Genomic DNA, 138276 nt, shown 5'->3' on the forward strand with positions numbered 1-138276 from the left:
CGCTCTTTGAGCGTGCTCCGGCCTACAGGCCAGTTGCTACTTAACACCACGATGAGAAGAAAAACCACCTAGTCTCGTTACTCATTTTATTCTTTTACTTTAGTTCTTTTCTTTCCGTTGAGTCTCGTGTTCAAAAGTTAAGTTTGCCGCTAAGTCCAGCTCCGACTGCACCCGCTTCAAACTTCAACCAGCAACGGACTCCAAGACCATCCTCAGCCAACGCCAAACCATTGGCTTCCCAAGACATCACTTCAAAGACTACTGAACTTCCAGCCAATCACCAACTCGGGAAAACCCCTTTCCTGCAGCGACGAGGACAGAAGGGAATCCCTGTAACACAAGGCAACGCAAGTAAAACAACTCCAGATTCTGGCTGAACTGGTGCATTTAATATAAATTTTAGCCTCATTGAGAAACTCAATGCGAGGGTTAATTACGTGATTGATGGTTTGTTCAGGTCTATGCAATAGCACATATTGCTATAAACTTGGGATTTCACATTCTCATTCTCTAAACTCATCCTTTCTCTCTTTCTGCAACGTGTGAACGTGTGAATGCGTGTGTTCATGTTAGATTAGTTTGTCTTAGGTTTATATAAATAAAGTCTTATTTATATTCAAAAGAGAAGTATCTTGTGTTTTGTGCTTACAAGTTAATGTCTTAATCTGCCGATCTTGTTACTGTGCTTATTAATAGTGTTTTCACTATATTTTGGATTTTAATATCCAGTGCAGAGTTGATGTTATACGGTTCAGTCAAATCTGCCGACTCAGTGATCAGCCGCAAAACAGTGATTCTGTTCAAATTACCTATAAAATCATAAATGATTCCCTTTGAGCTAAATTAAAATTATATTTATGTATCAAACCCTACAACACAGCCAAAAGTTCAATGTCAGAGGTGCATAACTTGTCCCTTATGACAATCGTTGAGCACCAACATGTGTTTACATAAAATCAAACACCACCGCCACATTTGTCACAGTCTTCAGCTGTGGAACACAGATGCATAAGGCCACATACGACACATGTATGCACAAACAACAAACCAGCAAAACAGATTTTTGCTGAGAGTCTGAACAAGGCCAAAGAGCTAAATGTATCTTTTTTGATTCATCCTCTTTTCTACACCTTGCTTCAGTTCTGTTTCAGTTTTTATGACTAACTCTCACTGTGTTTTCATATCCCTACTATTACTACCACTCGTAAACCACACATCACACACTATAGGCAGCGCAATCCTAACAACCTGCACACTTTGCCTATGTCTGCTAATACACTACTTTCTTTTTCTATTGGTCTCTGGAATTGTCAGTCTGCTGTAAACAAAGCAGATTTCATTACATCTGTTTCTAGTCATTCAAGACTAAACCTCATGGCCCCGACAGAGACCTGGATCAAACCAGAGGACACTGCTACTCCTGCAGCACTCTCCAATAATTTATCTTTTTCCCACACCCCCCGTTTGACTGGAAGAGGTGGAGGTACTGGTCTGTTTATCTCTAATGATTGGAAATTTAATCCTTTACAATCTCTTATAACAGCTCCTTTGAATCACATTCGGTTATTATTACCCAACCTTTTAAAATCCATTTTGTAGTTGTTTATTGACCCCCAGGACCACAAGGTAACTTCTTGGATGAATTAGATGTGCTGCTCTCAACCTTTCCTGAGGATGGTACTCCCCTAGTTATACTTGGAGACTTCAATATCCACAAAGATAAACCTCAGGCTGCAGACTTCCACACTCTGCTTGCCTCTTTTGATCTCAAGAGAGTGTTAACTAAGGCTGCTCACAAATCAGGCAACCAACTGGACCTTATTTACACATGACACTGCTCCACTGATCATGTGCTGGTTACTCCACTGTACACCTCGGATCACTTCCTCCTCACTCTTAACCTCAACATGGTTCCTGGCACAACACACACCCTCCACATGTCACCTTTTATCTTTGCTTACTTCCCATAAACAGTTAGCATCTCTTGATGATAACAATGTTACTGATTCTTTCTGCTCCACTCTTACATCTTGTTTAGACACTGTGTGCCCCTTGTCTTCCTGGCCAGCCCGTACCACCCCTTCTGCCCCTTGGCTGTCTGATGTTCTCCACGAACATCGTTCTAAGCTCAGGGCTGCAGAAAGGGTCCGGCGCAAATCAAAAAACCCTACTGACCTTATTGTGTATCAGTCACTTCTCTCTTCCTTCTCTGCTAATGTCTCCACTGCATGCTCTTTAAAATATTTTCCTCCCTCCTTTGTCCTCCTCCTTCATCAACTCTAACAGCTGACGACTTTGCCACGTTCTTCATTAATAAAATTAAAACCATTAGTGCACAATTTTCCACACCACAATCTGTCAAGCACATCTTACCAACAAATATACACTCGTTCACATCCTTCTCTTCACTCTCTGAGGCAGAAGTCTCCAAACTCATCCTTTCTAATCATCCTATTACTTGTCCGCTTGATCCTATTCCATCTCATCTCCTTCAAGCCATTTCTCCCGCAGTTGTACATGTACTCACTCACATCATTAACACATTTACATTTACATTTAGTCATTTTGCAGACGCTTTTATCCAAAGCGACTTACAATTTGGGGAACACATGAAGCGATTCATCTTGAAGAGGCAATTCGACAAAGGAAGTGCTTGTAACACCAAGTCTCAGGCATTGTTTAAATAAGTACAAGCTAGCAAGGGAAGGAATAAGTAAGGAGAAAGATTTTTATTTTTTTTTTTTTTTTTATGTGTAGGTTGAAGTCAAGTAGTGTCGAAGAGATGAGTTTTCAGCTGTTGCTTGAAGATTGACAGGGATCCAGTACTCCGAATATGGGTGGGAAGATCATTCCACCAGCCAGGAATGGTGAACGAGAATGTTCTGAGAGTGATTTTGAGCCTCTTTGTGATGGTACCACGAGGCGCCGCTCACTAGCAGATCTCAGACTTCTGGAGGGATGTAGATTCTTAATAGTGAGTGCATGTAGGCGGGTGCTGAGCCTGTGGTTGTTCTATGAGCAAGCATCAGTGTCTTGAACTGGATGCGAGCTGCGATTGGTAGCCAATGCAATGAGATAAAGAGAGGTGTAACATGGGCTCTAACACATCCCTTCACACTGGTGTTTGTCCCTCAGCATTTAGACAAGATCATATAACCCCACTACTTAAGAAACCCAACCGTAACCCATCTCTTTCAGAGAACTACAGACCGGTTTCCCTTCTTACTTTCATTGGTAAAACACTTGAATGAGTTGAGTTCAACCAAGTCTCTGCCTTTCTCACACAGAACAACCTCCTCGACAGCCACCAGTCTGGTTTCAGAAGTGGACATTCAACCGAGACTGCTTTGCTCTCAGTTGTTGAAGCCCTAAGACTGGCAAGAGCGGATTCCAAATCTTCAATACACATCTTGCTGGATCTGTCCGCTGCTTTTGACACGGTTAACCACCAGATCCTCCTGTAAATCCTATTGGCAAAGAGCATCTCAGGAACCGCACTCCAGGTCCTTCAAGGTATCTTGGAGAGGTGAGGTGTCCAAGTCGCAGCATCTACCTACTGGGGTGCCTCTGGGCTCAGTTCTTGGACAACTTCTCTTCCCTGTCTACATGGCATCACTAGGTTCTGTCATTCAGAAACATGGCTTTTCATATCACTGCTCTGCTGATGACACTCAACCCTGCCTCTCATTCCATCCTGATGATCCGACAATAGCTCCTCGCATCTCAGCTTGTCTAACAGACATTTCTTGCTTGATGAAGGACCATTATGGCGTCAAATCTATGCCATTAATAACCGAGCACACCACTTATGTTGGCGTGCGCGGTAAATCACTTCCGCGAGAGGAAAACAGATCTACACGCGAGGAAACGGCAGCACGCGAGCTAATTTCAAACACTCGCGCGCGCGTCACTTGTCCTCTGCGCGCAATACAAGCCCTCCCGCGCGCGTGATCATCCCCCACATCCTCGCCGATCTTCTCTCACCCGCTCCGAACACTTCTATTTTTGTCAGTCGTGGGCGGGCTTGCTGTTTTAATTGTTATCTCTAAAGCCATTGGTTACTTCCCCTTTTCCGGAAGTCAGCTGTGATTGGACGCCTGTGAAAAGGTCTATCTGTCTATCAACAGACCAGATGCAAGTTGTCATTTATTTTTTTATTTTATTTTTATAAATATAAGTAGGGTAAAGTGCAGAACCCTCTTACAATGAAAGAATATATTACCATCAACCCTAAAATTTGACATAGTAATACAAAATATATTAAAAGTTTATACAGCAACTCTTGCTTATTTATATGAACAAATAATTTGTTCATCCAAAGGTCCTTTGAACCAATTTGGGATTTACAGTCATGTACATTTACAATTTACATTTATGCATTTAGCAGACGCTTTAAAAGCAACTTACAGTGCATTCAGGTTATACATCACTGTTATTTTTTTATCAGTATGTGTGTTCCCTGGGAATTGAACCCATGGCCTTTTGCGCTACTAACACAATGCTCTACCACTGAGCCACAGGAACACTTATTATTTTTTACAATTATTTAATGGACACTTCTCACATTTTTGAGGTTGTATATAAATATGGTTGGGTAAGCGTATAGTGGTGAACTACAACTAATTCAGCATATAGCAACAAGTTGACTATTAGCTTTATATTATTTTATTTTCATTTTGCAAAGTTAATATAGCCCAAGCTTTATGTTGTATGAAAATTTCAAATATAACCTTTTTGGTAGATTTACCATGCTAAAAACCGTGGAAACGTGTCATTAAAATCTATAAAAAAGGGTTTATGCGGATTGAGGCTGATGTATGGGAGGAGAGCCTCAGCAGGATTCGATCTTGCTCTATTAGTTCTAGGCGTCAGTTAATTCAATGTAAGGTGATGCATAGACTGCACTATTCAAAATCTAAATTGCACAGAATTTTTCCTACTATCTCTCCTATTTGTGACAGGTGTAAATCTGCAGAAGGCTCTCTGACCCATCTCTTTTGGACATGTCCAAAACTATACGATTTCTGGTGTGACATATTTAAATGGTTCTCGGATATGTATGGTTGTGTTTTTACACCTGATCCAGAAATTGCATTATTTGGTTATTCTATTTCTCTGTTAGATCTTAATGTGTCTGTACAAAGTACAATCATTTACGGAATCATATCCTCCCATACATCAGCCTCAATCTGCATAAACCCTTTTTTATAGATTTTAATGACACGTTTCCACGGTTATTACATTTACATTTACATTTAGTCATTTAGCAGACGCTTTTATCCAAAGCGACTTACAATTGGGGAATACATAGAGCGATTAATCTTGAAGAGGCAATCAGACATACGAAGTGCTTGCAACACCAAGTCTCAGGCATTGTTCAAATAAATACAAACTACCAAAGGAAGGAATAAGTAAAGAGAATTTTTTTTTTTTTTTTTAAGTTTTTTTTTTTTTTTTTTTAAGTTTAGGATGAAGTCAAGTGCTGTCGAAAGAGATGAGTTTTCAGTTGTTGCTTGAAGATTGACAGGGATCCAGCATTCCGGATAGAGGTGGGAAGATCGTTCCACCAGCCAGGAATGGTGAATGAGAATGATCTAGAGAGTGATTTTGCGCCTCTCTGTGATGGTATCACGAGGCGCCGCTCACTAGCAGATCTCAGATTTCTGGAGGGATGTAGTTTGTTAACAGAGAGTGCAAGTAAACGGGTGCTGAGCCAGTGGTTGTTCTATATGCAAGCATCAGTGTCTTGAACTTGATGCGAGCCGTGATTGGTAGCCAGTGCAGGGAGATAAAGAGAGGTGTAACATGGGCTCTTTTGGGCTCGTTGAAGACCAGTCGTGCCGCTGCATTCTGAATCATTTGTAGAGGTTTGACTGTGTTAGACGGAAGTCCAGCCAGAAGAGCATTGCAATAGTCCAGCCTAGAAATGACAAGGGCCTGGACAAGAAGTTGTGCAGCATGCTCTGTCAGAAAGTGCCTGATCTTTCTGATGTTATATAGTGCAAACCTGCAAGATCGAGCAGTTTTTGTAATGTGGTCTTTGAAGGTCAGCTGATCATCAAAGATTACACCAAGATTTCTGACCGAAGTTGATGGGGTTATTGTTGATGAACCTAACTGGATCGTGAAGTCATGCTGTAGAGTCGGAGTGGCAGGGAGGACAAGAAGCTCAGTCTTTGCCAGGTTGAGCTGCAGGTGATGTTCTTTCATCCATGCCGAGATGTCCGCCAGGCAACCTGAGATCCTTGCAGCTACCGTTGGATCATCTGGTTGAAAAGAGAGGTAGAGCTGTGTGTCATCAGCGTAGCAATGGTATGAGAATCCATGTGCCTGTATGATGGGACCCAGTGATGTAGTGTATGTGGAGAAGAGGAGGGTTCAAGAACTGATCCCTGAGGAACCCCAGTGACCAGTTGATGTGCTTTGGATACCTCACCTCCCAGGCCACCCTGAAAGACCTACCAGTGAGATAGGATTCAAACCAGCGAAGTGGAATGCCAGAGATGCCCAGTGATGAGAGGGTGGACAGGAGTATCTGATGATTGACAGTGTCAAAAGCGGCAGATAGGTCCAGCAGAATGAGGACTGATGATTTGGAATGGGCTTTTGCAATTCGCAGGGCTTCAGTGACCGAGAGAAGCGCAGTCTCAGTTGAATGGCCCTCCTGAAACCTGACTGTTTAGCATCCAGTTTGTCGTTCTGTGAAAGAAACAGTGAGACTTGGTTGAAGACAACTCGTTCAAGTGTTTTCGCTATGAACGGAAGGAGAGAGACAGGTCTGTAGTTTTCTATAAGAGAAGTGTTTAATGTAGGTTTTTTGAGCAGTGGGGTTACCCGAGCCTGCTTGAACGCAATGGGGAAGTTACCTGTGAGTAGGGATGTGTTGATGATGTGTGTGAGTGCAGGTAAGAGTGTGGGTGAGATTGCTTGGAGAAGGTGTGAGGGGATTGGGTCAAGAGGACATGTTGTAGGATGGTTGGAGAGGAGAAGCTTGGATACTTCAGCTTCAGTGAGTGGACAGAAAGAAAAGATGGGAGTTTTAGCAGTGGATGTGGTAGGGTGAGGGTCCTGTGTGCGTGGAGGTGAAAACTGACCACTGATTGATCTAGTTTTGTCTGTAAAGAAAGTGGCAAAGTCATCAGCTGTAATAGAGGTGGTGGGAGGAGGTGGAGGGGACAGAGGAGGAATTAAATGTTCTGAAGAGATTACGCATGTCTGGAGCGCTGTCGATCTTGTTGCGGAAATGTGAGGATTTGGCAGTGTGGACTTTAGCAGAGAAGGATGTGAGCATAGACTGGTACCTACTGAGGTCCGACAGATCGTTTGATTTGCGCCATTTTCTCTGCCGCTCTGAGTGTAGTCCGATGTTCACAAAGAACCTCGGATAACCAGGGGTTGGAAGGAGCAGCCCGTGCTGGCCTAGAGGAGAGAGGACAAATGTCGTCTAGACAAGAGGTTAAGGTAGAGCATAAAGTCTCAGTAGCTGCGTTTACATCCAGAGATGAGAAATGGGTGGGTGATGGAAGAGAGGAGGATACTACAGAGGAGAGATGGGAAGGAGAAAGGGAGCGCAGGTTTCGTCTAAAAGTAACTGGTAGGGGTTGGTGGCACAGGAGAAGCAAAGTGTAATGTAAATGTAATGAAGAAATGGTCCAAGTATGTAGCGGTTGTACCAGAATGTTATCTGCAGTACAATTGCGTGTAAATTAAGTCAAGTTGGTTGCCTGATTTGTGCGTGCTAGTAGTGGTAAGGCGTTTGAGATCAAACGAAGCTAGGAGTGAATGGAAGTCTGTAGCATAAGGCTTGTCTAGGTGAATGTTGAAATCACCAAAGACTAGGAGTGGAGTGCCATCCTCCACGAAGAGGACAGCAGCCCGTCCAGCTCCTCTAGGAAGGTGGCTAGAATTTGGCTAGGGGACGGTAAATGACCACAATCTGGAGTTTTATCGGAGCTGATACAGTAATGGCATGAGATTCAAATGAGTTGTAATTGCATAGGGAAGAGCGGGTTGAGTATTTCCAATTGTTAGAAATGAGCAGACCAGTGCCTCCACCCCGCCAACTTGCCGGGGTGTGAGAGAAAGAGAGATTAGTAGAGAGAGCAGCTGGGGTTGCTGAGTCTTCTGGACGAATCCAGGTCTCAGTCAAGCCCAAGATGCTGAGCGTGGATTTTAAAGAAAAGCAGAAATGAAGTCAGCTTTGTTGACAGCTGACTGACAATTCCAGAGACCCACAGAGAAGGAAAGAGGTGTAGTGAAGGAGGTAGAGATAAGGCGCAGGTTAGCAGGATTACGTTGCCGTCTGCGTGGGACGTTAGAGCGTGGTTGAGAGAGAACCGAATAGTTTGGAAACACATGATAGAGGTGGCAGGAAAGAGGATAGAAACGGAGAGTGTGTAAGGGAAGGGGAAAAAGAAAAGATACTTAAGTGTGTCGCCGGTGTCGTTGCTCGGTTAAAGTCGCGCAGGAAAAGTCGATGGTCTTTACCCTCGTCGGTCTTCACACGAGGAGGCTGAACGCTTCCGCTTCAGCGCTCGGACCTCTGATAAATACAGCCTAACACACTACCGTGAAAACAGCTGTGGCCGGCTTCTGATTGGCCCAGCCAATAGCCTTGTGCAAATAACTCAAGACGAAACTAACACTTCGCTTGCAAGGAGCAATGAAAATGATCCAGGTTCGAGCTGCTGTCCGTCTCTTCTGGTGAATATTCGGCTTCTCCCGACTTGTAATAGCGAACAGGCAGTTTAAATACTTTTACAGTCGCTGTGGCCGGCTTCTGATTGGCCCAGCCAATAGCCTTGTGCAAATAACTCAAGACGAAACTAACACTTCGCTTGCAAGGAGCGATGAAAATGATCCAGGTTCCTTCTTAGCCGAGGTGCAAATTATTATAATTAACAGAAAGTGCAATCAAACAACGAAACCTCAACGAAAATGCAGAATAGAAATAGAAGGGAAACGAAAGTATTCCTTCCCAACAGCAAGTAAATAATTTAAACAACAGATCTATGACTAAGTATCGCAACACTTACGAGCTGCTGTCCGTCTCTTCTGGTGAATATTCGGCTTCTCCCCGAATATGGGGAAGATATCCCCATCTTATTAGCATGGTAAATCTACCAAAAAGGTTATATTTGAAATTTTCATACAACATAAAGCTTGGGCTATATTAACTTTGCAAAATGAAAATAAAATAATATAAAGCTAATAGTCAACTTGTTGCTATATGCTGAATTAGTTGTAGTTCACCACTATACGCTTACCCAACCATATTTATATACAACCTCAAAAATGTGAGAAGTGTCCATTAAATAATTGTAAAAAATAATAAGTGTTCCTGTGGCTCAGTGGTAGAGCATTGTGTTAGTAGCGCAAAAGGCCATGGGTTCAATTCCCAGGGAACACACATACTGATAAAAAAATAACAGTAATGTATAACCTGAATGCACTGTAAGTTGCTTTTAAAGCGTCTGCTAAATGCATAAATGTAAATTGTAAATGTACATGACTGTAAATCCCAAATTGGTTCAAAGGACCTTTGGATGAACAAATTATTTGTTCATATAAATAAGCAAGAGTTGCTGTATAAACCTTTTAATATATTTTGTATTACTATGTCAAATTTTAGGGGTTGATGGTAATATATTCTTTCATTGTAAGAGGGTTCTGCACTTTACCCTACTTATATTTATAAAAACAAAAAAAAAAAAATAAATGACAACTTGCATCTGGTCTGTTGATAGACAGATAGACCTTTTCACAGGCGTCCAATCACAGCTGACTTCCGGAAAAGGGGAAGTAACCAATGGCTTTAGAGATAACAATTAAAACAGCAAGCCCCGCCCCACGACTGACAAAAATAGAAGTGTTGGCGTGAGCGGGTGAGAGAAGATCGAGCGCGAGGATGTGGGGGATGATCACGCGGGCTTGTATTGCGCGCAGAGGACAAGTGACGCGCGCGCGAGTGTTTGAAATTAGCTCGCGTGCTGCCGTTTCCTCGCGTGTAGATCTGTTTTCCTCTCGCGGAAGTGATTTACCGCGCGCGCCAGCATAAGTGGTGCGCTCGGTTATTAATGGCATAGATTTGACGCCATAGACCATCACCTTTAACTCAACCTTGCCAAGACAGAACTGCTTGTGGTTCCATCAAACCCATCGTTTCATCACAATTTCACCATCCTGTTAGGCACATCAACCATAACTCCTTCAAAAACAGCCAGAAACCTTGGAGTTATGATTGATGATCAGCTGACTTTCTCAGACCACAACTGCCCGGTCCTGCAGATTTGCTTTATTCAACATCAAGAAGATCAGGCCCTTTCTTTTCGGAACATGCTTCACAACTCCTTGTTCAAGCTCTTGTTCTGTCCAGGCTGGACTATTGCAATGCTCTCTTGGCAGGTTTTCCAGCCGGTTCCATCAAACCTCTACAATTAATCCAGAACGTGGCAGCAAGATTAATTTTTAATGAGCCAAAAAGACCACATGGCATAAAATTCAAGGCATTGATGTTTGCCTGCAAAACCAGCACTGGCTCTGCACCCCTTCACCTTAATTCATTACTTCAGAGTTATGTGCCTCTAGAAGCTTGCTTTCTGCAAGTGAATGACGCTTTATTGTTCACCCCAAAGGCACAAAATCACTTTCACAGATTTTTTATAAATGTTTATTTCCTCCTGGTGGAATAACCTGCCCAACTTAATCCCAGCAGCTGAATCCTTAGCCATCTTCAAGAATTGCCTAAAACACATCTCTTCCATCTTTATTTGACCCTTTAACTGTAGCAATCTCTATTCTAATTATATTCTTTAAAACAAATGTAAAAAACTTGCCCCTTTTAGACTTGCACTCTATTCATTTACTAACTGCTTGTTTTCTTGGGGGACAAAAAACAAAAAACTAACACTAGCTTCTCTATCCTTTTTCTATTCAATCTATTCCTAACCCTAACCCTATACTCCCAAAACCAAAATATGAACCTTTCATTACCCATAATTGGGGCCCATTAACGGGACTTGCGATCTTACCAAATCTCAATAAGTCTTTCACGATAGCTTCATCAGATATGAAAGGGGGAACATTGGAAACGGTAACTTTAGTTGCTGGAGCCGATAGAGGGGTTACCGGAACAAAAATTTCCTTCACCCATGTTCCGCTCACAGTCAACTCATTGACAAGTAACTCAGATTTTAAAAACATGACTACCGCTTTGTTCATCCGTGAGGCCGAGATGATGTTTTCAAAACCAAGTTTTTACTGATCATCAGGAGCAATGCAGTTGGTGTCCTTGTGTTTTTTTAAACATTATTTTCATTATTTATTGGGTTAAATTCTGTATTTGCTGGCCTTTTTTAACATTAATTTTTATTGTCTTCTTACATAAACATATAATAAAATAATACTGGGATGTGAGTAATTAATGTTTTTTAAATTCAACATTTAAAAAAAAAAAAAAAAGCAAAACTTGTAAACATTGAGTGTTTTATAATGTCTAAATATACAATTCAAAACATTAAATAAATAAATAAATAATCAAGCTAATATGACCGGTGAAACTCTTTAGCGCAACTAGAGTAGAGCTAAATATATGTAGGCTATATTTATTACACAGCCATACGGGCATCTAGTGGTTAAACCATGGCATTACATAGGAATTATTTTTCTGGCCACCAAACGCCTCTAATTTGCCTCTTTGCACTGGAATTTAAAAACATTTTCTCTATTTTAACCCCAAATATTCCGTTAATTGTAATGTAAATAATAAGCATATTAGAAAAAAAATATTACTGCTGTCTCTTCATCACTCCCCAGAATAAAATGCTATTGTAAAGCGTAGTCAGCTTAGTTATCAATGCACAATCAATGCATATGATGTGTTAATAATCGCTAGAAATTGCTGAAAATATAGTGAAACTGCTGTCTATCCTACTTAGACCCATTCAAACATATTGAGAGCTTCATGAACCACGTGACTGCGCGGCAGCGAGATCAAAGCGTGACCCAACTCTGATTCCCAATGGCTCTAGTGTGTTCTTGATGGGTGCTAGAGTGTTTAGGGTGATTGCTAGGTGGTTGCTAAGGTGTTGCTAGGGTGTTCTTGGTAGTTGCTAGCCAGTTGCTGCGTGGTTGCTAAGACATTTAGCATTATGCAAGCATGATTAACATGTTAGCATCACATTAACACGATTAGTATGTTGTTAGCATGTTGCTAACATGATTAGCATGTCTTTAGCCATTTCTTAACATGATGCTTGCATTTTTTAGAATATTGCCAGTCTGCTTTCTCAGGCATTGTTCAAATAAGTACAAGCTAGCAAGGAAGAAAGACATTAAAAAAAATTTAAATTTAGGATGAAGTCAAGTGCTGTCGAAAGAGATGAGTTTTCAGCTGTTGCTTGAAGATTGACAGGGATCCAGCGCTCCGGATATGGGTGGGAAGATCATTCCACCAGCCAGGAATGGTGAACGAGAATGTTCTGGAGAGTGATTTTGACCGTCTCTGTGATGGTACCACGAGGCGTCGCTCACTAGCAGATCTCAGACTTCTGGAGGGGATGTAGATTCTTAATAGTGAGTGGAAGTAGGCGATGATTTCACTGCTCTGAGAGTCACTTCATGAGCATTTTACCATTTGATTTGAGTAAAACTAGCGTCATATGATCATATACACACAGAACTGTAAGGTATTCACGGCAAGCCGTCAAAATAAATGTTCGGTTTTACTTGGAAGACACTGCGGCAGAAATACATTACTATTGTTCAGCAGAATGTACATACTGCTACTACTAGGCTACTATTAAAATTAAAACTTTATTTTTTTAAGTAATGATCACACAACATTTCTTTCATGTTTTAATTTTAATATTAAACCCCCTTTGTTTGCCAAAATAAATAAACTTTGATTTTCAATAATTTAAAGATCAATGAAATTAATGTTTTATGCCTTCATTTGAAAACCAGAACACAGAATTTCTGAGGAAAAATAAAACATTTCATGAGGCTATTTTAAGAATACATTTGAATAAACTTAAGTTTTTATGCATTCAAATAATTAGACATACTACACCAGAATTTAATAACAATAAAACATATGGTGAAAGAAAATAAAACACCCACTTATGAAAGTGGATAAAGATGATCGATTTCTTGAAGTCTTTAACAACCTAGAATAAATGAATAGAAATGATGATTCTGTCTGAGCTGTGTTTTAAAATGAACACACACTAGTGTAAATGTAGCCTAACAGATGTGTAAACTGAAAACTATTTGAACTTTATTCAAATTATTTGCACTGATTTATTGTGTTGGATATATTTTGTTCCTTTGTGCAGTGGCTCAGGAGACGAGGCTATGAGTCTGTATAAATGTCAACAAGCTGAAAAAATAAAACCAAAGTTTTTCTGAGATAATGTAATCCTGTTAAAACTGTTTTCATAAAATTGGTATCGAAAAAAGTATCGTTCAGGAACCGGTATCAAACTCGAGGTATCGGTATCGGTTACATTTTTAAACAATACCCAGCCCTAGTAATGGCATGAGATTCAAATGAGTTGTAATTGCATAGAAGGGAGTGGGTTGAGTATTTCCAGTTGTTTGAAACGAGCAGACCAGTGCCCCCACCCCGGCCAACTTGACGTGGGGTGTGAGAGAAAGAGAAATTAGTAGAGAGTGCAGCTGGGGTTGCTGAGTCTTCTGGACGAATCCAGGTCAAGAGGATAGGAAAAGAGAGTGTGTGAGGGAAGATAGAAATGATACTGAAGTAAGTCGTGACGTATTGTCAAGTATGGTGACCCATACTCGAAATGGTGCTCTGCATTTAACCCATCCAAGTGCACACACACAGCAGTGAGTAGTGAACAAGTGCACACACACACACAGTGAACACACACCTGGAGCAGTGGGCAGCCTTGCTCCAGCGCCCGGGGAGCAATTAGGGGTTCGGTGCCTTGCTCAAGGGCGCCTTAGTCATGGTATCGAAGGTGCTGTTCATTCACAATCCCCACCTTCAATTCCTGCCGGCGCGAGAATCGAACCAGCAACCTTCAGGTTACAAGCCCGACTCCCTAACCATTAGGCCACATTCGGACTTTACATTAGTCCGTCTTCACATGTGGAGGCTATGTTCTATTGTGAATAAAATATTGGCTCGTGTGATTTGAAAGTCTTTTAGTTTTCATTTTGTTCAAATTTAAAAATCATCCCAACATTTCCAGAATTCGGGTTGTAAATACCTTTTTTAGCGTTGTTTTTAAACGGATAGTCGATGCCAGTTGGATTGTATTTATACTTCCAAATGTTTTAAATGCAATTATTTTAGAAATTCTCAACATTTAGAAATTTAATTACATCACTCTATACACCGATGCAACTTATGTGTTTTTTCCTGAAGAATTATTGTAATACTTCAGGAAAAAACACATAAGTTGCATCGGTGTATAAGTCGCATTTTAATATCACTTACAGAATTATTAAGAAACTTAAACATTAGGCTATACTATAAATATGTACTTTACTTTCCCTCAATACAAATTGTTTATATATATATATATATTTAGTATATATAATTAAATTTAAATTAATTTAGTTATTTAACAGACACTTTTATCCAAAGCTACTTACAAATGAAGACAATGGAAGCAATCAAAACTAACAAAAGAGCAATAATATGCAAGTGCTATAACAATCTCAGTCAGCTTAACGTAGTACAAACAAGAAGGTTTTTTATATAATTAATAAAAATAAAACATATCGAATAGAAAAAGAATAGAACAAGGTAGTGTTAGAGGCCTTTTTTGTTTTTGTTAATTGTATAATAAATAAAAAGGAAAGAAATAGATAGAATACAAAAATAACAGAGAAGCTAGTGTTAGTTTTTTTTTTCTTTTTTTTTTAAAGAAAATAAGCAGATGGTAAATGAATAGAGTGCAAGTCTAAAAGGGGCAAGTTTTTTTTAAAGAATAGCATTAGAATAGAATATGTATCTGTATTGCTATGTGCATGCAGATTATACGTGTGTAAATCATCATAATTACACACACACACACACACACACCGGTTTTCACTCTCTCTAAAGTTGTCAATGACCTCCTCATGGCCACTGACTCATATCATTCTTTTAAGCCTTTCCTCTGCTTTTGACACAATCTCTCACAGTATTCTCATCTCACGTCTCTCTGCTCTTGGTATTTCTGGAACTGCCCTATCTTGGTTCACTTCTTACCTGTTTGACCGTCAGCACTACATCGCTGTCCACCAGGCTAAGTCCTCTACTGTCCCTGTCTCTCACGGTGTTCCTCAGGGTTCTGTTCTCGGGCCTTTACTCTTCATCCTCTACATGCTTCCTTTAGGTAACATTATCCGTCATCAACTTCCATTGCTATGCAGACGACACTCAGGTCTATATCCATTCTCAGCACAGCTCTCCTTTTCCCAACAACTCCATATCGGCTTTTATTAATGATATAAATGCTTGGATGACCAGTAACTTTCTCAAACTCAACACTGATGAAATAGATCTACTTGTTGGTTCACCAAAAAATGTAGCTCATTTCTGTAGCAACAATGTCAGCATTGCTGGAGTCTTGACCTTCCACCACCATTAAAAACCTGGGTATGATCTTTGACTCCTCACATGTCTTCACTCAGTGAACCCGATCTCATTCATTCACTCCCCAGTTATGATCTTCTGATACTGCGTCACCTTGGAATTATAGAGTTCTGTCTGACATTTTTGTCAAAATGGAGTTATTCTCACATTCTTATTCTGTGACAACTTATTTACATTATGTGATGTTTCTTTTGTAAGCTGTGTACATTTTGGGCCGTTTTTAGAAAACAAAAAGGGTTCTATCTACAGAAGTCTATGGAATGCAGGAACTTTGAAGCTGAAAATCTCAAAACTGTTCAGAATGCAGATATAACTTTATAATTCCAAGACAGCGACTGGTCAGCTGGTAAATCCACGGCACAATTTAGCATCATCTGGTGGATGGGCGTTTTGTTCCTCTGCCCCCTCACTCTGGAATTATATTCTCAAACACATTTGTGATCTCATCATTACATGATTTCAAAACCCACCTTAAAACATGTCTTTTCCTTTTCCTTGTTTGTCTGATCTCTGACTTATGATCTGATTCACATCATGTATTTTATGTTTATCTGTATTGTTTTTCTGTCCACTGTCATTTTTTATTTTTTTGTTATGATATTGTAAAGCGACCTTGAGTTTGCAGAAAGGCACTATATAGAATAAACTAAGCTATAAAATATCCAAAGAGCAGCGGTGATCACGTGAAGAGACCCGTGCCCGCTGTTGTTTTGCATTACTTTTGCTGTGTGTTGATGTCTTTTGCTGTCATTGATCTTTTGTGTTTTATCCAAGGTTTTATAAGTTTATTTTAATGTTTCAGTGCAAGTTCAGTTTGAATAGAATTTGTTAAGATGTCACCTGCAGAAATCCTGATGTCTCTGTCTGACTTGTTTAAACACAGTCACCTGATCATAAACTCCTCCCTCTTACAGCTCTTACCAGGAAGAGACTGACGTGTTATTTCTGCTTTCTGTCACATTTACTCTCTTCTCTACTGACAAAACCGATAAAGAATCAGCCGTCAGTGAAGAACCAAGAGAAACACTTTACAGAAGGATCTTTGTGAAGTTTGTTTCTGAATAGACAGCAGATCTTTGTGATTCTCGTGGTGATTCATCTTTCAAACTGTTGTTCAGAAAGTGAAAGTAAAGTTTAGATTGCTGGAGCTCAAAGAGTGGAAATGACTTCTCTATCTGAATATGATTTTTCTTGTCCTGTATGTCATGAAATCTTCAAGAATCCTGTTGTTTTATCATGTAGTCACAGTTTCTGTAAAGAGTGTCTTCAACAGTTCTGGAGAACCAAGAAAACCCAGGAGTGTCCCGTCTGCAGAAGATCCTCAAGAGAACAGGCTCCGTGTAATCTAGTGTTAAAAAACTTGTGTGAGTCGTTCCTGAAGGAGAGAAATGAGAGGCGTTCATCAGGATCTGAGGAGATCTGCAGTTTACACAGTGAGAAACTCAAACTCTTCTGTCTGGAGGACAAACAGCTGGTGTGTGTAGTGTGTGTTAATTCACAGAAACACGTCAATCACACATTCAGACCCACTGATGAAGTTATTCCTTCATATAAGGTGAGAGAAACAGCTTTTAGCCAACTTCATGATGTTTTAAAGTCCTGTTTAACCCTACATCGCCCCTCGAGTAGGGTTTACGTTTAAGGTCCTTGGGGTCAGATAGACCCCAAATTTTTACAGAGCGATTGCATAAGGAAATATAAATTTTTTATATGACAAACTATATATCATTTTTTTATTTACTTCTCAACTATACATTTATGCTGCGTTTTTGTGGATATTTGATAGTTTTTTACCTATTTACTGCACAATTATTCAACTACGCCATAAATTGGCTTATGAAAAATTATTTTTTTATTAAAAAATCACTTAAATTATGACCTAAATTAAAAATAAATGGTTTCTAGATATTGGCCCATGTGTTAGGGATAGAATACTGCCATCTGCAGGTTAGAATAAAAACTTTAGGAATTACAGTTAAAGAAAGAAAGTGCAATGACCACATATATCCAGCAGAGGTCCATAGGGACTTATTCATTTTCAGTTCGGTGTCAAGTCAATTTTTCTTCATGTTTCAGCTTCTCCTTGCAACTTTATGATATATATTTTGTGAAAATATATTTAAAAATTCTAAAATATATAAAAAAAAATCCATATTTTTGTCAAAGGTTAGAATTTGTTGTTATTGTCTGGTGTCTTTTGAATGGTCTGCTTTTGCAAATTATGTTACATAAATTTGCAGAAATGTCTCTCTCTCTCTCTGTGTGTGTGTGTGTGTGTGTGTGTCACATTGTTATGCATTTATGTTCTGTGCATTTTATTTGCCAAAATCTAAAAAATGCACTGGACACCTATGTCACACCTGTGTGTGTGTGTGTGTGTGTGTGAGAGAGTGAGTGAACATGCTTGTTCCATGTTGCATTTGTGCTCTAGTACCAGTCCTTCATTTATGAGTGGAAATTTTCAGATTTATGCCAAATTTGTTGATTTTATATGCCAATTTCTGTAAAAATGCACTCTATTGCAGTCACACACACGTGTGTGTTTGTGTGTGTGTGTGTGTGTGTGTGTGCGTATGAGATAGAATGTTCGTTCCAATTTGCATTTGTGCTCTAGATCCAGGCCTTTATAAAAATGTAAAACTTTTCAGATTTATACTGGGTTTACTACTTTTTTTGACCAATGAAAACAAATGAAACAAAAAAAATAATTTTTTTCACTTTTCCTATTCATTTTCAATGTGGGGTCAATCTGACCCCAAGGACCTTAAACGGTAATTCTTTTTTTACACACCTTTAGAACAACCAAATCAAGTCCAGTTTTTTTGTGTGTGTTTAGATAGATTATTTAGGAAAAGTCACAGAGTCTCATGCCCCTGAGATGAAGGGAACATTTTTTAAAAATAAAGGAAAATTCCATTGGGGTCAGATAGACCCCAAGGACCGATTAAGGGTTAAGTGTTGATTTGATTGATCAGAGCTGGTTGTGTTTAGTTCAGCTGAACTCCATTATCAATAAAGTTACATAGATTTGGGGAATTAATCACTACGGGGGCAAATATTTTCACACAGGCCCAGCTGGTATTGGATAACTATTTTGCTTTAATAAATAGCATTGTCATTCACAAACTGCTTTGTGTTCACTCAGGTTGTGTTTGTTTTATGGCAGGTTTTAATTTCTGAATGAATTTAGTATGAGATGTAAAAGAGGAAATCAGGATGGGTGCAAATACTTTTGCACAGCATTATATGATCATATCACTGTATCGTCTTCTCTTCTTTTTCACTGTAATCTGGTGTTTTATGTATTTTATTTAATTCTAGGAGGAGCTCAATACAGCACTGAAATCATTACAAGAGAAACTTCAACACAATGAAAAAATGAAAGGAGAGTTTGAGAAAACATTTGAACACATCAAGGTGAGGAAACAGAATCCAGAGTCATTTCATTACAGCTGTAGATCACTATATACAGTTATGATCTGATATATTTAATATAATGGACTGCAGCTGATTATTTGTGTAAATGACGATCATCAATCTGCTTCTGGATGCGTTATATGTCGGTCTCTGAGTTTCTCTCAGATCTGAATGATGTGATTGTGTTGATGTGTGTTGATGGAGACGATTGAAGTGAATGTGGTTTGATTTCAGTCTCAAGCTGAGCACACAGAGCGTCAGATTAAACAGCAGTTTGAGAAGCTTCATCAGTTTCTCAGAGATGAAGAAGAAGCTACAATCACTGCACTGAGGGAGGAAGAGGAGCAGAAGAAGCAGATGATGAAGGAGAAGCTGGAGGAGATGAACAGACACATCTCAGCTCTTTCACACACAATCAAAGACATGGAGGAGATGATGAAAGCCAGTGACGTCTGCTTTCTGAAGGTCTGATTTCAGATGATTGATTGATTGATTGATTGATTGATTGAGTTGTTGATGATCAATGGTGTGTTTGTTCTGCAGGAGTTTCCAGTCTCAATGGAAAGGTGAGTGATCTGCTGGTGTCTCTGGTCTCTCTGCTTCTGATCCAAAGCCACTGCGGTTCTGATCCTGAATGTTCTTCCAGAGTCCAGATCTCATCACAGCCGGATCCACAGACGCCTTCTGGAGCTTTGATTCATGTGCCACGTTACTTGGGCAACCTGCCCTTCAGAGTCTGGAAGAAGATGCAGGACATCGTCCAGAACAGTGAGTCTGACTGCAGAAGATACACACACACTGGAAATGATGCAATATTGACAGATTTCAGCATTATGTGTGAAGAACCAGATCATCTACTGCACCAAAATCAGCAGCTCACTTTAGAAAGGGGTGTAAAAAGTACTCAAAAATTAAACTCAAGTTAAAGTAGAGATACTAAAAAGTACAAGTAAATGGCCAAAAACATACTTGAATAAAAGTAAAAATAAAAAAGTTTTAAATTGAAGTCAAGTATTTTAGTTATTGAAGTATTTTTAGTTTGTTTATAAATGATTTTCCATCTAGTTGTTCAGACGCTGAGTGTCAGCTCTATGCTGATGATACAGTAATATATACATCTGCTAAGTCATCATTAAGGTAAAAAGATCCGATGAAACAGGCCGGAGCAGGAGCACAGAGCTTGTAAACTGTAGGATTGGGTTTGTAGAACATCACGAGGGCAGAGCTTTCTCTGTAAAGGATCTCAACTCTGGAATATGTTGCCGAATGAGTTTAAAGTGATTCATGATATAAAGTTTTTTACATTGATGGTTAAGCGCTGGCTTAAAATAAACCAGACTTGTACACATATTTAAATTTTCATATGGTCATCTGATGTTTGGAAACACTGGTCCGAAGCGTGATTCGAAACACTTATGTCACGTGACTAAAGCGATTCGAAGCATCGGGGCGTGTCACAAGTGTTTCGAGACGTGGGCGTGGCATACCTGCCGAATCTGCGTTTGATTGACAGGGTCGGGAACAAATCACACATCTGTCTCAACCGAACCGAATGCATCTTCACTTTGTGGGTTTTTGTGAGAGCAGAAAGATTTTGCGATATAGTGATATTTATAGTGCAATTTGGTTAATTATATTTAGGCTAGATTAAAAGTTATTATTAAGATATTGATAGATAGGCTATAGACATTGACAGATAATTAGGATAAATATACTAATACATTCATATAGGCATACATATACATTAATATAAGTTAGATAGTGACAAGCACAGCAAGTTAGAGATAGACAGGATATCATAGGCTAATTGATACATAGATTATTACATATTGATAGATTACATAATAATGGAAGCTCCACGCAAGAGATGCTGTGCATCTGTGGTGTGGGAACATTTCCATTTGGAAACACAAAATAAAGTGAGATTGATGTTAATTGTTCATGACCAAAATAACATTTATTCACAAAGAGTTCATTCAGATGTCAGACCGATGTTTCAACACATTGCAATAACAGAACAATAAAAACATAAATTTTAAATGCTTATTATAATTATATATTCGGAACCAAGGTGACAGCATCCCAGTCGAGAACACTAACCACGCCCCCAAACCACTCGGTGAATCGACCAACACAACATACGCTATAATTCGTCAATACGTCTAACTGCTTCTCTGTCGAAGCTGTTTCAGAGCAATACTTGAAGATGAGCACTAGCTGTCACCGTAGAGACAGGTGTCGAATTGTTTCGAAGCCTCGACACATTTGCTTCGACTGTTTCAGTGTTTCACGAAGCCTCGCTCTGCCCAACACTAGTATGGAGAGAGGCCGTGTGTGTGTGTGTAACACACTCCACTCTCTCTCTCCTTATGTGTATGTACACACACCCTCGTACCTCACCGCTCCAAACTTAATCCGGGAAAGGTGAACATTCCTGCTTCATACCTTGGACTGAAAGATGAATGTGTAGAAAGTGAGCATGTCTCCAAAAACCTTGTTGAGCTGCAGGTTTAATGGCTGCTTTTTAAATTATTTTATAAATATATATATTTTATTTTTATTTTTTATTTATTTTTATTTATTTTTACAGAAATTGTTTTAATTATGTTTTTGATTATTGAGCTGCAGGTTTAGGCTCACTTTAAGTGACTGCATTTTTTTTATTTATTTATTTTTTCACACAAATCTCTAACAGATTCGTACAGTAGTTTCTGTCGATCAGTGATACTGTAACTTGGTTGATCTGTATCTGGCAGATCCTGAAGGGCTCTTTGTAGTGGGGACACTTAATTTCTAGCGATTATCACCGATTTGATTGCACAGATACTATTTAAACTAAACTGAGCTAGACAATGACATCTCTGAGTTCAATAATGAAATGCCTTTAACTGAAAATTGAGTGTTTAATCTTATCATTATACATTACTGACACTCTATCCTCCAATTTGATACTGTTAAGTGCTTTGACACAATCTGTATTGTAAAAGCGCTATATAAATAAAGGTGACTTGTAGTGGTCCTTTCAATTGACGTCCAAGGGCCACTTCAACGGGTGAAAATCTTGTGCTTTCATGCCATGCTGTATTCAAAGCAAATCTAAATTCGCAGATCCATTGATCCCAATTACGATGATTATTGTCAACATATGACACAATCATGGTTTTTAGATTTCGATTGATGCGTTCAGTCATGTTTGATTGTGGATGATAAGCAGTGCATAACTGATCCAAGAGATTTGAGGTGAATTGAGTGCCTCTATCGGAAACAATGAAAGCTGGTGTTCCCACCTGGTAAATATCTCTTCGATGAGAATACGAACGATGGAGGTAGATTTGGCAGATCTCATGGGGAAAACCTCTACCCACTTGGAGAAATAGTCTACTACAACTAGAAGATATTCATTCTGGCGGGTACTCAGTGGGAACGGTTCCCATAATGTCCATGCCGAGCATGTATCCAGGCTCAACGATGGACACGCTTTGAAGACCTCCTGCTGGCTTCAGGTTTGTGGGCTTATGCTGCTGACACTTTTCACACTGTTTGCAGTGTTGCCATATGTCAGAACGCATGGATGGCCAATAAGCAAATTCTAGAAGTCTCATTAGAGTTTTGAATTTGCCTAAATGTCCACTGAGGGGATTGTCATGGGCATGAGCTAAAAATGCATCCTTCAAGCTAGCAGGTATCACAATTTTTGACCTCCTTTAGAGTCTGGGACACTCCTGAATAAAACATCATTTTTAAAAACATAGTGAGTTCTCATAAGATCAGTGGTATTTAGATTTTTGGCTTTTACCATGATCTCTTGGCACTCTGTGTCTTTATTCTGCTCAGCAGCAATCTCAGACAAGTCCGTTGGTAGGTCACAAGTGATGGGATGTTTTGCTGGTGTGTGCATCAGGAGAGCCGTTGGTTCAGCTGCATGTGTCCGTGACAAGACATCAGGTACCACATTACATTGTCCCTTTCTGTAACGAACCGTGAAGTGATAGCCTTGAAGTCTGATAGTCCATCTTTCCAACCTAGATGAAGGTTTTGGATGCTGGAAAAGCCAAACCAAGGAAGCATGGTCAGTGATTACCTCAGATGCTCTGCCTTCAAGATAGTGATGCCACTTTTCCACCGCCCAGACGACCGCTAAACATTCCTTCTCAGATGCAGAATATGATCTCTCAGCACTTCTCAGCAATCTGGATGCATAAGCGATCACTTTCTCTTGTCCATCCACCTGCTGTGTCAACACTGCTCCTAAACCAACGTCGCTGGCGTCTGTTTGTACTTTAAAAGAAGCATCAAAATTGGGAGTATTTAACACCGGGGCTTTGGTCAGATCATCTAAGCTCCACTTAGCTCCTTTTTTCTTTAGTGCATGTAAGGGTGCTACTTTAGTGGAGAAATCTGAGATGAAACGGTGATACCAAGCCGCAAGACCTAGGAACCGCTGTAATTCTTTTATGGTCGTTGGTGTTGGGAATGATTTGACCGCATCAACCTTGTCAGAATTCACCTTGACTCCGTCAGCAGTGATTGTGTGACCTAAATAGTCCAGTGAGGAGCAGATGAATTTGCATTTCTTGAGATTGAGTGTGAGACCGGCAGTGTGCAGACTGTTGAATACTTGTTTGAGATGTTGCAGGTGGGTTTGGATGTCCGGCGAGTACACAATGATGTCGTCTATGTATACCATACAACACTTGTTTCTGTGCGCTCTACGAACTTCTTCCATCAAACGCTGGAGAGAGGCAGCTGCATTTCTAAGGCCAAAGGGCAGACACAAAAATTCATATAACCCTGAAGCAGTTATGAATGCAGTCTTCTCCACGCTCGCAGGATCCATCTCCACTCGCCAATAGCCACTCTTCAAATCTAAAGTGCTAAACACCTTGGCTCCTTGCACAGAATCCAGTATATCTGTAATCTGGGCCATCGGATATGCATCTAGTTGAGTTTTAGAATTCAGACCACGATAATCAATGCACAACCGAGATCCACTATCCTTCTTATCCACTGCCACAACAGGGGAGGCCCATGGAGACGTGGAAGCTCTGATGAATAGGGTGACTGGTGTTGGAATCAGGCAGGTAAACACGTGAAGAATTAAAATCAATGGTTACTTTGGCTTCCTTTAGAAAATCCAGTCCTAGGATAACAGGAACAGCCAAGTCTTCATCATTCATCACGTAGAAAGTGACTGCAAGTTTCACTCCAAATATTTCACCTTCCCAGAGAACACTTCCCTGAGATCTCTGACCATTAGCAAGCATAAATGTTTGGGAACTTTTGGTCAGCTGCTCATCATTTCTTCTCAACGTCTGCCACACTTTCTGTTGCAGCAAAGAGAAGGTACTTCCTGTGAATTACAGCATCAAAGAAAGAGTGATTTAAAATTATTGGGGTTTGCAGCACATTATTATATTGACCGTTAGTAGTTGGATCAATGAGCATGAGGTGGTTTTGCTGCCCTCTTCCACCGGAAGATTTCTTCCTCTGTTCCTCCTCTTTTCCTTGATTCCATCTCTTCTTATTTTCCAATCCTTTTCTATTTGAGTACCGAGCCGGACAAGATCATCAACCGTCTTCACAGTTCCCCTTAACAGCGAAGCCAATCGAGGGTTGCAGCTTCTCAAGGTCGCTTGAACAATCTCGGCCTCAGCCATTCTAGGATGATTCTTCAGGCACAGCGCTCTGTAATTAAAAGCAAAGTCTCTATAATGTTCTCATTAACCCCTTGACGATAATTTGCTAATTTTTGGGCAGCAACTTCTTTATGATCTTCATTTAAAAACGAAAAGAGAAACTTTTCTTTGAAAGAAGACCAGTCACTAATACTTTGTTTCTCCGCTCTCCACCAGCTCTTAGCAGTACCTCTCAGACTCACAGATAATGATGCTAACAGCTCTTCAGGATACAGAGGTATTCTTCAAATCGATCAATAAAATCAATCGGGTCTTCAGAATCAATATTACTGAAAGTAGGCAATTCAAGTTTAACTGAGGATTAGGAGATGATGAAGAAAGATAAGTTAGTTGCTTTGTGCTGTTCTGTGTAGCTGGGTCAATCTTGGATGGAGTTTGAGACATCTTATGAACGGAGGTACTGGCGTGCACAGGAGTAGACATGAGGGGTTTGAAGGCTTTGAATTGTTGGTCTAGTTGTCGGTCTCGACGCTTTAAGCAATCCACAATACTTTGGCTCATATCGTCAACTCTGGAATGGAACAGCTGCTTAACGCGATCCAACTCTCTTTGCAAACAATAGTTAATTCTGTCTTCACATGCTTTCAACTTTGCACTCATTGTTTCTGTGGTAACCAGTTCATCATATTTTTAAGAAAAGGGACTCCGTAAATTCAATGAAGTAGTCCCTGCTCGGGCGCCAATCTGTAACACCTCGTTTCTTTAGAGCTGTTACTCTGAGGGGTTCAACAGGTTTTTGACATGCACTGATTTGAAATACTCTTCACAACACGTATAATCCTAATTTATTCTTCCCACTCCAAGAGTTCTCAACTAAGGACTTTACAAGAGCAAGCAGGTAGCGTGAGCTCAACCAGATGGTTTCCCTCTACCAAACGAACTGACTTGCTCTGCTGCGTCCGAGCTTATATGCCCGGTTACCTCCAGGCAATAGCGCCCTCAAGCTGCTCCTAGCGGTACTACATGTGTATTAAATACAAACCCTATGGAATCAACCAGAATAAAGAAACTAAAGTAAAAGCAAGTAACATTTTGTTCGTTACAACTTAAAGTGTACATATTAGAACCTAATAGGTACAAAAGTGTCCCTTTTGAAAAGGTACCGCCCCAGTGACAGCTTTTGTACCTTTATTTCTGAGAGTGTACCCAGACATTTAAAAATAACATATTTTAGAGCTGTAATACCGTGATACCGAGATATTTTTATCTAAGGTTATCTTACCGTGAGAATCTCATACCGGCCCATGCCTGACTGGAAGAGTCTGTAAAACTGGGTCAAAAATGTAAGTAAAAAAGTAAGATTTTAAATTGTACTCAAGTATTTATAAAGTAGATGTAACCTAACAAAAGAAAACAAAGGAGAGGAGATTCTTGTTTCATCATATTGAACCATCTTCTCAATGCAAAGTGAAACTGCTTCAAAATGAACTGCATGAAATGTTTTTCAGACAGATATACACAAGTTTAATTTAAAGGAGAAAACTAAATGCAGTGGCACAGATCAAACACATCTATCAGTGCAACAACAACCATTAAATACAGCACAGAGGAGCACAAAACATCCGTCCTTTACACCTTAATGCCGTCCCATACTGTGTGTGTACGACTTCTTTCTTCAGAAGAACACAAACTAACAAATAATCAGTCTTTCTGCACATAATGCAAGTGTACAGCATCTCTCTGATGAGCCAGATGCGATGCAGAGGATAGAAATATATTCCAGACAGAACAGAACAACTTTTAATTCTGTTAAATTAAGCAGCAGACCCTCCCAATTCTTCTTTTGAAAACTGTCATTCCCCAAAAAACAGCTAATGCTTTCAACCCATGCTGTCTCCAGTGTAACGCACCCGGAGGTTTAGGAAACCCGGTTTCTTCCCACCTACCCATAATCAATCCTTCACTTTTAGCCCAGTTAACTCTTGAACAGGAGGCTTTTCATACATTTCAATAGTTTGAGTTAAAACTCTAATGTCATCCTGACTTGTAATGAAAACAGTAATATCATCAGAAATAATTCAAAATGATCGTTTATACTAGGAATATATTAAGAACCTCCCTCAATCTACACAACAATGGCTCGATCATCAAACTATATAACTGTCCAGAAAGCGGCGACCTTGCCTTATTCCTCTCGTGACGGGTATCGTGCACTTAACCCACCACCTGCTTTGACCATAACAGAAACATTACTATACAATAACACAATATAAGATATAAAATCATCACCAAACCCAAAATGTAACACTTGATTGGCTATAAGACTCCTCCTCGTTCCTGTCAACTCTAAAATCTGTCTGCAGTTCCAGTCTCCCCCAATTACAAGACACACACCATCATCATACTTCTTAATGGCATTTCTGAAAATCATAAAACAATTCTGCCTCGCTGGGCCACTATTGGGGGCATAGACATGAAACACAAACATAATTCCCTCATATTCAACTTGTGTTGACAATAATCTTCCTTCAGCATTTCAAATATCAACATTCGTGTTTGCAGTAACTAGTAGCTAGACACAGGGGCACATTAGATGTAGTTACCTCACTTGAGCCTCCTTCATTCAGCCTTGTTCATACGTGAAGCTCCTCTCCGTCAGCCATCAGCACATCTTCCACCGTCGCACCGTTCAGAGGAACACACCTGACGCCATGACGAGGGGGAACAGCTGGCGTACGTCACCCCCTCCGAGGAGAACGCATCCTAATCCCACACAAACTCCACCAGTTCACACACTACAACACTTCAATAAAACACTTGCATTCAGAAGATTTATATCATTACTAAAATAAAGTATAGTATGAAGCAGAAAAACCCAAACGGACTGGTGCTGAGAGCATTTGGGAACACAACATTCGTCATTAGAAACGTTTATAAATCTGCTGTTGTTTACAACGAGAAGTTTCAGAGTCACATGATCTTCAGAAATCATTCTAATCTGCTGATTTGCTGCTCAACAAACATTTCTCATTATTATCAATGTTGAAAACAGGTTTGCTGTTTCATATTTTTGTGGAAACAATGCTATCACTCAAACATTGGTATAAGATTTAAAAAAGAGAGAGAGATTAATAATTGTATTCATCATGCATGAAAGTGATAAAAGTGAGTGAAGACATTTAAAATGATTTATATTTAATAAATGCATTAACAAATTTAATTACTATATCTGATAAATGCAAATAAATGCTGTTCATTAAACTTTATATTTATCAAAAAATCCTGAAAAATAAAGTGCATCACCATTTTCACTCAAAATATGAAGCAGCAGAATAGTTTTCAACATTGATAATAATAATCAGAAATGTTTCTTGAGTCAAATAAATTGTAATGATTTCTAAAAGTAAGTAAGTAAACTGGAGTAAACATGAAGAAAATTATATTTGTATCACAGGAATAACATTATATTTTATAATATGTTAAAATTTAAAACTTTTTTTTTTACATTTGTAATATTTCACAATATTGCTGGGTTTTTTTGTTTGTTTTTACATTATTTTGATCAAATAAATTCAGCCTTGATGAGCAGAAGATATTTATTTCAAAACCATTAATAATTGTAATGCTTCCAAACTTTTGGCAGATACTTTAATAATAATAATAATTCTATATACTGTAATATAACGTGGCTCAGTGCTAGAGCGTTGTGTTAGCAGCGCTAAAGGTCGTGGGTTCAATTCGGCCAGACACGGATAGATGGAACTCAGTGAAATTGAAGCATTTCAACAGCTGGCCAAAGAGCGGAAATGATGTCACAGCCAATCAGATTATTTTCATGCATTTATTTGAATCATCTTTGGCTGTCCACAAGCAAGACAAGTCTTCTCCTGCCGCTCCATGAGTTAGGAGTGTGGTCAGGTGCTGGTGCTGGCGCTGGTGCTGGTGCTGGTGCTGGTGGGTTCACATCCGCAGGCTTCATCTGGTGTTCAGCAGTTTGGCCAGGTGCTTGAGATACAGTGAAACGTGCAGTTTTGTGGCTGAATGGAGCATGCTGTCTGGATCAGTAGAGGAACTGTGGAGCATTGCTGCATGCTCCGGAGGATGTGCTTCTTCTCACGGTGTTTATTAAGCAAGGTGTCAATGGGCTGTGTTTGTGGTCCAGTACATACACCCTGCCATCAGTCTTCACAGGTCCAGGGGGTCGCAGGCGAGGCCGGCAGAGGCAGAGGTGGCGTATATGTACTTCCTACACAGAGGGGAATAATGAATTAATTTCTGCATTCTGATAATTCTGATAGAGGCTCCACATGAGAAACATGATATGAAAACAGCACAGGCAGTGTACCAGTGCTGTCTGCAACAAGCTGAATATTTAGATTAATGTGCAAGAAAACAGAGTTTCTGCAGGTTTTATGAAGGTTAAGACATTTTTAAGACCAAGTAAAGTAAATTTGAGGAACAAATGAGAAAAATGTCTGGAGAGAAACGTGAGTTGTATTAACTTCAGAGTTTGAAAATACAATTTCCAGCAGATATTCATAATTGTTTTAATTCATTTTTACAAAAACGCAGTGAAACACTCTGCTCCAGACGCTAGAATGATTCTTAAATAAAATACATTTACTGGAGATACAAAATAACATAAAATACAAAGTGTTGTCTGAAGTGATTTTGTGATTAAAACAAGAACTAATATCTGCCGTTTGGCAGAAAAGTGACCTTAATTTAAAGAGAGGTTTTGATAGCTCATAGACTGATATTTGTTATTGTTTTAAGAATAAACTCATTTAATTTCATTAAATTTTTCAAGACTTCATTAATATTTGCATCTGAAATAAACATATCTTGATTGAAAAAACAAGACAAAATACAGAGGAAGAGATTCATTCACTTTCTGCTTTGCATCCAACATTTTCTGAGTTTAAGGCTTTCTGCTCTGATTTAAAACTTTCTAAAGGCATTAATTTGTGTAAGAGTAAATTAAGACATTTTAAGACTTAAAAACCTGCAGAAACCCTGTGTGCATGATGTAGCTGATGTGTCCGATATTTACCTGCATCTGACTGAGGATCTGCATGGAACCAGGAGAAGATGACAGCAGTGTAGAAACAGTGATCTCTACAAGAACATCACAATAGAAATATTACAAAGAGCAATAATTATATTTCACACACACACACACACACACACACACACACACACAAACAAACAAACAAACAAACAAACACACACACTATAATATTGTAGTACTCCTGCTGTTCTTGGCAGACTGATATTCATTTATAATTTGATGGCTGTACTGTAAATATAATGGCCAATACAGTAACAACAGTGGTATATTTATTGTTGTGACTCTCTGCTAAAATACCATGGCTAAATTATGGTTACTAGTAAAACCATGGTCAGAAAACATTTCTGAACTGTGGAATACATGTAATATCATTACAAATATGAGAATAACGGTTACGCACATTCATAATTCAGCTTGTAATCAACAGATGACGTGTTAATGATGACAAACAATTACAGCCATGTTCATTCATAATTTGGCGTGCAAACAATCAACCTACGATAAACTATAGTAAACACAACCCGACAGGGTAAAGTTTGGAAACGAACACAGTTTACTAACGTGATTTCAGCATTAACGGTAACAAAACGTAACCCGATGTCACGTGAAGTATATGGAGTCAATTTAATGCCGCATATATATGCAAAAGAAAAAAAAGTTTTGCAAAAGAAAATAAGTTTTGCAAAGAAAAATAAAGAATTGCAAAAGAAAATGAAGTATTGCAAAAAGAAAATAAGTTTTGCAAATAAAAATAAAGAATTGCAAAATAGATAAATAAAACAGAGCAAAAGCAATGATTTTGCAATACATATTTTCCATGGCCATATCTACTAATTTATTTGCAATGCAGCTTTTATTTTGCGTTTCAGTCAAGTTGGAGCTTGCGATACCGTTTTCCTTTAGCTTCACGTTTCTGCGCGTCTCACTTTGTGGCGCTGTTTTGACATGGGGGTGGAGTCAGGGGGTGGGGGCGTGTCCAACAGGCCTGGGCATGCCTCCCTGGAAGTGACGTCATCGGCCCGAGACGCAGATCACAGCTGATCCAGGCTCCGTCACTGAGCAGAGGCATGCGGGCGGATCGTTTCCTTTATTCACTAGCTTTAAAACATGCATGCTTTCGTTTTATTAACAAATGTATATGTGTATTAGCAGCGTTTGCTCAAGTTAAAGAGAGGTTTTGATAGCTCATAGACTGATATTTGTTATTGTTTTAAGAATAAACTCATTTAATTTCATTAAATTTTTCAAGACTTCATTAATATTTGCATCTGAAATAAACATATCTTGATTGAAAAAACAAGACAAAATACAGAGGAAGAGATTCATTCACTTTCTGCTTTGCATCCAACATTTTCTGAGTTTAAGGCTTTCTGCTCTGATTTAAAACTTTCTAAAGGCATTAATTTGTGTAAGAGTAAATTAAGACATTTTAAGACTTAAAAACCTGCAGAAACCCTGTGTGCATGATGTAGCTGATGTGTTATTATATAACTAAACAAATTAATTAATTAGGTGAAACTGTGACTTGAAACTGTGACTGTGACTGTGACTTTGTCTAGAGTCATAAAATTATTATTTTTAGTCATCAGCTATGTTTTTGTCCTGTTGTTTTAAGTTCACAGCTATTTTTAAGCAGGTTACACTAATCACTTTTCTTAATGATGAATATAAACCAGTCTGCAATGACAACGAGAATTACGAGGAAATAAATACATATTTGGGTGTTGTAATATTATAGCTAATAAAATGTTTCAAGATAACCCATGTTATTTAAATGACTAAAACACCCTAAATAGACTATTATAAGCAATACTAATTCACCACATTGCAAAGGATGTACAATGACAAATTCAAGTGCACAGTTTCACCTAATTAATGAATTTGTTTAGTTATATAATTTATCATTTGAATAAGAGAACAACACCAATAAACTTGGGGTAATCATAAAAATAGTTTTATTCATTACATCATAATTCAGATTTTTTTCAGGAATAAATAAGCAACACAGTAGCGAACCATAAACGATAAAAAATTGCAAACACAAATTAATATTTAATCCAAAGTTTGAACATTTATGAGTAGAGGAATAAACATCTAAAACATCTTCATTTGAACGTGATGACAGGAATTATGCGTAAATTTGTCCTGATGGCGCTTATAGGTATAAATGCCACATTTTTGTTCTGGTTTTATCTAAACAATTTTTTTAACAATAAACAGGGGATTGTAAATAACACAATTTTAGTAAAAGTCAATGACTGTAAGACTTGGATATTTTTAATTGAAAATATATTATGTAGCCTATTTGAAAAACAGCCATGGGTAAAATTACCCCGTGGTGGTGTTAATATAATAATTTAATAATGTATTTTTTGTTTGTATAATTTCTTAATTAAAAATAAAATATTAATAAATACATCTCTGATAATCCCAGGTTGCTATGGTCACGCTGGTTTGTTTACCCATTAATATCTCTTGGCCACGAGAAATTTAAACCAAAAGACTCAAGCTTCATTTTTGTTTTAAACTTCCAGTGCCAGTCATTTCTTAATTTATGCCAGGAGTTATGTAAATGAAAACGAAGTCGAGATGGATATGAAGCTTGAGTCTTAGACCTTTTAATGATGTATAGTTTGTGAAGTTAATTGCATTCTTTTACATTAAAACTAGCAGTAACTCTGAACTAATGTAAACAAAGAGCGCTGTGCACAGGTTAAGAGATTTTAAACAAGCACTATTAATGCACATTTAGTTAACCAGATGAAACAATACACATTTTAATGCTATAAAAGTGTGCACACATTGAGAGAAATAAACAGCAGATGTTCATATTAACAACTTCTTTAACTTGAGCAAACGCTGCTAATACACATATACATTTGTTAATAAAACGAAAGCATGCATGTTTTAAAGCTAGTGAATAAAAGAAAACGATCCGCCCGCATGCCTCTGCTCAGTGACGGTGCCTGGATCAGCTGTGATCTGCGTCTCGGGCCGATGACGTCACTTCCAGGGAGGCATGTCCAGGCCTGTTGGACACGCCCCCACCCCCTGACTCCACCCCCATCTCAAAACAGCGCCACAAAGTGAGACGCGCAGAAACGTGAAGCGCAAAGGGAAAACGGTATCGCAAGCTCAAACTTGACTGAAACGCAAAATAAAAGCTGCATTGCAAATAAATTAGTAGATATGGCCATGGAAAATATGTATTGCAAAATCATTGCTTTTGCTCTGTTTTATTTATCTATTTTGCAATTCCTTATTTTTATTTGCAAAACTTTTTTTTTTTTTGCAATACTTCATTTTCTTTTGCAATTCTTTATTTTTTTCTTTGCAAAACTTATTTTCTTTTGCAAAACTTTTTTTTCTTTTGCATATATATGCGGCATTAAATTGACTCCATAGAAGTATCTGACCTTTGACAGATGCGCGAGAATGCGTTGAGATAAACAACCGCCGCTGTCTTCTTCTTCTGCGAATTCAAACTTCCCGCGGTGCCGGAACACGGAAGAGCGCCATGAGAGCGCTAGCGGCCGAAAGTATATTGCATCCGTAGTGGTTTAGCGCTACCATTGAGAATGAATGGGACACGGTTTAGGGCCGTTTCCCTCCCAGATAGCACACGTACATCAAGGAGACGTCTATTTGACGTCTGCATTTACATCTGCAAGACGTATTTTTTAGGGTGTTTGCTCATCTGCAATACGTCTATAGGACGTCTCCTTTTAGATGTCAAAAAGACGTCTATTAGATGTCTTTAAGATGTTTATGATTTAGAATGTATGTAAAACTGACATCTTATAGATGTCTGTCAGACGTTTGTAGACAGCAGATGCTTTCCAGATCAACAGATCTTTAACAGACATCTTGCAGACGTACGTGTGCTATCTGGGTTAGCTAAAGAATCCATCAAACCTGAGGAAGGGACGTGATTTCTTCAACACTGGTATCTGGTTTGTGACGTACGGATGGTCTTCAGGTCCTGGTTTTGGTGTTAATCAGCAGCTTGATCGTGTGAGAGTGAATCTGGACTATGACGGAGGAACGGTGTCATTCTCTGATCCTGTAACTAACACACATCTACACACATTCACAACCTCCTTCACTCACACACTCTTCCCTTTCTTCTGGTGTTATTCCTCTCTGAGGATCTTATCGATCAATAGTCAGTAATCTGTAGATCTTCCTGCTTTCAACTTTCATCATGTTTCAATATTTAATCCAGATCAGTATTTTGTGTAAATTCAAAGATGAATATGAAAACAATGTTCTATATTAACAGAAATAAAAGCAATGTTCTTAATGAGTTCTTCCCTCAGTGTTAGAAGCTCTTCTCGTTCTGCGTCTCTGAGCTGATCTCTCCGTGTCCTTCTCTCTGAACAGATGCTCAGCGGCTCTGAAACATGTGACTGAGAACTGAATGATGGACTATAACATCTAGATTCATCATCTGAGGGTATTTTGGTATTTTACTCAACAGGAGTTTTTAGGAAACAGTCTCTGTGTGCAGCACGTGCAGAATATATGCTTCTTTCAGTGAATACATCGACGGAAGGAATACAAATAAAACAAACCATTTTAAACTTTTTTTTAATCAATAATCAATGTTAGTTTGTCGATTTAATAAAAAATCCATACAGGCTTATATATTTGAGAATATTACATAATTCACGAATGGCCGTTTGTCATGTATAATACAGCAGCCAATCATGATCTGGCACATTTCATTGCACAATAATGTGAAGTGCAGCAGTTATTTTCAGTTCATATTCATAAATCGGTTGAAGATGACACGGACAGACGAGTTCATTTGTGGAGCGATCTGGATCTGCCGTTTGTCTCATTTTATAAATTAAATTACATAAACTGCTGAGAAAATAGATGCTAAATGACTACAAAAGCACGGCACAAAACCGTGCAGCTCCAGAAGTCACAATAATGGTAATCAGTGTCCAGTTCACTTACATTATATATGATGCACCGTTTACTATTATCATGAAACTATCATAGTTATGAAGCCCAAGTGCCACCTACAGGCCTGTTCTGTGAAGTGCAGGCTGGAGAAATGGTGACATGAAAGGACTTTATTATATTACCATTTTTGATAATTATGCAGCATTATGAAAGTGTCTTATGCTCATCAAACCTGCATTTATTTGATCAAAAATACAGAATCTGTAATATTGTGAAATATTAATACAATTTAAAAGAATGTTTATCTATTTTAATATACTTTATCATTTATTTCTGTATTTCAGCATCATTACTCCAGTCTTCAGTGCTTGTCCTTCAGAAATCATTCTAATATGCTGATTTATTATCAATATTGGAAACAGTTGTGCTGCTTATTTATTTTTATTTATTTGTTTTTTGGAACCCGTGCTACTTTTTTGGGGTTCATTGATAAATAAAAGAAATGAAAAGAACAGCATTTATTCAAAACAGATGTTTTCTAACAATATCAATCTTTACGATCACTGTTTCTATCCATTTAGCAAATCTTTGCCGAATGAAATCTTAATTTCTTTAAAAAAAATAAAAATAAATACTGACATCAAGCCTTTCAACGTATATTGTTACAAACGTTATATTTTAAATAAATGCTGTGCTTTTTAACTTTTTATTAATCAAAAAAGCCTGAAAACACATCACAGGTTTCCAATATTGATAATAAATCAGAATTGCATAAAATGTATTTTAAAGTATATTAAACATTTGATCAAATAAATGCAGGCTTGATGACCATAAATGACTTCTTGCAAAAATATAAAATAGTAGTGTATCCAAACTTTTGACCTATATATATATATTAGTGCTGGGCAACGATTCAATATTTTAATCGCGATTAATCGCATGATTTTCTGCGATTAATCGCAATTAATCGCAGCATGCGCAAAATTCAATAATGAAATCAAAAGTAGTGTATTGCATAATTTTATTCTTTCAAAGTACTGCTGTATGAACAAAAGTTCGTACTGGCATTTGTTAGCTTGTCTTTCTTTTGTTTATCTATAGTTCTCCCACATACTGCATCCAATGTAGTCTGCCGAAGCCTTCCTCCACTGTTTGTTTGGGTGGGTGATTTGCTGGCATCAACGGTGTGCATTGCATTTAAGTTATACTTCAGACTCAAGTACTCGATGATAAGACAATTCAGCTTTGCAGTGGTTACAAATAGCTTTAGTTCTATCAACTCCACCATGTGGAAGAGGTTTAAAATAAAAATGTCCATTTAAGATTTCGGTACCTTTTTCCATTTTTCTGTCCGCACCAGATATTTTCTGTTTCGCGCTGTAGCTCTCTTAGGCACACAACAAATGCTTTCATTGGTTGAGACGCGTGATGACGCTCATCCCAAGCAGCCAGTAGCCTACTGATAAACATCCCACCCTCCTGTGACCCATGGTTTGTGTTGTATTCGGTTGTATTATTACAGTCTATCTATGTGTATTCAAACGCAGTGAGCAACGGACTTTCAAAATAAAAAGTACGTTAACGCGCGATAAACTAATTGTCGGCGTTAATTAATTAATGCGTTAACGCGATAAAAACGCGTTAACTTGCCCAGCCTTAATATATATATATATATATATATATATATATATATATATATATATATATATATTATTGTTTTATTATTGCCTCTATTTTCCATTTGAGCCCGTGAGGAACTCTCTGCACGTCGCTGTCTGTGTGAAAGAAGCAGATTAAATGCAAGAAGTGCCACTGATTTTGTGTGCTTCAACAGAGCAATGCATAAACATAAATAAATAAAAAAACAGATCTTACTTGTTAAAAAGCTGACTGATGTCTATCTCAACTTCTGCAGCAGCTTCTAGGATCTCAGGCAGCTGTTATATATCACAACAAATACAGCTATTCACACTCAACATGAAAACTAATGTGCTTTATATTAACATATAAACACCTTCATCTTGACTCTGATTGAGACAAAAAGCTACAGATGAATAAAATATGTTTGCAGTACCTTACTATACATTAGCAGCTATACTGTGAGATATGTTTTATCAAATATATAATGTCATTATTTCAGAGAGTTAGTAAACGATGTGTTAAACACGAGCTCCTGAAGGCAGCATGACTCCACAGATCTGCATTAAACTAAACTGATGAACTATGGTTTAGTTATCTATGATTTCAAACAGATCCTGAGAAGATTATCTGATGATCTGATATGATTATTTAAATGTTTGTTTTAAGTTCAGTATATGATTATAAAGTGGTGTTGTGTATCGGATGCATGAAGAACCGATCGTGTGCTTCAGCTCTTTACTCAGCACTGATCGTCTCCATCATCTCCTTCACAGAAATACACCACAGCAGGACTATATTGATATGAACTTTCATCTGTGCACACGTCTGCTGAGTTTACCTGCAGTCTGTCTGGGACACGGGAAGTGTTTCAATCTAAACTCTTTATATTTCACTGCTTCTGAGTTTATCAGCATCAGCTTTGGGTTAGCTTAAAGGTCAGTATGTTAATATGTTCAAATAAGACTATTTTACTCAAAAGCAGAAGAAAGGTTACCACATAGGTTAGTAAAACTAAGGTAAGAGCAGTTTAGATCAGTGCATGCATGTACATGCCAAACTGGAGAAGAAGACAGTAAATATGATTCTGATGATGCCAGATTACAGGGACTGATGAATGTTTTGTGCAAGAATGTAATCTGTCAATATTAAACTGAATGTAGGCCATGAGTTTAATGCACTTCACCAATAAAGCTCATGCTGTGTGTGTTTTTGTTCAGAATATGTTTGATCATAAAGCGGTTCCACATCAAATCAGTTATTGTGAAACGACCAGCGGAGAAGAAATAGATATATGCCAGAATAAAATCTGTTTTGTAGTTGTTTTGATCGATCATTTCATTATTTCATACTCGCACGCATCGCACAGACACATTTTCATTTAATTTGCACTTAAGTGTCAACACATGAAAATAGATCTAGATGTTATCGATATTAAGCTTTTTAATTAATGTGTCAAGATGCTGGAGGATAAAAATGTGTAAAACAAATAAAAACTGCAGCAAATCATGTTTTGGTGAAAACAAAGCATTACAGTGGACCGAATACCGTGTGATTTGTTTAACTCAGTGTTTACTAATGAAATGATCCTAGTATTCTTTCAGAGACAGGAACTCAATAACAGCGTGTAAAGTGCTGTTAATACACAATCCTGCTTATTGCCAGCCGCTGCGATCTTGACATTGCCTTTAAATATAGAGAGTTTACTCCAACAGTACGTCCCAGACATCATTAAACATGACGTGTGTGCGATCCATCGACCTCTCCAAGACTCGGAGGAGAATACAACAAATGCAGGTTCAAATGCAGATATGGTAAGAAAATGATAATCTTACAAACAAGTTGTATGGATCACTTGATGAAAGCCATCAGCGAGATGCGTGTACTGCTCCAGTTTGTCCAGGATCCGGTGAATGTCTTCAACAAAGCTCCTTTATGACTGAAAAACACAAGAGAGAGACCAAACATGAATTAACTTCAAAAAGATGAAACAAAGCTACATTCATTAAACCAAAGACGGTAAGAACATGCATGTCTTTACATATTTATATATTTATATATTTCTTACCTCTGTGATTGCTGGCCTTACCAAAGAAGTAAGTTAATTCTTCAATCATGAGAAAAGTGCTCCACATATTTAGGAACGATGTCCTAATTACTGTACGGCAATCAAACACTGATTATGAAGAGGAATAGATTATATATCCATTATACAAAGCACTAGTGTTCTAGACAAATATATCAAGAACTTCACTCTTAGAAGAAAAGGTTCTATCAGGCGCTACGTATTTGGAACCCCTAAAAGGTTCTATATAGACCCCTTTAGTTCCCATCATGGGATACTTTTTGGGTTTAAATTTGTTTTATTTTAATTACATTTTCAGACTTAAACAGCTCATATAGCTACTTTATCACTAGAACAACTGAAATAACTATAAGCATAAGACATCAAGGAGTTGTGTGATCATTTAAGACACTTTTATTAGCATTTACAATGACAAGCAATATATAACACAGCAATTCATAGTGCAGCAGTTACAGGGATTAACATAAATCCATGTTTCTTTACTTATTTATACTTTTTAAATATATATATATTTTTACCTGTCAACCTAAAGTAGCACTCTCCATTTTTTAAATATTGTTTTCTCAACCCCCTCCGCCTTACTCACCCATCCAACATGTCAGTCACAAATATAAGTTGATTGCTAGAAACCACCACCAAAAAAAAAAAAAAAAAAAATTGAATGTTAACTTGCACAAATAAATAAAGTTAATTTGCAAAGATAATTAAAAAAAAATTAAATACATAAGTAAAATTAGAGTGTGAAAATTTTGTCATCAAATAGTATATTAACGACACTCTTATTTAGCATCTCACCACCAGGTCATTACCCTTTACCTTAAATAAACGTCAAGTATTTACTCCACATTCTCCTGTAAACCAAGTAGTCTGGCTTTTTGTGGTATGCTGCAACTTCCGCCAGTTCTGTAACCATGAAAAATGGTGAGCCACGTGTTTCTGAAAAGGGAGCTAAAAGACTAACCATAGTATTGTTTTTTATTTCTTTATAAGTGTAACCCTTTTCTTAACCCTAGGGGTTCATTTAATTATTTCTCTAACACAAGTCCTGGATCCCCGGCAGTTAGATGGTGAATTAGGCCGGTATTTTTCTTTTAGCGTTTACAAAAAAGTTAAATATCTTCTCCTGTACCAATTTTACCCCAATCCTTTACTAAAGATCAATTAAACAAGTCTTATTTACAATTCACAGGAATTCAGTAACTTTGTAAATGAATTAACTTGCCAGACTCAAGGAAATACCAAAATACAAATGTTAAAGAGAAAAAGAATAACAAAGATTTATTTGTTTTACATTAATGTAATAACTCCCTTTTTTCTTAAAGACAGTAAATGAAGAAATCAACCTTTTTTTCCCCTCAGAACGGTTCTTGTTCTTTCACACTTATTACACTCTTTCTTGACCTTAGCTTTGTTCCTATTTTAGAATACGATAACTCAACTGAGCTCTATAATGTCACTTCAGAACCCTATTCTGGCAAAACACTCAGCTGCCTCCAGAACCACGTAATACAATAATGAAAAACTCTCTCTTTCAAGATCAGTTATACACTGTCTTTCAGTACTATACACATTAATTACATCTCTTACGATCAGTTCAAATATAGGACTCTTCACTCTTCATCTGTGGAGAAGACTCTTTCAGACAGTGCTGAGGAGGCAGGGTTAGGTGCTGGACGGCTGAGAGAGACGAGGAAGAGGAAGAGTGTGGTTCTTACCCCAGCAGCAGAAGACAGGCTCTTCTGAGGGAAGGACAGGAGGACTCTTCACTCTTCATCTTGTCATGGAGGGTTGATGCAGTGTTTTGCTGTAGAAGAAGGCTCCTCCTCAGCACTTGGTCTTCTTCAGGAAAGAGTTCCTCTAGAGCAGAGTCAGAGATTGCTTGCAAACTGGAATCTTTTAATAAAATGTACCATATTATTGTAGTCAGGTTTATTGTTTTTATTATAACACATGGCAAAGGTATGAGAAAATGATGTTAAAGGTGTTCTTCCTCCTCTTCGCCGTCCTGAGCCTCTACTGTCAATATCCTTCTCTGGAGCTGAAAGGAGGATATCGTCGTGTTAATGTTGCTAATGTATGAACACAACCAGTCAAAAACCTGGAATCTTTATGTTTTGGTTTTTTTTTTCAATGTTTTTCGAAAGAAATCTCTTCTGCTCACCAAGGCTATATTAATTTGATCAAATTTACAGTACAAAACAGTAATATTGTAAAATATATATATATTTTTTAATTTAAAATAACAGTTTTCATTCTCTTTTTCTAATACACTTCAAAATGTATTTCGTTCCTGTGAGGCAAAGCTGAATTTACTCCAGTCTTCAGTGTCACATGATCACTCTCATATATTGATTTGCTGCTTAAGAAACATTTCTGATTATTATCATTTCCATGCACCTAATCACATTATTGCCTCTCTGAATAAAATAACCACAACTCAAATAATACGAATAATGGAAATTGCATATAAACGGGAGTGAAGAGCTTTGCTCTTGACATGTAAACATCATAATGTGATTAAGTCCTTACTCTGATTATTGGAAATAATCACATTATTTGTGCACATGTAAACGTAGTCTGTGTTGGAAACAGTTGTGCTACTTAATATTTGTGTAAATCATGATATTTTTCTTCATGATTATTTTATGAATACAAGTTCAAAATATAAAAACAAAAAAAAAGTTAAAAAAAATCAAATCTTTTGTAATATAATAAAAGTATGTTCTATCACTTTAATTCAATTTTATGCATCCTTGCTATTAATGTCTTCCCAAAGAAAAAAAATAAAATCTTAGTCACTCCAACCTTTTGAACCGTCGTGTAGACCAGTGTTTCCCAACCAGTGTGCCGTGACAGGTCAGGCGGTCAAAAACTTCCTTCTCTATTATATTTCGTTAATATTATTTTAAATCGGTGCAATTTGTCATGTTTATCATTAACAACAAGAGAAACTGAGTGCCCATATAGCTACAATAAACTTTATAACCTGCAAACTGATGAAAACGCGAAGCTATTAATTTACTGCCTCAGATGCGGTCGTTCTAATGATGGACAAAACACAGATCTCTGTCAATCGCTCGTCAAAAACCTTGTTAACTCCATTTGAGTATGATTTTCAGAAATTAAGTGCAAGTGTCTGATTATATATATATATAAAGCCAAAATACCAACTCCAATGACACAATGTTTAATTATTGAGAAAAAAAAAAACTTTTCCCCTTTCTGTTTTTTTATTTTTATTTTTATAATACTCAGTGGTGTGCCGTGGGATTGTTTTACAGGTCAAAACTGTGCAGCGGCAGAAATAAGGTTGGGAAGCACGGGTGTAGACAAAAATATTGGGCAGCACAACTGTTTTCTACATTGAAAATAATCATAAATGTTTCTTGATTTCTGAAGGATCATGTGACGCTGAAGACTGGAGTAATGATGCTGGAAATCCAGCTTTGATCACAGAAATAAATTATATTTTACAATATATTTCAATCTTTTGACCAGCTGTGTACATTGCTACATTTCAATGAAAACACAACTTGTAATAAACAACGCACACATTCTCAAAGAACTTACATTGTGATGATGACTTCCTTCCCTCGCTGCGGTCTTCTTCAGTCGTTCCCAGACTTCCTTATTTTTCATCTTTCCCTTGAATCTACACAAAAATAAACACATCAAAATAATTAAACAAATAATTTTATAGACAATTTGGATAAGTCAGCCGAGACTTTTTTGATGGTGGCCACAAACTGTGAATCTTCTTTTTGAAATCTTAAGTGTTTCTCCAGCTTCTGAAGGAAAGGCAGATTCTGGGGCCGTTTTCACAGAGAATTTGATCTTACTACTAGTGTCCTAGCTAGAGGAGATTTAGCTTAAAACCTATTAACAAAACTCTTAAGGGTGTAGAACCAAACTTTATTTATCACAATTTAATGCTGTATATTGAGCAGCGGACGATGTTAAATCCATATACGAGATACCAGGGCTCGAAATTAACTTTTTTACCAGTGCTACCAACTTTAAAACGTTAGGAGCACCAGCAAAAATTTAGGAGCACCATAACTTCAAATGATATATTAACAGATTTCATCTTTACATTCTTAACTTTAATGCAGATTGGTTAATATACTAGCTGTCAATCACCCAGTCACTGCTTTCCGCTGTCAGGTGACGGGGAGCTATAACTACTGCGGGCTGAAGAAGAGAGAAAATGAAAAGAAACACTGACAGATTTCTTTCGTAAACCACCGAAGTTAACGTGAGTTTGGTTGAACACAGAGAGCGCTCCTCTTTGGCGAGGGTTAGGATGGTGTATGCCTGTTAAATTTCACATTCGGGTCAGCACCACTAGCCTTGTGGGCAGCGCGCTGACATACAGCGTCATTGCTCTTCGGGTGTCCCGTGTTCGAATCCCGACTCGAGGACCTTTCCCGATCCCGCACCCTTCTCTCTGTCCCACTTCGCGTCATGTCTGATCTGGCCTGTCACAATAAAGGCAAAAATGCCAAAATAAATCTTAAAAAAAAGATTATATCACAAAAAATTATATCTCGATATTTTCTAGGATTTTATCGATAACGAGAATTAGACGATATTTTGCTTGTTATTGTGCTGATCTTGTGTTATTGTGATGGTAGTCTTAAGGACTACCGTGGACAGCTGATTTTGATATTCTTCATATTATGTGTGGTGGTCAGTTCACAGCAGTGACAGAAATTAATCTTTTCCAATAAGTTTAAATAGATTTTTACCTTTTATGGTCATTTTCACAATTAAGCCATTTTTTCAAAAAGTGTGCATCATCATTTGAGTCAAATTCTTACATTTAATCGGTCAATTAGAATAAGAGGACATTTGGGCTGTTATCAAGCAAATGAAATCAGTATCAACAAAATTCATCTTCAAAAGAAATCAGTCCGTGTTTCCTTTCATTTTCTCTCTTCTTCAGCCCTTTGCATTTCCCGCGGTAGTTAGCTCCCGGTCACCTGAGTCCTGACAGCGGAAAGCAGTGACTGAGTGATTGACAGCTAATATTATCCAATCTAAAATCTGCATTAAATTTAAGAACGTAAAGATGAAGTTATGTAATGTTTGATAGAACAGCAGACCGATCACCGCATCAGGGCACAGAAGGCACATAACTGTGAACGTTTTTAGAGAAATGAAAACAGGTCACACTACAACAATTATATGCACTCGCACAAATGCTCCCAAATATATTTTGAGGTCGCACAGATTAAATTATGGGAGCATATGCGACCAAAATGGTCGCAATTTCGAGCCTTGGATACACATCACATCTGAGGAAAAATACATCAGGCCTCGCAAAATTTCAAAATCCCTGGAAGCCCTTCGGGCAGGTACTCTTCAGATTTTGGTAGCCCGAAAATTAACTGCAGTCACGCCATCTGCGCTTCTGAGAAGCGCGGTCACGCCATCTACTCCGAAAGTTGTGTTGCGCGTCTACGTGGCGTTGTGTGGTAGTGATAGCCGTGAAGCTTCCAAACCTTTGCAAATCATTATTTTTATTTATTTATTTATTTTTCTAAAGAGTATCAAAATAATAAGCTGATTAAAAACACGTTATACAGGTACTTCTTATATAATGGTATTTTATTTTTTATTGTTTAATTGTATTCATAATGTATTAAATGTTCAATAAAACATTTCAAATGGGTTTGTAAAATGTTTTTGTTTTGAGTAAATTCATAAAGAAAAAATAAAATAAAATAGTTTTCTGCAAATTCTTGTTCTGCATCTCCTCAAGTACCACTGTGATGATTTCCATGTTGTTTTACTGTATCATTTTTAAATTATTGCATACCAAAATCATGACAAATGCTATTTATTACCTCACTATATGACGTATTTTAAAAATTAATTAAAAATAATCAAACAGATTTTTGATTATCTGTCTCCCTTTGTCCCCATTCCATCCATTTTGTTTTCAATCACTAGTTGTCTTTATTGTAGACTTTTTAGATTTACACTTATCCTCAAGGAATGGGTATGATGAATAAAGTCCAGGAGTCATAGATAAAAATTAATTGAAGAAAAATTCACTGAAGAAAATAGTTTTTCACATGCAACATGTCTCTCCCAAGACTTATATCTGCCACCCAGACACCAGGGTGATGGAAAAACCTCCATACGCCATTTTCTTCTGTGTGCCATTTGCAAACCTGCTGGTAGAGACTGGTCCTGCACAGACAGATAGTAAAACACATACATACAGAAACACTTATTTCCCTAAAGGTCAGATAGCTATGCTATTACTGTTATCAGGTACTCTTCCCAAAACACACAGACAATGAGTGCCATTTCTCAGAAAGAGAGAACAGGAGAGAATTAAGACCATATTCAGCTATTTTCTTTTTTATGTACAGACCTAGAAAACCACCTAAATGTTCTGAGTAAAAGTAGGTCACATAGTCAAAAGGCCCCAATAACCTCTGTGACCTAGACAGTCACATTGAGCCAGAGAGGAGAAAACAGAAGTTCAACATCTGGAGAGGCCTGCTTCTCGAGGAAAAAGGCACATTTCATTCTTCAGCTTTCTCTGTTTCCAGCTACCCACAATGTATGTTATGAAACAGTGTTTGCCAGTTTGTTGATTATGTGTTATTATTATCTGTGCATCTGTACCTGTCTCTCGCAGAAAATTATATGTTTTGTTGTTGTTCATTTTTACTGATCTCAGATTTTATATGTTTGGCTGGCTTTGAGAGGACAAATAAGTTTAGATCTTGACTGTTTTTATGTTTTATGTTTGGCTTAACACTTTGGTATTTCTTCGTTACTCTTATCTTATGTATTGCCTCTGCCTTGTGTGTGACATTCTTACTGTTTGTATTGTAACAATGTAGATATAGAGCAAAAAAACACTCGATTGGCTCTATCTCTCTCTCCTCTCCACCTGTAGCTGGTGTGTGGTGAGCGTTGTCCTGTGGCTGCCGTCGCATCATTCAGGTGGATGCTGCACACTGGTGCTGGTTGAGGAGAGACCCCCACATGATTGTAAGGCACTTTGGGTGTACGGCAATACACAATAAAGCGCTATATAAATGCATCATTCATTCATTCATTCATTCATTCAAAAAATATAAATAATAGAAGATTGGATTTTTAGTCCCTGTTAAGAGTGTATTATTGTCTTTAGTCTTGACTTGTGACTTTGCTGCACAAAAACCCAGAGATAACAGTGCATATTTATGCAAAACAGGATCTCAACTACATTGAAAATCAGCAGAAAGTGATCAGGCTAAGGAATCTAACTTGCTATCCCTTCAAGCAGGCAGCAGGTCTGATGTCATTCTTTGAGTTGGAATGATGATGTGAAGCTGTGGAGCTTCAGAACCATGGACAGCAGCTGACCCAGAGCTCAGAGTATCAGTGGATGTGACAACTACCAAAGCAACAACAAGCATCCTTACACTCTTGTCATGACTTTATTGTTGGTTAACTGCTGCATTTTCTGAAATCTTGATATGGGTAATAAAAACAATTGCAACAATTAGTCATTAATCAATGTATGAAATTATCTAAAACTTAGCAGCAATATCTATATCTATATCTCTATGTGTGTATATATATATATATATATATATATATATATATATATATATATCTTTGTTTTATGTTGGAATAAAGCCTATCCATAAACTTTAAAGCATTTATTAGACTATTTTACTAATTAATAAATAAATGTGGAATTAAACTAGGCAAACATAATTATCACCCATCCAATAGCATGTACAAAACATTCACTTATTAAGGTGTTTTTGACAAACACACAGTGATCATTCATGCCATCATGTGCAATACATGACTTGATCACGTGGATTTGCGCTTGCACAGAGCAATTAGCCTATCTTACTGTAGCTTTGCTTAATTGACAAACGGTGTTATTTACACGACAACTCCGCCTAATTTTTCACTTTGTGTTTGGAGATACGAATACCATTCGTTTTGAAATTTGTATTTTCACATTTAAATTTGATAAAAAAAATATAAGTGTTATAACATAAGGCCAGTTTGGCCTAATTGTTATTGAACGAAACTGGCTTGAGCATACACTAAAATGTCTAATGGACGACAAAAAGGGTGAGTTCGTTTTTGCTTTTTCAAATATATGTGACTGTGTTGTGCTTGCTTTTGAGTAACATTTAATGCTTCTTTAATAATTATTATGATTACTATTATTTGTTTCATGAGAATATGATGACTACAGATTATAGACTATTAGATTACATTAAAGTGTATTGTCATTATGCAAAGTATGCTACATGTAGTTTGCAGAGTATAGCAACATATGTACAGTTGGTTATGTATACAGTATGTACAGAGCAATATTAAACAGGTGTTCACTCAGTAAAAGAGAAGTACTCAAGTGAAGAAAAACATTAATTGTATGTTTTATTTCAATTTCATATACAGAATTGCCTTCAAAACATTTGGAAAGGTAAGGACTGTAGTATAAAGTTTTTATTTTAATGACACTAATTTAGCAGTTTTTACATTACATTAAATCGAAAGCTTGAAATTCCATTACTCTCGTGTAGCAGAACATATGTATGTAAAACACACTTCTCAAGCAAAAACAAAACAAAATAAACAAACAAACAAAAAATGAATAAAAATATATTTTTGCTTTTACAGTCCAGAAAAACATATATATCCTTTGATGACATTTTCAAACACATCCAAGAGCTTCAGAAGCTAAACTTCTACACATTTAGTACTATCTATACCACCAGAATGCTGTTTTAAAAAACTAGCACAGGTGTCGAAACACAAATTGAATTATTTAAAATGAGAAGTTATTTGGCTTTCTATTATTAATATCTATTCTCTTGTAGGTCCAGAAGAAAAATCTCAAGGTGGAAGACATGGACAGTTGGAGTGATACTGACGATGATGTCAGTCTTGACAAAGAAGATCAATTCTTCGCAGAAAAGGTTCCTGCACCACCTTCCTTTTTTTTTATTCCTCGTGATGCCTGGAAAAAACTAAGGAAAAAACAAAAACATGTTCACTTCAAGGGATTGCAGTGGACTAACATTATCTCTTCAGGCATCCGCACAATCCATCCACGTTTTGCTTTTACAGGCCACAGGGTTAAAAAACAAGGATCAACCAGAAACTCACCTGTTTTTAAATGCTCTGGCTATTGCTTGTTCACTGACTGCCCAGTAGAAGTTGAAGTTGTTGTTCACAGTGAGAACTCGCTTAAAGCACAGGTGTCCTTCAGAGGTGACATGGTAGTGCACAGTAAAACGGAGCTGCAAAGGCGACCTGTGAGAGCTGATGGCCAAACGGAAATAAGTCAGCAATTGCAAACAACACTACCAAGGGCACTCTATCTTACGAAAATGGAAAACCTGAAGGAATCTGTGTTTGAGTCTGGCTGTCGAGATGAGGCACCATCACCAGGTGTTCTGAAATCCATCTCCTGGAGACAAAGAATGAAACTCTCAGTCTCCAGATGATGGTAGAAGAAAAAAAAGATGAACCGAATGATGTTATCCAGAAAGTGATTCTTCATCCAAAGGGTGTGATGCTTTGGTCAAAGAAAAGCATTGACATATTCCACCAAAGATGTAAAGACGACATAGTATATCTCGATGCAACAGGAAGCATTGAGAAGAAAAGTAAACACAGCACAGGTCCATTTTACACATATACGAACTGGTGGTCAGAAATCCAAATAAGGGTTCTTCCCCTTTTCCAGCAGCTACGTATGTGACCTGTGACCACACTACCTCATCTATTCTGTATTTTCTCAGTGCTTTCCAGACAGATCATGCCAAGCAATATGGACACAACAACATCACCCCACTCATGATTATATGTGATGGATCAATGGTCCTCATGAATGCCATCTCACTCGTCTTCTGCCAAACCAACCTCAATGCCTTGCTCCAAAGTTATTATCGAATACTGACAGGGACCCAGATAGCACACGTACGTCTGCAAGATGTCTGTTAAAGATCTGTTGATCTGGAAAGCATCTGCTGTCTATAAACGTCTGACAGACGTCTGTAAGATGTCAGTTTTACATACACTCTAAATCATAAACATCTTAAAGACATCTAATAGACGTCTATTTGACATCTAAAAGGAGACGTCCTATAGACGTATTGCAGATGAGCAAACAGCCTAAAAAATACGTCTTGCAGATGTAAATGCAGACGTCAAATAGACGTCTCAGAGATGTACGTGTGCTATCAGGGGAAAGGCACTGATGAAGACTTCAGTCGACCTATTCTCCACCGTTGTCTAAGCCACATAATGAAAAATGCTAAATCCCTGTGCAAAAAGCAGTAAGTCATTTTTATTTAATTTTTTTCCATAACTGTATTAATGACAACAACGTATTCATAAGGATTTATGACAATGTTCTTATTGTTATTTCTGTCTCAGTGCACCCAACAACTACAAGCTGGCCATGCATGTTTTGGGACTTTTGACCACAGCGAGTTCCCTTGTTGAGTTTGATGAAATGCTCACCAGCTGCACTGTCGTCTTCTCAAGCCCATGCAGCTCTGAAAACGTTGAGAAGCACTTCAACAACATCCAGACTTTATTAACCACCATTGGGGAATCAGCTGTTGATGACAGGACCTTGAGGTACACAGTAAAAACTTTACATAGGTCTTGAAGTAATGTCTTTTGCTAACTTGGTTTGAATCACTCATGCAAACATCATGTAAAATTTCATATTTTAGGACACCTTCAGTCAAACGCCTTTTCACACACATCTCATGGAGGTCATATGCTCTGCACCCCTCGACCAAAAAGGGGATCCTAATGTGTACTACAGCGAGACATTCATCTCCTCTCTGGCCGCCTACTTCTTGCCTCATGCAGCTCTTTGGACAAGCACGATGCTGGGTCAGTTACACTTTTTGTGATTGAAAGAGTCACTTAGATAAAAACTTACACATATCTTTGGTTATTCACAATAATTTAGGTGTACAGTTGTAATTGACCGAATAGTATGTTTGTCAGATGTCTTTAGTACTTTTGGACCATTGCTAGGCACGGACAAATAATGTCCATGTGGGTCAGTCAGCTCATCAGATGCTTGCTCAATAGCAAATATCTATTAATCAGATACAAATGAAATTTGTTATGCAAATTAAATATTTAAGGGCCGTTGATTTGGTCAGTTTTGGTCTTATAACCTTTCCTTTGCTTTCAGCACAAGGGCAAATTTACAGCTTTGTACAGAGCTTACTTCTTCTAAGTTCTGTACAGATATGATGTATGATGGATGCAGAAATGTGTCCTTAAACCATGACCAAACAAGATACAACTAATGTGTTATACTGTATCTACAGGAGACCTGGGCAGGCATGGTGAAGGACCCCCATACCAGCTATTCTCAAAGAAATGTTCAAAGATTTCGAAGAAAAAAACCCAGGTGTTGAATAATTTGAATGAATATATGCAATCTAATGGTTAAATGTTTGAACCTATTATTTAATTCTGTACTATGTCCTTAGATAAGATACTATAGTCCTTTTTATTTTCTTATCAGAATTTCACGAAGGACAACAAGACACAAGCAATTATGGAAAAGAGTCAGTGGGACTTTCGTTTTAAAGGAAGAAGACTGACCAGACTTGATGACTTCATAAGGACCTACAGAGACACGCACACTGCACTTCTAAGGGAATTTAATGATGAAACACAGATTTATCCAAAGATAACTGAACTGATATCATCCACAGCCCTAAATCTAATAACAAAAGAGTGTTGTGCCAGAGGACTGAATATTCAAAGGGGAGGGGGAGCTGGAGATGCCTATTCAGGTCAAGTAATTCACATTAAAATAAATGTTTTTTTTTGTTTTGTTTTGTTTTCATGGTGTTTATCTCATAGAAAGGGAGTAAAACCCAAAGAGGCCAAAGGCAAAAGTCTCATGGACCTCTTTGGAGACAACACTCCCAACTCGTCACATATCGACTCTTGGTCAGGACCCTTTAGACGTGCAGGGTCCTCCATTGTTTTCAGTTGTTTTCTTAATTTAATGGTTTGCATGCATTTGTAAAAAATATAAATAATTTTATATACATTTTTACTTTCATTGGAGCACCTAACCCCACCCCTACCCTAAACCTACCCACCTCTGAACAACATAAAACACACACAGGCAAATATAAGTGCAGCCACAGGTATTTATTGCAAAAAACAACCATAAATAAGCATTATAAATGCATTACAAACATGTCGTGTTGCATTCCAAGTCTTCTGAAGCCATACGATATCTTTATGGAAGAAGAGAGTAAAACATAAGGTTTTAATCGCTGAAAATGATCCCGCTCCATTAACACGCTCACATCTCATTCAAAAAGATACTCCCGTAGCATGACGCAATCGGTCACGAGACACTCAAGAGCCAATTGCTAATGTAAGGCTTCTTCTGGCGGCATTTTTTGAATTCGCACACAGAGACAGCACACATTAAGAGCTTTACGGCGGACGGAGACGGCAATCTCGTCTATTCCTTTCACAAATAAATCGTTTTGCCTCGAAAGACTTGGAATATTATTTAAAAAAAAAAAAAAAAAAAATTATGACGGTAGTTGCATCTGCCTGTTGTATCTTGTGCTTTATTGACAAATGGTACCACCCCAATTGTGTGTCTGTCCCACATAAAGTGCTGGACACCACCGCAGAAGAGTGGAACTGTAAAAACTGCCCAAAAATATAATTTTTTTTTTGTAGTGGTTGTGTGCAGTTTAACCTATTCAAGTCATCAAAGTACCTTAGATTCTTGTCATCTTTACACACACACACACACACACACATATAGTGGTTGGCAAAATTACTAGAATCAGTTTACATTTCCAAACATTCATTTTGCCATTAATTGTAATAATCCAGCTATGTGAACTGTAGCAACATCTCCAAGATGCTTCAAGAAACCTACCTGCAAAATTACCTATATATATATATATATATATATATGTAAAGTTTATTTTCAGAAACAGATATGTCCATTTTTTTAATTTTCAAAAATTATATATTTGTTTTTATGTTATCATGTTTTTATCGTGTTTCATTGTGCTAGTTTGCTGTTTTTTTAATCATTTTTTAAACTAGTCAAAATAACCAAACTGCAGTTTGATTGAGATTAATTGCAATGCACAATGAAAAAACATGATTTTTGAGAATTGTTAAAAATGGTGTTATCTGTTTTTGCAAAATAATTCTTCACATATGTATTATGATTTTTGACAGCATTTTCCAGCATTTTTACACAAGTGCCTAAAACTTTTAACAGTACTGTAGCTTTGCAGTTTCTTGAAGCAACTTGGAGACATTGCCACAGTTCTTCTGTATTCAGTCTGTCTCAGTTTGTTCTGTTTCTACATGCCATTCCGTGTGCAAACAAAAATCTCACTGGATTATTGCAATTAATGAAAAAATTCATGTTTGCAAATGTAAACTGTTATTTCCTACTGACACACTGCAAAAGATAGTAATTTTTGCTGGTGAAAATTGTAGTGTTCTAATAATTTTGGCAACCACTGTATACACACACACACACACACACACATATGAATAGGTTGAATAGGTTGAACAATATATATATATATATATATATATATATATATTAGTGCTGGGCAACGATTAATCTAGATTAATCGCATCCAAAATAAAAGTCTTTGTGTACATAATATATGTGTGTGTATTGTGTATATTTATTATGTATATACAAATACACACCCATGTATGTATATATTTAAGAAAAATGTGTTATGTTTATATATTAAATATATTTATATATCATATAAATTATATTAATATAAATATATACATGTATATATGGTAAATAGTATTAGTAATGATTTTGGCATGTGGTTATTTAAGAATGAAATAGTAAAACAACATGAAAATCATCACAGTGGTACTTGAGGAGATGCAGAACAAGAATCTGGTGGAGTTTGCAGAAAACAATTTGATTTTATACTTTTATAAATTTTGAAAATATGTCCATAAAGCAATGTAAATAGCATTTGTCATGACTTTGCTATGCAATTATTAAAAAATTATACAGTAAAACAACATGAAAATCATCACAGTGGTACTTGAGGAGATGCAGAACAAGAATCTGGTGGAGTTTGCAGAAAACAATTTGATTTTATATTTTTATTAAACCCATTTGAAATGTTTTATTGAACATTTAATACATTATGAATACAATTAAACATTAAAAAATAAAATACCATTATATAAGAAGTACCTGTATAACCTGTTTTTAATCAGCTTATTATTTTGATACTCTTTAGAAAAAATAAATAAATAAATAAAAATAATGATTTGCAAAGGTTTGGAAGCTTCACGGCTATCACTACCACGCAACGCCACGTAGACGCGCAACACAACTTTCGGAGTAGATGGCGTGACCGCGCTTCTCAGAAGCGCAGATGGCGTGACTGCAGTGAAAAACAATTTAACTAGCCCAAATTAAAAAAAGATTTATTTATTTTTTTAAATATAGAAAATCAGATAGGAGTTTAAATGCCTGTTCGCTATTACAAGTCGGGAGAAGCCGAATATTCACCAGAAGAGACGGACAGCAGCTCGTAAGTGTTGCGATACTTAGTCATAGATCTGTTGTTTAAATTATTTACTTGCTGTTGGGAAGGAATACTTTCGTTTCCCTTCTATTTCTATTCTGCATTTTCGTTGAGGTTTCGTTGTTTGATTGCACTTTCTGTTAATTATAATAATTTGCACCTCGGCTAAGAAGGAACCTGGATCATTTTCAGTGCTCCTTGCAAGCGAAGTGTTAGTTTCGTCTTGAGTTATTTGCACAAGGCTATTGGCTGGGCCAATCAGAAGCCGGCCACAGCTGTTTTCACGGTAGTGTGTTAGCTGTATTTATCAGAGGTCCGAGCGCTGAAGCGGAAGCGTTCAGCCTCCTCGTGTGAAGACCGACGAGGGTAAAGACCATCGACTTTTCCTGCGCGACTTTAACCGAGCAACGACACCGAGCGACACACTTAAGTATCTTTTCTTTTTTTCCCCCTTCCCTTACACACTTTCCGTTTCCATCCTCTTTCCTGCCACCTCTATCATGTGTTTCCAAACTATTCCGGTTCTCTCTCAACCACGCTCTAACGTCCCACGCAGACGGCAACGTAACCCTGCTAACCTGCGCCTTATCTCTACCTCCTTCACTACACCTCTTTCCTACTCTGTGGGTCTCTGGAATTGTCAGTCAGCTGTCAACAAAGCTGACTTCATTTCTGCTTTTTCTTTAAAATCCACGCTCAGCATCTTGGGCTTGACTGAGACCTGGATTCGTCCAGAAGACTCAGCAACCCCAGCTGCTCTCTCTACTAATCTCTCTTTCTCTCACACCCCACGGCAAGTTGGCCGGGGTGGAGGCACTGGTCTGCTCATTTCTAACAATTGGAAATACTCAACCCGCTCTTCCCTATGCAATTACAACTCATTTGAATCTCATGCCATTACTGTATCAGCTCCGATAAAACTCCAGATTGTGGTCATTTACCGTCCCCCTAGCCAAATTCTAGCCACCTTCCTAGAGGAGCTGGACGGGCTGCTGTCCTCTTTTGTGGAGGATGGCACTCCACTCCTAGTCTTTGGTGATTTCAACATTCACCTAGACAAGCCTTATGCTACAGACTTCCATGCACTACTAGCTTCATTTGATCTCAATCGCCTTACCACTACTAGCACGCACAAATCAGGCAACCAACTTGACTTAATTTACACACGCAATTGTACTGCAGATAACATTCTGGTACAACCGCTACATACTTCGGACCATTTCTTCATTACATTTACATTACACTTTGCTTCTCCTGTGCCACCAACCCCCCTACCAGTTACTTTTAGACGAAACCTGCGCTCCCTTTCTCCTTCCCATCTCTCCTCTGTAGTATCCTCCTCTCTTCCTTCACCCACCCATTTCTCATCTCTGGATGTAAACGCAGCTACTGAGACTTTATGCTCTACCTTAACCTCTTGTCTAGACGACATTTGTCCTCTCTCCTCTAGGCCAGCACGGGCTGCTCCTTCCAACCCCTGGTTATCCGAGGTTCTTCGTGAACATCGGACTACACTCAGAGCGGCAGAGAGAAAATGGCGCAAATCAAACGATCTGTCGGACCTCAGTAGGTACCAGTCTATGCTCACATCCTTCTCTGCTAAAGTCCACACTGCCAAATCCTCACATTTCCGCAACAAGATCGACAGCGCTCCAGACATGCGTAATCTCTTCAGAACATTTAATTCTCTCCTCTGTCCCCCTCCACCACCTCCCACCACTTCTATTACAGCTGATGACTTTGCCACTTTCTTTACAGACAAAACTAGATCAATCAGTGGTCAGTTTTCACCTCCACGCACACAGGACCCTCACCCTACCACATCCACTGCTAAAACTCCCATCTTTTCTTTCTGTCCACTCACTGAAGCTGAAGTATCCAAGCTTCTCCTCTCCAACCATCCTACAACATGTCCTCTTGACCCAATCCCCTCACACCTTCTGCAAGCAATCTCACCCACACTCTTACCTGCACTCACACACATCATCAACACATCCCTACTCACAGGTAACTTCCCCATTGCGTTCAAGCAGGCTCGGTAACCCCACTGCTCAAAAACCTACATTAAACACTTCTCTTATAGAAAACTACAGACCTGTCTCTCTCCTTCCGTTCATAGCGAAAACACTTGAACGAGTTGTCTTCAACCAAGTCTCACTGTTTCTTTCACAGAACGACAAACTGGATGCTAAACAGTCAGGTTTCAGGAGGGGCCATTCAACTGAGACTGCGCTTCTCTCGGTCACTGAAGCCCTGCGAATTGCAAAAGCCCATTCCAAATCATCAGTCCTCATTCTGCTGGACCTATCTGCCGCTTTTGACACTGTCAATCATCAGATACTCCTGTCCACCCTCTCATCACTGGGCATCGCTGGAATTCCACTTCGCTGGTTTGAATCCTATCTCACTGGTAGGTCTTTCAGGGTGGCCTGGGGAGGGGAGGTATCCAAAGCACATACACTGGTCACTGGGGTTCCTCAGGGATCAGTTCTTGGACCCTCCTCTTCTCCACATACACTACATCACTGGGTCCCATCATACAGGCACATGGATTCTCATACCATTGCTACGCTGATGACACACAGCTCTACCTCTCTTTTCAACCAGATGATCCAACGGTAGCTGCAAGGATCTCAGGTTGCCTGGCGGACATCTCGGCATGGATGAAAGAACATCACCTGCAGCTCAACCTGGCAAAGACTGAGCTTCTTGTCCTCCCTGCCACTCCGACTCTACAGCATGACTTCACGATCCAGTTAGGTTCATCAACAATAACCCCATCAACTTCGGTCAGAAATCTTGGTGTAATCTTTGATGATCAGCTGACCTTCAAAGACCACATTACAAAACTGCTCGATCTTGCAGGTTTGCACTATATAACATCAGAAAGATCAGGCCCTTTCTGACAGAGCATGCTGCACAACTTCTTGTCCAGGCCCTTGTCATTTCTAGGCTGGACTATTGCAATGCTCTTCTGGCTGGACTTCCGTCTAATACAGTCAAACCTCTACAAATGATTCAGAATGCAGCGGCACGACTGGTCTTCAACGAGCCCAAAAGAGCCCATGTTACACCTCTCTTTATCTCCCTGCACTGGCTACCAATCACGGCTCGCATCAAGTTCAAGACACTGATGCTTGCATATAGAACAACCACTGGCTCAGCACCCGTTTACTTGCACTCTCTATTAACAAACTACATCCCCTCCAGAAATCTGAGATCTGCTAGTGAGCGACGCCTCGTGATACCATCACAGAGAGGCGCAAAATCACTCTCTAGATCATTCTCATTCACCATTCCTGGCTGGTGGAACGATCTTCCCACCTCTATCCGGAATGCTGGATCCCTGTCAATCTTCAAGCAACAACTGAAAACTCATCTCTTTCATCACTTGACTTCATCCTAAACTTAAAAAAAAAAAAAAAAAAAAATTATCTTTACTTATTCCTTCCTTTGGTAGTTTGTATTTATTTGAACAATGCCTGAGACTTGGTGTTGCAAGCACTTCGTATGTCTGATTGCCTCTTCAAGATTAATCGCTCTATGTATTCCCCAACTGTAAGTCGCTTTGGATAAAAGCGTCTGCTAAATGACTAAATGTAAATGTAAATGTAAATGTAAATGTCAATCAAAAATATTTTCATTACACAAATATAAACAAATATGAAGGAAGGAAGGAATCTTATTTCACTATTTACAGGGTATCTGCAGAGTTTTTAAAAGTAAATTTAAGGCAATTTATGACGCATTTTAAGAGCTGCACAAGTAAAATGAACAATGTCTATGGTAACACACAGTATTATTTTCAATAAATCTCATTCTCAGTCATTCACAAACATGTAATTAGCAATGATCATAATTTGCTAAGCAAGCTATTTGGTTTTTGTTTTGTCCTTAATTTGATGACACACACACACACACACACACACACACACACACACACATACACACACACACACACACACACACATATATATATATATATATATATCTACAAATATAATAATTCGTGCAATCTTTTAAATTGCTTGATGAATTCAGTATATTTCCCAAAATATAGGCTATCCAAAAGGTATCTTAACATGATAATGTAGTGCAATAATATGAAAAGTTACCATGAGACCAGCTGACCACGTCACTACAACGTTCTTCACGGCACTATCTAGCGCCATCTTTTGAGGACGTGCCCACGACGTTTCTGGAACGTCAGCCAAGATTCTAAAAAATGGAACTTTACCACGACGTCCTCACAACGTCGCCATAAAGTAATGCGCTGACCAAAGGACGACGAACTGGCGACGTCGTCACAACGTTCGGTGTTTGCTGGGATGAAGCGGTTAGAAAACATAGATTGAGGATTTCCTTGAAGCACGGATAAAATAACATTTTGTGTACCAATCCTAACAAAATGAGAGCTGAAATGTGGTACTAAATACTTACTAAATAAGTTTAATCTTACCATATCCAAAAACTGGCTCACTCTGCTGTTATTTAAATACGCGGGGATACGTTTTTAATTAAAATATTCATATTAATCAAGGATTTATTGACTTTTAATGCACCTTATTTCGAAATGTACAGAAATACGTGCTTTAAATGTCCTTTAGTTATGATTATTTCATTTATTCACTATACTATTTATTACTAATGTCTCATTTCAGTTTTAGTTTGTCTCTAGTTTTGTATTTATTCATGAAACGGTTCCTGTAGCGTGGATTCAAATTCATAAACAGAGTAAATCCTTCACTGAACGTGTTATAAATAAGTTTGAAGCAGTTGTCGGTATCGCGGTGGTGATGACGCTGAAGGCGCGCGACCGTGGTGCTGTAGTTCGTTTATAGCCTAAATTTAGCTTTTCAGTTCTGGCGCTTTTATTTCGGCTTCAAAATTCGTCAAAGTTATATTATCTTGATGGACAAAACGTGTAAGTTTCATGAACTATGGTTGAACACAGAGCTTATTTTTTGCGATAATCCAAAAGCCTACGGAAAAATCCTATTGGCTTTTTGTCGAAGGAACCAGTTTCATGCTAACCGCCGAACTATGACGTCACTCTGTAGGTGGCTACAGAGTGATGTCATAGTTCCCGGCTCTATACACATGCAGCCTAGGCTCGCCACGTGCGAAGCTCCTCCTCCCTTTTTCCTCATTACGTGACTCACGTTATGATGCAACCTCAAGCTCAACAGTCATTGGCTTGCAATAGTACACCTGTATTGAACACTCTTTCTCATTGGATATAAGCAAGCATATAGTTGTTGCATCATATTTCAAAATAAAATAAAAATAAAATACATTTTGATACTTTGTATTATTTCTGACACAAAGCATATTAAACAAGGTATATTTTTAGGAGTCCCTACACAAGCATTAAATATTAATTTTACATTCAGATAAAACTGTAAAAACAAAGGACCCAGGACAATGTCAGCACTGGGAAGGGCTAAATAGTAATGACTGAAATGAACTGAGTGATGGATGCTCCATACTGAACAAAAAGTAGACTGCAAACCGATACTTCTGGCATCTGTGTTATTGGTCAGTGACACGTCCATTCTGATGCTAACTCTCTTTGCGTTGAGTAGCCTTGACATCCTAAAATGGGGATACAATCAGATAAACATTTATTAGACCTATGGAGAGTACAGTGCAAGAGGAAAAGAAAAGAATCTCTCACAATTACATTAAAACTAACTTGAACTAGAGAGAAGTGTGGTGTTTTCATCTGAATGTAGATGACCAAACAAGTAATGCTGCACGCCAGAGTCCAGACCTGCAGTGACAGTGCTCTCTGGGATAGATGAACACCTACAACAACCAAATACAGCGTGTTCTGAATAATATACAATTACTTCAGCAAAACACATATTTATATTTCACTATACTATAACTGCAAACACCAAATACTCACAGTTATCCTCAGAAAAACTGGAAACTTCTCCATCAGCTGCTTCTCTCTTTGCTCTTCTTGGTTTGAATTCATGTTTATGTTATGATCATTTTATGCATCTGTTTGGATGCATGAGTTACAAGAATAGCCTTTTTATATGAAACACTGAAACTCCATATGAGTATGTTGCTCGTCAATAAAAGAGCTGCAGGGCATCTTTACATGACATAACTAAAGAACTTGCAACCATTAGTGTGCTGATTAAATAGAAGACTAGCGTGTACCTTTTAATGAATAGATACAACTGTCCAGATTGCTATACACTGCTAGTACACATGTATTTATACCTGGTCAGTTTGTTGGTATAAATTAATAGGTTGATTCAGTGCAGATGTAAATTTTAAGTTTATTTTCTTCAGAATAAAGGTGTCAAAGTAAAATGGAAATAAAAACACAACTATTATGTAGTATAATCATTTTAAATAGCCTAATGTGTAAACATACATAAAGCATGGTTCAGCCCAAAGAAAGCTTTTGTGCCGAAAAGGGTTCTTTCTCCTTATATAGAACCTTTTTGGCATAAAGGGTTCTTTGGAGTTGAGTAAAGAACCCTAGGGTTCTATATAGAACCCCAAAGAACCTTTTCTTCTAAGAGTGTACAACTGATCCTTACTGAAAGATAATCGAAAGATCATTTATTCACTGATTTACTGGTTCAACATGATTTTCATGAAGGTTTTTATTACATTGTCTTACTGCAAAGGCAGTAATAGATGTTATCTTTGCTGTTGGTTTAGCTTGATCAAGTATATCCAACATGTCAGTCATTAATATCGCTTTAGGTATTACATTCTGCCAGATTTGACTGTAACACAACAATCTCTTAAATAAAACATTTGACTTCATATTCTCATATTTTTGTGCAGAATTGGACTGTTGTCTTGATAGAATCCATGTGTTCTGCACAGAACGATGGGCTTTCAGTGGCCGTTATATTCAACACACAAACACATCTTTGACCAGCAACACTAGAGCTGTCTTCTCTCAGTGAACACATGCTTGCTTCCAGACGTCCGCCACGCTCTCGTGGTTTAAGGTCTCACGGTAAATCCTCATATACCTGTGGAGGAAAAGCACATTCCTGGATAATATACTAGTCATGGGTTTCAGAGAATAAACGAGATCCTTTACTGTCTTGAGAATGTGTGAAGATAGTAAAGCTCTTACGGAGAGAACAACCTGTCAAAGACCCCCGGATCATTGCCTGTTTATTAAAATGAGAAGTTGCATTGACACAATCTGTATCACACAAAGTGCTATATGTAAGTAAACGTGACAGAATAAATAAATGTGAAATAAGTAAATAACTTCTTAAGGGAAATACTAAAAATAAGATCTTGAAGCAAAACAAGAACAATTCACACCAATCGTTCTGTTCAAAGTTTGTGGAGCACTTCTTGAACAAAAATGTTTGAATGTTTTCTGAAACTTGATCTAAACTGATCTGGACGACTGCCTTCATAACTAATGAATGTTTTTGAACTAAATTGAATCAACGTTGAATTAAATTAAGTTCAATAATGACACTGTTGTCTTTTTAGAGCTGATTTAGAGCTGAAACTACTTGATTCAAGCCGCTTCGAAACAATCTGCTATATAAATAAATATAAACTTCATAACTGTAAAAAAAATCTTCTTTAGCTTCTTAAAAGCAAAAAAAAAAGAATAGATTTTTACACAAAATAAGAATAATTCACACTGATCATACTGTTAATAGGTTTACAGCCCCATGTTGAGTTCCTGAACACTAATGAATGTTTGAATATTCATTGATATTCATATAAACTTGTTCACATAACTAATGAACTTTGCAGCATTCACATTGTTATCGAACTGAACTGAATCAACACTGAACTCAATTAATCTGAATAATGACACTGTTGTCTGTTTAGAGCTGCTTTACAGCTAAATTTGATTCATAAATGAAGAACACTGCAGCTTTACTGGTATTTTCTTGTTTATTACTGTCAATACTGCTATAGAAATAAATCTGACTTGACTTGAATGTCTGAATCTTATAGTATGAGTCCTCAGTGAAAGAAGATGGATCTCAGAATCATACAGTCACTGTTGGAAGGGGTTCAAATATGCAGAAGATGCTGAAAAACCACAGAACGAGCAGAACCCAGAAGACCTTTCTGAAGAACTGGAGGCAGTTTAAATGCTCAGGACTCATTAACAACTATCACAAAACATCCAGATTACTACACAACGCATTAAGAAGCGAGTAATAGCTAACATACAAAGATATTTGTAGTAAAATGTAGTTTCTGATTAAATATTGGACCACAAAGACAGGATGTTTTTTATTGTACCACAGCTGCAGAGAAATACAGTTAAACTTAAGGAGGCCAACATCTTATTCATGTCTCTGTTTGATGCTGAAAGAGAGGAAAAAAGAGAAGACTAAACATTACACGTGCCAGTAAGGATTCAGAAAACCAACATAAACAGATGTCTACTTAGTGCTGAATATTACTGACCACAGAAGCGATATCTAATGGGTGGTAAATAGATGTTGCAGAGTATTACAACCCATTCTCACTCCCAACTCGTCACATATTGAAGCTTGGTCAGGGCCACTTGGCGTCGCTTTTTGACGCTCAAGGTACCCCTTAGCGTCATTTTTCGACTTGCAGGGTCCTCCATTGCTTTAAATAGGAAACCCTTAGCGTCAATATGCCGACGCCATACTGGGAATTTTATCGTCGTTATTAAATTATATATTGGGTAATAACAGTGCCATTATTGCATATATGTTGGGGTGTGATTTTTCAATGTAAACAGCCACAACAGTTTTATTTATATTACATTATTTACACATTTATGAGCACATAACCCAACCCCTGCCCCTAAACCTACCACTTGTCAATAAAACACAAGATTTATTCAAAAAATATTAATATTCCAAGTCTTCCGAGGCAAAACATTTGATTTGTGAGAGGAATAGACGCGATCGCCGTCTCCGTCCGCTGTGCTGCAGTCTGACTCTGTGCGCGAATTCAAAAAATGCCGCCAGAAGAAGCCTTACGTCAGCCTTGGTTGTGAAATGCTATTGGCTCTTGTGTGTCTCGTGACCAATTGCGTCACGCTACGGGACGGTACACGGTAGTATCTTTTTGAATGAGATGTGAGCACGTTAACAGAGCGGGGTCATTTTCAGCGATTAAAACCTTATGTTTTGCTCTCTTCTTCTCATAAAGACTTTGTATGGCTTCAGAAGACTTGGAATGCAACACGACTTGTTTGTAATGCTTTTATACTGCTTGTTTATGGTCAGTTTTTGCAGTAAATACCTGTGACTGCACTTATATTTGCCTGTTACGTGTTTTATATTGTTCAGAAGTGGGTAGGTTTAGGGTAGGGGTGGGTTAGGTGCTCCAATAAAAGTATAAATGTATATAAAATTATTTATATTTTTACAAATGCATGCAAACCATTAAACTAAGACAAACAACTGAAAACAACGGAGGATAACGTTGTCATTTTCCATAAGCGTCTTGACCTGACGCATAAAGCAAGCAATTGAAAGCAATGGAGATCCTATTTTGTCATATACTGACGCCTAGGGGCACTTTTGGCGTCTTCATGGTGACGCGAAAGGCGTTTGACCATGCTTCAGTTTTTGACGCCTCGGGAGTGAGAATGGGTTGAGTATTATTGTGGTAAAGTGCAAAGGGCTCTGCTGCTGTGTTTGTAAACAAAGCGCCGGCATTAAGGAACTCAAAGTCTGGTTTACGATGTGTGACGGAGGAGATGATTTCTGAAAGTGTGTGTCTGTCGTAGGCAATGAGAGTGTAGACATCCAGTACGAAAAACAGCAAAATAATCAGTAAAACACACGAAAAACTGCAACGTTTGGTAGGAGCTCGCAACATGGCCGCCATCTTTTCTCATTTATCTCTTAATATTTCAGTGTTTTGTCCATTTTGTCCATTACTGATGGGGTCATTTCAACTTTCAACTTTCCAGAGAGAGGAGCCTCTGCTTATTATTAATAATGTGCATGTAATTAAAATTATAACATGTTTAGATGAGATTAGCATGAACAAGATGATGTTGCATGATCTGCAGAATCTTATAGAACTAATAAAAATGGAAATATAAAAGCAAATTGACTGATTCTAGGCAATTAGCATATCGGCTGATGATGAGTAAATACATATAAATGAAATGTAAATCTAATTCATTAAATAACTTCACGAATTAAAACAATTATTAAACAATAATAAACATTCATAATAAAATACCTTTCAGCTCACCCACAAATACACCGTTACTGAAGTCATTAAAAAAAGGTCCAACATAATAACTTTGATCGACAGACATCGTGTTTGAAGAAATAAATCTTACAAACGCTCAGATAAAAGCCAAACACTACATTTCTAAAAACATGCTTAAAAGGTCGAATCAAAGGCCACGTTTTTTCTTTGGAATGCTGTAATAAAATATACAGGGATCCATTTAGATTTTATATTCACTTAAATTTAGAACAATTTTCAAGATTGCACTTTTATTGTTTCTTTATTACATACAGAACATCATAAATTAAAAATAAATAAAAATTGAACAGATTTAGAAATGCATGGATCATGTAGAATGGTTTTGAATATTACTGTAAATACTTGTGCGCTGATGATCAGAATGGGATTTTTCACACATGTGTCCCTGCAGCACAGAAGCAGTCATAAGCAGCACAGCTATATCTGGATCGTCACAATTATACATTTCTCTTTTATGCCAAAAATCATTAGGATATTAAGATCATGTTCCATGAAGATATTTAGTAAGTTTCCTACCGTAAATATATATAAACTTCATTTTTGATTAGTAATATGCATTGCTAAGGACTTCATTTGAACAACTTTAAAGGGGATTTTCTCAATATTTAGATTTTTTTGCACCCTCAGATTCCAGATTTACAAATATTGTCCGATCCTAACAAACCATACATCAATGGAAAGCTGATTTATTAATCTCAGTGTCACAAGATTGAGCCGTGTGACTGGTTTTGTGGTGCAGGGTGATATATGTTACACGTGTGGAGGGGGGGGGCTAGCACTGACGCAGAGAAAGCAGACATGTTAGCTGAAGCATTGCTTGAGGTTCACGGTTCTGGAGATATATTAGACAAACACAAGTGATGCAAATAAATAAGCAGTGGTCTGCGTCCCAGTGTGCTCACTATCCACCCTATCTGCCCTAAACAGTGTTGAAGATTACTGACATCACTGAATGTAGATGATAGTGTGCACATCGGGACGCAGACCACTGCTTTAGTCTTGAATCAATCAGCCGTCTGAACGAATCGTTTGCCTCAATGACTCACTCATTAAGAACTTGCTCGTTTACATTTATATTTAAAAGTACCTTTACTTTGCACTTTTCCCCAACATTTCATATTTGGATATTTCACAAAAAAAAAAAAAAAAAAAATATATATATATATATATATATATATATATAATTATATATATAAATATATATAATTTTCATAATTGTATAGGCAAACAAATTCCATCATATTTCTATCATGGCGCCGAAAAAGCGTGGAATACAGTGATACAAAATCATTATGCATTAGACGCAAATAGATTAAAACAGCGACCAGTAACACTGCTCTTTCTGAGTCCAGCATTTGTGCTGTCCAGAGGGGTATGTGAATAATGGCAGTGAAAAAAATTAACCACAATTCTTAGCGAATAATAAGAATAATGGAAATTGCATGTAAACGGGAGTAAGAGCTTTGCTCTTGACATGTAAACATCAAAATGCGATTAAGTCCTTACTCTGATTATTGGAAATAATCGCAATATTCGTGCGCATGTAAACGCAGTCAGTGATTGAATGAGTCTATAGACTAACTGTACTATAAATCATATCAATCAGGTCCTGCAGCTGAGATCATCGTCATCACTGGCGTAAGCTGTTTGATCTTCATCATCTTCATCATCGTTATAGTAACTTGTGTGAAGAGGCTGAAAAACACTAACGCTTCTGGATCACAGACGAGACGTGAAAGAGCTGAATAAAGTGTCACGATACTCTACAGATTACCTGAAATGTCTTTTGATCTTCAACAATCTTCATCATCAGGGAAGAGTGAGTTATAGTGGAAACGCTGCAAAGTGAAGATTTTGAGGCCAGTGGAGGTCAACACATGGAAGAAGTTGAGCGGGACGCAGATTAATAAACAATTCTACTATATGACACAATACTGATTTCAAGAAATGCATGTAGAGAGTGAAATTCCTCTTAAAGCAACACGGAAACACCTCGCTGGAGGCTCAACACCGGAGGCTTGTATTGTTTGAGATGATGGACAACTTTCAACAAGCTGCGTTCATATTTTGACACGTGTGATTTAACAACTTCATGTGCATTTAGAGCTGATTCAATGCGTTAAAAACCTGTGAGGGACAGATTTTGCAATGACAGATTCTCTCAAGTGTTTATTAATGGATTCAGTTTCATTTATATATCACTCCCCACAATGCTAGTAGTTCTAAAGCAGCTTTATTAAAAAACAATGTGCCACACACAGAGGAAATCTCTCTATTGTGTTGCATTAGTACACCGCCTGCACTCTTTGATGGAGGTCATGTGTGTAACTATAACACGGAGGAGCAGTGCCATTAAAGCTCTTGCCATATTAAACTGATTAATAATCAGATTCTGATCACCAAACCAGAAATGAGCCAATATCGTCACTTTTGTTTTAATGTATTGGAATGGCGTTTGGTCTGTCGTCATCATTATGGCATGAAGGGGAATCATCAGTACTGCTGGTCAACAGTGTTATAGATTATACACCTGTGTGTCACGTTCTGTCGTGAAAGAGAAAGTTTAGTATTTATAGCTGGAGAGAGTCAGAGCTGAATGAACTCACGCAGAGCACAGGTGAGCAATAACTCTCTCTATATTCACTAATTCATAACCCGCTGCTGGAAAACCATCAATACATGCACGGTGCTTTCCTAATATGTGATTCACGCAGACATTTCAAAACGCCTATGAATATAGACAACTTACTCTGTGAGTACTGTGTAATTATCCTATCCTGCATTACTTGAAATATAAGTCATCTAAAGCTGCATTAGATGTTGGTGTTTCCTGAAGCATAAAGGAAGAGTTCACGAATAGAAAACCAAAATATATATTAAATTCTGTCATCATTTAATCATGCTTGGGTCATTTTAAACTCATTACAAACCATGAACGTTGTCCTGAGTCTCCCCTAAAATATTCTTAATTGAACTGATTTAATCCAATCAAACTTTTGCTGATAAATGTTGACGTTTCTTCTGAGCTTTCTCTCTTTTTATGTTTGCTATGGCAGATCCCAGCCGTGAATGCTGTAAACGCTGTGCTGCTGGTCATTCTGGTTTGCTTTACTGCGGTCTGTCAAGCTGATGATGAAGCTCAGAGAATAAACTTCACCTAGAAAGTGTGCGACAACTTTGAAGAGGAACTAAAGCTGAAATAATGAAATGTGAATAATGAAAAATACTCATATCTGATTCATAGATGTGCAAAATGTGGCTCTTCGTCTGATTCAAAATACACTTTTACTGCATTATAAGAAGAGAAATGCATTAAGGTCAGGAGCAGTACAAGTTTAAGCTCTTTTTACATAAAACAGCGTGTTTAAACAGACAGTGTGTGTATATTTACTTAAGTTACAATTCATAATAAATAGTCAAATAAAAAAAAGCAGGCATCAAATTTGAAATGAGCTCATTTTGTGCATAAAATTGCAAAAATTCTCAGTTTAAAGATTTGTTGTGTTAGACACGAGCAGCGACGGCTGGTCCTTCAGTAAATTTGGTCCAGAGATACTGTACTGATTGAGATACTGTACTGATTGAGATACTGTACTGATTGAGATACTGTACTGATTGAGTTGTTCAGCTGCTCGAGCCCGCAGAGTTGAAATGATTATTTTAATCATTATTATTTTTCTCTGTTTCTTGTGCAGCGGCGAGCTGCCCGCTGCGTGGTTCTCCTGTGGAATCAGATGATGGGTCATGATCGTTGTGTATCTTGTTTGGGACCTGAGCAGCTTAAACAGGCTCTTTCAGATCCGTGTCCCAGCTGTAGTTTTGTGCCATTAGCAATTCTTGAAAGCCACCCCTCGTGAAAAAGAAGTGTGCTTAATTGCAGTAAAAGTGTACTTTTTGTCTACTTCAATAATTAAAAGTATACTTTTTAAAAAGTATCAGTATACAAAAGCACATGTAAAATAACTGATTTTAATGTGTTCTCCAAAATTACATTTGTTAATGTATTTTAAATGTATTTAGTCTATAATGTATACTATGCACTTGAAATGTACCGATCTTCTTGCATCTGAACGCGGTGTCAAACACGGACAAAAACCACGACAGTAACCAGCCATACCCAAGAAACCACGGGGCCCACGTCTTGTTTTAGGGACTGGAACATTGTTGTGTGATCGTACCGTGGGGGAATAAAGCTTTCCGCGCGAGCAGCTGTTTGGTGCAGTACCGCGTTTAACCGCAAGGCGGAGTCAAGGACTGTGTTTCACCGCTGACATGCAGGAGCTAAGTTCTGGTTCCGCGACATTGACAACAATAGCAGCTGAACATTTAACTTTGAAGCACAATTAAAAAAAAAAAAAAGGATATATTTGTGATGACTGAGGTTTATTGAAGAGTTTTATGAAAAAGACTGAAATTTTGCACAAATACATTCTGATTGAACTTTGAGCTCTAGGATATATTTGCATTTTTTTTTTCTTGTGCCTTCTGAAAGTGTTATTCTAAATTTTTCAGACAGCACATTTAAATAATTTTTTTTTAAAAGAATAAAAAAAAGGGGGGGGGGGGGGGATTGAGTAATCTTCTTTTTGTTGTTTTGTTCACCTTTGCTATTGTCAGTGTTGGGAATGGAGTCAGAGAACAGTTTAGGAGGAGGTAGAGGGCTTGTTATGTTTTCACCTGTGCCATCAGCGGAGAGAGGTAATTATATACTCCTGTCACATCTACTCGCATGTTTGATTTAGAGACTGTACAGCATGTGAACGATCATTTAAGTGCTCCGCCTCTTCAGTTGAGTGAAGGTGAACTGAAACAAGCACGTCTGAAGGAAGGCAGTGAGTCAATGGAGTCACTAGTGAGGATGGTAGAACGTATGGGACGCTCTGTTGGGGAGAGCATTGCTTGCTGTTTAGAGTCTAAAGTGTGCGGGTCTAGTAGTGTGGACTCTTCTGACTTAAATAGAGTTATAAAATCTGAAATCAAAGAACCTGTTTGTTTTAGGGGTGAACCATACACAATTCATGAGTCGGAAGCCATAGTGCTGTCATATTTGCCCACAATCGGGACGCCAATTGAAGAATTAAAGATGTTGATGTTTGGGAGGGTCCCGCGGCTGCCTGTGGACCTGGTGCTCGAAACTGTTCTGGACAGTCCCGATGTTGTGATCTATGACAGCTATGTCCGAGCTCTTCGGGGAGATATGAAGGAGGCAATGCGTGTAGCACAGGCATCTGCCATGAAACAGCTGAAGAGACATGCTGACTTGTACAATAGGAGGGTCAGAGGTGGACCAATTGATGTTGGTGATGGAGTTTTGCTTGCCAACAAGGGAGCACGTGGGAAACGGAAGCTTGCTGACCTTTGGGAGGATTCGACGTACACTGCTGTTGGACTTAACAAAGACAGTCAGGATTCAGCACAGTAGTACTGGTGTTGTGAAAACTGTACATCGTAACCTTATAATGCCAGTCAACTTTCTTCCACTTCCTGATGATGACTTGGACGGTGATACAAACGAAAATCAGCGAGTGACTCAGAGAGCGTTGATTCTGTGTCTGAGGATGCTTCTAATTACAGGACACGAGAGTGTCTGTCTCAGCTACCTTCTAATGGCACGAATGACGCAGACACGGATGATGTTCTTGAGATTGAACTATCTGCACCTGTTCTCGTGAGTGCTGCAATGCCTAATGGTGGTCACTTTTTTGAAGCCAATTCAGTGTCTAATATTAGTGTTCGCAACGTTCCAGCTGAACGTCGTGTAAGATCCAGAGCTGGTAGACTGTTTAAACCAGTTACGAGATTTATTGAAATAATGAACCAGCAAAAATGTATGGGGTAAACATGAATATGCTGCTTGAGTTTTCCATGGTAACTCATTTTTTTTATTTTTCTGTATTCTTTCTATGATATACTTTGCTGTATTAGTTAATGAACGTTACTGCAATGTTACTGTTGTTGTGTTTTCAATGTTTCAAGTATGCGTAATGTGATTGTATTAACTTGAGACAGGAATTAAGTCTCTTTTCTGGAGAACTTGTGTGTCCAAATGTATGAATTGTCATTGTTTAGCTAACATGTAATGGGCATGTTTGTCTATGAGTGTCCACTTTAATTCCTGAGGGAATAGTGTCTACACTGAATTCAACTGACAATTTCATGAAGTTTTGAACACCTAACACATTTATTTGTTTTCTTTCTTCTAATTTCTTATTACTGTATATGGTTGAGTTTATGTACCTGATGTTGTGTTGTGGTCAGTGATAGTTTTGGCACTCGGGGGGAGTGTAACAGGTTAAAAAAGGTGCTTCCACTTGCTTTAGTTTTTACACGTGTATGGCCCTTTAATTATAATCGACCGCACTCTCTGTTCATTGGCTGGCGCCGTGTTGGAAACTGGTTCCGGTTAAGTCATTAATATTCGCGCCAGTCAGGAGCGTGGTTGTGGTGGGTGAGTGCTCTTGAAAAATGCATTTCTTTTGTTGCTCTTTTTATATTTTTCTACTTTCTTATTGCCAAATGATATCTTAATGGTTAATGTGCACCCGTCATTGCAGGACGTCGTGTAAGAACGCTGTGAAACTGATCACTTCATTTGAATGCGTTTCAACAGAATTAAATGATCCATCGGAGGCGTGAGATGGTGCCGGTTGTCACAATTATTTCACACAACGCAGATAGGAGCAGTTACATTGGCAATATAGTATCATTTACAGTCATGCCAATAAACCAATTCTGAATTGAATTGAGAGACACAGAGAAAGAGGTTTATTTATTTATTGCTTTGGCAATACAACTGCATAGTTTTTGTCATGCCAATAAAGCACACCTGAATTCAATTGAATTGAGAGGGTTATATCATCTTGACGGATGACAGCGTGGAGCCGAGGAGTATGTATGGAGGAGGAGACTTGTGAGACACTGAGACATGTCTTCGGAGGACACAGCTGCACACCAGCACCAGCATCTGAGGACGAACACACGCAGACGGTCAGAACACACGCAGACGGTCAGAACACACGCGTGTTTGAGAGTGAACCACACAGAGCTCCAGACGCACTCACCGTGACTCCTGCTATCCCCAGAAACCCTCCCAGCACCAGCGGAGCGTGAGCCTCGAAGACGTCGCTGATCACGCCGGGACAGCTCTACACACACACACACACACACACGGATGAGCGCCTGCACTCCTCACACAACACACAGTCAGAAATCAGAGCAAGACAAACAGGAAGTGACTCACGGAATACGAGATCTGCTTCAGGAAGCTGCCGCCTGGACAGGTGTGACGCACAAACACCTCAATCGTTTCATTGAAGCCACAGCAGTGGAACTGAAACACAAACATACACACCTGTCAGACCACGTGTGTGTGTGTGTGTGTGTGTGCGCGCGTGCGTGTGTTTGTGTGTGTCTTACAGCATTGTTGAATAATTTGAGGGTGACGGCTTGAGCGGGGCTCCTGGTGTTGAGATACTGTAAGTAGATGCTGATATAGAAGCCCACCAACTCGATTGACACCTACAACACAACACACACACACACATTAAAACCAGCACTATAACACAGACACCTGTGAGTGAGTGTGTGTGTGTGTGTGTGTGTGTGTGTGTGTGTGTGTGTGGGTGTGTGGGTGGGTTTTACCTGGGCGCTCCGCACAAAAGCCATCACACCAGCTGCGATTTGCATGATGATCAGAATGGACAGCAGGCCTGAAGACTGAAAATCAGAAAAACCAAAATGTTTATTTAGTACATAAACTTAATAACTCTCAATTCTAATTCTCAGATGTGCATGAGAGAACGAAGAGAAGAGCCATGTCTTCTCCAGACAGGTGTGTGTGGATTTGATGTTTTACTGCTTTGGGAACAAATGTGTCTAGGAATGAGAGTTTTGTCCTCCGGTTTCAGTGTGCTTCTCTACACATGATGTTGCTCTGTGAGTGAGTGTGAGGTGTTTGCAGCGATGCTCACCACACCGAGAGCTGATCTGCTGTTATTACAGGCGCCGCAGTGACCGATCACGGCCATCACCAGCATCAGGACCCCGGTGACCACCAGCACGATCACTCCTGCGGACATTTACATTTATGCATTTAGCAGACTTACAGTGCATTCAGGCTATACATTTTATTTGATTTTTTTCAGTATGTGTGTTCCCTGGGAATTGAACCCACGACCTTTTGCACTGTTAACGCAATGCTCTACCACCCACACAGGACACACACACACACACACACACACAGACAGAGAGTCACGGCTAGATATCACGCATTTCAACATGAAGCGATGGCTTGAGTGTGGCGTCAGTCCTCTACGGAGCTCCTGACCGCTGAAACAGATCTTGTGATCGTGCGATTGCATCACTGATCACTCTTGAGGAACTTACGGATGAAGTGCGGAAGGACAAATATACAAACTTTTTCAGACTCGCGCTGCCTGCAGGTTCAGCTCCATCAGAAATAAGTTCCTCAGTTATGAGGACAATAAGACACTGGCGATCTTCAGTGCTGTTTGCTCATCTGCAATATGTCTATAGGACGTCTCCTATCAGCAGATTTGTCAAATAGACGTCTATTAGATGTCTTTAAGATGTTTATGGTTTCCCAGATAGCACACGTACATCTGCAAGACGTCTGTTAAAGATCTCTTGATCTGGAGAGCATCTCTTGTGTATAAACATCTGTAAGATGTCAGTTTTACATACATTCTAAATCATAAACATCTTAGAGACATCTAATAGACGTCTATTTGACATCTTGTAGGAAACGTCCTATAGATGCATTGCAGATGAGCAAACACGTCTTGCAGATGTAAATGCAGACATCAAATAGACGTCTCCGTGATGTATGTGTGCTATCAGGGTTATAATGTATGTAAAACTGACATCTTACAGATGTTTGCACACAGCAGATGCTCTCCAGATCAAGAGATCTTTAACAGACGTCTTGCAGATGTACGTGTGCTATCTGGGTCGGTGTTTTTGATTTTTTTTTTACTCTTTGTACAGCAGTCATTGTTAATTCTAAATGTATGTTACATAAATACAAGAAATGTAGAACATATAAAAAAGTGCTCGTGCCCAATGTTCCCTTTAATGTTTTTTCTTGCCGAGCAAAACTTCTCTCTATTGGGCGGACATTTCAGCCACCTGAGCAAAAACATTCTTTATACCAGACCTGTACAGCGCGCGCACGCAAAAAAGTGTGTAACTTTTAACTTTAATGTGCTATTTCTATTGGATTTGACCCTTGATGTAACTAAATGATGCACATTTTAGGTTATCTGAGGAAACATTTTTACAGTACAATACACTGCCGTTCCAAAGTTTGGGATCAGTACATTTTTTTTAAAGAAGTTTCTTAGGCTCATCAAGGCTGTATCTATTTGATAAAAAAAAATATTGAATATTATTTCACAAAAAATATTGTGAAATATTATTGCAACTTAAAATAAAAGTTTTGTATTTTAATATACTTTGAAAATTCAGCTTTGCTTCACAGGAATAAATTATATTTTAGTGTCACATGATCCTTCAGAAATCATTCTAATATGCTAATTTATAATCAATGTTGGAAAAAGTTGTGCTGCTCAATATTTTTTGGGACCTGTGATATTATTCAGGATTCTTTGAGAAATAAAAAAGTTAAAAAGAACAGCGTTTACTCAAAATAGAAATTTTGTGTTACAATATACACTACTATTCAAGAGTGTGGGGTCAGTACATTTTTTCTTTCTTATTTATTTTTTGTATTAATACTTTTATTCAGCAAGGATGTGTTAAATGGATAAAAAGTGATAGTAAAGACTTATATTGTTAGAAAATATTTATATTTTTAATTAATGCTTTTCTTTTTAACTTTTTATTAGCCTAATCAAAGAATCATAGAAAAAAGGTTCCAAAAAATATTAAGCAGCAAACCATTTCAACACTGATAATAAATCAGCATATTAGAATGATTTCTGAAGATCATGTGACACTGAAGACTGGAGTAATGATGCTGACAATTCAGCTTTACTTTACAGGAATACACTATATTTTAAAATATATTAAAATAGAAAACCAATTTTAGAAATTGCAATAGCCTAAGAGTTCACAATATTACTGTTTTTTTCTGTATTTTGACTTGATGAGCATAAGTGACTCAAAAAACAAGGTCAATTTTTTATTAGGTTTGTAATATAGGCCTAACATAACGTAATATAATATACGAACATGTGACTTCTTCTATAGCCATCTAAACATCCCTAAAGTACAGTTTGAACACCTGTGTATGACTGTAAATGTCTGAGTTTTGTTAGCGTTCTGTGCCCATCCTCGCTGTTTCCAGCACTTAATCAAGCCACTCTTCTTTAATACATGAGCACGTTTTATTTCACATGTCATTGCGTTTGCGTTGGCTCTCGATTGGAGTTATTTCGTCCGCAATCTTTAAAGTATTCGGTCTCTACAGCGACTCATTGGCGCACATCGTTCTGTTTCTATGAAACATTCACCGGCTCTAACTCTATAGCGGTTTACCCGAGCATTGCAATTCTTCCGTTTTTACTAGAATACAATCAAATGGCTTTCTCAACTCATTTTTGCGTGTGTGGGACACATTATTTCTGTGCGCGGCCACGGTGGAAGAAGTGCGCGGTCGCGCGCGCGCGCAGCTGAGAGGGAACAGTGCTCGTGGCTCGTCTGCCAGTGAGTGTGTCATAAAACTGAAACTCCTCCGGTGTGCGTGAGAGACACAGCAGCAGAACACACCGATGTTGAACTGAGCCGTGTTCAGATCGATGTCGAAGAAGCCTCGGGTCTCTGCGCCGAACCGGAGCCACATTCCCAGAGCCACCAGACCGAAGCCCACCAGCTGAAACACATTCAGCACAGCCTTCATCAGGAACACTGAACACTGGAATAACTGCTGTGCCTTTACTTCACATTCAGCCCTCCTTCATCATCATCATCATCATCAGCACCAGCAGCCATGCTCTCACACTGAACACACAGCGCTGCTTTACTTCGGCGAAGCTGCCAAGATATTTTTATTCCGGGTCAATAACGTAAATAAGCATTTCTACTACACAATTGACGTCCTCTTTCGTAGTGATGTAGTAAACAACTACAAGCGAGTTTTTTCAGAGTTTGTCTCTGAGACGCAAGTCTGGAGGGACCGTCTACAAAGTGCGAAAACACCAGAAATGTTACTAATAAAATACTCAGCTTCACTGTAACACACTGTAATGTCACCAAATTCAGTTCACACATCACTGCTGTCCTGCTGATTATACTACAACACTTATTTTGAAAATAATTGCTTTTGCATATTTTTGTGATTTCTTATGACAAATTTTTAATAACTTCACTCTAACACTGTACTTTCTCCAAATTAAATTCACACATCACTGCTTGGTGAAAGTGCAGTGTGTTACAGTGAAGTTATTAATTGATTTGTCCAATAACAGTGAAGTTATTGAAAAAAAAAAAAATTCATCCAAAAGCAATTCTTTTCAAAAAGGTGTAGTAGTAAAACCAGCAGGAGAGCAGTGATGTGAACTGAATTTGGTGACACTACAGACACTTTGCAGACGGTCCCTCCGGACTTGCGGCTCGGGTTCCAGCGCAGTGAGAACAGTGTGGTCTGTACAGAGAGGAGGAAACATTGTTTTGAGGAAAACTCGCTTGTAGCTCGTTTACCACATCACTACGGAAGAAAAGAGGCGTCAGTTGTGTAGTAAAAACATTTTGCCGATTTATTGATCCGGAAAAGTCGAGTCTGTGAATATCTTGCCAACTTTTCTGCACCTCGTGCAAATGCGAGGAAACTGAATCTAGCGCTTTATTTACATATGCAAATGCGTTCATGATATTTATGGCACGCTTTCATCGAAGCAGAAGAGCGAATATCATACTCACAGCGAACAGAGTGTTGAAGAGGATCAGGAAACATCTGCAGATCTGCGCGCAGCCGTCCATCTTAAAGAGTGATTTCACTGCAACAAAGCACCAGTCAATAATAATACAAACAATAGAAGCTCTAGTAAAATACCGACGATTAAATCACTTCTAACGGACTTACCTGAATTACCGTTGTCTGCGGAATCAAGGAGCTGGCCTCGAGCAGTGCTGAAGAGATCAGATGCTGCTGCTCCGGTGTTGCCAGATATTCCAGCACACAACCTCACCAAAACTTTAACTGTCAAAATAACGTGATAGAACGTAAGTCAAGGTTGATAAGAGCCATTTTTGACTCCTTATAAGGAAATAATGACGACAAAGTAATATAAATATAATGCTAGATAAACCATGGATCAAATCGGGGAAAATGCATTAAAGAGAAGAACTACCAAATATGATTAAAATATGCAAGCAGACACTGACAAAACGGCAATCAAGAAATGAACCGATGCCCTCGAAAAACACACCAGTCAACAGCCAGAATTTAAATGCAAATAAGTAATCAGAATAAGCACCGTAATTATAGGTATTTCACACTCGTTCATGGCTTCATGCACACAGACCATCACAGTCAAAACGGTGTCATTCTGTATAATCCGACAATAAATTAAAAACAACAATAATGATCTTACCTTCGTGTCGCGCTATAATTCCACACAGAACTAATCTTTCGTGAAGTTCATATTGAACATTATACAGAACTTTGCACGGTCAAATCTAACAGGTCCAGCAGCTTTAAAGAATATACCAATCTGGACCGTTTAAAAGATAAAAGACAGGATCGTATAGAATAGATTTCGATTAAATAATTGACCCGTGCTCTGATTTCAGAGTTGCAGTGATAGCCTTCGTGTCATCTCCCTCCACAGGTGCAATTCAGGTTTGAGAGTTAAAACACTCTCCACTCTTTACCATCGAACTTACAGGCGTTATGATCACTTACAGTTATACAGATCCGTCTCATGAATCATCGCCTGTCTGCTGATCCCTAGACCAGGGCTCCTCAAATCTGGACCTCGAGATCCACTTTCCTGCAGAGTTTAGCTGTAGCCCTAATCAAACACACCTGAGCGTGCTAATCAATGTCTTCAGGATCAGTAGAACATCACAGACAGGCGAGTTCGATCAGGGTTGGAGCTAAACTCTGCAGTGGACTGGACCTCCAGGGTAAGATCTGAGGAACCCTGGCCTAGACTAACCAGCCCAAATGTTGTCCACCCGCCCAAACCAATATTTACCCGCACAATCTGGCAACACTGGATGCCCCTCTCGCGCGGCCCCCGAGTGACGTCATCGGAGGGGCGAAAAGTTACAAAAACATTTCCTTCTGGTTTTCCTGGATGTGCCACAGCCTGCATGTGAATGTGTGTGTGTGTGTGTGTGTGTGTGTGTACCTGTAAGATGCGTTTTCCCGGAGAGGTGCGAGGAATCCAAGTGTGTCATATATAGAGCTAACCACGGACAGCATCCCACGTCTACTGCACGGACGTTCCTCTGTAGTCACCTGGAACATGAGAGCATCTTCCTCAGCACTCCACTGCACACCTAGTGCTCGTTCAAGTGGCAAATGTCCTTGGCCCTTTCAGACTCTGGAATAGAGGTCTGAACCCTGTTATTACTCATCCATTTGCTCAGCTTAAAGCCTCCAGATGCACAGAGTGACTTCAGTTCCTCGCAGAGTCTAATGGCATGGTTTTCTGTGTCTACAGCTTTCAACAGGTCATCCACATAGAAACTGTTCTTAACTGTGTTAGCTGCCTCCGCTGAGAAGCTCCTGTGTTATCCTCAGCTGTCCTCTTTAAAGCACAGCTAGATGATGACGTTGCACCAAAAAGATGTACGACCATCCTATATTCGTTCAGCGGCTGATTGATGTTGCCAGCTGGCCACCAAAGAAAGCGCAGGAAATTCACATGATGAGGTGGGACCTTAACTTGATGGAACATCTTTTCCACATCAGCCATGATGGCAGTTTTACCTGGACGAAGCGGACTCCAAGTGTTCGTAAGGTTTGGACCTGGAATGAGCTCAGTGTTCAGTGACACCCCCTGATAATACTACACGCAAGCTTTCCTTCTTTGGGTGAAACACGCCGTGATGTGGAACGTACCATACCTTTCCATTCTCTTGTTTCAGCTGATCTCGTGGTACAAGTTCAGCATGTCCACGTGATACGACTGTTTCCATGAACGCACTGTACTCTTTGTGAAAATCACTGTTGCTTTGAAACTTCCTTTTTAAAGACAGTATTCGTTGCTCTGCCAGGTGGCGATTGTTTGGCATCATAGGATGATCCCTTTTGAATGGCAACCGATAACGTCCATCCACCATCTCAGCAGAGCTGTCCATTACCTGCATGAATCTACGGTCTTCCAATGACATCTCCTTTTCTTCAGCATGCTTTTCTGGAAAATCATAATTATATTGTTGAATCAAAAGATCATTTAAATTTTCAACAGAAATCCGATGCGCATGAACATATCTCTGACCTCTTTTATTAATCCATGTATCCTCACCATGGAAAGGTCCATTCACTACCCAACCTAACAGTGTCTTTATAGCAAAGGAGCCATTACCCTGGCTATTAATAATTCTTCAAGGTTCCATTAATTTGGACACATTTATCCCAATGAGAAGGCCACGCTCCGTGTTAATGGTGGGTATATCAATATCTTGAAGATAGGGCCATTTTCAGATGTCCTTCTGCTTGGGGATATGTTCTTTATCAACAGGTGTAATTGCAAGAGTGCACTGTTTATCACTACAATCAGTTGCTTCAGTCTTCAGTGAAACCAGCCCAGTGCTCATTGCCTTTCCAAGACTACAGCTTGAACTGTCTGAATCCTTCCGGTCTTTACCTTCATTTAGGGGCATTTTGCAAGTTCGACTTTGACCAGACAACCAAAGCAGACACCCTTTGTTTTCAGCAGTTCAACTCTAGCATTGTGAGGCTTTGTCAACCGTTCTTGACAAGACACAATCCCACGCTTGCCACTGCAGATAGGACAGAGTTTTGACAAGATGGAAGAACATCGCGTTCTCTGCAGTAGAACATTCTGCATTGTCCTCTGAACACTAAACACGCCCCCGAATCACTCGGTGAATCGGCTAACACAACATATGTTATAATCTGTCCACCACTGGGGCAAGATGGATGGATCAAACAAATAGTATTCCAAAATGGATTCCAGTAATCCATACAAAGGTTAAAGCAGGGTTGAAAGGATACAAACTCAAGATCAAATTAATCAAAAAGAAAATAGCAAAGCAAATAGCCTTAATGAACTTATATGCCTAGTAGGTTGGTAAGGTGCTTCTTTGTTCTCTGGCTAAAAGGGTGAGAGGCGGCCATCTTTAACTTCACTCCCTTCTCACTGTCTATCAAAATAAAAGTATCTACAAAAAAAAAACCTTATATACCAAAACATATTTTAGCACTCCTATAACCTAAATAACAAAATAAATCATGGCTCTAACATTGTTATTAGATTATAATTTTTTTTTTAATATTTTTGTACATGTATACTAAGCTTTGGCAATGTCGTATCATTTACAGTCATGCCAATAAAGCAATCTTGAATTGAACTGAGAGACACAGACAGAGAGGTTTATTTATTTATTGCTTTGGCAATACAACTGCATAGTTTTTGTCATGCTAATGAAGCACACTTGAGTTATATCATCTTGACGGATGACAGCGTGGAGCCGAGGAGTATGTATGGAGGAGGAGACTTGTGAGACACTGAGACATATCTTTGGAGGACACAGCTGCACACCAGCACCAGCATCTGAGGACGAACACACGCAGACGGTCAGAACACACGCAGACGGTCAGAACACACGCAGACGGTCAGAACACACGCGTGTTTGAGAGTGAACCACACAGAGCTCCAGACGCACTCACCATGACTCCTGCTATCCCCAGAAACCCTCCCAGCACCAGCGGAGCTTTCGTGTTGAAGACTTCCCTGATCACACCGGGACAGCTCTACACACACACACACACACACGGATGAGCGCCTGCACTCCTCACACAACACACAGTCAGAAATCAGAGCAAGACAAACAGGAAGTGACTCACGGAATACGAGATCTGCTTCAGGAAGCTGCCGCCTGGACAGGTGTGACGCACAAACACCTCAATCGTTTCACTGACGCCACAGCAGTGGAACTACACACAAACACACGACTGTCAGACCACGTGTGCATGTGTGTGTGTGTGTGTGTGTGTGTGTGTGTGTGTGTGTCTGTGTGTCTCTTACAGTGTTGTGGAATAATTCAAGGATGATGGCTTGAGCGGGGCTCCTGGTGTTGAGATACTGAGCGTAGATGGTATCATAGAAGTACACCAACTCATCTGACACCTACAACACAACACACACACATTAAAACCAGCACTATAACACAGACACCTGTGAGTGAGAGTGTGTGTGTGTGTGTGTGAACCTGTTTTTCTATTCAGGTGGGGACTTAAACCTGAATACACACAGACTCATGGGGACTCGTGTCACGGGTAAACAAGCTAATAAATCACACAGAGTGAAGTTTTTTGAAAATCTAAAAATGCCTGTAGTCTCCTGTAAGGGGTAGGTTTAGGTGTAGGGTTGTGTGTGTGTGTGTGTGTGTGTGTGTGTGTGTGTGTGTGTGTGTGTGTAAGGGGTAGGTTTAGGTGTATGGTTGTGTGTGTGTGTGTGTGTGTGTGTAAGGGGTAGGTTAAGGTGTAGGGTGTGTGTGTGTGTGTGTGTGTGTGTGTAAGGGGTAGGTTTAGGTGTAGGGTTGTGTGTGTGTGTGTGTGTGTGTGTGTGTGTGTGTTGTGTGTGTGTGTAAGGGGTAGGTTTAGGTGTGTGTGTGTGTAAGGGGTAGGTTAAGGTGTAGGGTTGTGTGTGTGTGTGTGTGTGTGTGTGTGTGTGTGTGTGTAAGGGGTAGGTTAAGGTGTAGGGTTGTGTGTGTGTGTGTGGGTGTGTGTGTGTGTGTAAGGGGTAGGTTTAGGTGTAGGGTTGGTGTAGAACAATAGAATATACGGTCTGTACATTAAAGAAACCATTACGCCTATGGAGAGTCCCCACAAGGATAGCAAACCAGACGTGTGAGTGAGTGTGTGTGTGTGTGTGTGTGTGAGTTTTACCTGGGCGCTCCGCACAAAAGCCATCACACCAGCTGCGATTTGCATGATGATCAGAATGGACAGCAGGCCTGAAGACTGAAAATCAGAAAAACCAAAATGTTTATTTAGTACATAAACTTAATAACTCTCAATTCTAATTCTCAGATGTGCATGAGAGAACGAAGAGAAGAGCCATGTCTTCTCCAGACAGGTGTGTGTGGATTTGATGTTTTACTGCTTTGGGAACAAATGTGTCTAGGAATGAGAGTTTTGTCCTCCGGTTTCAGTGTGCTTCTCTACACATGATGTTGCTCTGTGAGTGAGTGTGAGGTGTTTGCAGCGATGCTCACCACACCGAGAGCTGATCTGCTGTTATTACAGGCGCCGCAGTGACCGATCACGGCCATCACCAGCATCAGGACCCCGGTGACCACCAGCACGATCACTCCTGCGGACATTTACATTTATGCATTTAGCAGACTTACAGTGCATTCAGGCTATACATTTTATTTGATTTTTTTCAGTATGTGTGTTCCCTGGGAATTGAACCCACGACCTTTTGCACTGTTAACGCAATGCTCTACCACCCACACAGGACACACACACACACACACACAGACAGAGAGTCACGGCTAGATATCACGCATTTCAACATGAAGCGAAGGCTTGAGTGTGGCGTCAGTCCTCTACGGAGCTCCTGACCGCTGAAACAGATCTTGTGATCGTGCGATTGCATCACTGATCACTCTTGAGGAACTTACGGATGAAGTGCGGAAGGACAAATATACAAACTTTTTCAGACTCGCTGCCTGCAGGTTCAGCTCCATCAGAAATAAGTTCCTCAGTTATGAGGACAATAAGACACTGGCGATCTTCAGTGCTGTTTGCTCATCTGCAATATGTCTATAGGACGTCTCCTATCAGCAGATTTGTCAAATAGACGTCTATTAGATGTCTTTAAGATGTTTATGGTTTCCCAGATAGCACACGTACATCTGCAAGGCGTCTGTTAAAGATCTCTTGATCTGGAGAGCATCTCTTGTGTATAAACATCTGTAAGATGTCAGTTTTACATACATTCTAAATCATAAACATCTTAGAGACATCTAATAGACGTCTATTTGACATCTTGTAGGAAACGTCCTATAGATGCATTGCAGATGAGCAAACACGTCTTGCAGATGTAAATGCAGACATCAAATAGACGTCTCCGTGATGTATGTGTGCTATCAGGGTTATAATGTATGTAAAACTGACATCTTACAGATGTTTGCACACAGCAGATGCTCTCCAGATCAAGAGATCTTTAACAGACGTCTTGCAGATGTACGTGTGCTATCTGGGTCGGTGTTTTTGATTTTTTTTTTACTCTTTGTACAGCAGTCATTGTTAATTCTAAATGTATTTTTAATGTATGTTACATAAATACAAGAAATGTAGAACATATAAAAAAGTGCTCATGGCTCGTCTGCCAGTGGGAGTGTAATAAAAGTGAAACTCCTCCGGTGTGCGTGAGAGACACAGCAGCAGAACACACCGATGTTAAACTCAGGGGTGTTCAGATCGATGTCGAAGAAGCCTCGGGTCTCTGCGCCGAACCGGAGCCACATTCCCAGAGCCACCAGACCGAAGCCCACCAGCTGAAACACATCCAGCACAGCCTTCATCATCATCATCAGCACCAGCAGCCATGCTCTCACACTGAACACACAGCGCTGCTTTAGTTCAGTTGCCAAGATATTCACAGATTCGATTAACTCACAGCAAAATGTTTTTACTACACAACTGACGCCTCTTTTCTTTCGTAGTGATGTGGTAAACGAGCTACAAGCGAGTTTTCCTCAAAACAATGTTTCCTCCTCTCTGTACAGACCACACTGTTCTCACTGCGCTGGAACCCGAGCCGCAAGTCCGGAGGGACCGTCTGCAAAGTGCGAAACGCGAAACACGTTACTAATAAAATACTCCATAACTTCACTGTAACACACTGTACTTTCTCCAAATTCAGTTCACACATCACTGCTTGGTGAAAGTACAGCGTGTTACAGTGAAGTTATGGAGTATTTTATTAGTAACGTGTTTCGCGTTTCGCACTTTGCAGACGGTCCCTCCGGACTTGCGGCTCAGGTTCCAGCGCAGTGAGAACAGTGTGTTTTGTCTCTTTTGTTCATGTTCGGAGCCCGGGAAGTCACCTGTAGGGAAAAAAAAAAACAATCCGTGCCTACGGTTTTGCAATCCGTTCCCTCAGTTTATAAACCGTACTCGCGAATTCTTAAACTGTTCCCTCGGTTTAACAAATCGTGCCCAGATTTTGTAAACCGTACCCTTGGCTTTTGAATCCGTGCGCACGCTTTCGCAATCCGTTCCCGCGGGTTTGTAAACTCGCGGATTTGTGGCTCCGCCCCCACGGCGTTTAGCGTTTATTTTACATTAATCACCAATAGGATAAAACACCGCCGCCTGTGTTTTATAGCTTAAAATGAACGCTAAAAATAGGAATACAATAGAGTTTTGAGAGAAGAAGGTAAAAGGCAATACAAAACAAATAATGCACCGCGGTTATGTTGTCATTCCTTTTCTCTCTGAATGTAATGTTATAATAGGCAACATTAACAGTGAAGCATGTCTAACTCTGAGGGAAAAATCTCAGTATAATAATATCACCAAAATAAGTCTTCATGTTAAGAACGAATAGTACACAAACACATTTCCAAAACTGTAAAATGTTATTAAAAATAAAGCATTCATGAATTATTTTATGACAAACATTTTACTGTCTTAAGTGCACTATAAATTAAAATAGTAATAATAATACTACTAACTATTTTATTATTGTTGTTATATATTTAGGTTACATATGCATTTAGAAGAAGCTTTGATCCAAAACGTTTAAGAATTCGTGAGCAGGTTTATAACCGAGGGCACGGGTTGTGTTTGTTTCTCTCCTGCCGGTGACGTGCCGGGCTCCGTATACTGTACAGAGAGGAGGGAAGACTGTTTCGAGGAAAACTCGCGTGTAGCTTCTTCGCCACATCATTAATAAAGAAAAGAGGCGTTGATTGTGTAGTAAAAACGTTTTGCCCGCGGGTTATTGATCCGGAAAAGTCGAGTCTGTGAATATCTTGCCAACTTTTCTGCACCTCGTGCAAATGCGAGGAAACTGAATCTAGCGCTTTATTTACATATGCAAATGTGTTCATGATATTTATGGCACGCTTTCATCGAAGCAGAAGAGCGAATATCATACTCACAGCGAACAGAGTGTTGAAGAGGATCAGGAAACATTTGCAGATCTGCGCGCAGCCGTCCATCTTAAAGAGTGATTTCACTGCAACAAAGCACCAGTCAATAATAATACAAACAAACAATACGATGCTTTTATGATGTTTAAATCACTTCTAACTGACTTACCGTTGTCTACGGAATAAACGAGCTTGCCTCGAGCAGTACTGTAGAGATCAGATGAGTGCTGCTCTAATACGCTGCTCCTCTCGCGCACTCATTGGTGCGCGGCCCGAGTGACGTCATCGGAGGGGCGAAAGCGTTTCGAAATCGTTTCCTTCTGGTTTTCCTGGAAAACACGCAGATCCTCAGCTATGCTGCAGCCAGGAAACGAGTCAGAGAAGAGGTGCAGCAGATTACCTCGAAAACAAGTCAGTGCAGGAATCACTGCCCATGCATGTTCATCCATGCAGACTAAACTGTGGTACATGGGCTTTAATCAGATCAGACACAATCACTGACATGTCATGTGGTCATATTACCACGGGATTTATTATAAAGGAAAAGCATTCGAAGCGGAGGGAAAATAAACTCTGCGATGATCGGGATTTATGCTGCTCGTGCAAAAAACAGCAACAAAAAAGCGGAGAAAGGCATTGCACGCATGCGCGTTAAAACGGAAGTTCAAATGCTAATTAAAAACAGACTCAGGTTATGTTTGTGTAAACATCTGTTTGTTTTTGTGGGTAAATTAGAATAAAGCAGGGGTGTATTCGACAAAGCAACCTGTTCAATCCAGACACGAAAATATCCAAATGATGTGTCAGTAACCCTTTGAAATAATCAATAATTATTATTATTATTATTATTATTTGTTTTGAAAAAGTGTGTGAAAAATTGTGTTTTATGGTCGGACCGGTGGGATAATGTGTGCACTGATTTAACATATTTCTGCAGCCATTAAAATGGTTATATATCTCAGCCCAGCTATTTTAAACTGTTTGATCACATTCTAGGGTTATTATGCATAAAAATCCATTATATAACACTGATAGGAACACTGAGATAAAAGACAAAAAATACAACCATCAGCGTTTATCCAAATTGTTACTTTTTCTGTAAAATATATCATCAATTTTTTTTATTAGTGCTACCAGTATTACAACATCAATATTGGTTTGATGGTTTGATGCTTATTATATAACAAGTCAGATATGTATTTTTTCGTATACACTGGAAAAAACGATTCGTTGTCTGAACAATCATTACTTATAAAAGTAAATATATTAAACACAAAAAACGTAGTATTCATAACTTTTCAATCTCTACTTAACATATATAGTGCGTGTAACGCAAAAATATAAGTTCCAAGGTGAACTTAAGTGTATGCATAAATAAAATGAAAAAAACATAAATCACGTCAACTAATATTATAATTACGTTCAAATTAAGTAAATCTAGCATAAAACTTTAAGTATTTGACTGTGAGCCCCATGACATGCAAATGCTGTTTCCAGCCAATGAGCCTTTTTGTGAAGCACGTGATGGTGAGAAGCTTAACTTTTTGTATGCTTTAGTGTCACAAGCTTCCAGTTCACAGAGACAACAGCACACACAGACAATAAAAAATAAGATCAGAATAAAAAATACACACGTGTAAATATAAATAGACAAAACAGAAAAAATAAACCGAAAAATAAACTAAATTGTATGTACACTTGTGCTATAGATAATAGAATAGGAATAGAATAGAATGAGATGTAGGTGGAAACAAATAAATATAGGGTTATTGCACAATGGCGGAGCATTTAACTGTTCATGAGGTATAGATCGCCTGGGGGAAGAAACTGTTCTTGTGCCTGACATATATAAATAAATATATAATATAATAAATTAAAAATTACCTTGCTATTACAATGTTTTATCATTTATACAGAAAACTATATTAGAATAATATATTCACTTATATATTATTATTACTTTATAATTAACACATCATACGACTATATATATATATATACATACATACATACAATATTATGTATTATTACGATATAGTTAGTATAATATAGTATATTACATAACTATAGACGTGGTCGGTGACGCGTCATAGCTGTGTGGGCGGAGTCAGCGAGGGGGAACACAATCCTTTCTTTGGAAAAGCATGGTGTTGACCCAGAATGATGTACATAAAATCATTTCTGCTGCTCGACAGAGCAAGACGTCAAAATACTGAGCCGTATTGTGTCGGACTGTCCGTACGGTATCTGTGACTGGACAAACGACCCAGCGGAATGGCCAGAGGTGTCGTTTCCCGCCTGTTGCCTGATTGAGTCTCCAGCAAGAGACAGCTACTACAAGCCTATACGTGACGGCTTGTGAAAGTGAACATTTGTTGTTTTGTTTCTAGCATATGAGCAGAATGACTGTAAACTGTACATCTAGGTGTCAACTATAATGCACACCTTTTACATTTACGATATTTATTCAAATGAACTGTAAATCATATGTAAAAAAAACAATATATATATATATATATATATATATATATATTCAGTACCGAATGGCCTCAAATGCAAATTTAAAGCTCAATAGCATTTGAGGAGAATCGCTTACTGTCAAAAAAACAACAACTGTAAAGTGTCAATCTGGGTCTCAGGTCTGATGCTGTCACATGTGTCCAGTCACTGTGCCTTCACCTCAAGACAAAGATACACTCAGCTGAGCGATTCCAGTCTTTCACTGGTCTGTTTCACTCACCTGCTTGCTACATTTATACTAAGAAAAACCTGATTACACACATTGCCTCAGAGTCGTCTTCTTCTGTAATTGTGACAGATGCACACCGTTAAAATTTTTGATATTAAAATAAACTGTCAAATTAAAATAACTTGTGTATTTCATTACCTAATGGGCTAAAACACAAAATATGCACACCTTTTACATTTTTAATATTTACTATAAAACTGTCAAAATGATATGGAAGTTTTGTTTATTATAAAAGTTTGGCCAAGTTCTGCAAAAACACTTTTCTGATGAATACAAATACAGTAATAAATCTGCAAACATTTTATATTAATTTACTGTAAGTCATTCTCCTCAAATGCTATTGAGCTTTAAATTTGCGTTTGAGCCCATTCGGTACTGAAAAAATAGATTTTTTTTACATATAATTTAGTGTTTATTTTAATAAATATTAAAAATGTAAAAGGTGTGCATTATAGTTGACACCTAGATGTACAGTTTACAGTTGTTTTCATGACTGTAAGTCATTCTGCTCATATGTATACCAATATCACAAGTAACTTTAGAGAACGCACATATTACTGTGAAACGAAATATTATATCAAACAGCGTTGCCTCTTTTCTGTTTCATTTAAAATATTAATAGCCACAAAAATGTGGTTCATGCAACACGTACACGCATTACAATAAAACGAAATGGTATCAAACACCACTGCCTTTTCGTTTTCATCTTTAAAATATAAAACATTAATATGTGGTTTAGGTAATATGTGCACATATACTCTGATTCACTATCCCAGCTAACAATTTTACATTATAAAAACGTTCCCGTAACGTTCCCATTAAGTTATAAAAACGTTATATTTGAATGTTCTTAGAACGTTCACAACGTCGTTTTTAGACGTTGTATTAACGTTCTTGTTTGGTTATAAGAACGTTATTCAAAACGTCTTTAGAACGTTTCAGTCTCTCTTTATATTGATGTTCTAAGAACGTTATGCAAAACGTTATAAGAACGTTCCACTCCCATTATACTAATATTCTAAGAACGTTCCCGTAACATTCTCATCAAGTTATAAAAACATTATATTTAAATGTTCTTAGAATGTTCAAAACGTCCAGTTTTTTAGACGTTGTATTAACGTTCTTGTTTGGTTATAAGAACGTTATTCAAAACATTATTAGAACGTTCTATTTTCATTATATTAATGTTCTAAGAACGTTATGCAAAACATTAGAATATTCCATTCTTTCATTACTTTAAGGTTCTCTTAATGTTTAAGATCATGTAACATTTATTTACTGTTACAGATGTTTGCCAAGTGTTCACTAACAGTGTTATCAAACTTTAAAGACTTAAAAAATACAATCTGGAAATAGTACAATGAAATATGTGGTGAAGTACATGAAAGTAAGGGAACAATACATTGTTAATAAAGTTAAGTCTTATTATAAAGGTATTACGGGTCCAGTTCTTATAAAATAGACATTTCTTTAATTGAGTCCATAGACAGGAACAAAGAAATTAACAATAAAAGCAATTGAAAATGTAGTCACAAGCATGGATTTAAGAACAATGTTTATGTAATCAATGACATATGTACCGATGTCAGGATTGTGGACTGTCTTGTGTGTGTTTTGCTCCCCATGTGTTGCCTGTGACCCAGTTTCTGTCTCCCAGCTCCAGGTGTGTCTTGTTTTCCCCTGATTTCCCTGCCTTTATAAGCCCAGTCCGTTCAGTTAGTGTCTGTCAGGTCTACCGGTTATGTTCGTGTGTTTCCTGCCATTTCCTTGCGGATGTACCCTGTGTTCTTTGGATTAAAGACGATTGATTCTACTCCACGTGTCCCTCGTGTTCCTCCCAGCACAGTCCGTGACAACCAAGAATCAGTTCAATACATATGAAGTGCAAAGTTCCTCCTATAAGCAGCTATTTGTTTGTGTTTCAGCCCGAGCGGAGTATTTTCAGAGAACCTCTCAAAATTAGACTTAGCTGCCTTATTCAGTTGTCTGCTCGTTAAGGAGAAGCTGGACACTAGTGGTACTATTGTATTTCCCTCGCCCTGTGTAGGGTCACTTGGGGTCTCGGGGGGAAGAAAGGTCTTCTAAAGAAGGACCTCGAGTATCCTCTGTTCCTAAGAGCCCTGAATAAACTCCTGTTGCTTCCGTGAAGCAGGAATGCTCTGTGCATATTCTGTGGAATCTGAGTAATTGTGACTTTACTATTCCTTTAAACGTGTGTTTGGGATGGAAGCTGTGTTTGTGGAGTAATGAATGTGTGTCCGTTTCTTTGAAGTACACTTTAAAATCTAACTGTCCTGTATTACTGAATTTCTGTCCCTTGTAAGACACCACATCTAAAAAATTGACCTCTATGGGGTTAATCGTATATTTGATTTTTATGGATCTCTGATGGGCATTCAAGTGTTCTGCAAAGTCCTTGAAATCATCCATGGAGTACGTCCACACGCTCCATATCACCCAGAAATCTGTAGTAATGTAGGGGCTTTACTGAGCATGAAGCCAGAGCTGATTGTTCCCACTTAGCCATGAAAATGTTTGTGTAGGACGGGGTAAACTTCTTGCCCATGGCTGTGCCTTTAACATGCAAACAGTATTTAGAATTAAATTTGAAATCATTTTTAGTTAGATTTATATTTAATAATTTTAAAATATAATTATCAGGTGTTTTTGGGTCTGGATACCGCGGCATGCACTCCTGAACTGCCTGGAGACCTGCTTCAGTCTCCATGTGTGTGTAGACTGTCGATATCTGTAGTAAATAAGAAGACTCCTCTGGGAATACTGATGTCCTTAACTTTCTGAATGAATCATGAGTATGATAGTATGAGTTCAGATAGCTGGGGTGTTTTTCTAACCTGTTTCATGGTTTCAGGATGAACTGGTTTTTCTCAGGGTTTATAGTGGTCACTAATGTTTAATTCTCTCTCTCCCAGACATACTGCTCTCTGTCCATGATGATGATGGCATTTCCTTTGTCCGCAGGTTTAGTCACAATTTCCATTTCAGTGTACTTAAGGCCTTCACTTGCTCTCTCTGTAGGCTGCGTCTCCAGTTCGAGTTCTTAAATGCGTCCTCATCAGCTTTGATCAGCTGACCTGCTCAGGAAGACCGCTCAGAGCTGGAGTCTGAAATAGATGCCGCTCGTGTTAGCGTGTGTTTAGCAATTTTGAAGTTAATGTGCAATCAGAGCCTAAATAACGAAGTGATAAGAAGAAGAATATTAAGAAGAAGGAGAGCACGATTTCCTCCAGCGCAGGATTGTGACGTCTGACGCATTGCAATGACGTAAACATCTCATGAAATGCGACATGGCCGTTCAGACTGAAGTCACATTGCAAAACATCGGATACGTATCTGATTTAGGACCACATATGAAAGTGGCCTGGGCTGTGTTGTGCTGTTCAGACTGTCGTAAGAAAATCAGATATGGGTCACATTTGGGCCACTTTAGCCTGCAGTGTGAACCTAGTCAAGGTTGATGTTCAGAATCCTTCATTTTTCGGACCGATGGAATAAATGTCAGGTCTTTCGTGAGCAGGGACGACTCTGAGGGAGAGACACTAAAGTGTTTAGATTCACAACGAGTCTGTGTTCACCCTTTCTTGGGTGTTCACTCACTGTAAGTTTAAATACCGTGTCCAGTGCTTCAGTATATTACTGGCTGTTTCTGCCGTCCAGTGCAGACCATCACGTTCTGTCTGAAACTGGTAAGGAATAATTTTCCTCAATATAAGAGTGTTCTGCCTCTGGGAGAGATGATCACATGTTTTTCTTTGAGTGTTCATTTCCTAACTTTTTGTCAGTTCTTACGTGCATGTATGGCCTATGTGGTGACCTTTGACCCTGACCATCAGCTACCGTGGATTCACCTGTTAATGCCTCCTGAGGAGACCCCGGTTCAAGCGTCGTCACTGAATATACTGAGAAGCCAAGATCAGAAAGATTCAGAGACACTGAGGGATTTTGGAGGTGGCCTTAAGTGAATGTATGATGTGTACCGCACTGGGTATAATAGGAGACAGCGAGGGCAGGTCAGTGGTTTTCAGGGCTCCAGCTTCCAAGGAGGCGAAAGGAGAGAAAAGGTCCCGTGTCCGACAACACAAACTCATCTAGATCTTCCAATCTGCCTCCCTGTGCCGGAGCTAACTGATCATCCTCATCATCCTCATCATCGTCCTGCTCCAGATGCACTAAGGTATGCTCCGTGAGGTGTGGTTTTTGATTTTTGTTCTGCTTAATATTTTTTCTTTTCCTTTCTCGTGTCCGTAGGAGACTGTATAAGAGACTGTACCGGAGGCGGAAAGTCAGTCCCCAGGAGCCAGTCGTTCCTCACAGGAGACCAGCCTGACATGAAAGTGGGAGATGTTTGTATCTGGATGTGTGTGACCCCTGTCTTGGGTCTGACAGCGCTTGTGTGGATCTCTTCCGCTCCCTGCTGGACCGAGGCTGGAGCTACACCACCGAGCTGTGCACATGTTCTGTTATTATTTGTGCTGGAGTTCAGTCGTCTCTCTGAGCCAGACGGAGTCCCAGAACGCAATTCAGTCAGCACTAAAGTTTCGGCCTGCTGAATTATCCTCTGGGAGATCCTTTTACCAAAATACCACATCGCCCATTTGACAGCAATCTCAAAAGCGTGTAGCCAGTCCGTTCTCTGTGCATCTCCTCGTAAGGTCCCTAATGTGTGCGGTATGATCTCCTCGCAGTGTTGCTGTAACAGTTATGTGTCGTGTAAGTTGCCCTCCAACATCTCTTTTGTGGACATTGTGGGGGCGAAGACATTAGAATTACTAAATCACATTTTCCTGATTCTCTCCTGCCATGCATTGATTCTGACTCAAATATTCCTGCTTGCAGCCACATTTATTAATACTTTCTGTTCGCAAACATAAATGGCATTATCAGGATGAGTATTTGGGGTGGAGTGATCTCTTTTATATTGTTGGATGATGATCCAGCTGATGAACGATTAAAGCATTGACAGCCAATTAGAATTCATTCAACTTTAAACAGCTCGAGCATCAAACCTGCAGCACATGCTCAGAATGAACAGTGCTATCGTTCAGCGGTGTGGAGGCTAACATACTGTTATAGTTACTGTTCTTGGTGTGAACGGCTTGAAGAGTGCCACCCAAGCTACTGGGTCCACACTCAGTTTATTAGCTTTTTACAGTGCCAAAGTTCATGGGTGTCTATAATTAATCCATAATCAAATTAAACAATACCAAAATGCATTCAAATATTAATATTTATTAAGTTTAACACATATTTGTCAATGCTAAACATTCCTCATTTCTCTGTCAAGTCACCTTTATTTATACAGCGCTTTAACAATACAGATTGTGTCAAAGCACTTAACAGCATCAAATTGGAGGATAGAGTGTCAGTAATATAATAAGATGCTAAGCTTGTTATTTATACAGTGATACTGTTATTCAGTGTAATGGATGGCACTGCGGTGTAACAGATAGTCTGCATTACACTGAATGACGAAACTTCGACATCAGCTGATATTTCAGGCAATCAAATGGCCACCTATTTCAAACAGTGAACTTGACCAGTGAAGTCAATCACAATTATTCACAACATCTACTTGTTTTTCAAAAAATCTAACATTTAAAAGCGTTTTTTAGCATTTCACTGAATGACGTGTGTTTTGTCACCTGTTACCACGCCATGAAGTTTAAAGTTAAAATTACAGTTTATTATCCATTTGTTTTGTCATACGATTAACAATATTATTGAACACAAAGCATGATTGCTCCATGTTTCCTGATGGATTGTATAATTACGCTCCTTTGCACCAGCGAAAACGTGCCAAGCTGTACCTGCTTCAGTTAAATAAGTGAATAAATAAACACACAAACCAAAGAAAATAAAAAAAATGGCACAGCAGGCATACATTTAACTAATTCCTGACAAATTAATACTAAAATAAATCAAAACTCCATAAACATGGAGTTAATCCTGATGTTGTCCAGACACTCGTAAAGAAAAACGTCCATATCTTCCTTGAACTGGAAACGAAACATGAAAGGCTCTTTGACCAGGTGTCCGTCATCATGTATTTCCACCTTCTCCTGGTCATAAATAAATATATAACGGCTCATATTTTTGTTATAAACTGAATGTTTGATGTAATATAAACACTGAGGAGCATCATACATCAGAAACGGCAAACTTCTGCAAACAGAGACTTTAAATCCCTTCAAGCAAACCTCGAAATCCATTATTTGGGTAACACTTTAATACATCAACTAGCATTAACTAATGGAACCTTATTGTAAAATATTACAATTATTTATTATTAAAGCATGCGTTCACAAAAACACTTGAATTAAACAGAAAAGCAAGCAGGTGCATGGTTTGGCGTTGCAGTCAATACAAATAATTAATAAGCGTTTCCTTCCCTAACCCTGGTTTGGAGCAGGATCATCTCTCCGTGCTGCTGAGATGATTATCTACTGTATATAGTGTAGTTATAGCTTTAACTTTATTAAAAACTGTCACTCATTCATCACGATTTGTGATGTGTTTGTAAAAGCTGTATTTGACCAGCAGGCATCAGAAACACTGAATCAGTTTGAGAAGCATCGGTTCAGTTGAGTCAAAGCTTCGAGAAGATTCGTTTCTGCCACATTAAACACATATCTATCAATCATGACATGCTCTTCTTTATATCTCGCATTTGAAGGTTCTGCAGCGTCATGTGTTGTAATGATTAGCAGTGCTGGTTTGATCACTCCTGACCTTTGACCTCTGATGAAACACACCGGACCCTGACAGGTTTATGGAAGTTTCTTTAATGTGTCTCAGTAAAAAACAAACATGAAACATGCAGATTTTTCTGGTCCAGTAAGACAATGAAATATTGAGGACGAGACTGTAACAGTCAGTGAGTTTAATTATGTTTATGAGTGGTTCGTGCGGATTAATGAAATGAAGCATTGCAAACTACAGCAGATCAGTTTCTGTGAAACTCAGTCGACTTTAATTCGCCTCAGTTTAGACTGAAGAATTGAGCAGGAATTGCTCTTTGACCGAAGTCATCCGTCCATCAGACGGACGAGAGGAGGCTCAGTAGATGTTTGGAGAAGAGTAGTAAGACGTCTTGAGGCTATTATAGAGCACACAGCTGCAGACGAGCGCCAGCAGCTGTCGAGAGAGAGAGACAAACACATTTAACGTCAAAGACACCGCACGGATATGTATTTATGTATTTAACAGCGTATCCGTGTGGCGCGGCTGACACAGAACAGCGTACGATATTTGCATCCAGCAGATATTCTCCAAAATGGCGCTACGGTGACGCAGAGACGAATTGTTGAATAAAGTCATTATTGTTGTTTTCTTTGCGTACAAAAAGTGTTCTTGTAGCTTCGTAACGTGACGGTCGCACCACTGATGAGAGCCGGAGAATCCTGACGTCTTTTCTGGGCCTTGACAGCGTTATTTACTGCAGTGGGACGGTCACAAGCCTCCCGGGTTCATCTAAAACATCTTAAATGTGCTCCGAAGACGAACGAAGCTTTTACGTGTTTGGAGCGACGTGGGGGTAAGTGATTAATCACAACATTTTCATTTTGGGGTGGAGTGACGCTTTAATGTTAAAAACACTTAACTTCAAAAATGCTTAACGTGGCTTTAAAACAGTTTTTAAAAATGCCAAATTCAATAAACATGACTAATAAATCATTCTATGTACAGACCAGCAGCCCAGTCGTGGTGTAACTGTGAGAGAGAGCATGCGTTCTGAGTATGGGTCACTACACTCGGCCACATCTTACTGCGCTTTCACTTTCCAGAATACCAGCACGAAGCAGTTTTACTGCATTGAGCCACGTTAAGTGTTTCAGAACGTCTCTGTGTGAACGCTGCAGAGCTCCAGACGCACTCACCATGATTCCTGCCGTCCCCAGAAACCCTCCCAGCACCAGCGGAGCTTTAGCATCGAAGATTTCCTTGATCACACCGGGACAGCTCTACACACACACACACACACACACACAGAGAGATGAGCACCTGCACTCCTCCAACTTCAAACAGCAAGACAAACAGGAAGTGACTCACGGAATACATCAGCTTCTCCAGGAAGCTGCCGTCTGGACAGGTTTCACGCACAAACAGCTCAATATTTCCACCGATGCCACAACAGTCGAACTGAAACATAAACACATGACTGTCAGACCACCTGTGTGTGTGTGTGTGTGTGTGTGTGTGTGTGTGTGTGTGTGTGTGTGTGTGTGTGTGTGTGTGTGTGTGTGTGTGTGTGTGTGTGCGAGTGTGCGTGTGTGTGTGTGTGCGTGTGTGCGAGTGTGTGTGTGTGCGTGTGTGCGTGTGTGTGTGTGTGTGTGTGTGTGTGTGTGTGTGGTGTGTGTGTGTGTGTGTGTGTGTGTGTGTGTGTGTGTGCGTGTGTGTGTGTGTGTGTGTGTGTGTGTGTGTGTGAGTGTGTGTGTGTGCAGTGTGCGTGTGTGTGTGTGTGTGTGTGTGTGTGTGTGTGTGTGTGTGTGTGTGTGTGTGCGTGTGCGTGTGTGTGTGTGCAGTGTGTGTGTGTGTGTGTGTGTGTGTGTGTGTGTGTGTGTGTGTGTGTGTGTGTGTGTGTGCGTGTGTGTGTGTGTGTGTGTGTGTGTGTGCGAGTGTGTGTGTGTGTGTGTGTGTGTGTGTGTGTGTGTGTGTGTGTGTGTGTGTGTGTGTGTGTGTGTGTGTGTGTGTGTGTGTGTGTGTGTGTGTGTGTGTGTGTGTGTGTGTGTGTGTGTGTGTGTGTGTGTGTGTGTGTGTGTGTGTGTGTGTGTGTGTGTGTGTGAGTGTGTGTGTGTGTGTGTGTGCGCGAGTGTGTGTGTGTGTGTGTGTGTGTGTGTGTGTGTGTGTGTGTGTGTGTGTGTGTGTGTGTGTGTGTGTGTGTGTGTGTGTGTGTGTGTGTGTGTGTGTGTGTGTGTGTGTGTGTGTGAGTGTGAGTGTGTGTGTGTGTGTGTGTGTGTGTGTGTGTGTGTGTGTGTGTGTGTGTGTGTGTGAGTGTGTGTGTGTGTGTCTCTTACAGCGTTGTTGAATAATTTGAGGGTGACGGCTTGACCTGGGCTCCTGGTGTTGAGATACTGAGCGTAGATGGTGGTATAGAAGTTCACCAACTCATCTGAGACCTACAACACAACACACACACATTAAAACCAGCACTATAACACAGACACCTGTGAGTGAGAGTGTGTGTGAGTGTGAGTGTGAGTGTGTGTGTGTGTGTGTGTGTGTGTGTGTGTGTGTGTGTGTGTGTTACCCGGTCGCTCCACATGAAGGCCATCACACCAGCTGCGACTTCAACAATGATCAGAACGGTCAGCAGGCCAGAAAACTGAACCCCAGAAAAACAGAAATGTTTATTCAGTACATGCCCCTACTTCATCTCATTCAGAAATAACTCTATTCTAACTCTCAGATATGGGAAGAGGAGAAGGGTCATGACTTCTCCAGACAGGTGCGTGTGGATTTGACCAGTGAAACCTGATGAGGTTTGTGTTTTACTGCTTCGGGAACAAATGTTGTTTTGATTCTTCACACATGCTGTTGTGTTTGCAGCAATGCTCACCACGCCGAGAGCACTTTTACTGTTATTACAGGCGCCGCAGTCACCGATCACGGCCACCAGCAGCATCAGGACCCCGGTGACCACCAGCACGGTCACTCCTGCAGGACACACACACACACGCTCAAACACCAGCTATATTTCACACCGGTCACACAGAAACAGCAGCAGAACACACCGATGTTGAACTGAGCCGTGTTCAGATCGATGTCGAAGAAGCCTCGGGTCTCTGCGCCGAACCGGAGCCACATTCCCAGAGCCACCAGACCGAAGCCCACCAGCTGAAACACATCCAGCACAGCCTTCATCAGGAACACTGAACACTGGAATAACTGCTGTGCCTTTACTTCACATTCAGCCCTCCTTCATCATCATCATCATCAGCACCAGCAGCAGCCATGCGCTCACACTGAACACACACCTCTGCCTTCACTGAGCTTGTGCTAATGAACTGAAAGTGAAACTAGCGCTCCATTTACATATGCAGTAAAAATTAATAAACTCACAGCGAACAGAATGTTGAAGATGATCAGGAAACACTTGCACATCTGCGCGCAGCCGTCCATCTTAAAGAGTGATTTCACTGCAACAAAGGAACAGGAAGCTCTTAAATTAATAATGCCCTAAAACAAACAATCAAACCTTTTAACAAAAATAATGAGAACACTTTTATTGTGTTTCAATCACTTGAATAGAATTTGAAAAGCATGGCAATGTAACATGAAAAAATATTATAGTAATTTATAGTAAAGTGTTTTTGGACCATACTATAGTAAAGTACTTGAATTAATGTGCTGTGATAATTCTATAGTTTTTGTGGTAATATAACAACTACAGTAATATAAACTAATTACTTTACGCAATACTGTACTGTTTTCTACAACTATAGCACTGCAAACTATCCTTTTAGATATTGTTTGTCTTGTTTCCAGCCAAAATAGCTTAAAATGATTAAATCAAGAGAGCTTTTCTAGAGAAGTAAAAATGATTGTCTTGTTTTCAGAAAAAGTCCAAATGAAGTGAGTTTTTGCTCAAACAAGCAAAATAATCTGCCAATGATGTAAGAAAAATAATCTTATTTCAAACAGAAAACAAGATTATTTTGTTTGTTTTGAGCAAAAACTCAATTCATTTTGACTTGTTTTTTTCTGAAAACAATTTGTACAAATCTTGATTTAATTTTTTTTTTTAGATATTTTGGCTGGAAACAAGACAACACATATTATACGACAATACACTACAGTTTACTGTAGTAAAAACTCAAATATACTACAGTAATTATTACAGTTTACCGGTTCACTATAGTTAATACTACAGCATGCTGTAAGTGTTGTATATACTATAATATATACAGTATTTACAATAGTATGGTTACTACACATTACTATAGTATTTTTCATATGGGCAGCACTGACTGGTCGCAGCTGATGTGATAAAGATAATTAAACTTGCCTTGTTCAGTAATGAGGAGATACGGAGTGCTCGCGTGCTGCTGCTCTCTCTGCGGTCCTCGCTGCTGTGCGCGTGCCCGCCGCGGCCGTGACGTCAGAACGGAACCAGACAGTTTCAGTAGCGCAGAATCGAAACCAACCATCGCCCACAGGATCCATCTGAAACATGCTCGGGCTCGCGACTGCAGGGTGCATCCTTGCGCAAGCCGTCCTCGACAATACATAACACTAAACTGCCACCTGGGGGGGGGGGGGGTCAGATTTAGCTGTCACATGATCGTATTACGAAGTGCACTATTATATAGGATCAAGAAGCATTTGAAGCGGACATGTAGAAATCATGTAAAAACAAGCAAAACAAAAAAGCACTTGACTTTGTTGCTGTGAAAAAAGCGGAGAAAGGCGTTCACGCATGCGCGTTAAAAGCGGAAGTGTTTCGCTTTGGATAAAGGCGTCTGCAAAATGACTAAATGTAAATGTAAATGTAAGTGCAAACGCCAAACAAACACACTTTAGTTCCAGTGACAGCACTTTACAGAGACGTGTTTTTAGAGTGCTTGCTCATCTGCAGTACATCCATCAGATGTTTCCATCCTATACTGTGTCTTTAAGATGTTTTTGATTTAGAAAGTGTGTAAATCTGTGTGTTTACAGAGGTGTGGTTTATTAACCCTGCACCCTTCCCTCACCCAAAAATATCAAAGTAAACAACAGAATAAGTATTGATAATGAGAACAGATGTGATGATCAGATGCTAGTAACAGCACAAAGATCATGAGGGTGTTTCCGTTTGCGGTGAGCCAGATTTCACCTCCTCTCTTCAGAATCAGAATCAGAATTAGCTTTATTCGCCAGGTGTGCGCAAACACACGAGGAATTTGTTGTGGTTTTAAGGTGCTCCTGGTACATACATACATACATAAATACACATGTGACATGAGAACAGAAAAAAACATTTAAATAGTAAGACTTAACAATGGATAATAATCCTAATAATAATAAGTATGAATCTGGAACAGTAGATTTATGTACAGATTTGTGCATTATTTACTCTATATACAGCTGTATAGATAAACATATGTATGTGTATTTACATAATACTTGAGAGGGAGGCAATAATTAAAGATGGAGAATGAATTACAGAATGAATTACAGAACACAGGTAATGATCCACGTGTTAGCTATTTAAGCTGGAGATGGCATGGGGAAAAACTGTTTTATGCCTAGATGTTCTAGTGCACAGAGATCTGTAGCGTCTGCCTGAAGGGAGAAGTGCAAACAAGTTGTGTCCGGGGTGAGAGGGGTCTTTGATGATGTTACCTGCCCGTTTCTTCACTCTGGAGTTGTACAAGTCCTGAAGGCTGGGCAGGTGCACACCAATGATCTTTTCTGCTGTCCTAACAGTCCGTTGAAGTCTTCTTAAATCTGATTTGCTGGCTGACCCAAACCAGACAGTTATGGAGGAGCACAGAACCGACTCAATAACAGCTGAATAAAACTGTTTCAGCAGCTCCTGTGGCAGGTTGAACTTTTCAGCTGACGAAGGAAGTACAACCTCTGCTGGGCCTTTTTCACGATGGAGTCAATGTGATTGTCCCACTTCAGGTCCTGAGAGATGGTGGTGCCCAGGAACCTGAATGACTCCACTGCAGCCACAGTGCTGTTCATGATGGTGAGTGGGGAGAGGAGGGGTTTCTCCTGAAGTCCACTATCATCTCCACAGTTTTGAGCGTGTTCAGCTCCAGGTTGTTGTGACTGCACCAGACAGCCAGCTGCTCAACCTCTTGTCTGTAAGCAGACTCGTCGCCGTCCTGGATGAGGCCGATGACTGTGGTGTCGTCTGCAAACTTCAGGAGTTTGACAGAGGGGTCTTTAGAGGTGCAGTCATTTGTGTAGAGGGAGAAGAGTAGTGGGGAGAGAACGCAGCCCTGAGGAGCTCCAGTGCTGATGGTGCGGGTGCTGGATGTGTGTTTTCCCAGCCTCACTAGCTGCTGCCTGTCTGTCTCTTACATATGCATGTGGTTAAACAAGCTCTGTGAGGAACTGTACTGTGATGTACTGTGATATACTGTGATGTACTGTGATATACTGTGATGTACTGTGATATACTGTGATGTACTGTGATGTGTGATGTACTGTGATGTACTGTGATGTACTGTGATATACTGTGCTGTACTGTGATGTACTGTGATGTACTGTGATATACTGTGATATACTGTGCTGTACTGTGATGTACTGTGATATACTGTGATGTACTGTGATATACTGTGATGTGTGATGTACTGTGCTGTACTGTGATGTACTGTGATGTGTGATGTACTGTGATATACTGTGATGTACTGTGATGTACTGTGATATACTGTGCTGTACTGTGATGTACTGTGATATACTGTGATGTACTGTGATGTACTGTGATGTACTGTGATGTACTGTGCTGTACTGTGATGTACTGTGATGTGTGATGTACTGTGATGTACTGTGATGTACTGTGATGTACTGTGATATACTGTGATGTACTGTGATATACTGTGATGTACTGTGATATACTGTGCTGTACTGTGATGTACTGTGATGTGTGATGTACTGTGATATACTGTGATGTACTGTGATGTGTGATGTACTGTGATGTACTGTGATACTGTGATGTACTGTGATGTACTGTGATGTACTGTGATATACTGTGATATACTGTGATGTACTGTGATATACTGTGCTGTACTGTGATGTACTGTGATGTGTGATGTACTGTGATATACTGTGATGTACTGTGATGTGTGATGTACTGTGATGTACTGTGATATACTGTGATGTACTGTGATATACTGTGATGTACTGTGATGTACTGTGATGTGTGATGTACTGTGATGTACTGTGATGTACTGTGATGTACTGTGATATACTGTGATGTACTGTGATATACTGTGATGTACTGTGATGTACTGTGATGTACTGTGCTGTACTGTGATGTACTGTGATGTGTGATGTACTGTGATATACTGTGATGTACTGTGATGTACTGTGATATACTGTGCTGTACTGTGATGTACTGTGATGTGTGATGTACTGTGATATACTGTGATGTACTGTGATATACTGTGATGTACTGTGATGTGTGATGTACTGTGATGTACTGTGATGTACTGTGATATACTGTGCTGTACTGTGATGTACTGTGATGTACTGTGATATACTGTGATATACTGTGATATACTGTGATGTACTGTGATATACTGTGATGTACTGTGATATACTGTGATGTACTGTGATGTACTGTGCTGTACTGTGATGTACTGTGATGTGTGATGTACTGTGATATACTGTGATGTACTGTGATGTACTGTGATATACTGTGCTGTACTGTGATGTACTGTGATGTGTGATGTACTGTGATGTACTGTGATGTACTGTGATACTGTGATGTACTGTGATGTGTGATGTACTGTGATGTACTGTGATGTACTGTGATGTACTGTGATATACTGTGATGTACTGTGATATACTGTGATGTACTGTGATATACTGTGCTGTACTGTGATGTACTGTGATGTACTGTGATATACTGTGATGTACTGTGATGTGTGATGTACTGTGATGTACTGTGATATACTGTGATGTACTGTGATATACTGTGATGTACTGTGATGTACTGTGATATACTGTGATATACTGTGATGTACTGTGATATACTGTGCTGTACTGTGATGTACTGTGATGTGTGATGTACTGTGATATACTGTGATGTACTGTGATGTGTGATGTACTGTGATGTACTGTGATATACTGTGATGTACTGTGATATACTGTGATGTACTGTGATGTACTGTGATGTGTGATGTACTGTGATGTACTGTGATGTACTGTGATGTACTGTGATATACTGTGATGTACTGTGATATACTGTGATGTACTGTGATGTACTGTGATGTACTGTGCTGTACTGTGATGTACTGTGATGTGTGATGTACTGTGATATACTGTGATGTACTGTGATGTACTGTGATATACTGTGCTGTACTGTGATGTACTGTGATGTGTGATGTACTGTGATATACTGTGATGTACTGTGATATACTGTGATGTACTGTGATGTACTGTGATATACTGTGCTGTACTGTGATGTACTGTGATGTGTGATGTACTGTGATGTACTGATGTACTGTGATATACTGTGCTGTACTGTGATGTACTGTGATGTGTGATGTACTGTGACGTACTGTGATGTACTGTGATATACTGTGCTGTACTGTGATATACTGTGATATACTGTGATGTACTGTGATGTACTGTGATGTGTGATGTACTGTGATATACTGTGATGTACTGTGATATACTGTGATGTACTGTGATATACTGTGATATACTGTGATGTACTGTGATGTACTGTGATGTGTGATGTACTGTGATGTGTGATGTACTGTGATGTACTGTGATGTACTGTGATGTACTGTGATATACTGTGCTGTACTGTGATGTACTGTGATATACTGTGCTGTACTGTGATGTACTGTGATATACTGTGATGTACTGTGATATACTGTGATGTACTGTGATGTACTGTGATGTACTGTGATATACTGTGCTGTACTGTGATGTACTGTGATATACTGTGATGTACTGTGATGTACTGTGCTGTACTGTGATGTAAGTCAGTGATTCTGTGTCTGGGAACAGGTCTTGAAGATCTAATTGATTCCTCTCGTTTTATATCGTTTAGCGTTTATACCTTTTTAGCTCAAGACGGTTGTACTGTGATGTACTGTGATGTACTGTGCTGTACTGTGATGTACTGTGATGTACTGTGATATACTGTGATGTACTGTGATGTACTGTGATATACTGTGCTGTACTGTGATGTACTGTGATGTGTGATGTACTGTGATGTACTGTGATGTACTGTGATATACTGTGCTGTACTGTGATGTACTGTGATGTGTGATGTACTGTGATGTACTGTGATGTACTGTGATATACTGTGATGTACTGTGATATACTGTGATGTACTGTGATATACTGTGCTGTACTGTGATGTACTGTGATGTGTGATGTACTGTGATATACTGTGATGTACTGTGATGTGTGATGTACTGTGATGTACTGTGATATACTGTGATGTACTGTGATATACTGTGATGTACTGTGATGTACTGTGATATACTGTGATATACTGTGATGTACTGTGATATACTGTGCTGTACTGTGATGTACTGTGATGTGTGATGTACTGTGATATACTGTGATGTACTGTGATGTGTGATGTACTGTGATGTACTGTGATATACTGTGATGTACTGTGATATACTGTGATGTACTGTGATGTACTGTGATGTACTGTGATGTGTGATGTACTGTGATGTACTGTGATGTACTGTGATGTACTGTGATATACTGTGATGTACTGTGATATACTGTGATGTACTGTGATGTACTGTGATGTACTGTGCTGTACTGTGATGTGTGATGTACTGTGATATACTGTGATGTACTGTGATGTACTGTGATATACTGTGCTGTACTGTGATGTACTGTGATGTGTGATGTACTGTGATATACTGTGATGTACTGTGATATACTGTGATGTACTGTGATGTACTGTGATATACTGTGCTGTACTGTGATGTACTGTGATGTGTGATGTACTGTGATGTACTGTGATGTACTGTGATATACTGTGCTGTACTGTGATGTACTGTGATGTGTGATGTACTGTGACGTACTGTGATGTACTGTGATATACTGTGCTGTACTGTGATATACTGTGATATACTGTGATGTACTGTGATACTGTGATGTGTGATATACTGTGATATACTGTGATGTACTGTGATATACTGTGATGTACTGTGATATACTGTGATATACTGTGATGTACTGATGTACTGTGATGTGTGATGTACTGTGATGTGTGATGTACTGTGATGTACTGTGATGTACTGTGATATACTGTGCTGTACTGTGATGTACTGTGATATACTGTGCTGTACTGTGATGTACTGTGATATACTGTGATGTACTGTGATATACTGTGATGTACTGTGATGTACTGTGATGTACTGTGATATACTGTGCTGTACTGTGATGTACTGTGATATACTGTGATGTACTGTGATGTACTGTGCTGTACTGTGATGTAAGTCAGTGATTCTGTGTCTGGGAACAGGTCTTGAAGATCTAATTGATTCCTCTCGTTTTATATCGTTTAGCGTTTATACCTTTTTTAGCTCAAGACGGTTGTCCATCAGAAAGCAAATTCAGATGCATTATAGGAGTATGAGTACAGCTTTAGATGGAAAAGAGAATGGTTTCTAATATTTGGAGAGTGTAGGAAAGTATAGGTCTGTAATATTATTATGAGCACTTCCTATGTGTAAGACCTGAAAATCTTGGTGAAATAAGCTCTTTCATTTGAGTTCATGCTCTGCTAGATCATGTGTTCTGTCCAGAGAGCACAGGCGTGCCAGTTTACTTTCATTTCCCCGGAGGTGGCTGTTGTAATGTGGTTTAGTCTGAAATAATTTTGTTCAGCAGGACTGAAACTGATCAGGATGTGTAGAGAGTGAATGTATGTGATTATAAAGTGTTGATCTCTAAACTCTGTCTGATATTATGGACCCACAGATAACATCCAGTCAATGAGGTCTGGCTTTTACCTCCTACACCACTTTCAGAGTTTGAATATTCAGTCAATAAAACATTTTGCTTTTCATTGGGATGTTTTTCAGTTGAAGTATGGTCAGACTTGCAGTAACTGAGTAGAAATCTGACTCCTCTGGAGAGTAACCTTCAGGAATGCGTCTTTAAAGACTGATGTTCACTTCTAAGGACGACGTCTGTGTTTCACTCACTCACTGGTGAACGTCCCTAAGCACTTCCCCTCCGCTGCTGTCCCACTTCCTGAAGTTTACAGGGACAGAGCCTTGACCCTTGATTTATACCCACCACAAACAACTCTATAGTGTATAAAAACATGTATAACAGCCCAAACATACCTATAATACCAGTCAAAAGCTTCTGAACAGTAATGTTTTTAACATTTTAAGGTTTTTAAAATGTTTTTCTGCTCTTCAGTGTCGCATGATCCTTCAGAAATCATTCTAATATGCTGATTTACTGCTCAAGAAACATTTCTGATTATTATCAATATTTACAACAGTTGAGTATTTTTTTTTCAGGATTCTTTAATGAATAGAAAGATCCAAAGATCAGCATTTATCTGAAATAAATAGCTTTTGTAACATTATTCACTACACCATTCAAAAGCTTGGAGTCAGTATCATTTTTTATAACTTTTTTTTTTTTGACAATATATTATAAAAATTAATACTTTTATTTGATGATAAAGACATTTACAAAGATTTCTATTTCAGATAAATGCTGTTCTTCTGAACTTTCTATTCATCAAAGAAACCTGAAAAAATTCTACTCAGCTTTTTTCAACACAATAATAATAATGTTTGTTGAGCAGCAAATCAGCATATTAGAATGATTTCTGAAGATCATGTGACACTGAAGACTGGAGTAATGATGCTGAAAATACAGTTTTGATCATAGAAATAAATTACATTTTAACAGATATTCAAATAGAAAATAGTTATTTTAAATAGTAAAAATATTTCACATTATTACTGTTTTTGCACATCTAGTAAACGAGACGGATGGAAGTTAGTGAGTGAAGGGCATAAAACATGAACAGCTCTAATACAGCTCTAACACACCTCGTATACACCTCTTATACACCTCTAATACAACTCTAATACACCTCTTATACGCCTCTAATACACCTCTAATACAGCTCTTATACGCCTCTAATACAGCTCTAACACACCTCGTATACACCTCTTATACACCTCTAATACAGCTCTAATACACCTCTAATATGCCTCTAATACACCTCTAATACAGCTCTAATACACCTCTTATACGCCTCTAATACACCTCTAATACAGCTCTTATACACCTCTAATACAGCTCTAACACACCTCTTATACACCTCTTATACACCTCTAATACAGCTCTAATACACCTCTAATACAGCTCTTATACGCCTAATACAGCTCTAATACAGCTCTTATACGCCTCTAATACAGCTCTAACACACCTCGTATACACCTCTTATACACCTCTAATACAGCTCTTATACACCTCTAATACAGCTCTAACACACCTCGTATACACCTCTTATACACCTCTAATACAGCTCTAATACACCTCTAATATGCCTCTAATACACCTCTTATACGCCTCTAATACAGCTCTAACACACCTCGTATACACCTCTTATACACCTCTAATACAGCTCTTATACGCCTCTAATACAGCTCTAATACACCTCTAATATGCCTCTAATACACCTCTAATACAGCTCTAATACACCTCTTATACGCCTCTAATACACCTTTTATACACCTCTAACACGACTCTAATACAGCTCTAATACACCTCTTATACGCCTCTAATACACCTTTTATACACCTCTAACACGACTCTAATACAGCTCTAATACACCTCTTATACATCTCTAATACACCTCTTATACGCCTCTAATACAGCTCTAATACAGCTTGGTGTACAAAAGAGTACTTTAGTCTAATTGGATTATATCTCAGAACCTTTGACGATTAGATGGCAACAGTTCAAATTCACAGAATTCAGTTCAGAAAGAACTCGTATACTCTTTGAAGTGGCTGACCCACTGTTTTGGAGCACATTTTTAGTGAGTTCATCAGCTGTGTTTTTAAACATTTGTTGACTTGTGGATGATTGTCAGTGGATCCTTCACATGGTCTTATACTGTGAGAATAAATCATGATTTATTGGTGCATCAGCGCCACCAGCTGGACTGTACAGATAAAAACTACATATAATTTACAGTTGTGTGTGTGTGCGGTCACTCCTCATATGTGATGTTGGTGGTGTGTGTGTGTGTGTGTTGTAAGGGAATTTACAGTTAAAACCCAAGGACCAGGTGTGTTGAATGAAGACCAAGAGTCAGAGATGCAATCAATTAAAGAAAACTTTGCTGAAGAAAATAGTTTGCAGTTTGATCAGCAGAAGTCAGCTTCAACACTCGCGATGGAGTTCGTAGGCCGCTCTGCATACATGTCAAAAACACCAATAATTATACTCTAGAGGTCACTAATTACGTCAGTACATAGGGTAGAAGGATTCTGATTGGTCTAAAACCTAGATAAACATATCTCTTAAGTGATTATTTAGGCTACTACCCACATTCTATATATTTATTATTACTATAGACAAACAAGAAATAATGAAATAATATTATCATGAAGGATATGATAGATCAGCGTCCACTCCTTCAGTGTGTCGTAGTGTATTTACCGAGGTTTTTAAACCGTACATGTCTCTAAATGTGAAAACACTATTTTACATCCTCATTCGGGAAAATGACGACACACATCGGACCGAGACATATTTATAGAAGTTTCTTTAATGTGTTTCAGTAAAAAACTAACATGAAACATGAAGACTTTAATCGTACAGCAAGACATTGAAATATTCAGGACGAGATCGTAACAGACAGTTACAGCGTAACAGAGTCGCGCAGAATTCAGAACCGAAGGAATGACTTTCACTACGATGCACAGCATTAATGCGGTAAAATCAAAAGTCTAAACAGCCCATATGTTGAACCTAAACATGTTTACGAGTGATTCGTGCTGACAGATGAAATGAAGCATTACAAGGATTTCTGTGCAGTTCGTTTGACCTTAATTTGACTTGAATCAGAATTCTGCATCCTGCTGTTGGCCTCAGTTTAGACTGGAGTTGGGACTTTGAAGCCATTCGGATCAGTTCTAGACGCGTGCGACTCACAGATGTGATTCCCTTGACCTCTGAGCAAAGAAAGCGAGTGGAGCTCAGCAGACCGATGCAGATGCGCAGTAAGGTGTGTTCAGACTATTATAGAGCACAGAGCTGCAGACCAGCACCAGAGAGACGGAGGCTTATATGAGCTGAGCGTCTGGAGGAGGGAGCAGCACTGAGGGCGAGGAGGTGAGGAGCACGTACGCTGGAGGAGACGCCTGAGGAGAGACGTGTCTTCTGAGGACCACGCTGCAGACCAGAGCCAGCGTCTGAGGACCAACACACGCAGACGGTCAGAACACACACACGTGACTGAGTGTGAGAGAGCGAGCGGATACAGAGACTCACCATGATTCCTGCCGTCGCCAGAAACCCTCCCAGAACCAGCGGAGCGTGAGACTCGAAGACGTTCTTGATCACGCTGGGACAGCTCTGCACACACACACACACACACACACATCCTTGTTTATACTGCTATAATTGGGTCCCAGTGTCTCCACAAAGATACTAAAAACAGAAATATAGTACTTTGTTGGACAACATCTTAAAAATGATAATAAAGAATGTTTAATAGAATTATGAAACTTACTATAGTATGGGTGTAATCTACCTGCCAGTCACAGAAAGCTAACTTCATGTATATATAAAACAATGTTTTAACAATCTTATACAAGAATGTTAGATATAAGAATGTTAAAACACTTATATATAAAACATGTTTTAAGAATGTTAAAACACTCATATCTAAATATAAGAATGTTTTGAGTTTAGGTTTGGTGTAGAAATAATAAGAGCAAGCTAACAGGAAGTGACTCACAGGATATGTGAACTTTTGCAGGATGTTGCCTTCTGGACAGGTGTCTCGCACAAATATCTCGATCTCTCCGCCGATGCCGCAGCAGTCGAACTGAAACACAAACACACACCTGATAGACCGCATGTGTGAACAGAGCTGTACGTGTAATCTGGATTACGTAATCAGATCACACAAATTAGGTACTTCTAATTAAATTACATTTTAAAATACTCATAATCAGACTACAGTTACTTTTTTATCGATTACATGATTACATCCCTAGCAAAAAAAAGTAATATATTTAAAATACATTTATTTCATACTAAGCATAGTTAAAATCTTTGAACATATTAACTGATATATCGCTCGAGACTTACTGATGTAAAAATAACAATCAAACTTTATTTGTGCACAATGCACATTTCTTAATATTAAGCCTAAAATGTGTTTTAATGCCACTCTTGATGAGGATTGTATGATCTTTGAATAATATTGGTCTTTAAATGCAAGATATTTAAAGTGTAGCAATAGTTCCACTTTAGCACAATCAAATATACTTCAGTACGTCTTTAGTTGGACTTCAGCACTGCCTCCACACAGTTAAAAGTGCTTTAAGCACAAAATTAAGTACATAAATATGTAAATGTATTTGTAGTAAACTTAGCACAAACTAAATGTATTTCAAATACATTTCGGTATATTTATTTTTCACTAGGGATATTATTCACACAATAGCAATAAGTTATTCAGAATTGATTGATTCTCCATAATTGCTCTTTTTCATCGTTTAAATGCTCTTTTCTAAAATAGCCTACCGCTTATATACAGTCAGAAAGTCTCCAGTTGTGTGGACATTCACACAGAGATCAGTCATTACAGCATCTGCGCACTGGATTTACAAAAATCATCTCAGTTAACAAATGCACAGAGCAGAACTGTTATCGGAAATCACCCTTAAGAGATGAAAGGATAGCACGACAAAGATATCGCTTTCCGCTAATGTTTTATTGTGAATATGAGATTGATCTGAAGAATGAATGCTGTATCAGATGCAGGTAATCACACTCGCTGAGTCAGTCTCTCTCTCATAATACATAATATAGCTTTTAATACAGTAATACACTGAGCTTTCAGTGAAGCAACTCAACGTTCCTTCGTTACTAGTTCTAAAGTGACGTTTTGGAATTAGTAACGGAGGCATGGGCTCAGCTGTTAAACTGTCAACTGCGTTTTATTTTGATTGATGTTATTTTAAAATTATTTACTTTAATTTGACATTTTTATGATATTTTATTTATCTTTGCATTTTTATATCAATATGCTACAAGATTATCCTACTTAAATCAATGTGATAAAAGAGCTAGGGTCAAAAGTAATCTAAAAGTAGTCTGATTACATTACCTAAAATGTGTAATGTGTGTGTGAGTGTGTCTCTTACAGCGTTGTGGAATAATTTGAGGGTGACGGCTTGACCTGGGCTCCTGGTGTTGAGATACTGAGCGTAGATGGTGGTATAGAAGTTCACCAACTCACCTGACACCTACAACACAACACACACACATTAAAACCAGCACTATTACACAGACACCTGTGAGTGAGAGTGTGTGTGTGTGTGTGTTACCCGTCCGCTCCACATGAAGGCCATCACACCAGCTGCAATTTCAACGATGATCAGAACGGTCAGCAGGCCAGAAAACTAAATATCACAAACACAAAACGTTTAGAAATCTACTTTATTTACAGCGTTGGCCAAAATGATGAGAACACTAGTATCTTCAGCAGCTAAACATGGTTTGAAGTCAGTTATTTCTATCTTCTGCTGGAGTGTGTCAGGAGGAAATATCACTTTACATTTACAAACATTCATTTAGCCATTCATTGTAATAATCCAGTGAGAGTTTTGAGATGTGATCTGATCATCTTCAGTCTGAAGAAACAGAACCAACTGAGACTAAATCCAGAAGAACTGTGTCTCTGCGAAGCTCCTGAGAAACTTTAATGAGAAGTTAATTGATCAAGAAAATCTATTTATGACATTATTTTTTACAGCATTTTTACACAAGTGCCTAAAACTGTTAACAGCGCTGTAGCTTCGCAGGAGGTTTCTCGAAGCAGAGACACAGTTCTTCTGGATTTAGTCTCAGTTTGTTCTGTTTCTTCATTAATGGCATTAATCATTAATCAATTAATGGCCAAATAAATGTTCGGAAATGTAAACTGATATTTCCCACTGACACACTATAACAAAAGATAGAAATAACTGACTTAAAACCATTTTTAGCTAGTGTTGTAATAATTTTGGCCTAGTTTATCTGGTTTGGAAATAACACTATTGTAATTCTGAAACAGAAATATTTCCTCAGATATGCAACGAGGGAAAACGTTGTACTGAAGTGTTGAATTGAGCAGTGACATTAGAGGAGGTTTGTGTTTTTGTAGTTTTGATTCTTCACAGAAGCTGTTGTTTGTGCTGTGTGTCAGTGATCTTCCTCACCACGCCGAGAGCACTTTTACTGTTATTACAGGCGCCGCAGTCACCGATCACGGCCACCAGCAGCATCAGGACCCCGGTGACCACCAGCACCATCACACCTGCAGGACAAACACGGTTAGATATCAGCCGCTTCAGCACCGGTCACACAGAAACAGCAGCAGAACACACCGATGTTAAACTCAGGGGTGTTCAGATCGATGTCGAAGAAGCCTCGGGTCTCTGCGCCGAACCGGAGCCACATTCCCAGAGCCACCAGACCGAAGCCCACCAGCTGAAACACATCCAGCACAGCCTTCATCAGGAACACTGAACACTGGAATAACTGCTGTGCCTTTACATTCAGCAGATTAACCACGGCTTTACCTCTAAACTACCGTTAAACCATGTGACGGACCTGAGGATCCTCAGAAGAGCAACCGTACATTTGTGTTCTGCTTTACTTTCTTCCTTTTATATTCATTTATTATTTCATCATTGTTATTATTCCATTTAATCATAGAATCATTTATAATAATAATTTTGACCATTTATATACTCATTTCCTTGATTTAATAATTGATTAGTCATTTTTATGTGACCCTGCAGCACAGAAGCAGTCATAAGCAGCAGCTATATTTGTAGCAATAGACAACAATACATTGTATGGGTCACAATTATACATTTCTCTTTTATGCCAAAAATCATCAGGATATTAAGATCATGTTCCATGAAGATATTTTGTAAGTTTCCTACCGTAAATATATCAAAACTTCATTTTTGATTATTAATATGCATTGCTAAGAACTTCATTTGAACAACTTTAAAGGTGATTTTCTCAATATTTAGATTTTTTTGCTCCCTCAGATTACAGATTTTCAAATAGTTGTATCTCAGACAAATATTGTCCAACAAACCATACATCAATGGAGAGATTATTTATTCAGCTTTCAGATGATGTATAAACCTCAATTTCACAAAATTGACCCTTATGACTGGTTTTGTGCTCCAGAGTCACATATTATATTATATTATTGCTTTTTATATTATTTTTTCCATTGTTGTTTAGTCGTATAACTGTGTGTTTCAAGGGCTGTTTGTCTTCTTGAATAAGAGACACGAGGGAATGTTTATGCAAACTCAAGGTTAATGGGATGTTGTTTTGAAGCAGTTTTGGTGTAACACTACTTGTTGGATCTGCATTCGTCAGATGAAGACAAACACAACTATTCCATAAACTCTGCTCCTTTTTAATCATCATCTCCTGCTTCTGCTCTTCTCTGGCTTTTTCCTCAGTCTACTTCTTGGCTGATAGAAGACTGTTAATAGAGTTTTGGGTATTTAGGGTACCAGACAAGACCTCCTGTTATTAACTGGGTATTAGACTACTTCGCTGACGAGCTGATCTGGAACCAGACAAAACGGATATTTTCTGACAGGATCTGGCGTCTGGATCTTAATTATCTGGAGGCATGATTGAACACATGGTGTTGCTACACTAACCTTAGTTTAACCATGCATTTGTAGTAAAACTGCATGTGGTTACACAAATGGTAATCAATGCGCCAAAACACTTTTACTGTAGTAAAATCCATGGTTACTACTTTTACTATATTAAAACCATAGTCACTACACTTTTACTATAGTAAAACCATGGTCACTACACATTTTACTGCAGTAAAACCATAGTTACTACACTTTCACTGCAGTTAAACCACGATTACTACACTTTTACTACTTTTACTGCAGTAAAACCACGATTACTACACTTCTACTGCAGTTAAACCACGATTACTACACTTTTACTGCAGTAAAACTACGATTACTACACTTTTACTGCAGTTAAACCACGATTACTACACTTTTACTACAGTTAAACCACAATTACTACACTTTTACTGCAGTAAAACTACGATTACTACACTTTTACTGCAGTTAAACCACGATTACTACACTTTTACTGCAATTAAACCATAGTTACTACACTTTTACTATAATAAAACCACGATTCCTACACTTTTACTGCAGTTAAACCATAGTTACTACACTTTTACTGCAGTTAAACCACGATTACTACACTTTTACTGCAGTTAAACCATAGTTACTACACTTTTACTGCAGTAAAACCACGATTACTACACCTTTACTGCAGTTAAACCATAGTTACTACACTTTTACTGCAGTTAAATCACGATTACTACACTTTTACTACTTTTACTGCAGTAAAACCACGATTACTACACTTTTACTGCAGTTAAACCACAATTACTACACTTTTACTGCAGTAAAACTACGATTACTACACTTTTACTACAGTTAAACCACGAATACTACACTTTTACTGCAGTAAAACCATAGTTACTACACTTTTACTGCAGTAAAACCACGAATACTACACTTTTACTGCAGTAAAACCACAATTACTACACTTTTACTGCAGTAAAACCACGATTACTACACTTTACTGCAGTAAAACCATAGTTACTACACTTTTACTGCAGTTAAATCACGATACTACACTTTTACTACTTTTACTGCAGGTAAAACCACGATTACTACACTTTTACTATAATAAAACCACGATTCCTACACTTTTACTGCAGTTAAACCATAGTTACTACACTTTTACTACAGTTAAACCACGATTACTACACTTTTACTACTTTTACTGCAGTAAAACCACGATTACTACTTTTACTATATTAAAACCATAGTTACTACACTTTTACTGCAATTAAACCATAGTTACTACACTTTTACTACAGTTAAACCACGATTACTACACTTTTACTGCAGTTAAACCATAGTTACTACACTTTTACTACAGTTAAACCACGATTACTACACTTTTACTACAGTTAAACCACGATTACTACACCTTTACTGCAGTTAAACCATAGTTACTACACTTTTACTGCAGTTAAATCACGATTACTACACTTTTACTACTTTTACTGCAGTAAAACCACGATTACTACACTTTTACTACAGTTAAACCACGAATACTACACTTTTACTGCAGTAAAACCATAGTTACTACACTTTTACTGCAGTAAAACCACGAATACTACACTTTTACTGCAGTAAAACCACGATTACTACACTTTTACTATAATAAAACCACGATTCCTACACTTTTACTGCAGTTAAACCATAGTTACTACACTTTTACTACAGTTAAACTACGATTACTACACTTTTACTACTTTTACTGCAGTAAAACCACGATTACTACACTTTTACTATAATAAAACCACGATTCCTACACTTTTACTGCAATTAAACCATAGTTACTACACTTTTACTACAGTTAAACCACGATTACTACACTTTTACTGCAGTTAAACCATAGTTACTACACTTTTACTACAGTTAAACCACGATTACTACACTTTTACTACAGTTAAACCACAATTACTACACCTTTACTGCAGTTAAACCATAGTTACTACACTTTTACTGCAGTAAAACCACGAATACTACACTTTTACTGCAGTTAAACCATAGTTACTACACTTCACTGCAGTAAAACCATAGTTACTACACTTCACTGCAGTAAAACCATAGTTACTACACTTCACTGCAGTAAAACCATAGTTACTACACTTTTACTACAGTTAAACCACGATTACTACACTTTTACTACTTTTACTGCAGTAAAACCACGATTACTACACTTTTACTATAATAAAACCACGATTCCTACACTTTTACTGCAGTTAAACCATAGTTACTACACTTTTACTACAGTTAAACCACGATTACTACACTTTTACTACTTTTACTGCAGTAAAACCACGAATACTACACTTTTACTGCAGTAAAACCATAGTTACTACACTTTTACTGCAGTAAAACCACAATTACTACACTTTTACTGCAGTAAAACCACGATTACTACACTTTACTGCAGTAAAACTAGTTACTACACTTTTACTGCAGTAAAACTATAGTTACTACACTTTCACTGCAGTTAAACCACGATTACTACACTTTTACTACTTTTACTGCAGTAAAACCACGATTACTACACTTTTACTGCAGTTAAACCACGATTACTACACTTTTACTGCAGTAAAACCACGATTACTACACTTTTACTACAGTTAAACCACGATTACTACACTTTTACTGCAATTAAACCATAGTTACTACACTTTTACTACAGTTAAACCACGATTACTACACTTTTACTGCAGTTAAACCATAGTTACTACACTTTTACTGCAGTAAAACCACGATTACTACACCTTTACTGCAGTTAAACCATTGATTGAACACATGGTGTTGCTACACTAACCTTAGTTTAACCATGCATTTGTAGTAAAACTGCATGTGGTTACACAAATGGTAATCAATGCGCCAAAACACTTTTACTGTAGTAAAATCCATGGTTACTACTTTTACTATATTAAAACCATAGTCACTACACTTTTACTATAGTAAAACCATGGTCACTACACATTTTACTGCAGTAAAACCATAGTTACTACACTTTCACTGCAGTTAAACCACGATTACTACACTTTTACTACTTTTACTGCAGTAAAACCACGATTACTACACTTCTACTGCAGTTAAACCACGATTACTACACTTTTACTGCAGTAAAACTACGATTACTACACTTTTACTGCAGTTAAACCACGATTACTACACTTTTACTACAGTTAAACCACAATTACTACACTTTTACTGCGGTAAAACTACGATTACTACACTTTTACTGCAGTTAAACCATAGTTACTACACTTTTACTGCAGTAAAACCACGATTACTACACCTTTACTGCAGTTAAACCATTGATTGAACACATGGTGTTGCTACACTAACCTTAGTTTAACCATGCATTTGTAGTAAAACTGCATGTGGTTACACAAATGGTAATCAATGCGCCAAAACACTTTTACTGTAGTAAAATCCATGGTTACTACTTTTACTATATTAAAACCATAGTCACTACACTTTTACTATAGTAAAACCATGGTCACTACACATTTTACTGCAGTAAAACCATAGTTACTACACTTTCACTGCAGTTAAACCACGATTACTACACTTTTACTACTTTTACTGCAGTAAAACCACGATTACTACACTTCTACTGCAGTTAAACCACGATTACTACACTTTTACTGCAGGTAAAACCACGATTACTACACTTTTACTGCAGTTAAACCACGATTACTACACTTTTACTACAGTTAAACCACAATTACTACACTTTTACTGCGGTAAAACCACGATTACTACACTTTTACTGCAGTTAAACCACGATTACTACACTTTTACTGCAATTAAACCATAGTTACTACACTTTTACTATAATAAAACCACGATTCCTACACTTTTACTGCAGTTAAACCATAGTTACTACACTTTTACTGCAGTTAAACCACGATTACTACACTTTTACTGCAGGTTAAACCATAGTTACTACACTTTTACTACAGTTAAACCACGATTACTACACTTTTACTACAGTTAAACCACGATTACTACACTTTTACTGCAGTTAAACCATAGTTACTACACTTTTACTGCAGTAAAACCACGAATACTACACTTTTACTGCAGTTAAACCATAGTTACTACACTTCACTGCAGTAAAACCATAGTTACTACACTTCACTGCAGTAAAACCATAGTTACTACACTTCACTGCAGTAAAACCATAGTTACTACACTTTTACTACTTTTACTGCAGTAAAACCACGATTACTACACTTTTACTATAATAAAACCACGATTCCTACACTTTTACTGCAGTTAAACCATAGTTACTACACTTTTACTACAGTTAAACCACGATTACTACACTTTTACTACTTTTACTGCAGTAAAACCACGAATACTACACTTTTACTGCAGTAAAACCATAGTTACTACACTTTTACTGCAGTAAAACCACAATTACTACACTTTTACTGCAGGTAAAACCACGATTACTACACTTTTACTGCAGTAAAACTAGTTACTACACTTTTACTGCAGGTAAAACCATAGTTACTACACTTTCACTGCAGTTAAACCACGATTACTACACTTTTACTACTTTTACTGCAGTAAAACCACGATTACTACACTTTTACTGCAGTTAAACCACGATTACTACACTTTTACTGCAGTAAAACCACGATTACTACACTTTTACTACAGTTAAACCACGATTACTACACTTTTACTGCAATTAAACCATAGTTACTACACTTTTACTACAGTTAAACCACGATTACTACACTTTTACTGCAGTTAAACCATAGTTACTACACTTTTACTGCAGTAAAACCACGATTACTACACCTTTACTGCAGTTAAACCATAGTTACTACACTTTTACTGCAGTTAAATCACGATTACTACACTTTTACTACTTTTACTGCAGTAAAACCACGATTACTACACTTTTACTATAATAAAACCACGATTCCTACACTTTTACTGCAGTTAAACCATAGTTACTACACTTTTACTACAGTTAAACCACGATTACTACACTTTTACTACTTTTACTGCAGTAAAACCACGATTACTACACTTTTACTATAATAAAACCACGATTCCTACACTTTTACTGCAATTAAACCATAGTTACTACACTTTTACTACAGTTAAACCACGATTACTACACTTTTACTGCAGTTAAACCATAGTTACTACACTTTTACTACAGTTAAACCACGATTACTACACTTTTACTACAGTTAAACCACGATTACTACACCTTTACTGCAGTTAAACCATAGTTACTACACTTTTACTGCAGTTAAATCACGATTACTACACTTTTACTACTTTTACTGCAGTAAAACCACAATTACTACACTTTTACTGCAGTAAAACCACGATTACTACACTTTACTGCAGTAAAACTAGTTACTACACTTTTACTGCAGTAAAACCATAGTTACTACACTTTCACTGCAGTTAAACCACGATTACTACACTTTTACTACTTTTACTGCAGTAAAACCACGATTACTACACTTTTACTGCAGTTAAACCACGATTACTACACTTTTACTGCAGTAAAACCATAGTTACTACACTTTTACTACAGTTAAACCACGATTACTACACTTTTACTGCAGTTAAACCATAGTTACTACACTTTTACTGCAGTAAAACCACGATTACACCTTTACTGCAGTTAAACCATAGTTACTACACTTTTACTGCAGTTAAATCACGATTACTACACTTTTACTACTTTTACTGCAGTAAAACCACGATTACTACACTTTTACTATAATAAAACCACGATTCCTACACTTTTACTGCAGTTAAACCATAGTTACTACACTTTTACTACAGTTAAACCACGATTACTACACTTTTACTACTTTTACTGCAGTAAAACCACGATTCCTACACTTTTACTGCAGTTAAACCATAGTTACTACACTTTTACTACAGTTAAACCACGATTACTACACTTTTACTACTTTTACTGCAGTAAAACCACGAATACTACACTTTTACTGCAGTAAAACCATAGTTACTACACTTTTACTGCAGTAAAACCACAATTACTACACTTTTACTGCAGTAAAACCACGATTACTACACTTTACTGCAGTAAAACTAGTTACTACACTTTTACTGCAGTAAAACCATAGTTACTACACTTTCACTGCAGTTAAACCACGATTACTACACTTTTACTACTTTTACTGCAGTAAAACCACGATTACTACACTTTTACTACAGTTAAACCACGATTACTACACTTTTACTGCAATTAAACCATAGTTACTACACTTTTACTACAGTTAAACCACGATTACTACACTTTTACTGCAGTTAAACCATAGTTACTACACTTTTACTGCAGTAAAACCACGATTACTACACCTTTACTGCAGTTAAACCATAGTTACTACACTTTTACTGCAGTTAAATCACGATTACTACACTTTTACTACTTTTACTGCAGTAAAACCACGATTACTACACTTTTACTATAATAAAACCACGATTCCTACACTTTTACTGCAGTTAAACCATAGTTACTACACTTTTACTACAGTTAAACCACGATTACTACACTTTTACTACTTTTACTGCAGTAAAACCACGATTACTACACTTTTACTATAATAAAACCACGATTCCTACACTTTTACTGCAATTAAACCATAGTTACTACACTTTTACTACAGTTAAACCACGATTACTACACTTTTACTGCAGTTAAACCATAGTTACTACACTTTTACTACAGTTAAACCACGATTACTACACTTTTACTGCAGTTAAACCACGATTACACCTTTACTGCAGTTAAATCACGATACTACACTTTTACTGCAGTTAAACCACGATTACTACACTTTTACTACTTTTACTGCAGTAAAACCACGATTACTACACTTTTACTACAGTTAAACCACGATTACTACACTTTTACTGCAGTAAAACCATAGTTACTACACTTTTACTGCAGTAAAACCACGATTACTACACTTTTACTGCAGTAAAACCACGATTACTACACTTTTACTATAATAAAACCACGATTCCTACACTTTTACTACTTTTACTGCAGTTAAACCATAGTTACTACACTTTTACTGCAGTTAAACCACGATTACTACACTTTTACTACTTTTACTGCAGTAAAACCACGATTACTACACTTTTACTATAATAAAACCACGATTCCTACACTTTTACTGCAGTTAAACCATAGTTACTACACTTTTACTACAGTTAAACCACGATTACTACACTTTTACTGCGGTTAAACCATAGTTACTACACTTTTACTACAGTTAAACCACGATTACTACACTTTTACTGCAGTTAAACCACGATTACTACACTTTTACTGCAGTTAAACCATAGTTACTACACTTTTACTGCAGTTAAACCACGATTACTACACTTTTACTACAGTTAAACCACGATTACTACTTTTACTGCAGTAAAACCACGATTACTACACTTTTACTACAGTTAAACCACGAATACTACACTTTTACTGCAGTAAAACCATAGTTACTACACTTTTACTGCAGTAAAACCACGAATACTACACTTTTACTGCAGTAAAACCACGATTACTACACTTTTACTATAATAAAACCACGATTCCTACACTTTTACTGCAGTTAAACCATAGTTACTACACTTTTACTACAGTTAAACCACGATTACTACACTTTTACTACTTTTACTGCAGTAAAACCACGATTACTACACTTTTACTATAATAAAACCACGATTCCTACACTTTTACTGCAATTAAACCACGATTACTACACTTTTACTGCAGTTAAACCATAGTTACTACACTTTTACTACAGTTAAACCACGATTACTACACTTTTACTGCAGTTAAACCATAGTTACTACACTTTTACTGCAGTTAAACCACGAATACTACACTTTTACTGCAGTAAAACCATAGTTACTACACTTTTACTGCAGTAAAACCACGAATACTACACTTTTACTGCAGTTAAACCATAGTTACTACACTTCACTGCAGTAAAACCATAGTTACTACACTTCACTGCAGTAAAACCATGGTTACTACACTTTTACTACAGTTAAACCACGATTACTACACTTTTACTGCAGTTAAACCATAGTTACTACACTTTTACTACAGTTAAACCACGATTACTACACTTTTACTGCAGTTAAACCATAGTTACTACACTTTTACTGCAGTTAAACCACGAATACTACACTTTTACTGCAGTAAAACCATAGTTACTACACTTTTACTGCAGTAAAACCACGAATACTACACTTTTACTGCAGTTAAACCATAGTTACTACACTTCACTGCAGTAAAACCATAGTTACTACACTTCACTGCAGTAAAACCATAGTTACTACACTTCACTGCAGTAAAACCATAGTTACTACACTTCACTGCAGTAAAACCATGGTTACTACACTTTTACTACAGTTAAACCACGATTACTACACTTTTACTGCAGTTAAACCATAGTTACTACACTTTTACTACAGTTAAACCACGATTACTACACTTTTACTGCAGTTAAACCACGAATACTACACTTTTACTACAGTTAAACCACGATTACTACACTTTTACTGCAGTAAAACCATAGTTACTACACTTTTACTGCAGTAAAACCACGAATACTACACTTTTACTGCAGTTAAACCATAGTTACTACACTTCACTGCAGTAAAACCATAGTTACTACACTTCACTGCAGTAAAACCATAGTTACTACACTTCACTGCAGTAAAACCATGGTTACTACACTTTTACTACAGTTAAACCACGATTACTACACTTTTACTGCAGTTAAACCATAGTTACTACACTTTTACTGCAGTAAAACCACGATTACACTTTTACTGCAGTTAAACCATAGTTACTACACTTTTACTACAGTTAAACCACGATTACTACACTTTTACTGCAGTTAAACCACGAATACTACACTTTTACTGCAGTAAAACCATAGTTACTACACTTTTACTACAGTTAAACCACGATTACTACACTTTTACTGCAGTTAAACCATAGTTACTACACTTTTACTACAGTTAAACCACGATTACTACACTTTTACTGCAGTTAAACCACGAATACTACACTTTTACTGCAGTAAAACCATAGTTACTACACTTTTACTGCAGTAAAACCACGAATACTACACTTTTACTGCAGTTAAACCATAGTTACTACACTTCACTGCAGTAAAACCATAGTTACTACACTTCACTGCAGTAAAACCATAGTTACTACACTTCACTGCAGTAAAACCATGGTTAATTGGAAAGAACAGGTGCCATGCACTCACAATGGAATAACCTGCTTCATGCAAATGTGCTGCAAGCGAAACTAGCGCTTAATTTCCATACCCAAATGTTTGTATGACATGTACAGCAGGCTTCGATCGAAGGAGACGGAGCTGAATGTGAATATGAATATTAATGAACGCACCGCGAACAGAATGTTGAAGAGGATCAGGAAACACTTGCACATCTGCGCGCAGCCGTCCATCGCGAGCGAGTTTCACTGCAACACACCACGAAAACAAACAATCATACCTTTTCACAAAAACAACGACGAAACTTGTATTATATTTAAATCGCTGCTATTTAAAGCGTAGAATTCGACGAGCATGACACCGAATTGCCGTTTTTGATGGAATAGAGATAAATAAACTCACCTTCCTCAGCAATAAAGAGACTGCGTCCTTCTGCTCTGCGGGTCCGCGCTGCTGTGCTCGTGCCCGCCGCGGCCAGGCGTTCCTGCGGCGCTGATTGGTGCGCCGCGCGGGTGACGTCACCGGGGCCGAAGAGTTTCTGTAGTGCAGAAATGAAAGCTGGGATAATTGACGGATTGAAGGTGTAACAAGTGTCCCGGTGTCCTGACATATGATCCTGCCCGAAAGATTCTCCTGCCAGGGCTTACTGCGCATGCGCACATCAATATTGCGTCTTTTTTCTCATGCTGAACAACAATATTTAATGCATCTGCATTACTGTATGGGTAGGTTTAGGGTTGTGGTAGGTGTAGACATTCATAAACACAATCTAATATGGAGAAAAAAATGATGTATTGTTGGTTTCCGGTAGCTGTATCCCTTCTAGCCACAACCGTGGATATAACACATTACTGTATGCATTACTGTAAGGGTGGGTTTAGGGTTGTGGTTTAGGGTTGTGGTAGACATTAATGAATCATAATGTGACAGGTGGCATTTTTCGCTGTCGAATTGTGAGTCATTCTACGAAACGGGTGCCATTTGCACTTTGCAATTTTCAAAATTTTCACTAAAGACAAACCTTTTTTTCAAAAACCTACAACTTGAAAGATATGTTAATCCTTCAGAATACACATTTTCCCGCCTCAGGCACAAAATCCTTAATATTATTGCCCTGTTTATTCAGGCAAGGGTGCCTTTATTGTACCACCCTGTAACGGACAATATGTACACCATTAGAGTAGTAAACAAGAAATAGATTTTTAAAATATGATGTTTTCCTAATAGTAAAATGTCCCTTTTTTAGAATCTATCAATAGAAAGTATGTAATTTAGTGCATTTTTTTTATTCTTAGATTTTCAATCTTGAAAAATGAATTCAACATTTCAATCGCCTCGTTGTTTGTACTGAAAAAACAAATTCACTTAAAAAAATACAAATAAATTTTAATTTATTGGATTTGTCCACACAACAAGAACACCATTCAGCATTAATTTATGTAACATTTCATTTCCTTTCTATACATTTTTAACAAAATGACCCTGTGACGGGGTGGTATGGAAAAGTCATATACACCATATGTAAAAACAGTTACTCATCAGTGATAGGCCTGCTTCTTTTTCTCTACAAGTGTCGAAGAGGGAGTGTGCACTATCTGATCTTGAAGATTCTAACTGCTACTTTGACTACTGGACAAGACAGTCTGTGCTTAGCCTTTCTCTTTTCTCTTCTTGTTGTGATTCCTCGACTTTTTATGCAGCTGATGCTTCCCTCGTTCACTTAGATCACTAATCTTCTTCTTTTTTCCTTGCTCTACAGCCCCTCTCCATCTCTGACATTCACTGAGGGGTGTCAAACTAGTTCCTGGAGGGCCACAGCCCTGCACAGTTTAGATTCAACCCTAATTAAAGTTCTTCAGGCTTATTTAAAAACGACATGGTTTGTGTGTTGGAGCAGCGTTGGAACTAATCTCTGCAGCGCTGCGGCCCTCCAGGAACCGAGTTTGACACCCCTGCTCTAGATCTTTTTTCCTCCTCTCAGGATCAGCATCCCAACATGCACAGCATCGCTGTTGTCTCTCAGCAGTGCTTAATGTAGCCATGATGGAGACAGTTCTGTCTTCAAATGTTATAAAATGTAATTCATTAAACACAGATAGTGAGTGACTGAGTGACTGAAAGAGATACGTGTGATATAGTAAGTGAGTGAATGAACCAAACAGGGTTAGATTAACAGAAAAATAAATTAATTAGCCTATTAGATCCTTGATTTCACACATCCTCACATTCAAACAGGAAGCAGAACCTCTCAATTACATCCATTACCACCGCGTCACAATAAAACATGTTACGGGGTGGTAAATTTCATCCCAAAATGGCCACAGATCTCCCATGTAGTCAAGTTCCACACCCAGCATACATGCATTCAATCTGAAATATAATTTTATTTGCATTAATAATCCAAAAAATGCAATAAAATACTGTTTTCCCTATCTATTTTGCGTGACGGGGTGGTTGGTTTAAGCTTGACGAACCCTGCCTAACATGTAAAAGCAACACATAAACAATGTAAAAGAATGTCAGGACTAGCCTACTTTTGTTCTGGGTGGCTACAAGGCTTAAATGATGTCATTTCTGCTAAATGTGAAGTCATTTATAGCAACAGTACATTATTTGCAGCTAAAACAAGTTAGTGTGACGGGGTGGTAAGTCAAACTGAGGGACACACACAAATCATAAAATATTTACAAAAAAAATAAAAATGAAATAATAATAATTAGTCCTATTTGGTGATATTTTAGATGCAAATATCATATTGGTCAACATGGACATGTGTAATTGGCTATGTACTAATGAAAAATGATTAAAAAAATAGAAAAATTAATTTAAAAAAAGTATTTTATCGTATATCATGTTAACAAGAACACTTGAATTAATTACTTTAAGCTTTGGAAACACACTTTGGGACATTTTTTGTGCCTTATGCATCTCATCGTGTTATAAATAAATAAATATGAATGTGGTGGCTTACATTTTTTTGATTTTGCCTCTTTAAATAATATTTTTAAGATAAATTGGTTAAAACAGTATTTAACAAATCCTGATTCATTTTGGAATATTCTTCCTAATATTGTTCCTAACTTCCTAACTCTAAGGTCTTCCTTTCTTATTGATCCGTGATTATAACATCACTAAATTGCCGCTTAAATCATCAAATTTTCATAAACAAGTGGTTCTGGTGTGGCATCTGATCTATAAACATAATTTTAGTCCTCCTCACAGTTATATTTGGAATAATGGTGATATTCTTCATAAAAGTAAATCTTTGTTTTTCCCAAATTGGGTCAAAAATGATATTGTTCTGGTTTCTCAGTTATTAAACTCTGATGGTTACTTATATTCTTATTCAGAGTTTCTCAGTAAATATAATATTCCTGTCACTCCTCGAGAGTTCGCCATTTTATTTTGGAAGGATTTTTACATGTTTTTTCTTCACAGAGTTTCTTTCTGTTATATAAAGATGTCTTATTTGTTTGTCATGTCTTTACTAAAGAAGACAAGGACAAATATTATTTGATAAACTTATTTATTTTTATCTTTTAACACAAATGTAAGTTTCGAGGTGCTGAGCCCTAAGGACCTGGACACTCTTCTTACAGCCAAAGCCTCGTTGTGTCATTTTCAGAATATTTTCCTCATTTTGTAACTAATAACTGTATTCTCAATTGCACTCGCCCCTTGCATTGTTTTTTTCTTTATTTTTTTTTCTTTATGGCAATTATTAAAAAATAAATAAGTAAAATAAAATGCTGACTGTATGTTGCCCGTGAAACCACAGCGGTGAAGGCTATAGGGATCCGTGTGGCGCTACTGCGCATGCGCACATCAATACAGCGTAATCTTTGCCACACTACAACAATCATTACTATTCTTTCATTATTGTAAGGGGTAGGTATAGGGCTGGAGTAGGTGTAGACGTTAATAAAACACGATCTAATAGGTAGAACATTTAATTTCATTGTTCTTTCCAGTCGGAGCTGTATCCCCTGAGAAAGGCGTTTCACTCATGCGTGTTAAAAACGGAAGTCCCAACGCCAAACACAAACAGACATAGCCCGCGTCCCAGTGTGCATACCTATATTATACAGTGGGGCAAAAAAGTATTCAGTCAGTCACCAATTGTGCAAGTTCTCCCACTTAAAAAGATGAGAGAGGCCTGTAATTTTCATCATAGGTATACCTCAACTATGAGAGACAAAATGAGAAAAAAAATCCAGAAAATCACATTGTAGGATTTTTAAAGAATTCATTGGTAAATTCCTCAGTAAAATAAGTATTTGGTGACCTACAAACAAGCAAGATTTCTGGCTCTCACAGACCTGTAACTTCTTCTTTAAGAGGCTCCTCTGTCCTCCACTCGTTACCGTTACTCGTTTTTCATCTCAAAAACATATCTAAATTGCGACCAATGCTCTCAACGTCAAATGCAGAAATGTTAATTCATGCGTTTATGACCTCAAGGTTAGACTATTGTAATGCTTTATTGGGTGGTTGTTCTGCACGCTTGATCAACAAACTACAGTTGGTCCAAAATGCAGCAGCTAGAGTCCTTACTAGAACCAGGAAATATGACCATATTAGCCCGGTTCTGTCAACACTGCACTGGCTCCCTATCAAGCATCGGATAGATTTTAAAATCTTGTTAATTACTTATAAAGCCCTGAATGGTTTAGCTCCTCAGTACTTGAGCGAGCTCTTATCACATTATAGTCCTCCACGTCCGCTGCGTTCTCAAAACTCTGGCCGTTTGATAATACCTAGAATATCAAAATCGACTGCGGGCGGCAGATCCTATTCCTATTTAGCGCCCAAACTCTGGAACAGTCTACCTAACACTGTTCGGGAGGCAGACACACTCTGTCAGTTTAAATCTAGATTAAAGACCCATCTCTTTAGCCTGGCTTACACATAACACATTAATACGCTTCTATTATTCAAATCCGTTAAAGGGTTGTTAGGCTGCATTAATTAGATCAACCGGAACCGGGAACACTCCCCATAACACACGATGTACTCGTTACATCGTAAGTAGAATGGCATCTACGCTAATATTTGTCTGTTTCTTTCCTAGTCTGTTTCTCAGTCTGTATCCAGTCAGATGGTGGATCAGCACCAAGAGATGATGTCTACAGCCCTGATCGTCAGCGGAGACCAGGACACTCAGATGACCCCCAGAGATATATCCCCAGATATATCAACCAAAAATAACAAAATAACTAAAATATAATAAAATACCTAACTACATAATACTACTATTGTTAGAAATTGCAACAAAATTAAAATAGAAATATAAACTTTTGAACTGTGGGTTTCGTCTGGTCAGAGGAGAACTGGCCCCCGACTGAGCCTGGTTTCTCCCAAGGTTTTTTTTTCTCCATTCTGTCTCGGAGGGAGTTTTGGTTCCTTGCCGCTGTCACCTCTGGCTTGCTCAGTTGGGGACACTTAATTTCTAGCGATTATCGCCGATTTGATTGCACAGATACTATTTAAACTAAACTGAGCTAGACAATGGCATCTCTGAATTCAATAATGAAATGCCTTTAACTGAAAATTGAGTGTTTAATCTTATCATTATACATTACTGACACTCTATCCTCCAATTTGATACTGTTAAGTGCTTTGACACAATCTGTATTGTAAAAGCGCTATATAAATAAAGGTGACTTGACTTGACTTACCTGTATTAATGGCATCTGTTTGAACTCGTTATCAGTATAAAAGACACCTGTCCACAACCTCAAACAGTCCAACTCCAAACTCCACCATGGCCAAGACCAAAGAGCTGTCAAAGGACACCAGAAACACAATTGTAGACCTGCATCAGGCTGGGAAGACTGAATCTGCAATAGGTAAGCAGCTTGGTGTGAAGAAATCAACTGTGGGAGCAATTATTGGAAAATGGAAGACATACAAGACCACTGATAATCTCCCTCGATCTGGGGCTCCACGCAAGATCTCACCCCGTGGGGTCAAAATGATCACAAGAACTGTGAGCAAAATCCCAGAACCACACGGGGGACCTAGTGAATGACCTGCAGAGAGCTGGGACCAAAGTAACAAAGGCTACCATCAGTAACACACTGCGCCGCCAGGGACTCAAATCCTGCAGCGCCAGACGTGTCCCCCTGCTTAAGCCAGTACATGTCCGGCCCGTCTGAAGTTTGCTAGAGAGCATTTGGATGATCCAGAAGAGGATTGGGAGAATGTCATATGGTCAGATGAAACCAAAATAGAACTTTTGGGTAAAAACTCAACTTGTCGTGTTTGGAGGAGAAAGAATGCGGAGTTGCATCCAAAGAACAGCATACCTACTGTGAAGCATGGGGGTGGAAACATCATGCTTTGGGGCTGTTTTTCTGCAAAGGGACCAGGACGACTGATCCGTGTAAATGAAAGAATGAATGGGGCCATGTATCGTGAGATTTTGAGTGAAAACCTCCTTCCTTCAGCAAGGGCATTGATCCCAAACACACCGCCCGGGCAACGAAGGAGTGGCTTCGTAAGAAGCATTTCAAGGTCCTGGAGTGGCCTAGCCAGTCTCCAGATCTTAAACCCGCTGTTGCCCAGCGACAGCCCCAAAACATTACTGCTCTAGAGGAGATCTGCATGGAGGAATGGGCCAAAATAGCAGCAACAGTGTGTGAAAACCTTGTGAAGACTTACAGAAAACGTTTGACCTCTGTCATTGCCAACAAAGGGTATATAACAAAGTATTGAGATGAAATTTTGTTATTGACCAAATACTTATTTTACACCATAATTTGAAAATAAATTCTTTAAAAATCCTACAATGTGATTTTCTGGATTTTTTTTCTCATTTTGTCTCTCACAGTTGAGGTATACCTATGATGAACATTACAGGCCTCTCTCATCTTTTTAAGTGGGAGAACTTGCACAATTGGTGACTGACTGAATACTTTTTTGCCCCACTGTATGTGATATTAGTAATTTTCAGTACTATTTAGGGCAGATAGTGTGGATAGTATGCACACTGGGACACAGGGTTAAATTACGTTTGAGTGTTAATTGAGAGCTGAAGTGTTTGTTATTCAGTGTTTTTTATTATAATTCTGGTAAAGTACACTACCCGTCAAAAGTTTTTGAACACTAAGATTTGTAATGTTTTTTAAAGAAGTCTCTTCTGCTCACCAAGCCTGCATTTATTTGATACAAAATACAGTAAAACTTTGAAATATCTTTACTATTTAAGATGACTGTTTTCTATGTGTTCAGCAAAGTTCAGAAGAACAGCATTAATCTTTGGATCTTTCTATTCATCAAAGAATCCTGAAAAAAAATGTACTCAACTGTTTTAAATATTGATAATAATAATAATAATAATCAGAAATGTTTCTTGAGCAGCAAATCAGCATATTATATTGATTTCTGAAGATCATGTGACGCTGAAGACTGCAGTAATGATGCTGAAAATACAGCTGCGCATCACAGAAATAAATTACAGTTTAACAGATATTCACATAGAAAACAGCTGTTTTAAATAGTAAAAATATTTCACGATATTACCGTTTTTGCTGTACTTTGGATCAAATAAATGCAGGCTTGATGAACAGAAGAGACTTCTTTAAAAACATGAAAAATCTTACTCTTCAAAAACTTTTGTCTAGTAGAGTATGTTTTGGGACTTTAACGCAGAGCGAAGTTTAAAATGTAAAGATATGGTATTACGAGAAATATTAAGTCTTGAAAATCGAATAGAATTGATTCCTCTCCTTTAATATCGTTTAACAGTAGAATACCTTTTTTAGCTCAAGATGGCTGCAGAAATGGTTGTCGACCAGAAAGCAAATTCAGATTGTGCCATATAAGAGAGCTTTATTGCCAAGTATGGATTCTGTTTGGAGTATGTTTACAAGGAACTGGATGTTTTGTAATATGTAAATATCCTGCTCTTCTTCTGCAAAGCAGATCATTGAGTCAGCCCTCATTTCCACATTTAGCTTTTGTTGTGTAACACAGGAAGATTTGTGACCCAATACTCTAATTCCACACATCTTCTTTCTAATGTTGTCATACGTGTGCAATACTGTCTTTGTTCCTTAATAAACCCCTGATAGATGCCCATAACACACCATAGATGGAGTCTTGGTTTAATCTGATAAATTCAGCCAGTCTTCGTTTCGTAACTCCATCATCATCAGCAGCACCTGTGTGTTCAATAATAGAGTTAGAGTTAAGTTTGTATAGAATTGTCACCCCCTTCTTCTTAGAAATATAACTTGATGATACTAAGGGAATATAACGCCTGCTAGCAGTGAAGTGGGTTTCTTGAAGAAACGCTATAGTGATCTTCTTTCAGAGCAGAAATCTGAAACCAGAGTGCGTCTAATAGAATTTAACCCTCTAACATTAAGAGATATATATGTATGTTAACCGTAGTCTGTAGTGGAAGAATTCACGCAGAATAGTGCACGACGTATGAAACAGCTTGTTGAACATGAATATCTGTTCAGGGTCCAGTTTTACGCTGGGTTTCACTTTCATTTCCCTGATAGCAGCTTGTGAGTTTCAGAGCGCTTGATTGCTATTTTTATTTTGTAAATTAGCAGAAAACCATCTCTACTACTGCAGTGCTTTATCACTATTTTTAAATAAATTTATAGTTCTGAATCATTTTGTCATGTGACAACAATATTTTGTTTCAGGTGATGCAACTGCTATAATAAAGCCTGTATCATAGAATAGTAACTTGTCATTCTGTTTTTATTTTGTAGATGTTTGTTGAATAACTAGGCACAGTTATTCAACAAAACCATGGTTAATTTTCGTAAGGGACAAACCCAGCTGTATAGAAAAGATCAGTTCTGTCTTGGCAAGGTTGAGCTGAAGGTGATGGTCTTTCGTCCAGCTAGAGATGTCACTCAGACAGGCTGCAATGCGAGCAGCTACCGTCGGATCATCTGGTAGGAATGAGAGGTAGAGTTGAGTGTCATCAGAACAGCAGTGATAAGAGAAGCCATGCTTCTGAATGACCGATCCTAATAACGACATGTAGATGGAGAAGAGCAGTGGTCCAGAGGTTGGCATCCTCTGAGGGGTTGGCATCATCTCTTCTCAGGTGTTTGGTCATCTCAGATCATTTAAGGGTTGGATCCAGACTGAAGCTTGTGTAAGACAGAGATCAACAGTTGTGTGTGGGTTCAGATGCCAGTTTCTCTTCTTTCTTTGATAACTTGTGCGGTCAAACAGACTGAGTTCTCACAGCCAACAATAGCATGTTTCCAAACCTCAACAGTGAGATTAGCGCTCTGAAAATATTATAAAGTAACGTCACATGTGGCCAAGTATAATAACCCATACTCAGAATTTGTGCTCTCATTTAACCCATCATACACACACACACACACACACACACTAGGGGTTGCATCGACTAGTCGACTTTAATGCTCTGCCATGGCGCTTGAAGCTTGACGTCGACTAGTCGCTGGTCCTGTAGAGGGCGCAACAGGATAAGAAATCTCTGAAGAACTTCCACATTTCCGCTCCGTTTCCAAACAATTAAAATGACAAATAAATGCATACTCTGAAAGCGCTCCACAAGATGTGTGATTATATTACTGGATGCTCGAAATTGAACGGGAGAATGCACATTAAACAGCTTATAGTACAGGTCAGTTAATCTCCATTCTAATATAATGCACTGCTGCTCTGTGACGCACACACACAGGCTTCAGACAGTAGCGCGCACAGAATATTTCAGCGCAGAAATGTATTGTCAACACTGTTCTGTGAATTCTCAATAAAATAGCTTAGAAACTGAAAAATTCAAGCATATATTTCTTAATAACTAAATCCCACAGCTTCACTACTAGTAGAGAGTCGCTGCCAGATAGAATTAATTCACACATGCAATTGCTCTCACTAATGCATTCATGTGAATGTAATCTACTGTGCTGCTTTATTTGCATCTGATTTAGAACGAGCAGAAATCTGTGAGAAATATAACGACCCAAAGACAAAAGAACTGATAAAAATGAGCTGGAGAATATTATTGGGCATCCAATCTTTTACATTTTTAACACACTGTTAGCTTAGATAATTTAGAAGTTTCATCTGGTCTTGTTGAGATATATAGTTGAGTATCATCAGCATAACAATGGAAACTAATCCTGTATTTTCTAATAATATAACCAAGGGGCAACATGTATATTGAAAATAGCAGAGGACCTAGGACAGATCCTTGCGGTACTCCACACTTTACTGCTGATAATTGAGATGAAAATAACAAACCAATTCCGCATCGTATTCTAAAGTGATCAAGGGTTTAGGATGTTCTGATTCAGCAGGTAATCAATGACGCACATCTGAGTCAACGAGAAAAAACACGAACTTGAACACAGCCAGTGGCTGTCATGATGAGTGCTTGAATTCAGATGAATCACTTCATTCACTCTAGTGCTGTATATAAACCACCAGATCCAGATTTTTTTAATGTAGGGTCTTTAATTTTCCTTTCAGTAATAGTGAAGCTGTAAGGGTTTCACCGGCGGATCAGGCTGCAGAAAAAATCTTGAATCACTTGACAAGTAAAATTACTTCAGATATTGAGTCTTGTTTTCTAAAAATAATGATCTAAATGTCCTTAGTTTTTGCTTAAAACAAGCAAAAATATCTGCCAGAGGGGTAAGAATCTTAATTCAAAGGCTAAACAAGATCATTTTTCTTGCCCCATTAGCAGATATGTTTGCTTGTTTTAAGCAAAAACTAACAAAATTTGTTTTTATTTATTTTTATAAAACAAGACTTAATATCTTAAGTAATTTTACTTGTCAAGTAAATGCATCTTGATTCAAGAACGTTTAGATATTTATACTAGAAAACAAGACCAAAATCCTAAGTAATAAAATCATGTTTTGCAGTGTGATATCTGCAGAACTGCTATTTGCTGATATCTGAGTTACTGTCAGTGGATCTTTCTCACAGAAGCATATACTGTACAGTGAGAGACTTGAATGAATCGTGATGATTCAGACCAACAGCGCCACCAGCTGGACACGAATGATAACTAAATATATTTTGCAGTTGTATTTTTCCCTAATTTATTTTCATTTACAGGATTCAACTAGGGTTTTTTGTGCATTTATGCAGTATTCAGATGTAAGGCATGAGTTTAGCAGTTATTAGAGCAGAAACGTCAGGAAGTCACAGACGGACTGATGAATTTGCTTTTATTTAGAGCAGGGGTAGGCAACGTCGGTCCTGCCGATGTCCTGCAGAGTTTAGCTCCAACCCTCACCTGCCTGTAGCCCTAGTTATTCTGAAGACCTTGATTAGCTTGTTCAGGTGTGTTTGATTAGGGTTGGAAACTCTGCAGGACAGCGGCACTCCAGGACCGACGCTGCCTGCCCCTGATTTAGAGTATTACAGAAACACAACGGCTCTGCTCATGTCTTCAGTGTTATCAGCAGACAAACAGATCATGAGTGTGTGTGTGTGTGCGCGCGCGTGTGTGTGTGTGCGCGCGTGTGTGTGTGTGTGTGTCTGTGTGTGTGTGTGTGTGTGTCTGTCTGTGTGTGTGTGTGTGTGTGTGTGTGTGTGTGTGTGTGTGTGTGTGTGTGTGTGTGTGTGTGTGTGAGATGGGTTAAATGAGAGCACAAATTCTGAGTATGGGTTATTATACTTGGCCACACGTCACGTCACTTTATAATATTTTCAGAGCGCTGATCTCACTCTTGAGGTTTGGAAACATGTTATTGTTGGCTGTTTGTTTGACGCACAGGCTATTAAAGAAAGAAGAGGAGCTGCATCTGAAGCCAAACACAGCTGTTGATCTCTGAACCCAGTTTGGACTGATGGCTGTGAATTCTCACACATTCACGGAGCGTTTACATGACTAAAAATGGTGACATCATATGCATGCATATATTCAAACATCAGCAACTACTGGGCTGGGATGCATGATACAGTGTTTTTAGTCATTTTCAGTCATGGATCTGTGTGAAGAACATTGCTGTCTGTGTGCAAATATTTTCAAAAATGCAAAGGAAAAACTGTTTTTCTGTTTTTAGCGTATCGTTGTCGTGTAAATTCCCGCTCAGATGCCAGTTCCTCTTCTTTCTTTCTGGTTTCTTTAATAACCTGTGTGGTCAAACTAACTGCGTGTGTTGTGATATGATTATATTTAGTGTTGCACAAAAGTCTCGACTCCTTGAAAAGTCTTATCGGCTCCATTCAGAGTCTGAGTCCCAGTGTTCATTTACTGTGGAAACTGCTCCTCTGTGTAACTGAGCATGTTCCTGTGGGCTGTACTCTCAGTGTGACATGTTTCTGCAGTATTTTCAGAGCTGTGATCTCACTGTTGTTACTGTGATCATCTCTGAACCCAGATCAGATCAGACTGATGATGGCTGTGAATCTGCTCTTCATGTGATTGTCTGTCTGAACACCGGAAGCTGATGAGCAGAGGAGGAGCTGATGATGTTAAAGAGAGAAAGACTGACAGAAAGAGAAGATGCTGATGAGTGTGATCTGTGTCTGCTGGGACTGATCTTTCTCTCTTCACTTCTCACAGGTAAAGAAATCTGTCTTCTCTCTACAAGACATTTAGTTTAATTATTCTGAGAAAGAGTTCATTTCAACATAAAGAACATACTGGATCCCACATAGCAATTTTTCTCTGGCCCAGCTCCAGCCCACACAATCAGCTTTTGCTTGGCCCACATACCGCAATGACTTACGGTCCTAGTGTGGACCAGGTCTGGATTCCAGACAAGGGCCACACATGGGCCAGAACTGGCCCAAGTCTCAGCCAAGTTAATTACCCATAACTGGCCCTGAATTGGGCCAGTTCTGGCCCATGTGTGGCCCTTGTCTGGAATCCAGACCTGGTCCACACTAGGACCGTAAGTCATTGCGGTATGTGGGCCAAGCAAAAGCTGATTGTGTGGGCTGGAGCTGGGCCAGAGAAAAATTGCTATGTGGGATCTGAGGTCCTGTATGACCATACCCGTATGACCATAGCTGGCCCTGTTCCGGTCCTATACGCTGGACCAGATGGGTTCCACATGTCAGCCTCAACAAAACCATAACCAAGCCACTTGATACACACCCCTCCTAGATGAATAGTCACAACAACGACAAAATATTCGGAACAAATATTTAATCATGTTTAATCAGCAAACCAAGTTGAATGAATCTCACACCTAACATACAGTATTGTCAGTTCACACTTTCACAAAAACTATAAAAACATGCTTATTTGTTTTGCTTGGTCAGTGTGTTCACCCTGTTGGTGTATGGCAGTGTGAATTGGCTTTTAGGTGCTTTGGAATACAAAACAAAAAACAGTAAAATAAATATATTTGTTTAATGTTCACGCAATTAACACAAAATTCTTAAATAAGGTAGTTTCTCTATTTTTGCAGTATTCAAGTGTTCATGTCCCTGAATAATATCTGCATGAACCTAAGTCTGAAGAGTACACATAATATCTAGTAGACAGCAATCCTTGTGAGTGAGAAGTCTGGGGTGGAGGCTGGATCTGGAACTGACTTCTGTCCAGGTTATCCGTCTTCACGAACTGCCCTGAAACACAATTCAAACAAACAATGTAGTGTGAGGCTCTTACATTCACAATGCTCATTTTTGGCCTCGGGGGTGAAGTGTGCAGAAAATTCTGCTGGACTGAAATTTAGTATTTGGTGAACAGTCTTCAAGAGTGCAAATAATATTTTAAGTTTTAAGTATCTTTCAGGCTCGCGTGAGGTTTCCACGAGCAACAAAGACTGCTTGAACAAAAATTTCACTACATTTAAAGTTTAGAAAATAATATACAGACCGTTACAGGTTGAAGTAAGGTACGCGTTCACATTACTGGTTCTGTCTTACCGTTATTAATTTTAATTTCAAAGAACTTTTTTATTATCATCTGTGTCTTTTTTTGAATTATGATTGACCCCTCTGTAGGTTGTTGTATATGAAGTGTCCTCAGAGCAGAGTTAAACAAGATGGCCTTGTAGGACATACAGGAACCCAGACAGCAACATAGTGTTAATATTCCAAAAAATATATCAAATAAATATCAAATATTTCCCAGACAGCAACATAGTGTAGATCCGCCCACATCGGGCCCGCGTGAAATCCATGCGGGCCAGATGTGGGCCGGATCTGACACTGCTTGCTAATATTTGATATTTATTTGATATATTTTTTGGAATATTTGACAAACTTTTGAATGTTTGAGGTTTTACTTACTAGTCATATGGTTCATGGTGCTTTGGAGATGTTCTTCGACATAGCCAACAAATGTAGTATTCAATGTCAGGATTATTAGAAATAAACAAACTACAGGAGAGGTGAAATGCAATAATAATAATAATAATAATAATAATAATAATATACAAAACATATAAAAATCTTAAGATACCAGAATTCATATTTTTAGGTTTTACAGATGCATGATGATATAGTTGAAATATATTGTGAAAAATTCATATAAAGTTATTTAATAAGACTTCTCAGATCACCTGTGTTTCCTGTATTTCTGTCAGCAGCTCACATTACAAATTGTTTTGTAACTTCCCCTGTTTTAGGTATTTTTTTCTGACGCTCCTGAAATCATAGTACAATTGATCAATATTTGTTTGCAATGAAAGTTCAAAATGTGTTTGAAATAGTTTCAGCCCATTAGTTCATGTAAGTGACGTCACCGATTGACCCCACAGTGCAGACTTTTAGGTTAAATTAATTAGCTTATAGTGACTTCCATTTATCTATTGACAAAGTATCAACAAAACATTTACAAAACTATCAGAGCCGCTCATCTACACATAAAAGGTGCTTAAAAGCTCAAACGTTCATTAATAAGAGCTCAAATGTATAAGTTAGCTTACCTCTAATTGTTAGCCTCTATAGTTAACGGTTGTGATGCTAACGGTCTTTTTGAAGACACTAAACCACTCCTGTAAAGTAAAGATTCAACAGAAACGTGTCAGTAACATGTAAGAAAGTGTCAGGAACAGTTGTATGTATTATTTGTGTAACTTTAGGGACTAAACTTACCTGAAAGCAGTGAAAACAGCAGAGAGACAGCTTCTCGCTACTTGTCAGCTGAGTGAGTTGACGCGCTGTTACCATGGTAACCTCCTCCGCTCCAGTTTAAATGTGATTTGAATGCTCAACGCGCGCGCTCATTGGTCGTCCACACGAACGTTCAAAACAGCAGCTTTTCCTGCACTGTTATCTCCGCCTACTTGAAACTTTGTCAGGCTTCTGATTGGCCAGCATGGCCTAAAACACATCAAAGTTACGCATTTACATAAATAGTACAAAAGTCAAATAAAATGTCCTGAAATTTCATCATGTATTGTTTAGTAGGCCTACATCAAACTGTAAATTGAATGAGAATATGAAAGCAGTGAATGCAAAACATTGTTTGAAGTCAGTTGCATATAAATAAAACAACAGGATATACTATTCTATAATATAACATATAATATAATATCATATGGGGCATGAATATAATTTCACATGCAAACACAATTAAACACAATACGAGCTTTATGTTATGCATTTTAAAAATATATTTTCAAAATGTATTTCAATATATTTAACAGTGTTTCACATATATGTGAATATATTACCTTTCTGTATGGGAAAACATTGGGATTTTAGTCAAAAATATTTGAAATGGATTTTAAATGTGGGTCAAGATCGGCAATACTGATGTGGCTCACATATCTACATCTGACATCTGGCCCATGTCTTGTGTGCCGTCTTAAACCCGGTACCATCTCTGCCAAACCCGGGCCATGTTTGGCCCACATGCTGTATGCCAGTGCCGGATGAATGCCAGCTGTGCCAGATGCATGCCAAGCCTGGGCCAAATTTGTTTGCTGACTGGGATTATTCCTGAATGAACTAAAACTAGACCGTTTCACTCTCAAACATCTGATGCTGAATTATCTTCATATCAAGAGTGTGTTTGTGATTTCAGCAGCTCTCTGATAAAGAAAAATAGCTTCTTCTGGAGAGTGTGTTGTTCACATTAAGTGAGGAAACAACACTGTATGATCTGAATCTTCTGCTTTTCATGCTGCTGTGTTATCATTTATTAATATATAATATGATGATCACTCAGATGTTCTTGTGTTTCAGGTTCCAGTGAAGTGAATGATGCTCATGTGTTCATCAGTTCTGGTCAAAATGTCCGTCTGTCCTGTAATAATGCTATTCATGACTGCAAATCAACTACATGGATCTATAACAGATTCAGTCATTCAGCAGCAGTTGAACTGATTGGTTTAGGGATAAAGAAGAAGGACACAGAGAGACATGAGAGACTGAGTCTGGGGTCTGACTGCTCTCTGAACATCAACAACATCACAGAAGAAGATTATGGACTTTACAGCTGCAGACAATATGTGAATAAACAAAAACAAGGAACTGATGCTCGTGTGTATCTGCATGTTCTTCATGGTATTTTTGTGATTATGTGGTCAATTGAAACAATACTTCATTTAAACTCTCATGATGACTGAATAGTCTGTGATTTGTGTTTCAGTCTCTTCATCATCATCATCTTCATCATCCTCACAGACTGAGATCAGTGCAGGCCGCTCTGTGACTCTCTTCTGTCAGCTGTATTCTCTTGCTGGAGTCTCTTGTGATGATTGGATCCGTTCTGAGGGAATTGAGCTGTTCTGGGTGAATCAGGCTGGTGTTAAACTGAAGATATCAGACTCCAGATATCAGATATCAGCATCAGATCACTGTAACATCACTCTGACTACAACACTCCTGAATGAAGATCACAACAGAGAGTGGAGATGCAGTGTTACTCACAGAGATCGAGTCCAGAGCTCAGTCACATATACTGTCAAGAGTTCAGGTCAGAAAACAATCTCATGATCAGTTACTGAAGAGTCTCTGTTAGATCTGATAATATAATGATGCTAGAGTTATCTTGTGTGTTTACTAATTAAAACATGATAATCATATTCTACAGTTTGATTAATCTGAACTAACATTCATCTTCACAGCTCGAGATGATCCAGCGTCACCAGTGATTCTAGTCCACAACACAAAATCAACTACAACGACACCAATAACTTCTACACAAGGTACAGACAAACAATGATCTTTCACTGTTCTGAGTTTCACTGGATCCTCTCTTGTTCATGTTAACAAATGCATGTAATCACTTACATTTAAATC

At 38.4% G+C, this 138276-nt stretch overlaps 5 protein-coding genes and 1 long non-coding RNA gene across 8 annotated transcripts in view; 3 read left to right on the forward strand and 3 right to left on the reverse strand.

Moving 5' to 3' along the window:
• The first annotated feature begins 16378 nt into the window (after positions 1-16378).
• LOC131536540 (E3 ubiquitin-protein ligase TRIM35-like) lies at positions 16379-20033 on the forward strand. Its single transcript, XM_058769545.1, has 5 exons — positions 16379-17165; positions 18932-19027; positions 19262-19492; positions 19571-19593; positions 19674-20033. Exons 1-5 carry the CDS (start codon positions 16773-16775, stop codon positions 19951-19953), a joined length of 1023 nt encoding a protein of 340 aa, XP_058625528.1. The 5' UTR covers positions 16379-16772; the 3' UTR covers positions 19954-20033.
• A 49920-nt stretch (positions 20034-69953) lies between these two features.
• Positions 69954-77756, reverse strand: LOC131536546 (CD9 antigen-like). Of its 3 annotated transcripts, none has more exons than XM_058769553.1 (10): positions 76528-77756; positions 75255-75371; positions 75092-75168; positions 73943-74045; positions 71164-71261; positions 70835-70909; positions 70610-70711; positions 70434-70523; positions 70255-70338; positions 69954-70157 (listed from the first exon to the last, which is right to left on the reverse strand). In XM_058769553.1, exons 1-10 carry the CDS (start codon positions 76574-76576, stop codon positions 70044-70046), a joined length of 909 nt encoding a protein of 302 aa, XP_058625536.1. In that variant the 5' UTR covers positions 76577-77756; the 3' UTR covers positions 69954-70043. The 3 variants fall into 3 exon arrangements, with proteins under 3 accessions (XP_058625536.1, XP_058625537.1, XP_058625538.1); XM_058769554.1 differs by lacking the exon at positions 76528-77756 and adding an exon at positions 76077-76504; XM_058769555.1 differs by lacking the exon at positions 76528-77756 and adding an exon at positions 75766-76499.
• A 980-nt stretch (positions 77757-78736) lies between these two features.
• On the reverse strand, positions 78737-97637 carry LOC131535843 (uncharacterized). Its single transcript, XM_058768348.1, has 18 exons — positions 97255-97637; positions 96309-96385; positions 95981-96083; positions 95806-95903; positions 95497-95571; positions 95264-95365; positions 94299-94388; positions 94127-94210; positions 93308-93383; positions 83649-83735; positions 83489-83565; positions 81775-81877; positions 80588-80685; positions 80259-80333; positions 79396-79497; positions 79215-79304; positions 79038-79121; positions 78737-78921 (listed from the first exon to the last, which is right to left on the reverse strand). Exons 1-18 carry the CDS (start codon positions 97475-97477, stop codon positions 78808-78810), a joined length of 1758 nt encoding a protein of 585 aa, XP_058624331.1. The 5' UTR covers positions 97478-97637; the 3' UTR covers positions 78737-78807.
• An 845-nt stretch (positions 97638-98482) lies between these two features.
• Positions 98483-99342, forward strand: LOC131536592 (uncharacterized). Its single transcript, XR_009270008.1, has 3 exons — positions 98483-98775; positions 98859-98925; positions 99052-99342. It is a non-coding gene; the product is annotated as an uncharacterized LOC131536592 (long non-coding RNA).
• Positions 99343-106678: 7336 nt separating this feature from the next.
• On the reverse strand, positions 106679-121590 carry zgc:65811 (uncharacterized protein LOC393524 homolog). The gene is made up of 9 exons (XM_058769575.1): positions 121507-121590; positions 121278-121352; positions 110534-110636; positions 110366-110463; positions 109493-109567; positions 109310-109411; positions 107893-107982; positions 107424-107507; positions 106679-107344 (listed from the first exon to the last, which is right to left on the reverse strand). Exons 2-9 carry the CDS (start codon positions 121335-121337, stop codon positions 107216-107218), a joined length of 741 nt encoding a protein of 246 aa, XP_058625558.1. The 5' UTR covers positions 121338-121352; positions 121507-121590; the 3' UTR covers positions 106679-107215.
• A 15170-nt stretch (positions 121591-136760) lies between these two features.
• LOC131535844 (uncharacterized) overlaps positions 136761-138276 on the forward strand; it is an 11689-nt gene continuing 10173 nt past the window's right edge. Inside the window, exons 1-2 of the mRNA XM_058768349.1 lie at positions 136761-136827; positions 137218-137538. Coding sequence (XP_058624332.1) covers positions 136761-136827; positions 137218-137538 — 388 coding nt within the window. The remainder of the gene's footprint in view (positions 136828-137217; positions 137539-138276) is intronic.

The sequence above is a fragment of the Onychostoma macrolepis genome, chromosome 03 (genome assembly GCF_012432095.1).
Source record: "Onychostoma macrolepis isolate SWU-2019 chromosome 03, ASM1243209v1, whole genome shotgun sequence".
Taxonomy (NCBI): domain Eukaryota; kingdom Metazoa; phylum Chordata; class Actinopteri; order Cypriniformes; family Cyprinidae; genus Onychostoma; species Onychostoma macrolepis.

Excerpts from the sequence above, each read along its gene's own strand:
- LOC131536540 (XM_058769545.1), top strand. The coding sequence starts at position 16,773 with ATGACTTCTCTATCTGAATATGATTTTTCTTGTCCTGTATGTCATGAA. Across the intron at positions 19,028-19,261 it reads AAACATTTGAACACATCAAG|TCTCAAGCTGAGCACACAGA; the intron begins GTGAGGAAACAG and ends GTTTGATTTCAG. Across the intron at positions 19,594-19,673 it reads TTTCCAGTCTCAATGGAAAG|AGTCCAGATCTCATCACAGC; the intron begins GTGAGTGATCTG and ends ATGTTCTTCCAG.
- LOC131536546 (XM_058769553.1), bottom strand. The coding sequence starts at position 76,576 with ATGACACACTTGGATTCCTCGCACCTCTCCGGGAAAACGCATCTTACA. Across the intron at positions 75,169-75,254 it reads CGCAGACAACGGTAATTCAG|TGAAATCACTCTTTAAGATG; the intron begins GTAAGTCCGTTA and ends GCTTTGTTGCAG. Across the intron at positions 70,158-70,254 it reads TGGGGATAGCAGGAGTCACG|ATGCTGGTGCTGGTGTGCAG; the intron begins GTGAGTGCGTCT and ends GTTCGTCCTCAG.
- LOC131535843 (XM_058768348.1), bottom strand. The coding sequence starts at position 97,477 with ATGTATTGTCGAGGACGGCTTGCGCAAGGATGCACCCTGCAGTCGCGA. Across the intron at positions 94,389-95,263 it reads TCAAATTATTCAACAACGCT|TTCGACTGTTGTGGCATCGG; the intron begins GTAAGAGACACA and ends TTTATGTTTCAG. Across the intron at positions 80,686-81,774 it reads CACCCCTGAGTTTAACATCG|GAGTGATCGTGCTGGTGGTC; the intron begins GTGTGTTCTGCT and ends AAATGTCCGCAG.
- zgc:65811 (XM_058769575.1), bottom strand. The coding sequence starts at position 121,337 with ATGGACGGCTGCGCGCAGATGTGCAAGTGTTTCCTGATCCTCTTCAAC. Across the intron at positions 110,637-121,277 it reads TCTTCAACATTCTGTTCGCG|CTGGTGGGCTTCGGTCTGGT; the intron begins GTGCGTTCATTA and ends GATGTGTTTCAG. Across the intron at positions 110,464-110,533 it reads CACCCCTGAGTTTAACATCG|GTGTGATGGTGCTGGTGGTC; the intron begins GTGTGTTCTGCT and ends TTTGTCCTGCAG.